A 103833-nucleotide genomic window follows, 5' to 3' on the forward strand; every position below is an offset into this window, starting at 1 on the left:
CTGGAGAAACGGGCTTCACACAAACAGCGATAACTTTTGCAATTATTAATTAACATAATGTTTTTATGCTATGTTTTTATTTTTGTTAAATAAATTAATTAAGTAGCAAAAAAAAAATCGTGAAAATCATCATTTTTTCGGGCCTCTGACTACCCCTAACCTCTTAATATTTACGGAAACAGTTTTTCGTCTCTACTGGAAATGTTCAGATTTTGAGTTGTTACGCTTTAACGTAACAAGTGCGATATGTTTGGTATGTCGGAGTCGATTCTGGTTAGATTCAAAAATTAAATCTGAACATTTTTATCGAAGAATTGTGTTTAGTAATGAAGCTCATTTTGAGTTAAATGACTACATTCTTCTTCTTAATTGGCGCAGAACCGCTTACGCGATTTTGACCGAGTTTAATAAAGCGCGCCAATTATTTCTTTCTCGTGCTAACCGGCGCCAATTGGACACACCAAGTGAAGCCAAGTCCTTCTCCACCTGATCTTTCCAACGCAGAGGAGGCCTTCCTCTTCCTCTGCTACCAGCAGCTGGTACCGCATCGAATACTTTCAAAGCCGGAGCGTTTGTATCCATTCGGACGACATGACCGAGCCAACATAGCCGCTGGATATTTATTCGCTGCGCTATGTCTATGCCGTCGTAAAGCTCATACAGCTCATCGTTGGCTATGGCAATGGCTACATTAAAAAGCAAAATTACATTAATAAGCACATGGGCGAAGACAGTCCTTAAGCTGGCAATGAGTACCCATTACATTAATTGAAATTGACTGTTTTCATCGTTTCTTATAATACGTTCACATACACGTATAAGTAGATGATCTACTTTTTCGTGCCTAAATCCCAATCCGTAATTAAAACGCGAGATTTCCCATTACAAAATGTCTCTCTCAAATTCTGAGATTATAAAATAATCCTAGATAATAACCAAAATTTTGACATGCAATCCTGTGTTTTCTGTGTAATAGATCATTATTTTTACGAGTGTGAAGAGAAACGTCAAAGTAACAACTAAATAAAATGGATGCCGGCAAAGAAAACAGGTTTATAGACATAATTCTAATAAAATGTTTCTGAGGTATTATTAACTATGTATTCATATAACAGAAAAAAGCGTGTGTCCATAAACGTGTGCCCTCTTATTACTTATTATAAAATGTAATATCGAATTTCGAATGCGTATTGCTGCCATATTTTTTTGAAACCCAGTAGACGACGTTTTCAGACTTCCTCCAACATCCTTTATTATTAAAAGCCAATTGTACAATAAATTAGCTGTTCCTTCTCTTTGTCTTTTTTCATATCGTTAATAACAAACCTTTCACAACAGTACCGACAGCTGATTGTCAATTTTGCAGGTAATCTGCTATATGTAAACGGGTAGATTAATTTTGTGGATTTATTGGTAATTAATGCTTATGTGAACGTAATTTTAGTCAATAAATTTAAATTAAATGTAAATTAATTTGTGTGCAAGTAAATTACAAGTGATATTTTCATATTTGAGCCGTAAGCCCTGGCAGCTAGTGCTCCTTTTTTTTATTGTAAAATAATAATTTATTGTTATTTTCCATATATTAAATTAAATTAATTAAATAAATAGATAAACGAATGTACGACTGAAAAAAGAGGTTGTCTGTAAAGTCGGTTTACTGACGATAGTTTAACGTGATAACGTCATAAGAAAATACTAATTGAATGGTTGCATATTTCAAAAGAAAATTTTAATTTTATTTGTTTGACAGATATTTTTTATGGATATAGAGAATGAGTTAACATTAACATAACATAATATACTTTAACATAACATAACATAACATAACATAACATAACATAACATAACATAACATAACATAACATAACATAACATAACATAACATAACATAACATAACATAACATAACATAACATAACATAACATAACATAACATAACATAACTTAACATAACATAACATAACATAACATAACATAACATAACATAACATAACATAACATAACATAACATAACATAACATAACATAACATAACATAACATAACATAACATAACATAACATAACATAACATAACATAACATAACATAACATAACATAACATAACATAACATAACATAACATAACATAACCTAACATAACATAACATAACATAACATAACATAACATAACATAACATAACATAACATAACATAACATAACATAACATAACATAACATAACATAACATAACATGCTGTTCAAGCAAGGTAACAACGCATGAGCAAGATAACGATGCATTTTTTGGTGCGTGCAGCTGGCTACATAGAATTATAAGACGTTATCACGTCAAAAAATAATAATAACATTAAAACAACAGGTATTATTAACAAACTTGGTTTTATTTTAAATTCTTCAAGTAAATCAAATTAATAATAATCAATAAGAAGGCATATGCAAATACAAATAAGTGAATTTATATATGTACATATGCGCATAAACATACACATATACGCTCACTTAAGTAGGAGAGAGCAAGATGTCGAACGTTGCCGTTCGTTTGCTTTGTTTGCTTTGTCGTTCGTTCCGCGCTTTCGCTTGCAGTTCATTCAAGGTAACGGCAATGAGCAAGATAACACTAATGAGCAAGGTAACGACACATTTTTTCGTGCGTGCAGCCTGTTAAATCGAATTATAAGACGTTATCACGTCAAAAATTAGTTCGATAAGGAAAGGCATTCGCAACTTACTATCGATAGTTGAAATCACTCGATAAGCCCCAGCAATACACCAATGTTTTGTTTGGCTGGAAGTGCTTCCAATTCACGTGAAAGCAGTGTTGTTACGACGATGTTAAACTAAACATAACACTGCGCTTACACTTTGGTTTTGGTTTAGAGCCAAGAACTATCGTATTGAATAATCAGGGCAAATTACCCAAGACACATCTACCAGCTAACAAGAAAATTCCCTTCTTGTTACCCTTTGCAATTGCATTAACTATCAGATATCAGAAACAAGGGAACGATGTTTAAGCAGTTAATGAAATCGTTAGATATTTTATAATTTCAGGAGCAAATGAAAGAGATATCTCAAACTTGTTCTAAAGAATATTTTTTAAAGAAAATTGTGTGTGTCTTTACTATAATTTTTACTTTTCACTTCCTTTCCATTAAATTATATGGGTATTCGCGGTCGAGTGCAATTGAAATAGGACCATTGTATTCAAATTAATGTGCGATATTATTTACAATGCACGAGCAAAATAGACAGATTTGTGTATATTAGCGCTTAACATATGAAAATGCTAAATTGCATTGCATTAGCATTAAAAAAGTAAGAGAAGTCAAAACAAATTGTGTGTTAAATAGTGCCTTGGTTGAAAAAGAGAATCCTTGAAGGGTTACACACTTGGAAAATGTTGTACCTTTTTCATGATATAGTGCCTTTCATTCAATACCGGCAAGAGTATGCGAGCAATACAACTCTGCGTTTAGTTGATTTATCGGTCACTGATTGACCCCGCTGATTGCAAATTTCTTGGATTTCTTGCTTCCATTTTGTTTCATTGTGATGTTAATGAAAAGTTAGTTGAGCAATCGTTTTTAATTATTTGTAATAAAAACTTTAAATAAAACAGACGGATTTGTGGAGTTTTTTTTTGTTTATACAACCATATATTGAAGTGTTCGGATTACAAGTGGCAGCCAACGGGTGGGACTGCTACCTACCACAACCTTTGTTTACCAAATCTACGCTGCAAGAAGTCGTATAACGTCTGATCGGAATCCATCGCAATGGATCCTAATTACGCTACATCTTAGCAAATTCTCTGCTTGGTGGAGATATCGCACAATTCCACAGAGCGCTTCATAACATCTCCAGCTACTCTACTTCGTGCGCCTTAACTCCAGCATAGAGCAAAGATTTCAACTAACTTCTCCCCTACGTTTCCTAATTCACGCTTTCTCTTTTTTATTTAAACTCAATTGAAATAACTGGACAACCATGTGTCCTACTGACAACCAAAGTTATTGTATAAAAACGTCCTACCTCGGCTAAACGGTTCTAACGGAGTGCTGTAATTTCAACCTACACTAGAAATATCTATTAACTCGTACTCCACATTCTGTAAGTCTTTTACACCATTGTCATCATTTGGAAATACGCTATATATTATAAAGCTGAGAAGTGTTATTGCTTGCGGCGATAAAATTCAACATAACAACAACATAACAGGAGTTTGAAACAATTCGTTTAAATTACAACGTTTATTATATTTTCCTAGCCAGGTGAGTGAAGACCAGTGGGATATTTATTGTTGCTGTATTGGGTGCAGTAAGGAGTGACAGTTGGTACTGTGGTGCAATATTAATAGATTGTAACAAAAGAAAAAAAATATAATAAAACAACAATGACCTTGGTTGATTGCTTTGCTGATGCGTGAAAATAAAACGTGTTTCGCAACAGCTGATTGCAAAAAACAAAAAAATTAACACTACGACCGTCTGGCATTCTGTTGATTTGTTTTATTTACATACACTCGTGTCAACAATAATGCAGCGCGGCATATTGCAAAGTTTTGACTATTTATTTTTTTGTAATTTAATTTAATTTTTTTTATAAAAATACTAGCGTACCCTCGCCCGCTTCGCTAGGCGATAAATTCAATGATTTGCTGAAAGAGAATAAAATTAATACGAAACAAAGCCAATTCTTTGATACAATTTCATGCGAACTTTATTTTGTAACACTTTTTGGTAGACAACGTTTTTGGTTTTTTCATCTTTCGCGTAAATGAATAATGACGATGGTTTGCCTACTCGTGAGCAAGTTACATACATACAATTGTCCATGAGAAAAAATTGGGTATTCTAAATTAGTACACACATTCTAGAGACTGTCCTTGCGCCTTATTAATTGTCATAGCGAAGGCAAGGCGAATAGGGAACTGCAAACGTTTGAAATCGAATGATAAATCCGTCGGAATCAGTGGAATTCTGGGTATCAAAACGTCTTCTCCTTTGTACTTCCCTTTCAAAATTGTTGCTTCGATAACGTTACCCATTAGCTTCTTCACAGCGAGTCTGGTACCGTTGCAAAGTCGGGGCACATTACTATTGCGCAGCATAATAATCGGTGCTCCAATCGAGTGAGTTTAAGAATTCAGTTGGATAATTTACGACATCATCTTGATCAGTAATAGTGTCCATTGACTTACTTATATGCAACTATGTTACCAGGTATTTGATCCAAAATAGCTGCATTTATATCATTGACGTCCTTATTTTTCCCAGCTAAAATTGCTCTTTCGCTGATCCAATCATGGTTTTTGTAATGTTGAACTATGTTTGGAAATACACTCTGTATCAATGCCTCTTTAGACTGTGCAAAAGTACAGAAATTGTTAGGCAATGTAATCATTCCTGTTGGATCGACAGACATTTGGCCATTTCCGATTTTCAGTAATTGGTGTGAAAATTCAGCTGCTGACGGATGGTTCTGTAGTTGAACACGTACGTTTGTAGCAAGTGTAAGCGTGTTTACATGTCTCCATAAATACGATGATTTTAAGCATGCATTGATTTCATCTGCAGCCGTAGATTTTGGGATTACAGGTAATGTTTGCCTGAAGTCTCCAGCCAATACAATCATGGCACCTCCAAAGACTGTTTGGCTTCCTCGTAGATCTTTCAAATTTCTATCAAGTGCTTCCAATGGTTTCTTGTGAGCCATAGTACACTCGTCCCATACGATGGGCTTACATACTTTAAGAACTTTTGCCATTCCAGATGTTTTCGAAATATTACACGTTGGTGTTTCATTTACCTGCATATTCAAAGGCAACTTTAATGCAGAATGTGCTGTGCGACCGCCTTCCAGTAAAGTAGCCGCAATTCCGGAAGAAGCGGGTGCCAATGCAATGTTATTATCTGATCGAATTGTTGCTAATATCAATGAAATCAAAAAGGTCTTTCCTGTTCCCTCAAGAGCATCCAAGAAAAACAATCCACCAGTTCCATGGCTAACATTATTCATGATTGTATCATAAACATGTTGCTGTTGGTCATTCAATTTCGTTAAATTTGATGCTACAAATGTGTTTAGTTCATTACAATCATATTGGTATTCACGCTCCAGTTCTCGATTGAGAACTTCGGATTGTGTTTTCGTTTCGTGATGAACAATTTCCGTCTTTGACTCGTTGTTCGTTGAATTTTCGTCTGAAACAACAATCACATTGTCCTCATCGATCTGAATTCCCATGTCTTCAAACACGCTCATATCGTTGGAGTTATCTGAATTTTGTGTATTCATGTGTTCATCCTCTTCGGTAAATAAATCCACAGCTTTATTTAAATCTGCCATTCCGAAAATGTAATGCTATTTTTTTTAATTCGTATCAATCCGGGAACAATGTATTCTATTGTAATCTTATCGATGTGAATACCCAAAGAAAACTGAAAAAACAAATTTTTTTGCCACATCACATGGGGAAAGGTATAAAGTGTGTGCTCTGGTGTGCGATATTCGTAAACAAACCGTTTGAACATTTCCTTTGTTCTTACAAAATGTATATCTCGTTTGAGGTATACCCAAGAACAACTTCTGTGAAATCTCTGAGAGGCGAATAACTGTTTTCTTGTCTGGCAAACTTTGGTAAATCTATTATCCTTGCCTCGTTTGACGTAAACCCAAAAACAACTTCTGTCAAATTCTCTGAGAGCAGAATAACTGTTTCTGGTCTGGCAAACCTTGGTAAATCTATTATCCTTGGTCAACACACTTGTTGCTCTCACAAATGAACTGCACACAAAACACAAATCAGTAGTTCGGCGTTCGTGTATGTGTACTGAAGCATTTCTCTTCATAAAGAGCGTACAAACCTCTGTGTTTATGTTTACTCTCCGTCGAAAAAAGTTTGCAACTTAGCAACGCAACACAAATCGTTTCACAATAACGAAAAATTCGTATATTTATTCAAAAAAAGTTGTACACAGAAAATGAATTTTCACTAATAACACAATTTGTACAATATTTTGATTTTTTCTTTTTTTTTATATGAAGAAAATATTAAAAAAAAAATTTTTTTGCTAAAAACCTTCCCCTAGTGGATCCCTATAATATGAAAAAAGAACGAATAAAATTGGCCTCGTATCGGCTCAAAAAAATGCGTACAAACGACCATCATTTCATTTTTATATATATAGATTGGCTGTGCTTTCCTTTTCTACCACGATATATTTGCTTATAATGTCTAAGTGCGTGGACTGAATTTAAAAATTATAACACGCAAATGTATTCACTATAACAGCCTTTTGATTTATATTACTTTTTATAAATTAAAATTAAGAATTAATAGCAATATTTAACGTTAAAAATGCATCTTTTTTGCATAAGCTTGAAAAAATGCCCTATTACTGACGCTTATTTCACTTAAATACAAACACAGAAAAGTAACAAAATCACTTATAAACATTCTTTATTACATTAAGATTCGATTTAAAGCTAAAGATTCGATTTAAAGTTACTAAATAATGGTCCAAATTCTATTAAAATTTTATTATTACAAATGTTCTTCTAACCGTTTGTAATACCGTGCAGAATAAATTTGAGGAGCGAACTGTCAAACGAACGATGAGAGAGAGAAGAACAAAGCGAAATAAGAAAAACCCAGTCAACCAAAAGGGAACAATTCTTTTTTTAATTTTTTTATTATTTATAGGGGCCCTTTTTTGATTATCAAATATATATATACAGCTGTCCACAAAAAAATAGGAGTGCCGATATGAAAAATATAAGTGAGTGCACAATTTTTTTTATCGCTAACGCAAGTGACGCCGATTCATAACGGTACACCTAACGGGTCACTAGTATTGAAATGTGAATCGAACTTTATTATTGCTTTCCCTATTTTAAAACTGCAATACATTTTGTTGTAGAAGGTTGTTATTGCGCTACACAAAATAATAGGAGTGCGAACTTTGTTTCTTAAAATATCGATAAACTAGCAAACATATTTACAAAAATCGAAAAGTAAGAGGGTTACTAGTAATTTCGAAGAATTATTCTTAATATTTGGGTTGATTTATTTTGTCTTAGTGGGTAGAGGAAAGCATTGTACGGAAGAGAAGCGAGCTTTAATCAAAAGTCTCAAGAACAGCGGAAAAACGTACAAGGAAATTCAAAATATACTTGGATGTTCTGCACAAATGTTAGCAAACGTCTTGTATTATAAAACAAAAGCTGAAAAACGCGGGCGAAAACAAAAACTTTCCTCTAAGGACGATCGCAACATCATACGCACCTGGAAAGGGAACCCATTTGTTTCCGCAAGGAAAGTACGCGGCGATCTTGATTTACCAGTTAGTGCTGAAACTGTACGCAGACATTTGGTCAATCATAATTTTTACGCAAGAAGTCCCCGGAAAGTGTCCCTTCTAAAAAAGAAGCATGTGCAAGCCCGTATAGAGTTTGCACAGGAGTATAAATCTTGGCCGGCTAGTAAATGGCGAAATATTTTGTGGTCCGATGAAAGTAAAATCGAGTTGTTTGGCAGTTCAGGCTCCAGAAAGTATGTTCGACGCCCACCCAATATGGAATATAATCCTCGATTCACAACAAAAACAGTGAAGCATGGTGGCGCTAAGGTCATGGTATGGGGTAGCTTTTCGTATGGTGCCGTAGGTCTAATACATTTAATCGAAGGCATTATGGATCAAAAGGTTTATGTGAGGATATTAGAAGAAGTTATGCTACCATATGCCGCATGGAATATGCCACTAAAATGGATATTTCAACAGGATAATGATCATAAGCACACGAGTTAGTCAGCGAAAGAATGGTTCAGAGTCAATGGGATTGAGCTTATGCGCTGGCCTGCTCAGTCTCCCGACCTCAACCCAATAGAAAATCTATGGACCGATATTAAAAAATGTGTTGATCAACAAAAACCCACCAATTCGAAAGATATATGGAAGGTGGTAAAAGAGGCATGGGAAGGAATCCCAATTAAGCGTTGGTAGGATCTCATCGACTCAATGCCATTTAGTGTTAAAAGTTTAGAGAAACTAAGTATTATACAAATCACTCCTATTTTTATGTGGAAGCAATTTTTTATATATCTTTACCTGAATTAAATTTTAAGTTTATGTATACATTTAATTGAAATATTTTAACTACGAATATATGTATATAGCTCATGTGATTAATGTTACGCTAAAAGTTTTGAAATAAAACCATTTTATTCTAAAAAAATGAACTTTGAACATTTTTCATGTCGGCACTCCTATTATTTTGTGGACAGCTGTATATTACAGAAACAAATATTTTTACAAATACTGCGGCGCTTTTTTGATTTCAAATATACATATATATTACAAAAACAAATATTTTTACAAATACTGAAAGTTTGGAATAAAAATCGCGCGATTTTTAGTCCAAATTTTCGCCCGCGGCGCTTTTTTGATTTTAAATATACATATATATTACAAAAACAAATATTTTTACAAAAAAAAAAAATTTTTATAATATAGATAGTGAAATAATGCAAAATCGGACAATTTTTGACCTAAATTTTCGTCATTGGCACTCATAACTCTTACGATAAAACAACGTTTCCATAAGTGCTATGAAATATAAAACCTAAGTTAAATGCTTGCTGGGTTGACGACTGCTGTATACTCTTCGCTTCAACTGTATTTCAGTACAAACTGCAAATGCGGTTGGAAAAAACCTAATTTTTAAACTTCTCCTGGGGACACTAGGAGGTTGGGACTTTCACAGTTATAATGGTGTGACCTTGCTCTTTCTAATGGGCGGGATGGGTGGTGCCAAGCCCCCTCCCTCTCCGCCCCCCATTCAAATAGATCGTGGTAGTAAAGGAAAGTTTTGCCAAAATATCTACTTTACAGCTCGAGAGCCAGAATTTGTCAAATTTATTATTCTATCTCAGCTAGTCGAAAATTTGAGTAATGTCGCGTTGCTATTATTAACAAACAAAGACAGTGTTCGCATACAATTTGTTCAACAAAGAGTTTTGTAATTGCCATGGTAGCGTCAGTACACGACCGATAAGCTTTCTAATGGGAGGACGTCCCGTTGCATTTTCGTCCGAATACGTCCACACAAAGGCGAATTGAGTAATGAAAGTGACGTCTTCCCAGAACAGTTATTTTATTTTTCGCATTTATGACAAGTCTGAGCTTGGGTCCCTTAAAAATGCAGAACAAACAAAAGGAGGGAAGTTACATGTTTGTGAAAATGCAGTTAAAGGCTTGGTAATATTGTGATTTGTGAGGTTTAAACTAAACAAACTAATGAAAACGAAGTGCAGCGTATTAAATTGTGAAAGCACAAATTAATATAATGCCTCCATATGCAGTTTTTATGCGGAAGACGCCGTGCTAAGAAACTATGTGTATGCGTATAATATCTTCAGTTTGATTGTTTCCATTGGTTTTGCCTACACTTCTGCTGCGATTAGTGGTGCCGTACCTTAGCCATAACCATAACCATTGTAATCAGCTGTGCAGATCAAACATATTAGGGCAAATACCGTTGTTATTGTTGCTGTTGTTGTTGTTGTAGGAGCATAAACACTCCCAATGCATATGCGGGGAATACTGCTGAAGTGACAGTCCTTGGCCGAATAAAAATCCGGGTCGTTCCGGTTACGCAAAACACACTGTCGTGCAATTGTCGTTTTTGTTTGTTTGTTAGGGGCCGTTCAAGTATTACGTAAGCACTATGCGGGGGTGGGGGGTCTTTGTTTTGCTTATTTTGGATGACATGGGGGGTTGGGGAGTCTAGATGATGATTACGTCATCGGTAGTTATTTACTTTTTTACACGAATGGCAACCCTCACATTGTCTATGCTTGAAAACGAAACGCATTTTCGGGGATTCCCGCAAATATACACGCATACGTTTAGGCACTCGCTTTAGGGTACGTTTATAGTGAGCCAGGTTGTCGACACTGCAGTATACTGCAGTACACGTACTGGTAGCCGTACATAATGAGCCAGGTGAATCTGGCTGTTGTGACAATTTTTTTTTTATTTAGACTTTTCGTTTTTTATAATCGGGTAATATAGCCAAAAATTTTGACTGGGTCCGATAATAATAGTGTCTCCGAAAAACCGGTAATACGTTAAATCGAGAAATCAAGCTGGCGACCGAGCGAGACTATCAAATCCGGAATTGCAGGCCCTAGGCGCGATGAAATGATTTCGTTATCCGGAACAGACAGACACCCTACACCAAACACAACAGGTCGGCCAAGGTAACCCGGTGCGCTATAAACGCGTACACTTTGTATTCTGCCAGAGATACTATGCCAAGCCGTTAATACCATCTGTTTATGCTGTTATCAAAATCACTTCCAGTATGCTAGGACAACCGGAAGGCGTTGGATATTCTGGACCAACATACATCGCTATTCGAAGTGAAAAGCATAGTTCATCTACTGCTAATACTCATGCACAGGATTTCGAGACGCTTCTCGAACTTGAAGAGTTTCGACCATTAGCTAAAACTGACCATGGCTGACTAGTAAAACCAGTGGTAATCATGACGGTTGATGGAGGGCCAGATGAAAATCGGCGTTATGAAAAAGTCATAGGGTTTGCTATACAACACTTTAAGCGATATGATCTCGATGCATTGTTTTTAGCTACCAATGCTCCTGGAAGAAGTGCGTTCAACAGAGTAGAGCGCAGAATGGCTTCTCTTAGTCGGGAACTGGCTGGTTTAATATTGACTTGGTTTTGGTTGAAGGAGGGCAATTTCTTGATCTTCCAGTCAATTTATCTCTACGCTTAAGTGCTTCACTCAAAGATTTCCTGCAAATGTCCTACGATTATTTTTGTCATGGTAAAATTGAGGCTATCAAGTCGAACATGCAAAATGTGTGGTCTTTATCTTGCTTCCATCAAGTCACTAAATCGTCACATCGAGAAGATCCATAAAAAAGTAAACACGCACACTGATAGGAAAGTTAGACCTGTAAGAGTCGCTGCTCGTCGTGCTAATGAACTGATGTGCATTATTAGAGCACCATAATGTTGAATGGCTCGATGAGAACGACGTAGACATTCCAAAATCGGATGAACGTGAGCAGACTCACAACACCGAGCAGCAATCGAAGCAATCCAATATCATCGAAAACTTAGAATCATGGATTCGGGTTTCATGGACTGAAGACTGTCAATTTGAATTTAATAAAGGGTGTTTTTTTTTTAGAGGTTAGGCTTTCAAGTTGGCACTACTTTTTTCGTAGATGGTCTTTTTGACAGCTGTCACTTGATTTGTGCTCAGTTTGGTTTGCCATTTCATAATGAATAGACTTACACCTGAACAACGTTTGCAAATCGTGCAAATTTATTACGAAAATAATGGTTCGGTTCGCGCGGTTCGAAAATAATGGTTTTTGTTCAGCGATGAAGCTCACTTTTGGTTGAACGGGTATGTCAATAAGCAAAATTGTCGCATTTGGAGTGAACATAATCCACAAGCCGTTGCTGAGACGCCGTTACATCCTCAAAAAGTCACTGTTTGGTGTGCTCTATGGGCAGATGGAATCATTGGTCCATATTTCTTTAAAAATGAAGCCGGCCATAATGTTACAGTTAATGGAGAGCGCTATAGAGCCATGATTAATGACTTTTTCGTGCCTGAATTGGACGATGTTGATGTGGACGACCTTTGGTTCCAACAAGACGGCGCTACATGCCATACAGCCAACGCAACAATCGATTTATTGAGGGAGACTTTTGCTGAGCGCATTATCTCGCGCCGTGGACCTGTGGCGTGGCCTCCAAGATCGTGCGATATAACACCGCTGGACTATTTCTTGTGGGGCTATGTGAAGTCGCTTGTCTACGCAGTTAAGCCCGAGACGATTGACGTCTTGGAAGAGAATATTCGGCGCGTTATTGCTGACATACGGCCCCAATTGCTGCAAAAAGTGGTCGAAAATTGGGCCTCTCGGCTGGAATTTATTCGAGCCAGCCGCGGCGACCACTTGCCCGAAATCATTTTTAAAACATAATGGCAAACCCTTATCTTTATAATAAAGCTAAATTCTTGGCCATAACATTAAATTATATACGTTTTATTTCATCTTGAAAACCTAACCTCTAAATAAATAAATAATTGTAATAAATCTGCTTACGTAACACTTGAACGGCCCCTTAACAGCAATTGTCGTCATTAATTCTACTTCAAATTCAGCTGTTTATGGTTTTGGCATGACTTAGGGGGCGTCCATAAATTACGTGAGATGTTTAAGGGGGGAGGGGGTCGAGTCAAATCTCATCTAATCTTACGTTGGAGAGAGGGGGGGGGGGGTCTCGGCAAATACCACGCAATTTTTTTTCTGATTGAAACAAAAAAAAAATAATTATACTATTTTGGTCCAAATTTTTATGCGTGCCTATTTTATTTTTTTTCTAGTTTTTTAACGAGCGCGAATGTCAACAAACTTTTATTAAGAGTTACAAAATGAAATTGTTTTTAATTTTTTTTTAGGTTGTGAAATGCGATGACCAGAAGTGCTGCAGCCCACGCCGGAGTGATCTGCATATGATTCTTCATGACCGTTTTCTGCCACCTCCATACCCTATCACTCAGGTTGATGGACGTTTGACAATTCCGGACTTTAAAGAACATGACGGAAAGTCATTTGCTCCATTTCTAATACGCCTACCGATTCAACCGCTGAATGCCTTTATCAGCACGCCTTATGATCTCTATTGCCCAAGTATACGTGATGATGTAGAGAAAAGATGCTGCAGTACATGCGGTATTTACTTCGCATCTATCACCAGAGCTGCAGAGCACAGGCGAGCAGCTCACATTGCACCAGCTAAGCAAGCGCGTATGTTCCGCAAAGTGCGACCCTCACGGATTGTCACAAGACGAGCTAATGAGTTACTGTGCGCAAGCGTCAACGGCTTAGAGTGGCTAGATCAGAACGAAGTTGAAGGAGCAGATGATTTTACTGAAACTCATACGGACATGTTGGTCCTAATAGTCTCTCTTGAAACAGCGCATGATTCTAGATGGACTGAATTAGAGTAGATATTCTTTTTTTAATCGCAGTAGTTACGATTTAAGTCTTCTATTGTTAACTTTTTATTACACTTATAACTGTCAGCAATATTGATTACCAGTCTTAACTAGTAAATAAAAGCACGAAGCAAATTTTTTTCTTTTTACAATAACAATCCAACGCGTTTACATAAGAAACCCACATTTTGAAAAATCTCACGTGAGATTGGGGGATGGGGGAGGGGGTTGAATAAAATCTCACGACATCTCACTAGGGGGGGAGGGGGGTACAGAAAATTAAAAAAAAAACCTCACGTAATTTATGGACGCCCCCTTATCGACAAATGCTGTAATGTTGCAGCTATGGCGTTTTGGCTACGGCACCACTAATCGCAGCTTAAACAAGTAATTCCCCTTCATTTTGTTCGTTTATTCATAGGCTTTGACGACACAGCTAATTCGGAAGATGCAACCTTGTATTCAAGCATCCTGGCATACATACATATGCGCGGTAAAGGGGGCTCACACTTTAAAAATTAGCGCTTCTTTGATAGGCCATCGAATTTTTTTTTATGTATATATTTTAAAGGACTCCATTTTAGAAAAGTTTGGTAAATGCACGCCCTTTTTTTGACGAAAATAAGAGTTGGGAAAACCCTACCCATTTCGCAAAGCGCCCACAATCAACGCGGTAAAATACTAAATATCCCCCTTTTTTTACTTTTTCTTTGACTCAGTATTCATGTTTTTAATTTTCTTTGTGTCACTTTACAGCTATTCTATTTTTGGCATAACTTATTTTTAATTTTCTGCGCGTATTTGTTGGAACTAAATTTCCAACTTGTTCGGAAGCATTTGCGGAAGCCGAAGTCTACAAAATGCAACGCTGGTTTTTCGCCGACGAGGCAGAGGATTGCAATGCCATGGCGGCGCCCTCCTCATCGACAACATCCACGGAAGTGTTTGCGCCTGCGACACCGATTCACGTCAACTGGAAATTTTATGTGATGATGAATCGTGACATGGGGCGCAACGAGCGTCTGGCAATTGTGGGCGACACTGATCAGCTGGGCAATTGGCAGTTTAGCGAGTGTAAAATCATGATGAAGGAAGATGGTGAGTGGGTAACGTACCCGCGCCGGTGGGCGGGACTTTAACCACGTTATTCTACATTTTTAGACACCAACGCTTGGTATATCTATGTGAGCATTCCACGCGACACACCCACTGAATATCGTTACTTAGTGGTGGCAGTCGATCCAACAGCAGAGAAAACGATTGTGCGTCATTGGGAGACACATCGGCAGCCACGCCATATCGTGCCTGGAGTGGGCCGCAAGACCAGGGAGTGTGATGAGGTCTATGGTTATGTGGACGGCGCTGAAAAAGTGGATCGGGGCTGGGTTACATCGGAGACAATTGTGCAGCTGAAATTTTTCAATGCCCCTTTCACTTGGAAGCAACGCATGAAGAGACGTTTAATATACGTCAAGGTGACGCCAATGAATTTAACAATGCCCAGTGGTAGTGGTGCACTTTCGCCGCTGGAAGATTCACTCTCAAATGACACGCACGATACGCACGACACGCGTGAGAATGGCGCTGACCTTAGCACTGCATTTGCTTTCAATGAAGTGGCCATATTGAATGCAGAAGAATCGCAAATCAAATTTCAACCGCAATTCGGTTCCGCCTGTGGGCCCGATGACGTGGTGATTTTTCACTTGACAATTGGTGACTTCGATAGCACTGCCTATCTGATCGATTTGTACTCGTACAGCTCGAAAGCAGCGTTGGATGAACCGCCATACCATTTGGGTTATCATTACGTTTTACCTAATTTGCTGAAGCGTTCGGATGGTAATCTGGAGATTCCCATCACTTGCGCTACACGCCATCGCCCCATGGGCATGATGCAGATTGGCTATTTGCTTATAAAGCCAAATAAATGCATCAAGCTGGATATGGCGGTTACGTATACGCGTTATTGGAACCCCAAATGGACTGGTTTGGATGTGGGCCATCGCGGTTCGGGCACAAGCTTCAAAACAAAAGATTCTGTGATACGTGAAAACACAATAACTTCGTTGAAGAATGCTGTGGACCATGGCGCAGATATGGTGGAGTTCGATGTACAGTTGAGCAAGGACCTGGTGCCGGTCGTGTACCATGACTTCATGATCTACGTGTCGCTTAAAGCCAAGGGTAGTTGCAAGCCAAATGATTTTCTGGAGTTGCCAATGCGCGAGCTAACTGTGGATCAGCTGAATAATTTGAAGGTAACTGAATTTGCATGAAATAGATTTTTAATAGAAAAATATGCTTATTCATTTGTTTTCAGGTTTATCATACCGCTGAGGGGCGTACGCGCGAGGAGCGTTGTTTTGATAACGATGACCTGTTGGAACACCAACCGTTTCCACGTCTAGCCGATGTTTTGGACGTCATCGATTCACATGTGGGCTTTAACATAGAAGTGAAGTGGTCTCAGCGTCTCAAAGATGGTTCGATGGAGGAGGAATTCGAACATACAATCGATCGTAATCTTTATGTGGATTGCATTTTGAATGTGGTATTCCGTAAGGCTGGTCAGCGACGTATTGTCTTCTCATGTTTTGATCCGGACATTTGCACAATGTTGCGTTTCAAGCAGAATCGATATCCGGTTATGTTCTTGACAATCGGCGAAAGCACCAAATACCAAAAATATTTCGATCCGCGCGGTAACACTATTGAAATGGCTGTTTACAATTCACTTTCCATGGAATTGTTGGGCATAGTGGCGCACACCGAGGACTTGCTGCGTGATCCTACCCAGGTAATGCAATTGGTGATAATTTTTTGTTGTAATAAATGCAAATAATATCATTCCCCTAACAGATTAATTTGGCTAAAAGTCACGGCTTAGTTGTATTTTGTTGGGGTGATGACAATAACTGTAAGGACACAATCAAGTTCCTTAAGGACTTGGGCTCGCATGCTATCATTTATGACAAAATGGATGTGCTGACTAGCAAGGAAGTCAAGGTAGATATTTCATATTTAAGCTACTCTTTTAACTATCTAAACGAAATATTTTTCAATTTCTACAGCAAAGCGTATTTTTACTGCAAGCCAGGGAGAGTCAAAATGAAATTCTCAAACTGCAAGCGCTGGAGCGGGGCAAATTCTGGCATGACAATATACCGGTGAAACAGTAAAAGCAGCATTCATTTAAGGACCATGCGACATTCGATATTGAAACTAAATTTAAGTTACGTCTGAATTGATTGCTAATCCATTTCATTCATAAACCGAAAAAAAATGCGACCACCACATATGACACCTCAGTTTCCTAACAAACTCTTTTTTTTCTATACAAATATTACCTAAGTAATGCGTAATTTTAATAGTCTTTTCCTGAAAACTATACTAGCGAATGTATGTTTAAATTAGTAAATATGTTTTAATGATTGATTAGAAAAAAATGGGATATTAAAAGACCAGTTACATACCACAAAATGCGTTAAAAGTGTGCTTTGTTGTCGATCTTTACCTTAATTTCGACCAGAAATTATTGATGTTTGACTGGCTGCACATTGCTTCAATGGCCGTTGCGAGCGTTATGTAAGCGTTATAGGCTGCGAATTGAGTGCGTATGCAAATAAAAGTATAATAATAAAGCCAATGTTTGAACTTCAAAAATAAGAAAAATTTATAAAAAAAATAAGAGAATCTATGAATACAAAAAACTGCACAAAACTTTATCGAGCGTAAGAGGACGCTTGTTTAGAAACTTCGACGAAAAGCATTAAAATATACATAAAAATAAAGCTAATGGATTATCAGGAAATACTCACCACTTTTGTCGTGACTATCATTCTTGATGGGAGGTTTGTAGTACATAAAAAATTCATAAAAGCCAGTAAAGGTGAGCCACAGCATTTTATGTTAAAAATAAAGAAATAAAAAAAAAAAATAAAAGAAAAAAAAAAAAATAAATACAAAAAAAAATAATAAAGAAAAAAAAGATATAAAAAAGAAAAAAAAAGATAAACACAAAAATAAAGAAATAAAAAAGAAAAACAAGAACAAAAAAAAAGAAGAAAAAGAAAAAAAAGAAAAAAAAGAAATAAAAAAGAAAAGAAAAAAGAAAACAAAAGAAATGAAAAAGAAAAAAATACCAGTCTAACGGTTAGACGCGATAAAAGTGAAACCTTCCGTAAAACAAACTGAGAGAGAATGAGACGAAAGCAGCATTAGGAGCGGGATAATTATAGGTTCATTATAATATTGCTATAAAGTTCATATATTATTTTCTTGCTATTATGAGCGTCGTAACGCGTATATTACACAGACGTACTAACATACACACACACATTCGTAGGACGCTTGGTCTAAGCAAGTATTAGGTAGTGTAGTATAGGTATACATAATGCCTTCCCGCTCACCGTGGCTCCGTACATACAAACATGCATACGTATGACGCTTGAACTAAACACCAAAGCAAGTAATAGGCAGTGTAGTATACATACTACAATACTCACTATACTAGCGTGGCTCAGCAGTACGCAGGCACACACATATATGTACGTATACCAACATATAACGGTTCGTAGCCAAGAGTGTCGCTTTTTCGTTTCATCGAATCTCAAATCACTCCCAACGATTCTAAAGAAGTTTTCACTTCGAAAAGAAAACAAAATAAATGAAAAAGAAAAAAAATAAATTAAATGTTTGGCCGAGCTCCTCCTCCTATTTGTGGCGTGCGTCTTGAGGTTGTCCCACAAATAGAGTGACCTATAGTTTTAACCGACTCGGAACGGCAAATGGTTTTTATGAGGAGCTTTTTCATGGCAGAAATACCCTTGAAGGTTTGCCATTGCCTGCCGAGGGGTGACCGCTATTAGAAAAAACTGTTTCTATCATTTTGCTGTTTCATGCACGGAGGTTGATTACTAGTGCTTGACTAGTGGTTACCTCCTCTGTTGCGCCAGCTCATGTCTTTAATATTAAAAGCTTGAAAAGGCACACAAAGTTAAAATAGCTCTGCAACATGCGGGTGAAGCGCTAAGCTGTTTCTTAAGGACCTGCCCAGTGATCAAACATCTTGAAAACTGGCTCGGGAACGCACATCACAGCTCAACTGTATTGACAAGTATAGAAAACTTATTTTATTTTGGATGAACATTTGGTGAGGAAGAACTTCGCCCAGCGTTTTCTTAGCGCGCAAAGTATCCCTCCTTGCTTTAACTATCGAAGTCATCGTTAAAAAGTGGGCAAATATTTCACTAAAAATTACTGTAATTTTTTTTCGGCACAAACTAACACTCAAACATTAAGTCCTGGCATTACTGGCATTTACGTGGTCGTTGGTCGTGGTGCCCTCAGTCTCCGGTGATCTAGCCAGGTATATGCTTTCCCCGAGGAGAAAATACTACAGAGAACTTGCGAACTGAATGTCAACCGCATAACAGCGGCATTGGCGTCGATATCTTGAAAAGGATGATACGATGAAATACTCTGTACGTTTATCCTTCCTTCGCTTGGAAAATTTTCGCTGGTAGACGCAAAACTGAGCTCCTTCACTTCTAGCAATTTCTTCGTAGATTTTGAAAGGATTTAAAGAATACAAACTAGAAACCCAGTAGCTAAGATCCATATGGCCCACGACCAGTCGGTTCTTCGTAACCAGAACGAACGGGGATTTATATCCGCCCAGGGACTATCACTTTACCAGCATTCACCGTCTATGTATGGAAATATTTATGCCGCTACATTAAGGGGTTAGGTGGGTTTCAGAGGTTGAAAAAAGGAAGATTTTGACTATTTTTTTTTAGTATATTATATAAAATCATATATTTTATTTAAGCAATTCACTGTATCTAAGATACATATATAAACAGTATTTTGTGAAATTTTTATTTAAAAATTTCGAAAACTCAGCCGTTGGTACCTCATCTTCCTTGACGTCTCAAAAAAAAAAAATGCTCTTGCCGTGGACAGCATAGCTCATTATTGGTTCATCTAAAATCAGAAAGCCAAACGGATTTCGTTAGTACATGGATAAATCTCGTTGTTGTACGAAGGAAAAAAAAAATCAAAATTTGAATTTATGACAGGCTTTGAACCAAAAAACACATTTTTTAGTGAAATTTTCGACATCCATTGGCTAAAAAAAAATTGTTGTAATTAACAAAAAAAAAATCCTTCGTTCAATAACTAGATAATGTTATTTCAAAGATTTGTACAAAATTTGAACTAAATCGCTTCATAAATTTTCGAGATATCGTGTCCACCGACTATAAAAATGGAGTTTTGAGATAAACACGTATACGAGCGAAGCGCTCAACTGACGTGGCCTAATGGGCGGAACTTCTGAAGGGTCTATCTCTTAGAATTTTACTCGGATTGACTTAAAATTTTAGGAGAGTATTTTAAACATACTGTACTATTTAATGAGACAAAAAAACAAAATTCGATTTTTTGAAATTTTCAAACCCACCTAACCCCTTAAGAGAGGGTCAGCCTCTTGTTACAATTTTTTATACGCCAGTGGCTGAGGTTGGGCAGATCTAAACAAGTTTTATTTAAGTTCCCCCCGGGGAATTATTACACATTTTCATCTGCCGTCTAGAGTTGATTTTTATGCCTATAGCTACTGCAGAAATCATTGTAAGACATATCGCCTCCTTTGGATCAGTTAAACCAGCGACGACTTCAGCGGACGAAGCTCCAGACCTGCCAGAATACTGCCATTAGAACCGCGACAGGATGTCTCCTGATGTCCCCAATTCAACACTTGCTTGACGAGGCTCACATGCTCCCTGTTAAGGAGCACAACAAAATGCTCGGCAAGCAGTTTCTGCTAGGGTGTCACCGTAGGCCTCTCCCATGCAGACACCTGCTCGAGCCTGAGCCACCTCCCAGGCACATCAGGAGACACTTCCTCAACTACGTGGACGAGATCCAGGACAAAACAGACAGACCACTCCACGATCAAGCAGTGTACAGACAGGCCATTAATGACATTAATCAGGAGACCCTTACCACCTTCTTAAGCTCCCGACCCCCGAATGCCGTTATCGGAGTCCAACCACCACCTATTGCAGACGAAGAGCTCCAGCTTTCCCGAGAGTCCCGCGTAACCTTGGCACAATTACGTTCTGGATACTGTAGCAGGTTAAACTCCTACCTATCCAGAATCGACCCCGACATACCAAACATATGTCCAGCATGTGAAGGCACCCCGCACGACACTAACTACCTTTTCACATGCCCCATCAAACCCACTCATCTAACACGTCTCTCCCTCTGAACCCAACCCATCGAAACAGCCAGTTTCCTGGGCCTACCGTTAGATGAGCTAGACGAAGACGACCGGTAATTACACTACACTGACAGGGCGAAGATACTGCTACAACAACAACAACAACGACTTCAGCGAGGTCCACAAATCGCTATATAAAGATCGAACTGTGTTGGGGAATTCCCTGGTATTTTGTTACACCCTTAGGACTCGAAATTCGACCGACGATTGGCGACGACACAGATGGTTGATGGTCTATTGCTTAGTCTGGTGTGAAGGAACAATTTGAGGATATCTTCCGAGAGAACCACACGGTTGTTAGAGCCCAAATTTTCAATATTTACACCGCGACTAGAAGCTTTGGTTCTAAACCTTGCTTATCTATGCAAAGATGCTTATTTAAACTGAGGTTGAGTATCGTCTCTATGACTTTTTCTACTGGGTATACGTAGGAGATGGCTCTATAGGACTTTGCTTAATCCACCTTCTTCTCTGCTCGATTGCCGGTGGTTTCAGCTTTTTCGGCATATGCATTGAGATCCCACCTGAGCCTAACATACTGGATGATTCAGAGTTGTTGATAGCTGTCTGTATTTGTAAGCTGTTTATTGTTGTAGCACTTTACAAATCCTTACTCAGAGCGGTGAAACCGTTAGTCGTCGTCGTTACTCTCATCCAACGATAGACCCAGGAAGCTGTCTGTTTTGAGACCAAAGGGCGAGAAGTGTCAGGTGAGTTAGTTTAAGTGGGTATGTGAAGTAGAAGACACAGTGTGTCATCGCTTCTCCGGCATATGTTGGACAACTCTGGATATGTAGAATAATAAACTATAACTATAACTACTAGAGTTTCCAGAACGCAATTATGCCAAAGTAACGCGTGTCTCACAAGGCAGCGGAAGTTATCCGTCTGCTATGGGTGGTGGTTGAACTCCGATAACAACATTCAGGGGCGAGAGGTCGTGGAGGTGCTCATAGACTCTCTATGAATTTCTAGTCTGTCTGCACTCCGTCGGGTCCAGTGATTATTTAGAGCACATCTAGATATCGTCAATCATTTGGAGTGGATGGCTTCTTATGTCACTCAGTTTTCGATACAAGAAAATAGCCGAAACTGCTACTAGTCGCTGTGACTGGTGACCAAGTGGACGCTGCATAGTTCATAACCAGCCGGGAGGTCGGTTCTACGTTACCGTCCCCGTATATGTATGAGGAATGTTTGTGCTGCTGCAACAATCGGCCGGGCAATCACCTTGAGTGTCTCCAGCAACGTTTCTTTGTCTTTACTTCAAGTGCTACTAAGGAACGTTTTGCGCTTTAGAGGTGATCGCGTTTGTATATATTGTTGTTGTTGTTGTAGCAGCATAAACTTACTATACATACGGGGAATGCTGCTGAAGTGACAGTCCTTAGCCGGATATAAATCCGTCTCGTTTCGGTAACGTAGAGCCGACTGTCGTGGAAACGCGTTTGTATATATGGTGGTCGGTGTTACAACAGCATGAGCTTGCCTCATAATCTTGGGTCAAAAGACATATCCAAGATGCGTGATAAATTGCCAGCTTTGAAGAAGATTATTGCCGAAGACTTCGCCAGGTTATACTGTAGCTTTAAGTTTATTGGCCTCGCTGCGGAGACTACTAAGCGAGATTGCTCATTCCATTTGATCCATTTGTATGCCTACAGATGTCAAAATTCCCTTGTTGAGATCTCTCATGGTGAGAGTCTACAGGACAAGAGTGTCGAATTCGACTACGTATAGCTGCTGCATAAATTTAGCAGAAATTTTATAGATTTTGTGAGTTGGTATGAATAAAGAGCGGCTGCTGTGTTTCACGATTGTCAGCTTTACGAAACCAATGCGGTAATGCCTCCGATAAAGGAACAAGTCAGCTGCAACAAATCTGTCTTTATTTGCTCCTTGTTAAAACGCCGCCGTAGTCGAATGGGTTTGTGCATGACTACCCTTTGGAAGAGCGTAGGTTCGAGTCTCCGTGCATGAAACAGCAAAATACTATCATTTTTATAAAAAATAGCATTCGCCCGTCGGTAGACAATGGTACGAGGGGTGCCTTTTATATGTCGGGATTAGAGAACAGAAACAAATTTTAATCCTCGAAAATCACTTTATTGTTTTTCAAAATATTCTCCATGAAGATCTATACACTTTTGCATGCGTTTGAACCAATTGTCGAAGCACTTTTGCCACGCTGAATGAGATACCTCCAAAACATGCATTCTGAATGCGCGCAACCGCTTCTTCAGGTGTCGAAAAACGTTGACCTCTGAGTTTGTTTTTTACGTACGGGAATAAAAAGAAGTCATTCGGTGCCAAGTCAGGACTATACGGCGGATGACCCATTAATTCGATGTTTTGGGTGCTCAAAAATGCAGTTGTTTGAGCCGATGTGTGAGAGCTCGCATTGTCCTGGTGAAGAGTGATCCGTCTTTGGCGATTGGTTTTCCTAATTTCTTGGAAGACAACTGGCAAACAAATGGTTGTGTACCCTATCGTGGTTGGTCTCCTTGCCGCGGGGATGGGGCTTAAATGAAGGCTAAATTCCTTCTTAGGAATTTAACCTGTCATGAACTAAGAGGGAAGCTCTGTATGGGGATTGGTAGAACACCCTTACACGCTACGGCGTGTGGGATGCTCGTCCAATCATCTATACGGAGAGTACCGTACCAACACATTCCCAAGTCAAGGTGTGCTTGGAATCGTGCCGAGGACTGAATGGTGCAGGGAATTAAAACGTGTGCATCGCGAACGGAGTTTCCCTCTCGAATACCTGGCCGCCTTCGAGAGTAACTGTGGCCTTACCGCGGTAAGGGGCGCTGCCGCGGAGGACCCCATTACTTCCCCTAAATACTCGTTGGTTGTGGAGCTTGACGTAGTCACGCGAAGCAACCGTAAGAAATAGATGAAAATGAACACACAACAAAATGATAAAAACAAAAAATTTGTGCCGCGCTGCGACACAATACCATCCTCCGAGGAGGATACCCTGCTGGCCTCTAGCCAAGATACGGCTGAGTCAGCAAAGAGTAAGGGAAGTACCAGCCATAGCACACCCTTACCAATCAAGCAACAACAACAACAAACAGTTCTACCACAAGCATCGAAAAAGGCGGCAGACGGCACTCAGAGAGAGAGTCAGGTCGCTAAAAAGCACAAATCCGAGAGTGCTCTCATGAAATCTCGCTACACGAAGGCGAGGTTCATTCTAAGCAAGATTGCCAAAAATGAACTCGCTGGAGCGACTGACGAGCGCGACGCGGCTGACAAATTAAAGTACCAGCAGGTGGTTAAGGAGTACGAAGACTTCTTATCCAAAAAACCTAAAGAAGACGACAGGAAAAAAGGCGATGCGTTGAAGAGAAACAGGTCACAGGACGTGATCGATCAGGCACCGAAGAGACCTAAGGTGTCCAGCAGCATCGAAGAAACGAAACAACGACCGTTCAGTGAGGTGGTTAAGGATAACCTCCTCTATTAATCGATGAAACCACAAATAGTGGCAAAGTGGTCCTGCAGAAGTGGGGGCAAGTGGAGGCCAAACTGTCCAAGCTCGTGCTAGACAAGCATGTGGTTGGAGCACAGGGCGGAACTCTCCCTTCCTTCGATTCTGCAGGAGTACTTCGCGGCTGCAGGGTCATCAAGTGCGACGACGACTGGTCAAGGGTTGTCCTAGAAAGGTGTGTTGCTGAGATCAGCAGCACACTGGAAGGCTTAAAACTTAAGCTAATTCCGGCCAAAGACATCCCTTGCCCTCCTCGCGCTCGCATTTGGCTACCAGTGATGGACTTGAGCGGTGCAGAAGTGCTGAAATACCTCAAGTCACACAACCCTGCGGTGCCGATGGACGACTGGGCAATCGTGAAGGCAGAAAAACCGCAAAAGAGCAGCATGTCATTCGTTCTGCAGATCAACGATGAGTGCCTGCCAATACTAAAACAACAAGACAACAAAATGCGGTTTGGTCTAAGAAAGGCCAAACTGAAAATTTTCAAAGCAGACAGCAATGAAAATGAGGAAGACCCAGACGAGGTCGACAACAACATACAGCTGGAAAGGCTAGAAAAGCTGGACCTAGCTGAAGACGACAATAAATCCGATGCCTAGAGCCATACAGGTGAATCTGCAGCACTCGAAATGTGCTACAGAGAACTTGGATGTCTTCCTCAGGGAAGGGGACATCGACATCGGTTTCATACAAGAGCCCTGGGTCAGAGACAACGAGGTTAAGGGGTTCCAAAACAACAAGAGCATCAACATTTTCTACAACAAAGCAGACGGTAAGCCACGGTCATGCATAATCACCAAAAAACACCTAAAAGCTTTTCTGTGTTCTAATTTTAGTACTCCTGATTTTACGGTGGTGAAAGTGGAGCTGCAGAAATCGGCGATATACCTGGCATCGGTGTACATGCCACACGAGAAATCGGCGCCGCCAGACGAAGTGGCTCGTTTCCTGACAACACTAAGCAGCACAGACAAACTATTGATGGGCTGTGACGCAAACGCTAGAAATGAGCTCTGGGGCAGTTCAGAGACGAATGAAAGAGGTGAGTCACTTTTTGAATTCCTATTAAACACCAACCTAGACATATGTAATGTAGGGACCACCCCAACCTTCACTTTTCCGAGCTCGGCAAACTTTCCTGGCTGGGAAGAGGTCTTAGACGTTACCCTATGCACAAACAATAACTCCCAAATAGTCACAAATTGGAGGGTATCCGACAAGAGATCCTTCTCGGACCACAGCTGGATTCTCTTCGATATTAATCTCAAGCTTGAGAAACCTCTCCCATATAGAAATCCTAGAAGAACAAACTGGCACACATTCCGTAGAGTGGCCCAGTCTAAACTTCAACACCTAAACAGAACCATAACGTCAAGGGAAGACCTAGATGAGAAAGTAAGAGCTTTCGAAACTTCCTTGACGAAAGGACTTGAAGCCTCATGCCCTGCCACATATGGTAAAACAACTTATCCTACCTGGTGGAATGAAGATCTAAGTCAACTCAGGAAAATGACAAGAGAAATCTTCAACATCTGCTACAAACACAAATACTTCAAACCCTACAAAGACTGCCTTAGGGAATACAAGAAAGCAATCAAAGAGGCTCGGACAGAGGCTTGGAGAGATTTTTGTAGTTCCATAGAATCAACCAAAGATACGGCCAGACTAGGCAAGCTTTTATCCAAGGAACACTCCTGCCCTTCCTTCTTGAAGAAAGACACCGGAGAGTGGACAAAATCATCGGCCGACACACTAGAACATCTTATAAATACACACTTCCCAGGCAACACAGAATACATTGAGAACAATACTGACAGTGTTCAAACATCCAAAATACCACCCATTATAATCAACCACATTGTATCCCAAGATAGAATATTATGGGCGATAAAAAACTTTGAACCATATAAGGCAGCCGGTCCAGATGGGATATTCCCAGCCATGCTGTGGAACACTCGAGAAACGACGATTCCTTGGCTGGAGGTCTTTTTCAGGAAAAGCCTTACGCTGGGGCACATACCAAAAAGCTGGAGGAGGGTTAAGGTAATCTTTATCCCTAAAGCTGGTAGACGCGGTCATGATACAGCGAAAGATTTCAGATCCATCAGCTTATCCTCCTTCATCCTCAAAACTCTCGAGCGATTGTTGGATGTATATCTCAGGGAAAAGATTACAAACTCAACGATTTCACCATCTCAACATGCCTATCTCAAAGGAAAATCCACAGAGACAGCTCTTCATGAGGTTGTAAGTGAGATTGAGAAGAGCATAGAATACAAGCAATACTCACTAGTCGCTTTTCTCGACATAGAGGGGGCCTTCAACAATGTTACCACAAGATCTATAATTGAGGCTCTTAACATGTTAGGCATAGACATGGGTCTCAACGAATGGATAGAGAATATGCTCAAAACTAGAATAATCATCGGTGAGGTAGGCAGCAGCACGATAAAATGCTCTGTCAACAGGGGAACCCCTCAGGGAGGAGTATTATCCCCTCTGCTATGGTTACTAGTCGCCAACAACATCCTCACCAAATTTAACCAAAAAGGAATTAAAGTGGTGGCGTACGCGGACGACATAGTGCTTATGGTTTCAGGAATGTTTCCAACCACAATCAGTGAGATTATGGAAGGAGCTCTGGTATTACTCAGCAATTGGGCCACGGACTGTGGTTTAAGTGTAAACCCGAGTAAAACGGAACTGATGCTATTCACCAAGAAAACCAAGGTGCCAAACTTTAATCTCCCAAAACTAAACGGCGTCAGCCTCACGCTAACCAAACAGGCAAAATACCTAGGGGTTATCCTGGACCCCAAACTCAGCTGGAAGTCCAACGTAGAGTACAGGGTAAAGAAAGCGAACATAGCACTTTACACATGTAAGAGAATGTTGGGAAAAAAATGGGGTATCCAACCAAAATTATCCAACTGGTCCTACACAGCCATTGTAAGGCTAATACTAACATATGCGGCACTAGTTTGGTGGCCTGCAACTGAAAGGAAATACAACAAAACTAAGCTGAACAAGATACAAAGAACAGCGTGTATCTTGACTACAGGAGCGCTTAGCACCAGTCCTACTGAAGCGCTCAATGTACTAACACATCTATTGCCATTAGATTTACACATTAAAACAATAGCTACTTGCAGCGCGGTGAGACTCAGAGACATAGGAAGCTGGACAACAAGGCCGTACGGTCACAGCAAGATCCTCCTACAGGGACCCCCGCTGCTCAAAAACGGATCAGACTACACAGTCCCCGACCTAAACTTCAAGAAAGGCTTTACGGTACGTTTTCCACCCAGAGCCGAGTGGAGCAAAGGAGAGGTGATTGGAAGACACGACATCGAAATTTATACCGATGGTTCTAAGATGAACTGTGGTGTGGGAGCTGGCTTCCATTCGGAGCCACTCAACCTATCTCAATCAATTCGTCTTCCTGATTATGCCAGCGTGTTCCAGGCAGAACTTTTAGCGATCAGAGAAGCATGCAAATCCCTAGAACTCTACAAGGTAGTTGGTGCAAGAGTAGCTATCTTCTCAGACAGTCAAGCAGCTATTAAGGCCTTAGAATCCAACTACATTTCATCCAAACTGGTCCTACAGTGTAGAGAGAAGCTGAAACTGCTCAGCCATTGGCTTGAAATTACCCTGATATGGGTTCCCGGTCATAGGAACATACGAGGCAATGAGATAGCGGATGAGCTAGCAAGAAAAGGCTCAACACTAGACATAGCAGAGGCGGTGGCAGTTTCCACCCCACTGAACACACTAAAAGCATCTATTGCTTCACACTATCATGCTTTAGCCGAAAGAAGATGGAAGCAAATACCTACATGTATCACAACAAAAAACACATGGCCGTCATATAAAATCCAAAGGACGAATGACCTGTTAGGATGTTCTCGGCCAAACATTTCACGTATCACTGCAACCCTTACAGGACATTGGAAAGTAGGGGATCATGCAGCTAGACTCAACCTACCCTTCAATCCTATCTGTAGAAGCTGTCAAGCGGAAGGGGTGAAGGAAAGTCTGTTCCACTATTTATGTGAATGTCCGGGACTAGCCAGGGCACGACTCTGATCCTTCGGTAAGCCTTTCCTGCAGCAAATTAAGGAGATCTCCTATACTTGGACCTCACTAAATGGATCGGACTCGGAAACACCAAAACAAAAAAAAAAAAAAAAAACAAAAAAAAAAAAAAACAACTCATCATTTCACGAGATAGTGGTATTAAAACGGTGCTGGTCACTAATTAGGAGCGTTTTCAGCTAAGAAATGTTCAACCACCTCAACAACAACAACAACAACCACTCAGAATTTACTGTTCTGCGTTGTTCTAGTGGTACGGTTGCGACATGTACAGTTTTTCCGAAAAAACAGGCGACCATTTGCTTGGAAGTGCTTCGTGCGCGAACAACTTTTGTTGGATTTGGCTCATCTTGAAACACCCATACAGTCGACTGCTGTTTACTTTCGGACTCATACGCATAAATCCAAAATTCATCACCTGTCACGATGTCATAGACGTGTTTCGAAGCCACGCGATCGTATTTTTTGAGCATTTTCTTCGACCAATCGACACGAGCCTTTTTTTGAGCGATTGACAAATTGTGTGGGATCCAATACGAACACATTTTTTTGACAGTCCAATGTTTATGCAATATTGAATGTATGCTGGTCCCACTAATGCCTAAGATTGTCTCAATCTCACGATAGGTCACATGATGATCTTGCAATATCAGTTCCCACAGCATCAATGGTTTTCGGAACAACAACTGATGTTGGACAACCTTCACGAAATCCGTCTTGGAGTGAGCTACGACCACGATTGAATTCACCATACCATCGATAAACACTGGTCCTTGATGGAGCTTCATCGCCAAAAAATGAATTAAGTTCATCCATGCAATGTTGCTGAGTTGATCCACGTCGAAAGTTGTAAAAAATAATCACACGAAAATGTTCACGATTTAATTCCATTTTTGGACCGAGATGAATCTTTTAAGTTACTGTAAACAACACAAATAGCGCTGGTATTTCAAAACGTTCTGAGTACGTAAAAGCCAAAAAATGTCAAACTTTGCGATACAGCTGTCAGTTGCGAGATTGCAACACCAGGGTTGCCAAATCCCGAAATATAAAAGGCACCCCTCGTAAACGTCCGAGCCCATTTCTGTTATGAAAAAGATTCTCGTTAAAACCATCAGTCTTTCGGAGCCGGCGTAAAATTGTCTGCAGCCTCTCAATTTATGAAACAACTTCTAGGCGCACGCCACAAATAGGAGGAGAAACCTGGCCAGACACCTAACAGAAGCGCTGATTATTTATTAACTTTTTTCTATATTTTTTTAACCAGTACCCAAAAGTTGAAATTGTAGAATTTCTTTACTACGCCACTGTGCCCAAACTCCGCTGTGTCAAGCAAAAACTTCTTGCGACATCTGCAGTTGGAAAAACACAAACTCACGCGCACACACACAGAGGTCGCCAGCAACGTAATTGCGATGACGATGGCGTTAAAGTAAACATCGCGCCAGAACGTAATTGTTTATATCCGTCAACACGACAGCGATGGCTGCTGCGCTGGGCAAGTGGCAGAAAAAGAAGAAGAAGACGAACTGCCAGAAAGGTGTTGTTTTGGCAGAGAGTTTAACGGTTTCGTCAGTTAGCAAACGAATTTCGGACTGGTAAAACGTGTAAACGGAAAGCAATAACGGCAGCGAAAACGCTCAACAAAAATTAATAAAACCAAAAAAAAAGAAAAAAATTACAACAAAAAAAGAAATAATAAAACCGAAAGGAAAACGCATTGTGGCAGCAACTACTAATAACTAAATAGTGTGTCATGTAGCTGAATGAGTGTGTGTATGTGAGCAGCAGTGGGGCAGCAGCAAGGCAGTAAAGGAAAAGGTTGTGCAAGAAGAAGAAGAAGCAGCAACAGCGTTACAACGTACAAACAAGTGAAAAAAGTGAAAAAGCTGAGCGCCGGAGCACTAAAAAAGTAACGAAAATAATTTGTAGTGAGGTAAGAAAAACGTAGTGAAAAAAAGTGAAAAATATAGTAAAAGTGTGACAAAAATTGTGCAAAGTGCTTAATGCAAGCGGACGGAGTGCCGGCGAGGGAAATTGGGGCAGCAGCAGTAACAGCAGCAGCAACAACGGCAGAGCCAGCCAGGAATTCGAAACTTTAGGGGTGCCACATAGGTGAGGCAAAAATCGGAGACATTTGGTGTTGGTCAAAATTGGGAACGACTTCTGGTCACCGCATTTTGTTAGAGAGCAACTGTTGTACGTTTGGAGGAATACCTGTGTGCCAGCCATAGAGGAATAAGTAGCGTGTGTCTGTCTGCGTGTTGTTGTGCTGACATGTTGAAGTATCTGTAGGCGTGTATTTGTGTATCGAAACAGTCAATTTCTATTAATTGGAGGCAGCATAAAAAATATCGCAGCATTGGCAATGTATGTGTGTGTATTTATTTATTTTTTTTTTGACTTGCATAAGTGTATGTGCTTGTGTGTGTGTGTGTGTTTCAGGTTCATGCAAGCGACTGCAAGGATAGAAATGTTAAATGCCAAACGTAAAAGCGACAATTTCGGTGTGTATGCTGGCGTGCTTCACATACTTTTTGTTGTTGTTGTTGTTGGTTTTGCCTTAATTATTGTTGTTGCTGTTGTTGTGGCGCTTTTATTGGTTTCGCACTCGAAGTTGAGTGTATAATAAAAATTAAAGGGCAAAATGAAAAATAGAAACTGAAAATTGTGAATTGAAAACTGTAAACTGATATACGCTCCCACACACACGCACACAAACACAAATAAATATCTACATACATACACATAATATACAGGTATACTTGTGCGCTTGTGTGTGTGTCGCTATGTATGAATGTGTAACATAAAATGGGCCGTAGTGAAGGTAAAGTTTGACACAATTAAAAAGGCGTGCGACAGCCCCTGCTAGCAAAGGATACAAATAGCTATACCCACACACACATACACACACACACACACATGCTTATAGTATATGTTTGAGCGTGCATACCTGTATGCTGTCTGCTTCAATATTACATACATATGTGTATGTTTGTGTGTGTGCCCCCAAGTTGCCTAGTTGTTGAAAAACATCACATAAGCCGGAGTAATGGGCGTGCGGCATGTGGTGGCACATGCATCGCTCCCCACTCACGCCAACTCGGCAAGACGGGTTGACAGGTTGCTTACATGCGGCAGTTAGTCAGTAAGTGAGACAGTCGAACGGGTGGTCGGTTGGACGGTTTGCCGTTTAGTTGTCTCACAACTCCTCCATTGGCTGCTTGCCTGCGAGCCCAACACCCCAACAGCACAACAGGCAGTCTGCCTGTCTGACATGTGCCTTTGGCAGTACTTAAAATGTGTATGTATGTGTGTGTGTGTGCATACGAACATGTATGCTTTTAAGCGTTCCAGATATGTTGCTGGCAGAACTAATGATTGTTCGCTACTACTAAATGCATGCACACACACACACACACTTATTAACTATGCAGTGGTTTTTTGCTCCCTCGCTTGTTTATTCCCACATAATTGCGATGTAGAGTGAAGTTTTAAAAATACACGCCGCTTCGCCTTGAACAACCAAAATAAAAGAAAGGAAAGGAAAGGAAAAAAAAACAATAACAACAAGAGAAAGGCAAAAAAGAAAGGACCAATGGGCGAAAAATCGATGCAACTTGCCAACAGGCATGCGAAGTGACACCCCATTCGACAAACAGAGTAGTGAAGTTGTGCACAACAACAACTACAAGCGCGCATCAACATACATACTTACATGCGTACATTCACACATATGTACGTATGAATGTACATGCAAATTTACACGCTTGCGTTAGCATAAGAAAAAAAAAATAAAAATAAAAAACAACAACAGTAAAAAAATCCTTCAGTTTCTAAAGTACAAAAAAAAGGTGTGATTTTTTCGTACACGAAAATTCATTTAAAGCGAACAAAGTGCAAACAAGCAAAAAGCAGGTACAACATTTTCATTAAACAGCTTCGCAGAGCAGAAAAACAAAAACAATCGCAAAAAAAGTGAAGATGAAAAAAACTCACCTCATCAATTATAGAATAATGTTCGCACCATAAAATTGAAGTGTTAAAATTTGAGAGCAAAAATTCATACATACACACAAACGAATGCAGCAAATGGCAATGAAAATATTTGCCAATTAATGTTAATAATCAATTTAGTTTATTTATATTAGTACTGAGTAATACATATGTTTAAAAAATAAATGTTCCGATTATAATGAATGGCAAAATTGTGAAGTGAAATTTGCCAAATTGTTTTTTGGGTATTCCTTTGAAGCCGTAAGGTGTTTGATGTGTTGCGGCCCAGCACAACAATAAAAAATGGCATGAAAACGTGCATGTAGTCAATTGTATGTATGTGCATATGCATATAACGGGTGTTTTTTTTAGCTGCATGAGAACTATCCAAATCGATAACGCTGATTTGACAGCTAAGAGTGACAATTTTTGGTTAATTGGCCAAGCTCCTCTTCCTATTAGTGGCGTGTGTTCTGCTACAAATGGAGGGACGTGCTAAAGGGTTTTCCAATAAGAGGTGTTATTCCTGTAAAATGAAATGGTTTCGTTGCTTGTGCGGCACGTAGCGCCGTCATATTGAAATCAAACGTTGTCCAGATCAATACCATTCAATTCTGGCCATACGAAAACGTTAATCATCTCTCGATAGCGCAATCCATTCACCATAACTGTTGCTCCAGCTTCATTTTCGAAAAAGTAATGTCCAATGACTCCGACGGACCATAAACCGCACCAAACAGTCACACGTTAAGGATAGAGAGGCTTTTCAACGATAACTCTTGGATTTTCTGAGTCCCAGATCTGGCAATTTTGCTTGTTGATGAAGCCACCGAGGTGGAAATGGGCCTCATCACTCAAGATGATTTTTCGATGGAATTCCGCATCATTTTCATGCATTTCAACGACCCAATCAGCAAAGACACGACGTTGTTGATCATCGGCCGGCTTGAGTTCTTGTGTTAACTGGACTTTATAAGCCTTAAGACCCAGATTTTTATGCAAAATACGGTGTAATGACGTTTGTGGAATGCCTACTTCCAAAGAACGACGAGAAATCGACAAACCTGGGGTTTCTTCAACACTTTCGGCTACAACAGCAATATTTTCGGCGGTTCTTGAGCGACGTGCGCGGGTTTTATTCTTCACATCACTAACTTGTCCCTCGAACAGCTCGAATTTTTTCACCAATGCCTGTATTGCGGTCCAACAAGGTGCTTCACGATGACCCAAAAATGTTCGAGTTTTCGAGTTTAACGAACCGTCTCTGCCAAATTTTCACCATTTTTATCATTCCATTTTTATTAATGGCGTAAATTCTACTTGTCAAATATGAAAGAATGACAGCTTCAAAAGTGACATCTACCGAAAGAGCGAGCTATTCAAAATAACATCTGTTATTGGAAAACTCTTATGTGCATATGCATGTAACGGGTGTTTTTTGAGCTACTAGAGAACTATCGATATCGATAACTCTGGTTTGACACCTGAGAGTGACTCTTTTTGGGTGCTTGGCTAAACTTTTCTTCCTATTTATGGCGTGCGTCTTTATAGTTTACCACAAATGGAGGGACCAACAGTTTTAAGTTTACTCCGAATGGTAAATGCCTGTATTATGAGGAGCTTTTTCATGGCAGAAATACACTCGGAGGTTTATAAGTGCCTGTCAAGGGGCAACAGCTAATAGAAAAATCGTTTTCTTCATTTTAGTGTTTCACGGAGATTCAAACCTACGTCTTTCGAATGATAGTCATGCACCAAGCCATTCGGCTACGGCGGTCGCCCGAGGCAAGGTTGGGTTAGGCATATCTGGCTGATCTGAGTAGAGCTCAGCGACCCGACAAGGGTCCGTAGTGTCGCGTAGTGTTGTTGGAGTCGTGTTAAATATAGTTCGTGGTGCAAGTCTTGACGAATTTTAATAAACAGTTTAAACTTTCGTCAGCAGATCCTTGTCGCCTTCAGAGATGAAAAGTATACCGATCCCCAGCAGTTGTAACGAGGTCTGCTTAGTGGCAAAGGAGGTGTTCTAAAGTAACGTTTTCTTCTTCGCAAAAGTTACATACCGCGTTCTGGACTAATTCCATTTTAGCTGCGTGAGGTATGGATTGTGTGATAAGACTTGTAAAATCTCAGAGAACACGTCTTTAGAGTGCCCAAGGGGAGAACAACTCGAAAGGCAGTTGAGTAACGCCCCATTGGAGGCTGAAGAAGAGGACGCCCCAGAAAAAGATGGCTCGAAGGCGTGGAAGTTGGCCTTAAAAGCTAAACGTGCGGCGGTGGAAGGGGGTAGCCTTAGATAGAGACAGATGGCACAAGGTTGTGAATGAAGTAATGTTTCACCAAGGACTGTGATGCTAAAAAGAAGAAGAAGAAGAAAAAGAAAGAGCAAAGGAAGAGGAAGAAGAAAAAGGAAAGGAAGAAGAAGAAGAAAAGGAAAGGAAGAAGAAGAAGAAAAAGAAGAATAGGAGATATGGCGTGAGACAATGTTCCGTACTCTCAGTACTCCAATCAATATTTAAAATTCCTTCCTTGGAAGTGATAAAATAAAGTTGGTTGTTTTCGTGTTGCAAGTTCGTAGCCATATTTTGGCAATCCTTTGGAAGGTCGAGGCTTCCCATATAGACTGTGCTTCCAGAGTTAGTTCCTCGTCTAGTTCGGTTTTCAAAACTGAGAGTGAGCGATATATGTTCGACGTACTCATTCTAGGCAAACGGGTGCCTACCTTAGCAAGCTGGTCCGCTCTCGCATTTCCCTCTATTTATTTGTGCCCTGGTACCCAACCATATTTACCATTTTATTCCAACAATATTCTTGTTTTTTTATTCCCATTTTAAGTTCTCTAGCGCTTAAGAAACACCCGATATACAACTTCTATTGAAAAAGTACCCGTAATATCTCATTGAAATGATTGGGCAAAAAAAAAACGTATAGTCAGAATAATTATTTTTTCAGGTTGCTATTAGAGTTCTAAAATCTTCGAAAGTAAGCTTGGATATCTAGTGCAGTATAGCGAATTTTTGTTTGTTCATAAATCTATTCTTGTGCAGAAATTTCAGCATTTGCTTCGAATTCTCGCCTTTGTAGGAGGTGCTACTTCTCTTCTTCCAATCGAAGAAAACTACGGCTAAGGGTCACCAAGTGGTCTTAAGGGGGGACCCTCATTTATCGGGTCAAAAAAATCGATTTTTTGGAAATAATTTTAATCTATTCTACAACTATTTAAGAATATACTTTAAAAATTTCAAGTCGATATCTGTATTTTTGAAGGAGTGACAAAATTTTTAACAGGACGCGACGGGTGGCCTGATCGCCTGTATCCAAAACTTTAAACGCGTTTTTCTCGAAACATCATTTTTCGATTTTGTGTACACAATTGAGAACGCTGTATTGAACCAATCAGGCTTTACAATAGCTCATTTTAAAGATAATTAAATTGTTTTCAATGTGACATTAAGTGTTTTTAAAAAAAAAAAAGATTTTCATATTTTTTTGTAATTTTAAAGTCAATTTTTATGCATGAAAAATCACTTTTAACATAAAACTGGGTAAAAAATATCAATTTCGACATTTTTTTTTTAAATCAAAATGTCACATCGAAGGTATTATCCTAAAGTTTTAAAAAAAATTTGGTTTTTTTATTTCAGAAAAAAATTCAGAGCGCTAGAATGTACACAGATAGAATGAGGTGCCATGGACGAGGTGTATATTTCCATACTTAAAATGTTTTTTTTCTTCTCCGAAAATTTTTGTAGACAGTCAAGACATTTATTAAAGTACTTTATGAATTACAAAACGTTTGAAGTTATTTTACCTGAGAAAAAAATTCCCAAAAATGATGCATTTTTCGACCGTCTAAATGAGGGTCCCCCTTAAGTACTTATAGTGAGACTGTAATTAGTGAAGGCGCGTGTCACGAGTGAGATGAATGCTTCCATTGCAGCAAAAAAGAAAAGTCACGGCAGCAAGGTTAATTAAAACCAAGTGAAACCGTCAGAGTGGGCCGGTAACGAACGCAGCTAATACGTTTGAGCAGAGTACTAAAAAAAAATTAGAATATTTATCCTCCCCCATGACAGATCTTGGCCTTATGCTGCAAAAAGGTTGAATACATACTTTTTGTTTTTGGATTTTGATTTGAATGGCCAAATCGTAAAACTCAAAAAACGCTAGGTTGTTCCTCCAGTTTTGGTAGCGTATGTTTAATACGTCCGAGTACGTACCCATGCGGGGCTTTCATCTCTAGTTGTCTAGATATTTCCGTATCTTCTTCCTTTTTGGCTCCGCTTATTGGGTATAGAAATCTGGGTGAAAAGAAATTCATTAGGTGTGGCCAAGCTAACGACACCGGGGTCATGATAACGGTTTCTTTACGACAAAACTGAAATTTTTGGGTGAGCGAGATCGAACTTGAAATCCCAAGGCTTCTGGTATGAACGCTATTACTCTAGTATAAAACTGATTGATTGAGAGAGAATATACATTTTACCAGACCGAGAACGAATCGTGACTGGCGCTTTGGTGGGGAGTGGCTCTAATGTTTAATCTAAGCTCTGTTAGTAGTGTATCGTTTTCACTTCGAAAAATTTGAGTAAAAATAATAAGACTCTACCACACATGAAAGTAAAATAGCCTAATTAATGAGATAGCGGAAGCGTCTAAAGTCGGGATATGTTTCTGGCCACGGATAGCGCACCAAGGGAACTTTTAGGGCTAGCACAGCCACAGCTCTCGAATGCTGAGTATCCTTAGCGTAAGTAACCAAGCGTTCTGTGCCGATAGATAATTTTTTAAGGTCTTCCAAGCAGAGATATATGCCATTCGTCTATGTGAAGAGATAAACTTAGACAGAAATTTACGGAATGAACGCATTGCCATTCTGAGCATCAATCAGTCGGCACTCAAGGCTCTGTAATCCTGTGAGATCAAGTCCTCACTGGGTTTTGAGTGTTTTGAGAAACTGAATCTACTAGGAACGCCCAATCGCATCCGGCCAATTTGGGTCCTAAGACAACGCGATAGCGAACTAATTGGAAAAAGAGGCTGCGGCCTCGGCATTAATAGGACGCGAGCCCTTCCTTGCCATGGAACAACTTACCATTCAGGAAAAGCATATAAGTGCAGAGCTAAAGCTAAGGAAGGGTAGTCGAAACCAAATTATAGGGCTACCCCAGGCGAAATCTCTACTGAGAAGGTATAACCAAAAAAGGTTTAAAAAACTCATAATCCTCCCCATGGATAACTGAGAATGCTTAGGGGTATTGTCACAATTAACTGCAGACTCCGTAGTAATCTGCACATGATGAGAACATGGTCCGTTGATCTTGTCGTTTCTGCGACCAATCCCAGGAGACTCCATGTACCTTCTCCTGGAATGCAGCGCTATAGAGTAGAAAAGTTGAGATATCTCGGCCAACTGCAGCCAGAAGAAAGGCGCATACGCTCAATTCAACCCTATTCTATCTTAGGTTTAAAAAGGGGACTGGGTATGGATGAGGTACTGTGATGAGTACGAGACTCAAAAACCCATGAGGTCAAAGTGCAAACCTCAAAGTAATCTAATATAATCTTGTCTTTACTGGGCATTGTCCGTTAGTTACCCAGGCGGTGAATTGTGGGATTACTTCAAGTAATCCTTTCTGCAGAAGCTGTCTTTAGGATGAGGTGGAATCATCTTAGCACCTTCTCCTCAGTTGTGGATGAGATGCAAGCATCTCAGTAACTTCTCTTCAGCCGTCCTGCTCTCGTCGGGCTAAAATTCAGGCATCTGGGCTCTCATTTTTTTGCTGCACTTGCGGATATAGCAGAATTACACATCTGTTGAAATTTATCAATTGCTTGAAGAGGTTAAGGCAATTGTAATAGGCAACCACTTAGTCTACCTTGATCCACCTCTAAGCCAAAGCTTCCTCTTTATTTTTCAACCTATTTGGTTCTTCTCACTCTGTTTTCCTCTGTATGTCATCACAACAGACGAATTTGAATCTTTGTCCAAATGGGCTCTTACATGAGCAGTCATTTACCCTATTCAGATTTAGATTTGTTAGAGGTTTGCACTGTGACGTCATGGTTTTTTGAGCCCTCAGAAGCAATAGAGCACCCTAAGATAATTTTCTGCAATAGGGACCTTTTGGAAAATCACCTGACGAAGTGAATTTAGTCAGACCTGGAATTAATTGGAATATAATTTTCTTATAAGGCTTGAGACTTCGGAAACCCATTTAGCTTCATCTCTAAAACACATCTAATGCGAGCTTTGGTGAAATTATGTGCTTTCCTTCCCATTTAGAGGAGCACACTCAAGTAAAAAATACGCAGATAAAAGAGATATGACTGCCTGAATTGATTTACAAAAATTCGCAAGAAACTTCAAAGAAATCAATAAACAAAACTATAATTTAGCATACGAACTCGAATCATATTTTTCATCAGTCTGCATTAATATTTACACATAGATGCGAATGCTTTCATGTCAATACTTTTGTATACAAATACGCACAGCATTTTGCTGTCTGCCTGCTGCGTTCAACTATCGGCTTTAATTGACAACTCAATCGACAAGCGATTCTCGCATTTTACAAAATTCAAAACCCATCAGCAGCCAAATAAAGTAACATATTTTTATGAATATACAAACAAAAGTCATTTGCTAGCATGAATATAAGTGTCTATACCAACTGTGTGCGCCATTTAAATGCCATCAAATGTTGAGAATCTTTTCCATTTCAAATCGTTACGCCGTTGTTGTTATTTTGGAAATTTTCGGCAATGATGTGTGAAGTGTTTAATTATTAAATTGAAACAAAAACGAAAATCAATAGGAAAAATTGATGGCTGTGCGAATTTGCATGGCCAAACATGAATTCCACTTGCACGTACTGAACCCAAAATGCGCGCCTAGGCAGCACATAGAGCAAATTGACGGCCAGGCATGCCAGCGCTGGATGGAAAAGTGTGGAAGCGTGCGGCAAACGAAAGTTTTGCAATAATATGCGGGGAAAGGGGGTTGCCGAATGTTAAACTGCTTGTGGCGTTGATTATACTTGAAAAAAGGGGCACATTATACTTGAATTAGAGCTTTTAGCTTCAACAAGAGTAAGGCCATGCCGATGTTGCTCATACGCAGAGGCCACCCGCGGTTATACTTTTGGTGGGCATGCATACTTACCTACATACACATATAATTGTTATTTTTTTGGTACATAATAATTTTGTTTGTTTTCGTTATTTCATGTACGTTCTCGCCGAGTGAGCTTGCGTATGACTAGCAGTCCGCACTAGGTCTAGAGTTCGATCCAGACTCTGGGTAAGAAACACAAGAGAAGCAATTTTTTTTTCTAATAGCAGCCACTCTCTGGCAGGCAAAGACAGACCTATGAGTCAGTTTCTAACATGAAAAAGCTTCTCTCAAATACCAATGAGTAGTGCAACACCAGGAGCAACTCGGAGCAGGTGAAGCTCGGCTAAGCGCTTAACAAAGGCTGTTAATCATTTACGTGACAAAAATTGTTATTTTTGTTGATATTTGTTTTTTTGTATTTGCGTGCGTTGTAAGTAACAATTGGCGTGCATACATACGAATATCCACATTTATATGCCTGCATGGCTTTGTATAAATTACATTACAATTAAATTCTCTAATGGAATGCGATCTGTGCGATATGTGAAAAATATGCCAACATTTTTTTGTGAATAATTTTACAAGCATTTATAATGTAAGCTTTAACCTGCATATTTTAGTTTTAGAAGGCTGATTTTTATGGATTTTTTTGAGAAGCCTAGTGATTATTAATTTAGTTCAAGTTAATGTGGTTTTATATCATAACAGACTACGATTACAATTCAGAAGAATATAAAATTAAGAATATAAATAAGAAATTTCAAATTTCTTAAAGTAACTCGTTTGAGAAAATCTCTACGCAATAAAATATTCAAAAAATTATATTAGGTGCGCAACTAAGTCCCCGCTGTTTGCCAATAGATGTCGCTAGCAGTGTGTGCTAGTTGATTCTAACATAACCTAAACGTCAGAAACCAAGCTTGGACATATGGTAAACAAACTGCCTCGACACATTAGTGACTTTGTTTTGGTATCATATAATTTTGGTTTTGTAAAAATGTCTGATTTTGTGCCGCATAATCGGCATTTGCGAGAAGTGTTGATTTTCCTCTTTCATTCGAAAAAAAAACGGCGGCTCAGGCGCATCGAGAGCTACAAAGAGTTTATGGAGATGCTGCTTTAGTTGAAACAACGTGCCGAGATTGGTTCCGTCGCTTCAAAGACGGTGATTTTAATGTTGACGACCGTCCGCGTGAAGGAAGGCCAAAAACCTTTGAAGACGCTGGAGAAAGCTTGGAGGCATTGCTCAATGAGGATCCGTGTCAAACGCAAGAAGAGCTTGCTTCAGTATTAGGAGTTACCCGCCAATCCATTTCCAAGCGATTGCATGCTTAGGGAATGATTCAGAAACAGGGGACTTGGGTTCCTTCTGATGGGATGTTGAACGTCGTTCTTTCGCCTGTGAACAACTGTTCCTGCGGCAAAAATGGAAGGGTTTTCTTAATCGCATAATGACGAGTGCTGAAAAATGGATTCATTACAGCAAGCCAAAGAAAATAAAGTCATGGGTGCCGCCCGGTCATGCTTTTACGTCGTCGGTCGAATATTCACGCTGCGAAGGTTATGCTATGTATTTGGTGGGACCAAGTTGGTGTTATTTATAATGAAGGAGTAAAACTAAGCGAAACCATCACTGGGAATTGCTATCGACTTCAATTGATGCGTTTAAACCGAGCACTGCGCGAGAAGCGGCCGCAATACGCGGAGAGGCATGAAAAAGTGATTCTACAGCATGACAACGCTCCGCCTCACATTGCCAAACCCGTTAAAACCTACCTGGAAACACTGTAATGGGAAATCCTACCCCACCCGTCACAGTCTCCAGATATTGCGCCGTCCGATTATCACCGGTTCCGATCCATGGCACATGGTCTAGCTGACCAGCAGCTCCATTCATATGAAGACATCAAAAAATGGCTTGATCCGTAGATAGCCTCAAAAGATGAACAGTTTTACCGCGACGGTATGCGAGATCTACCAGAAAGATGGGAAAAAGTAGGGGCCAGCGATGGACAATACTTTCAATAATTATTCACTTGCAACCATTTTTTTCAGAATAAAGTTGTATTTTCATCAAAAAACAGCGAGAACTCAGTTGAGCACCTTATATTATAACTGCTTTTGATTGCTTTATCCTGTTTTCATATTTATGTGGTTATTTTGGTTTAGAAACAAAAATTAACGCGCGTGGAAAAACTTTGTCTGAATTTGAGGAGGGACATATTTTAGCATATGTAGAGGGAGAAAGACCTTAAAATGCGAGAGTTTTTTTCAAACTAAAAATAAGCAAAACTGGGACTTTACATTACTTCTAAGCCAAAGAGGCTACTGGAAAACCAAAACTTACCCCTAGAGATATTCGGGGAATCAAATAAAGCGTTTTTCAGTAAGAGCGCTTCAACTTTTTTTTTGAATAAAACACAAACGATTTGACTTTTTTAACTATTTTTTTTTATTATCGAGTTTGAACATATACATTTAAGTATGAAATTCGATTTCTTTTGCATGACCATCGCGTACACGTTTTACGAAGTCCAATCGTTGAACCCAACTTTCGACCACTCTTTTGCATAAATCGGCCGAAATTCCAGCAATTTTGCGTTCAATGTTGGCTCTGAGCTCACAAATCGTCGCCGGCTTGTTACTGTAGACCAATGACTTCACATAACCCCAAAGAAAATAGTCTAGAGGCGTCAAATCACACGAGCGCGGCGGCCATTCGACCGGTCCATTTCTGGAAATAATGCGCTCATCGAACTTACTCTTCAACAAATCAATTGTAGCGTGTGCTGTGTGGCTTGTGGCCCCGTCCTGTTGAAACCACATGTCGTCTAAGTCCATACCATTCAATTGCGGCCAAAAATAATCGTTTATCATGTCGCGGTATCGATTTCCATTCACAGTAACGTGGCGATCGTTCTCGTCAACGAAAAAATATGGGCCAATTACGCCGCCGGCATGTAAACCGCACCAAACAGTGATTTTTTCGGGATGCAACGGTGCCTCATGAATCACGTGTGGATTGCTTTCTGCCCAGTAACGCATATTTTGCTTGTTGACAAAGCCATTGAGCCAAAAGTGAGCTTCATCACTGAAGATGATTTTTTGGAAAAAATCTGGATTAAAGTAGCAGCAACAGAACGATTATTTTCATAAAAAATTTGCACGATTTGCAATCGTTGCTCAAGTGTGTAGCGTTCCATGATGAAATGTATACTAATGAAGTTTACAAATGACAAGCGAAAAATAAAAAATATTGCGTCGTTCGCCCTCCCTATCGGAAAAAAGTTGAAGCGCACCTATTGAAAAACGCTTTATTTAGCTAGAAATAAATCAAATAGCCCAGCTGAAACTAAAGCCATCCTTAATTTGGCAGTTACTACTTCGTGTGCAACAACTTTTGCAAGCAGATTCTTGTCTAAAATATGTAAAATTAGTACCTAAACCTAAGTTAATCACAGGACACAAACAGGTCAGATTGACGTTTGCAGAAAAACACCAAGTTTGTGAAGAGTAATTGTCTTGGTTGAAAAAAAAAAAAAAATCATTCTGAACAGACCAGATGATTTCCAAATGCATTGGCGTGATAATTGGAAGAAAAAGGAGCAGAGAATGGCTCGTAATTTCGGAGTGGGCTCTGTTTGGTATGGGCTTGGGCAGCCATTAGTGTCATGGGCAAAAAGGCATGAATAGTGCCAATAGTGTTGAATCATCCAACAAGCCACAGAAAATTAGATACAAAAACAACCAGCAAATAGAGTTTGTTCTTTTCTCATTGAGAAAAACTCCAGATGCTGGAATAATATTGTAAATACTGATTTTTCCGATTTTATGGAGCTCCAAAAGGATTTTGGATTATGCTTTATGTTGATCTCACATATAAATTTATTGACACAAGTAAATGCATTCATATGGAGTAAATATTTTTTGTATGCCTCGAGACTTTTAGTGGCAATATTTAAGTAAACTTTACACAACTTATTTCCACGGTAGTTTATAAACGGTTTTTGGGCGAGTTGGAATGTGTTCCATGAAGATTTTTGTTATATATGATTGGCGCCCACATCCTTTTTGGATGTTTGCCTCAGTCACAGGAAGATATTTGTGGCGTGCGTCTTGATGTTGTTCCACAAGTGCAGAATTTCGTTACATTACTTAAAAAGATACAACAACAACATCGACTTGTTATATATTATCGGACCATGGGATGCTGGTGCATGTTAGAATACTAATAAGATAATAATTGAATGGTACCAAAATCCATACTTCTCATACAGAAGAGCCCAAGTATGACGCCATGGCGTATACGTACTTTCACTCTCACACGTGCTCTCTTTGGCTCAAAACCATTGCAAGCCGCATTTTAAAGAACGCCATTAGCAAAAAATTATACGATACTTTGGAAAATATTGCGAAAATATGTTATTGCATTTGAAACTTATAAAAACAACAAAATGTGTGTACTCTGCATGAATTAGGCTGACCTACCAACGACATTTACACGCGACCCTATGTCTCACTATTGAAATGACTTTGCTGCAGTTGTGATTCCATTTTCGTCCACAAGCTTTTATTTATTTATTTCGAAAAGTCAAGAAAATATGATTTTAAATTGACTTTTAAAACTGAAGAATAGCGTAATTACATTACAAACTTACGTTGGAGTGAAGGGAAATGAAAGAGCGTATGAGTGTGCAAGGAAAAATTCTGAACTTGACTTTCAGCGAGTGGTAGAGGACATAAGCATTCCTCTAAATGAACTTCACACTGCGATTGAATTGAGCGTAATCGCAGAAACTAATAGAAGATGGTCTCCGACTACTAACTGCAGTGCTTCCAAAACACTCTGCGCGAAACTGAATCTTAAAAGGACAAAATGTCTGTTTGGATTCAACAGATTAACTACGAGCGTCTTCATAGGTGTTACAACGTCACTTATACACGGATCGTTGGTACCCTAGCCAGTAGAATTGGTGTACCTCACAATGACTTCTGCGAGAGTTGTGGAGCTGAAGAAGGAATTGAGTCGGTACAACACCTCCTGAATGTGAATGTTCTGCACTTCGAAGAAGCCGTGCCAAATGTCTCGGCGATTATTTTTTTTAAGACCTGGGAAATTTGCAAAATGTCTCACTGAAGGGGTTTAAAAAGAGCTAAGTGACTTAAGCAACTTTGTTAGGGGATGGAAATCAAATGCAGGTATCGCAATGGGCCTTAGCGCCACCGAGTGTTCTGAGTCTAATGTTTTCTATGGGGACAGAAATCGCAGAGAGTAAGAAAAAAAGCTGCATACAATTTTTAATCAGCTAACTCGTGTTAAGACTGAATGATTGCGAACTATAATGTGGAAGCGATGGAAGGACGCATAGTTGTCTTGATCCTCAAGTGAGAATTTGAGTCATTGAGAACCGTCCATCAGAACTTAACAGCACTTACTACACCATCTGCCAAGTACCGTAATTGCAAGAGTGATCCAGGCCATGCCGCTATCAAAATTTTTAACGCCACCTCAGAAATACTCGTCGTGCGTACGACGTTCCATTGAAACCAAAAATAATTGAGTTTTAACTCAGCTCAAAAAACAATTTTCTCTAATATAATTGATTCGTAGTCGTATTTCGGTATGAATTTTGTATCATATTTGATTTTATTTTGCTGATATGGACCTGCCCAGGTTTATTTATTTTGCCGCTTTCTTTGTCGAAACTGGCTTTTCGAAGAACAAGAACTTCTTTTACCAGCATTCTAAGACCATCGACGAACTGTTCTCTTGCCACCGTCTTATGCGACCGCTCTCGATACTTCCAGCATTTCCATGGCATCTACTCTTTTTTATTTTTTTTTATTTTGGAAGGAGGTTGAAATCAAAATGTCAGAAACATCTCAGTGGTGCCGTCACACCAATGCTATGTGGAGCAAGCTCCCATTAATACTATAACAATTCTCCACCTCGGCTAATCTACCCTGGGACCACAAAAGTATAACTTCTGAGTAGAGCCGCGTTTATGTCAGAAGACACAACAGGTACCTGCGTTCCGGTTCCTCTCCTGCAGGCATATGAAGACTATACACCGTAGTTAATGCCAATTATTCCCACTGTGTTTATAGGTGGTTCCAAAGTAAAGAAGACATTGGAAAAGTTGCAGTAGTGTTTTCTTAACTCACTACCGTCTTGTCTTCTGTACGATACTATATTGAGTGTTTCACTCAAACGTCTGTGCTTGTTGTCGTCGGTTCATCAGAAACTGTCTGCCTTCTCTGTTGTTGCAACTGTTGCTGAATCGCTTTGCGTTCCCAATCAATATGGCGAAGTCGCGTTATGATCTTACCTGCGAACATTTGCGCTGCCTCCCACTTAGTCCGGTTCATTGGATGACTTCCAAGCCCATCCGATAAGTTAGGTTTGTTGAAAGAAATTCGGACTTAAGATGTTGACTGAATCTGAGCTTCTTACTAACAGGGCATGGGCTACTGAACACATTATTGTATGAGAGGCATCTTTCGAGTACTCGTGGCGCAAAGTGGGAAGATTGAGCAAGTAAGTTGCTTGAATTTATTATGATTATTATTAGAAGGCCATTCACAAAGAAAAATCTCATTCCTCAATCCCAAAAGCTTACCTTTTCCATCATCACTCCTGCACAATACTCAGTGCATTATTTGCATTATGGCTGCTAAAACAAGAAAAACTAAGAAAAACACACAGTTACACATTGCATCAGTGGCGCCAGCAAGAGGAAGCGGCCAGCCGCGGTAATACGAGTAGCAGAGACACACCAAATTTAGCGAAGTCCTAAACCATCTGTGCGATCCTTTTGCCAGAAAAATGTGAAACACAATTGGCGCTCTAAGCAGTAAGAAGGCGTTGTTCCTAAACAACGACAGGTGGACATTTCCACTATTTAGGACTGGTAGATTAAGGGAACCAACGCAAGACTGAGTCTTGGCGAGGGCCTATGCTCCCAAGAGGAGTGAACAAGGGGGAAAAACTCACTGCGACCAGAGTTGATCTATTGTGCTAGACCTATTTTTGTAACCCTAGAGTTTTAGGCTTTTTAAAAGATTTAGCACAATTTTGGGTTTGTTGAGCCAAAGATTTCATGGAGATACTACGGTACAACCAAGGTGATGAAGTCTTTGTCTGCCTAATGCAGGATATTCACAAAGCACATGCTCTGAACTTCATATGTCCATTTCGCAAAAGCGGCAAACTTTGGTCTCAGATAGACCAATATTATTTAAATGATATCTCAATATTATCTATACTAATATTATAAAGAGGAAAACTTTGTTTGTTTGTTTGTTTGGTTGTAATGAATAGGCTCAAAAACTACTGGACCGATTTTAAAAATTTTTTCACCATTCGAAAGCTACATCATCCACGAGTAACATGGATTATATTTTATTTTGGAAATAGGGCTCGAGATATATGTCAAAACGTGGACCCGGGTAACCTTCGGATGTGTATGTACAATATAGGTATCAAATGGAAGCTGTTGGTGAATGCTTTAGTCCAGAGTATTTTTCATGCCGCTCCGTGACTAGGGTCTCGAGGTAGAGACCAAAACGTGGACCATAGAATGTGTTTGTACAATATGGATATCAAATTGAAGCTGTTGGTGAATGCTTTAGTACAGAGTATTTTTCATGCCGCACCGTGACTGGGGTCAAAACGTGGACACGAGTAACCTTTGGTTGTGTATGTACAATATGGGTATCAAATGAAAGCTGTTGATAAGTGCTTTAATACGGGGTAATTTTCATACCTATTGATGACTAGGACCACGTGGACCCGCCGTGTCTTTGCACCGAATTAAACCAGACTTACGCACATTGTTAAGTAAGTATTGAAAATGGGTTTCGTAAAGTTTGGTTGTAATTCGGAGCACTGGCAACGGGAACAGCGTTCTTTTGAAGCAGCCATAATGTCGCTTACTTTTTTAACGCTTGGGGCGGAACTGAACTGTCACATTGACAGTGTGAGTTACAATGTGTCAATATTTCTTTCTGATTTGGATGCCATAAGGAAAAAACGTAAGTGCAACATGTAAAAATTGTTTGTGAATTTTTTTGGAGTGGATTTTGGAACAGTGAATAATTTCTTACGAAATTTGAGAATTTAATGTGAAATCCGAATGAAATTATGTGTTCGTGGAAAAAACAATTTTTTTCGTTTTGTTTTTTTTGAAAAATATAAATGGATAATGGTTAAAAAAGCTCCAATGCTTAATAAAACATATAAATTGAAACGAAAAGTTCATGGATGATCAGGAAAAAAGACGATTGTTTATTCATATGCGTTGATTTGAAATTTAAAAACAATCTTCTTTTTTCCTGATTTTCAATTTATATTTTATATTTACTCAAAAACAAATAGAAAAACAAAAAATATTGTTTATGCCAAAGCGCTTGAATAAAGAATAAAGAAATAAATAATATGAAAATCATATATTTTCTGTTCTAAACCATATCTATTCTATTTTAGTGTGCCCAGCGAAGGGGGCCGGGTTTGCTAGTTTAAATATATGCTTACTGCAGCACTTGTAAGGTATCCGGTTAAAAAACGCAGATTTACTCTGCTTAGTGAGAGGAGCTTGCCAGATATTCCTTTGCTGGGACTTAGCAATTGTTTGGCTTGACGCTGACCAGCACAGTTTAGCCAGTGTGCAGCAAACTTCCTTTCCTCTAATTTCCTAAGAAATTCATTAATGTTGCTTTTTGTGAGTCCACAGAAAGTCTCAGGACCAGCAAGTTGCATATTTGCTCCTCGTTTTGCGAGGTTATCATTCATTTCATTTCCCTCATGTCCTCCATGTGTCCCGGAATCTAGCCTAGAATTACTATGTTGAGATTCCTTAATGTGTTGAAAAGGTTTAGGCAATCATTTGCCAATTTAGTGGTGATAGTTGTTGATAGAAGGGCTTTTAGAGCCGCTTGGCTATCTCAAAGTATGTAGATGTGAGTAAATCTCATTTTCTTGCGAAGACATTCTCTCACACATATTTCAATGGCATGTATTTCTGCGTGGCATATTGTTGGGTAGAGTTCCATCGGAATCGATTTTTTCAATTTAGGTCCATTGATACCTGCCACTGCTCTGCCATTTTCCAATTTGGACCCATCAGTGAACCATAAATGAGATCCACGTTCGAAAATGTTGTTTGAATATTCAGTGCATTAAAGTATTACAAAACTTTGTGGTGTGGCGATTAGTTGCATTGTTGGACGGTTAATTTTTAGTGACGTTCTCCACAAAAGTTCGGATGCTTAAATTTTCAAAGGGATTGCTTGAGAGAAATCTTTAGGCCACGAAGATATTCTAAAAATCTAATAAAAGCTGGGTGGCGGCCACCAGTCCGACGGGGTATAGTAGCGCTATTAGTAGTAGATTAGATTACCTCCTCAGAGGCGTCCCTAAAAGGCGTCCTCAGAGTTCACTTCAAGCTCTTCTAGGAAAATGTTTTGTTGGGGAGTTTGATTATAGTTGGTGTACCAAAACTTGCTATGAAGTTGCATGAAATACTTGAATTCTGCGACATGCCGCTGGTTGTAGCAAAGTTATTAATTGTTAGAAGTTTTAGGCAGGCATGGAAGCTTTTTTTTTTTGTCGGGACAAACTAGCAAGCACAGCACTTAGCAAACATTAAGTCAATTGTACTGCATTCGGGTTCCCTTTTTAATATTTTCTTTGAATCTACCCGACCTCCGAAAAAAACTGAGTAGATTTTGTGGTACCAAGAAACCATTGATGTGTTCACTTCTTAACACAACAGTGCCAAAGACCTAAAGCCTGATTCGAGCGAAGACCGGGAAAATGCACAGAAAGTGGTCCGCCGTCTCATCCTCCTCTCCGCATGCTGGGCAGAGTGCACTGTCTGAGTTGCCTACCCTTTCCCATGTGTTTCGATCATAGAAAGTGGGCCGTCATCAGTCCAACCAGCTGCCTACAGTCTCGTCTGCTTAATGACGGGAGGATCTGCAACAGTCGGTCGAACATGACAGTAGAGAGCTGGAAGCTTACTAAGATCCTTAATTGCCAAATGTCGGTTGATACCGAAAGTGCGTACACTTTAAGCACCACGGGCACTACCTCCTTCTTACGTGGGATGCTGTGTGTCCGCAACTGTACAATTATATTGCATATATGTACACTCACACACTTGCAGGAGTATATTTATATAGAAGTAAATCAGCGAAAATTATGGTTGCACAAGAAAACCACGTCCACACACGATTGACTAAGTGAATTACGCGAAATTGTATTTTGGGAAACACTTTAAACCCGACCAGGAAAATTATTACATAGAAATTGAATGCACAAAACACGTAATAGAAAATCCAAACAAAACGGTCGGAATAACAAATAAACAAAAAATCTGAAAAGTAAAACAAACTAAATACACTGGACGGGATTAATGGGAAATGATGATGGGCCACATAAAAACGTGGAAGAGAAGAGAAGGGGAGGGAGGGGAATGGGAAGGGATGAAAAAACTAAAATAAAAATTCAACGCTTTATTTAGAAGGTGAACACAAGCGGTCACACACACACGCGCGCATGTATATTGAGTGTACATTCGTGTATGTCCGCATGTAGAAGTTTATACTTGTGCACGCCGCTGGGTGCATCACTCGCATTTTGTTTACCTAAACAGTCAGAAAACGAAAATTCCAATTTATAAACAAAATAAACAAACTGTGTGTTGACCACAATAATGCTGCTGGGAGGCACATACGAGCACATGCTCGCCCACAGTTCCATGTGAGTACATATCCTGAAAGGAAATCTGCAAAGAGGGGGCAGAATTCTGCTTCCTCACCAAGCACAGCAGAAATTTTATCATCAAAATATTTTGTTTAGTTGGTTATTAGTCCGCGACTATGGACGTCTGAATCTAATGAAATATAGGGTTTTCCAATAACAGGTGTTACAGGTGAATGGATTGCGCTATCGAGAGATGGTTAACGATTTTTTATGGCCAGAACTGGATGGTATTGATCTGGACAACGTTTATTTTCAACCAGACGGCGCTACGTGTCACACAAGCAAAGAAACCATTGATCTTTCACGGGAAAAGTTTCCGGACCGTGTCATCTCTCGAAGAGGTGATCACAATTAGCCACCAAGGTCTTGTGATTTAACATCTTGTGACTTTTTTCTTTGGAGCCACGTGAAAGAGAAGGTCTACGCCAACAGCTCAGGGTCGATTCAAGACCTCAAAAATGGAAATTGTTAGGCTATCGAGGGCAGCCACTTTGCAATTCGATTAAGGAAAATTTCCTGAAAAGGATATTGTCCTGTAAGCGTGGTCGTGGTGGTCATATGCCTGATGTTATTATCCTCTTTATAATGAAATAAACATCCGCTCATTTATATTAAAAAATAGCATTTTTCTTTGAATATCAAAATAACACCTCTTATTGGAAAGCCCTTTATGTTCTTGCATAATTCTGGGCCGCAAATTATATATTTACTTGTTTGCCCAGCCCAATCCCGTGTCTTGGTTCCAATGACATTCGCTTCGCACTCTCTCTTCTTTTTGAGGCTTTTACTCTAATTAATTTTTAATATTCTAATTACGCTGCTAATTTACCTTAACTATTATTTATGACCGCTTTTTGTGTTCAATTATTCGGAACTGTGTGTATAAATTTCTATGCCCGCAGTCCCGTGCGCAGCTCTTTTAGAAATCGCGACATCTCTGCAAAGCGTCTAGCAGCCGCTATATATGAAAAATTAGACTTCGGTATGTAGGTGTAATTTTTATACTCCGAAATTGCTATATTCGTGCGCTCTACTTCGAAATATGCCGCGTTCATTTGGAGGGCATGTCACAAATTTTTAAATGACAGTGTTGAATGTGCGCAAAAGGAGTCTCTGAAATTTATGCTAAGATCATTAAAGTTTTCTGATCCTATCCCATCTTACACAGCCCGTTTGTTGTTGAAATCTTTAGACTTCAATTGGGCTGCCAGTTGCGGCCTCAGAGTCAACTCTGACAAAACGGAACCCCACACTTTAGACTTCCCAAATTAAGCAACACTTTCATCAGAAGTTAGGTATTTCAAAGAGCAATCAGGGTAAGGGAGGTTGGCCTCTGGAAACAATCTTTCAAGGGGCCAACGTAGCCGCTGGATCTTAATTCGCTGCACTATGTCTATGTCGTCTTAAAGCTCATCAGCTCATCGTTCCATCGTCTGCGATACTCGCCTTAACTCTTTCTCTCAAACACTCCAAAAAAAATTAGGACTAGAATTATCTGTCCGACTTCTGGACAACTGTAACGTCTACCAAGCAGAAGTCTTAGCCATAAAAGAGGTAACTGTGTACCTTAACGCACACGCTATTAAAAAACTACGATAAATATCTTCTCGCATAGCCACGCTGTCATCGAATCAGTGGATCCAGTTACACTAAGATCAAAGATTGCTCATGACTGCGTGCCAGCTATAAATTATATTATATTAGCATCGTCTTCAACTTCGTCTTGAGCCAATCTCTCAAGGGGCATGGTAGCATTTTTGAGCAGTCTACACGCCATTTTTCTGAACTTCGAACAGATCTCTCTATCCACAAACTGGAGTTTGAGGTTCGTGTGCCAGGGCAATCTTTCAAAGTAGGCGGGATTGGAACGAGAGAAAATCTGCACCGAAGCTGGTTTCTCTGTCTTCACTGAAGGTTCCAAGATGGAATCGGGAGTCCGAGCAGTGGTTTTCTTTAAACTATTTCCTTAAAATTGCCGAATACTGCGAGTGTTTTTGTGGGCAGAAGACTTTCCGATCCTGCAAGCATGCAAAATGCTTAAGGAATTTGGGAGTGAAAGAGATATTAACATTTTTCCGATAGTCAAGCCGCGATCAAGGCTCTGACGACGCCATGACTACGTGCAGATCTAAGTTAGTCACCCCTCGTAAAGGGGAGATCAAATCTCCTGGCTGTGTAGGAAACTTTTTTCTGATCTGGGTTCCAGGACACAGGAACTTAGAGGGAAATGAAATTGCTGGTAAGTCTGATCGGAAGGGGTCGACTCAAGTGGTCTCAGAGACCTCCTACCCGGCCATCGGCATCACTCTGACTGTTGTTAAAGGGTAATTGCACAACTTATTTGTCAGGAAAGCGCAGAAGAGATGGAGCTTCATTTCTTCGTGTACTTTTTCTACCCAGGTGTAGGACTTAGAAAGTGCTGGGGAGTCCATGCCACTAAATTTCCAAACTCGTAGCTGTGTCAACCTGTCATTGGACAATCGGTACACATGCAGAAAAGCTAGATGATGAACTTGCCAGAAAGGGGATCGAGTTGGTCTCAGGGACCTCCTACTCGGTCATTGGTTTCCTCGCACAACTTATTTCGGAGAAGTGATGAATCTCCTTTTCTGCTTCAAAGTATTAATTTTCTCACACCTCTTAGAATTCTTCGCAGGTGTGATCTTTAGATGTGATCTCCAAATCTGACTTGCTAGATTTCTCAGCTTCAAAGAAAGAATTTTCTGTACTATGGAACTCTATCTTTTCGTTTAGTTAGACGTAGTTAGGTTAGGTAAGTTAGGTTGCTTGTCTAAGACAAGACACTCGGCGGCCCTAAGGTCCATTGAGATACCTGCATTTTATTTCCATCCCCTAACTAAGTTGCTTAAACGACATAGACCTTTTTAGGAAGGTAGCTAGTCCCTTTAGTGAGACATTTTGCAATTTTCCAAGTCTTCAAAGAAATAGATATTTGGCACGGCTTCTTGGAAGGGGCACATCCACAGAGGAGGACATTCAATTTCTTCTTCATCTTCACAACTCCTGCATACGTCATTCTGAGGTGCATCTACTATACTGGCTAGCGTGCCAATAGCGCAGTGACGCGTTGTTTTTGAATAACTTTTTTACTAAATTAAAATTAAAACAAAAATTAAAAAAAAAATAATTAAAAAAATAATTAAAAAAAAATTGAAAAAAATTAAAAAAAATTAAAATAAAAAAATTTAAAAAAAGTATAATTTTAGGGGGTGGAAGTCTTTGTTTTGATCTTTAGAGACTGAATACCTTTTGTATCCTGCAGCAGCCTCATTCACAAGTGTCAAATATGTGCTAATTGACATTTGCAAAAATTGTAAATCTTCCGATTGGGTGTTTAATTTTGCGCCAACTTCTAAATATTCTGCATTACTTTATATTCTAAAGTTCAGCTTGCCCACTACTGGATACATTCAGGCTCATGGCACATTCCGAAAACGCAAAATATACATAACTAGCAAACTTTTATCACCAACCAAAAAACTGAGAATATTTATATCGAGTCATCTTTTTTAATCAAATATTTCACTTAAATTAAATATTAACTTAGAAAACATTAGCATGAAAAAAGTAATAATGCAGTGAAAATTGTATTTTGTTTTGGGTGCGCATATTTCTATATCCGCAACTGTATATACAAAAAATAATTACAGAACAATTTAAAATTAAAATCAAGTTATTATGTAGAAAATTCGGGGAAATTTCAGTTACCAAAAAAAAAAACAAAAACCAATCCAATCAAAATAAAGAAATCTGAAAAAATCTGAAATGAAAAATCAAATACTAAAATTCACAAATTTATGGCTCATAATGAAACAATAAATAGATTTTCAGTAGGGTAGGAGGGTAAGAGGGTAGGAGGGTAAGGAGTTGAAATTATTTTCACAATGCTCTGAGTATTATTTTCATGTTTGTTTGCAGTTGTTATTGGAAATAAGGGCAAAGTGTGTCTGTAGGTGCCGCCGCATATTGACGTTTTGACTGGCGGCGTGGGTGTTTAATGAATTAATTATGGTTGTGAGTTGTTATTAAGCTGTGTTTATTCACATATGCAGTAAATGATTTGCTAAATATTTGGACAAGAGATTCGATTTCAGCGAATAAAGTGATTAGTGATTTTCAAATCGAGTGGCTCATGAGTATGCGAGTGAGTCAGCACAGCGAAGTGCGTCGATTTTATGGCTGTGGCTCTATGAAATGAGGAGACTCTGACAATTAGAGCGCAATTAGATGTTGAAATGTAGGTTTAAAGCTTCCAGAGCTATGTTAATGAGCATAGAAACCTGCTTAGAATAAATAATGTAACTCTGCCTCTGTCAGTATGAGGGTGACCTTTTCTACTTTGCGTCCAATAGTGAAAACACAGTAAAATAATAATTAAAATGGTTTCATTGTTTTTCAAAATATTCTCCTTAGACGACAATACACTTCGGCATTCGCTTGAATCTATTTTCAAAGCACTTTTGCCAATCAGAAGTGGCTAGCTCCAAAGCAAGCTGTTTAAAGGCTTCACCAGCCTCTTCAGGCGGTGAAAAAACGTCGAGTTTGCACTTTATTTTTGATACAAAAATAAATCACTAGGTGCAAAATAGGGGTTGTCAGGCGGATGACCCATTAATTCGATCTTGTGAGTGCACAAAAACTCTCTTGTAGGAGCCAATGCGGGAAAGCTCGCATGGTCTCGGTGAAAGATAATTTTTCTTCAATTGTGTATCATCCAGAATTGACTGTTTTAAGTTTCTCTAGTGGCACATTTTTAAGTTTAAGTTTCTCTAGTCGGGTCATGATTTTCCGAAAAAAACTCGCAAACATTTGCTTTGAGATGCTTCTTGCACGAACAACTCTTGTTTGATGAAGCTCCTCTTAGCGCGCATCAATTGAAGATGTGTTAAGGAATGCAGGAGGTCACTCTCGTTTATCCAAGAACACAACACTACACTTTGTTGCGCTCTCGACCACTCTGGAGCAGAGGGAAATGAAAGAGCGGATGAGTGTGCAAGGAAAGGCTCTGACTGGATCTTCAACGAGTGGTAAAGGACATTAACATTCAGGAATAATCACGGAAACCAATAGAACTACTAATGCAGGGTCTCTAAAGCGCTTTGGCCAAAACTGAATCTTAAAAGGACAAAATGTCTGCTTCAACTCAAAAGACCAACTACTATCGTTGTCATAGGTGTTATAATGTCACTTATACACGGATCATTGGTACCCTAGCTAGTAGAATGGGTATAAATAGATTTTAGATTCGTTACCTTTTATGATGTCATAGACGTACTTTGAGTGACGATGGTTCCATGTGCAGAAGTCCATGAGGGAAGTCACTGATCACCATTCACTTCGGAGAAGAATCCTTCTGCATATGATACAAGTAGCGCACAACTTCTAGGCTTCGTCCAAGTATCCTCTAAGGAGCTTCCAAATATCAGTTGTGCGCTGGGTTTGCGACCGGCTACGTAAAAATCTTCCACCAATAAAAATTAAAACAAAGCCTCGGAACTGCCTACTCCGATGACGATCGCTGCGAACGAATTAAGGGTTATGATTTGAGGGCATGCACCTAGAATGTCTGGTTCCTTAATGCGGGAAAGTGCCGTCTCGTTGATGTCCTTATGATAGCAAAGGCTGACTGTCATTTCACTACCATTCAAGAGATGCGATAGACGGGGCAAGGCAAGAAGAAGATTGGGCCTTGCGACATCCACTACAGCTGGTGTTCGATTTATAGGGGGAGCGATGTCCCCAAGTACTTTCGTTCACTCCGGTGGACGAACGTCTCGCAATAATCCGCACCAACGCGAGATTTTTCAACATCTCACTTATTTGCGCCCATGCCCCGACGGAAGAGAAGGACGATGCGACCAAAGATTACTTCTATGAGCGCCTGGAACATTCCTATGAGCGCTGCCCACGTCACGATATAAAAATCTTGCTTGGCGACTTCAGTGCCAGGGTGGGCAAGATCCGGTAACGGACAGAGGCTAATCGACTGTGGCCCAAAATTAACCACGGAAGATTTATAATTTTTGCAAGTGGCGTCATACGTCAATCATATTTAACACTTGTGAACTAGACAGCTGAGGTATACAAAGGGTCTGCAACCTATAAAGGTCAAGGCAAATATTTCCATCGATTAAATTTATATTTGTTGCAGTAGACAAGTTATTTAAAACAAAAATGGATGATTTAATTCTGCCCCACCTTGTGTATTAAGCCAGGATGACGGAAACACCTGAGTGAGTATATTGGGAGGGAGCCCTTGCGAGGGGCACACTTGGACAAGTATTAAGAATTCGTTCGTTGCAATACTTTACAGGGCAGAAAGAGAAGGAAAGAAACCAGTTAGGTGGGAAAGAGGAAGAAGGGGTTTTGGAACCAGAGGTTAACGACCAACAGTGGCTACTTACGTTCGTATTAGCCGCCTGATGAATTTCACCAAGTGTGTGATATTCAAACCCGCAATGTCTGCAGGTGTAACAAAAAATGAGACTTCAGATGTCTAAATCTTTACTCGACGAGAGCAAGGCAGCAGGGTGCTGAGATGATTCCACCTCGTCCTCCAGGCAGCTTCTGCAGAATGGACTTGAAACAATCCCAAGTCTCACCGCATGGACACCTAACAGCCAATGTCATGTAAGGATACCTAACAAATTCGGGGGCGGCGGCTTCGTTAGCATTAGAAGCTCCGTCGATCTACCCGCGGCCCGAAGGATCTCGTGACTTTACACGTTTGCGCACTAGCCCAGCGCTCGCTCAGTTGACGCGAGGCCCGACTTTCCAGTAGCACACCACAGGTTCTCAAAAGAATCCCAATCCTCTCATTTTGCAATGAAGCCATCTCCAGGATCCCATGTCTAGCCAGCTTATCAGCACAGCGATTTCCCTATATGCCGCTGTGACCGAGAACCCAAATGAGCCTATTATCGAATTATTCGGATGGAATTGAGAGAGAAGTCAGGCATCCTCCGACTAATTTCGAATGCAGAAACAACGAGACCAAGGCCCTAATTACCGCTTGGCTATCGGAGTACATTTTTACGTTATTTGCAGTAATGACAGAAGTAAGCAACTAATCCACTGCTTCCTAATTCCCGGAAGCCCAAATTTGTGCTTGATGGGGAGCTCCTCGCAGAATACTCCCCCATCAACTCTTCCGTCCAACTTCGAGCCATCCGTAAACATTTTTGCCTATGTGCCTGTCTCCAAATGTGATATTCCAAATGAGACCTAACGAAGCCGATCAATAATTTTTTATGTGCATTTACGTGGATTTTAAGAAATTCCAGTTTCTCTCCTAATTCTGTAACACATTTTAAAATTTATCAAAACAAAATTAAATATAAAAAATTCATAAGAGTATTTACAGTGTTAACTCCTTTAACAAAAACCTCTAATAGACGGACACTTTCCTACGGCAGACATTTTTTTTCTCTAGCAAGCCTGTAGTGTCGGAACAAATTACCCCCTGAGCGGACACCTCTTTTGGACGCACAAAAGTTGACTGAGGCTGACTGTTCACCCAAGGGAGGTTTTACTGTATATGCATAATCATAGCCATACGGAGAAATTTTCCTATATTTATCTAAGTAATTATTATTATTTGTTTTTCAATTCTCAACACTTTTCTTTCTTTTTCACAGATGATATGTTAAACGCTAGTGGCAACATTCAATGGCGATGCCAACAAGCTGAACTGATTCCGGTATCCTACAAATGCATCAGACATATTTTGTTATCACACGCAGATGGCACATTGAAACTGCATAACGCGACGGGAGAGCACAACAATAACCATTGAAAGGTTTGCAAGAACCAACAAAATTGCTTTCAAATTGAAACATCCGCAATCCTCACCTACCCACCTACATACTCGTACATTACCCAACACACACACAAATAGTACACTGAAAGACATATCAACAACGACTACATACATAATCACATACAAGCAAGCAAGCACGCACATTAGGTACCTGTTGTTGTCACCGACATACTCACTCTCTCTCATTCTACCTACAAAAACACATAGAAAATATTTGGTTTTTATGAGGCACCATCAGACACGCACCTATCAAAGCTCCCAAATGAAATTCATACCTAAAAATATGCACTACTCGCATGCAGCTATGAATCTGATAAATATGGATTCGGAAAATCGGGTCGTGCTGAATGTGGGTGGCATTCGGCACGAAACGTATAAGGCTACATTGAAGAAAATACCCGCCACAAGATTATCACGCCTCACCGAGGCGCTAGCCAACTATGACCCCATATTGAATGAGTATTTCTTCGATCGACATCCGGGGGTCTTTGCTCAAGTACTAAACTATTATAGGTGAGTAGTAGTGTGAAGTGGGTAGATTGAACAAAAAAAAAATGGATTAACTGAGTTGCTTTTAATTTTTGCAGAACCGGCAAGCTGCACTATCCAACAGACGTTTGTGGGCCATTGTTCGAGGAGGAGCTCGAGTTCTGGGGCTTGGATTCAAATCAAGTAGAGCCGTGTTGTTGGATGACATACACACAGGTGGGTAGCGGGTGAATTAAACCGTGGGGCAAAAATTAACTTTTTTTTGTTATTTAGGAAGAATTTCATATGCACTTGGAACTATAGATTTTATATGCATATTCAGTTTTTCGCTTTCTCATGAATTTAATTTGTTTTAAAGGAGTTCATCTATCGAAGGTAATCGAATTAGTCATGCTTAGGCAGTAAGAACTCCCTTTCACACAAACGGCAATCTGGGTTTCTAAAAGGACATAATTGTATAGTTGTATAATTGCTCTTATTGCCGTTATCGAAGATATTCGTGAGACCATTGACGAGGAAAAGTCACTTTCTTCACTCCAGTTGACCACTCAAAGGCATGCGATCGAGTTAACCATGGTAATATATCTCAGTGGCAAAACTCGACAAATCTTTTGGACTTTCTCCCATTTCTATACAGTTGATTTTCTCCTTTTTAAAAAATAGGTCACAAGTTGTCTCCAATGGACCACTGACATCGTCTGTTTTAGAATTACAGAGAGAAGTTCCGCAAGGATCTATTCTTCGTTTTCTTCTGTTTAATAATATTACTCGTTATCTGTTTGGGATCAAGACAAGATACCATGCGTGTCATCTTGCTGACACAATCTACTCCATGCCCCTTGATAAGCTTCTTCAGATCAGATCCCTCTTACTTAAAGTATACTACTCGAAAGTACCTGGGTGTTTCGCCTTACTCTAAACTTCTCGCTGCTAGATACAAAACACTGACGTCAAAAAGACAGTTCTTGGTGAATGTAGCTCGACTTTGTAATTCTCTTCTTCAAAATTTAGTATCTATAAATAGATGATGGTAACCTATCATCCTTGCGATTTGTTAACCTTCGAGCTACAGGACAATGTGGGCGGAGGTCTCTATGACTATGATGCGGGAGATGATATGTATGTACATTTTCACTGATACCCAGGTGGCGATAAAATCCTTCACAAAACCGTCGACAACCTCCAAGGTAGCTATGAAATACCGCACATCTTTTAAGAAGATGATTGAGTCATTTCACCCAAAATATAACATGGGTTTGCGACATTGAGGGGCAATTGCGATATTCAGGGTAACTATAGAGGAGATGAACTAGCGAGATTTGGCGCCAAGTTGACTGATGAATACACAGGCAATGACAAGGCATACCTTTACAGACTTGTAAGCTGCTTAATTTTGTGAAAATTGTAAGAGCAGCGAATGAAAGAAGGCGTAGTGAAACCAACTGCAGAATTGCCTGAGAAACGCACAGAATCTCTGCTAAGCCAAAATGAGCGCAGTCTTAGCACACTGATTTCAGTTACCTATCTGGTAGGTAGACACGCCCAGAGGATGGGTGTGCAAACACATGACTGCTGTAGATGAAGAGGAGAAAGATACGATCTCGCACCTCCTGTGCCATTTTCTTGCTCTATCCAGAAGTAGATTTACTTTTTAGGTAGAAAATTTTGTAATGAATTGGAAGATCTCAGTTCTGCGGAACTTAGGGATCTTCTAAAATATTTGAAAAGTTCGCACTGGTTTTAGGAGAGATAAGGACAAGTTTCCCTGCGGCATCACGGGAGGCTATGAGCCTGCGTATGTCCCACAGTGCGCAACCGCTTTCACTGAACCTTCTTCTTTTTCTTCTTGATTATCGCGATAATCGCTTATGCGATTTTGACCGAGTTCAACAAAGTGCGCCAGTGATTTCTTTCTCGAGCTAACCGGCGCCAGTTTGGAACACTAAGTGAAGGCAAGTCCTTCTCCGCATGACCTCTTCCATCCAGAGGAGGTCTTCCTCTTCCTCTGCTGTCACCAGTTGGTACCGCATCGCGTACTTTCAGAGTCGAATCGTTTGTCTCTATTCGGACGATATATTCGCTGCGCTATTTCTATGTCGTCGTAAAGCTCATAAAGCTTATTGTTCCACTGCCTGCGTTACGCGCCGTCACCAACGCGCAAAGGTCCAAAAATTTCCGCACAATCTTTCGCTCAAACGCTCCAAGGGATGCCTCATCGGATATTGTCTTCGTCCACGCTTCTGCGCCATACGTTAGGACGGGCATGATGAGCGCCTTATTATTATTTTTGTTCGTCGCGAGAGAACTTTACTACTCAATTGCCTACTTAGTCCAAAGTAGCAAGAGAGAGTTGTTGTTGTTGTTGTTGTTGAGGTGGTTGAACATTTCTGAGCTGAAATGCTCCTAATTAGTGACCAGCACCGTTTTACTACCACTATCTCGTGTGATGATTACGTTTTTTTTTTTTCAAGTCCAAGTCAGATCCATTTAGTGAGGTCCAAGTATAGCAGCAATTCCTTTATCTCGATGTCTGAGATCTCCTTAATTTGCTGTAGGAAAGGCTTACCGAAGGATCGGAGTAGAGCCCTGGCTAGTCCCGGACATTCACATAAATAGTGGAACAGACTTTCTTTCGCCCCTTCCGCTTGACAGCTTCTACAGATAGGGTTGAAGGGTAGATTGAGTCTAGCTGCATGATCCCCTACTTTCCAATGTTCTGTAAGGGTTGCAGTGATACGTGAAATGTTTGGCCGAGAACATCCTACCAGGTCATTCGTCCTTTGGATTTTGTATGACGGCCATGTGTTTTTTGTTGTAATACATGTAGGTGTTTGCTTCCATCTTCTTTCGGCTAAAGCATGATAGTGTGAAGCAATGGATGCTTTTAGTGTGTTCAGTGGGGTGGAGACTGTCACCGCCTCTGCTATGTCTAGTGTTCCTATGACCGGGAACCCATATCAGGGTAATTTCAAGCCAATGGCTGAGCAGTTTCAGGTCCTCTCTACACTGTAGGACCAGTTTGGATGAAATGTAGTTGGAGTCTAAGGCTTTAATAGCTGCTTGACTGTCTGAGAAGATAGCTACTCTTGCACAACTACCTTGTAGAGTTCTAGGGATTTTCATGCTTCTCTGATCGCTAAGAGTTCTGCCTGGAACACGGTGGCATAATCAGGAAGACGAATTGATTGAGATAGGTTGAGTGGCTCCGAATGGAAGCCAGCTCCCACACCACAGTTCATCTTAGAACCATCGGTATAAATTTCGATATCGAGCAAGAGAGAGTAGTTGGCAAGAGAGATTCTATGTTGTATTTCCAGGCTGACACTGGTATGGGTGTGTTAATGCTGGTTCCTAAACAAACGTCATAACTGTCAACAGTGAAGTGGATGCCGATATGCGAGTGCGTCCACTGCTTGTTTGATGATAGCAGGTACTTCGTTTTGTCCACGTTCACCACACGAACCATTCGCTTTGGAAAAGGCAGAACAACTCAACCTAACCTAACCTACATAGCATATATTGATATATTCGATGTTCATATAGGCGAAGCTTTTTTATCAGGCCTTGAGCACAAATGAGCAAGATGTTGATTCGCTTTAATTCGAATTGCGGCGATTCGGTTCGTTCGGTGGTTTGGCTGCTACTCAGTGGATATTTAACCGAAGTTGGTTTTTGTAAATGCGCAGGTGGGAGTGGCAGTGAACAGCTTTCTCCACTTGCGCGGGCTACTGCAGATGGAACCATCTACCTGAATATGTCGCAGCGCTCTTACTCGATTTCGCCTTCTCACTGTAGCTCGCTGCCAAGTGCGAGTTTTCTTTCCACTTAGTGGATGAATGATCTAATCGTCAACTTCATTATATATATATAATTGGAGCGTACACCGTTTTTGGGTGTTTGGCCGAGCTCTTTCTCCTATTTGTGGTGTGCGTCTTGATGTTGTTCCACAAATGGAGGGACCTACAGTTTTAAGCCGACTCCGAATGGCAGATATTTTTATGAGGAGCTTTTTCATGGCAGAAATAAACTCGGAGGTTTGCCATTGCCTGCCAAGGAGCGACCACTATTAGAAAAATCTTTTTCTTAATTTTGGTGTTTCACCGAGATTCGAACCAACGTTCTCTCTGTGAATTCCGAATGATAGTCACGCACCAACCCACGCTACGACGCCAACTTCATTACTTTTAACTACTTTATTTCTATGTGCGAGCAAACAAAAAAAAAAAAAAAAACAGCAAAACACAACTAATGCTTTATCTCTTTTAAATTGCAGCACAGAGACACACAAGAGACATTGGCGGTATTAGATCGTCTGGACTTAGATACAGAAAAACCGTCCGAAGAGGAATTAGCGCGCAAATTCGGCTTCGAGGAGGACTACTACAAGGGCACATTGTCGTGGTGGCAGGAAATGAAACCGCGCATCTGGTCGCTTTTCGATGAGCCATACAGTTCGAATGCGGCCAAGGCAAGACCATTATTGACTCTTGAAAACTAAGCTAAATCTTCCAATGTAAAATATATTAATTTTCTCTTTTCTCTTTTTCGATTTTACAGACGATCGGCGTCGTTTCGGTGTTCTTCATTTGTGTGTCCATATTATCATTCTGCCTAAAAACACATCCCGACATGCGTGTGCCATACCTCGTTAATACATCCGTGAATACCGCCAACGGTAATATGGCCTGGTACATCGATAAGCCCCAAACGAATGCGCATATAGCTTTCTTTTATATCGAATGTGTTTGCAATGCCTGGTTCACGTTCGAAATACTGGTGAGTTCAAGGAGAGCGTAATGGATACAGTTTGTATGTATGTAATTTATGAAGCTATACATATTGATGTTAGAGAAATTTAGGTATAAGCAGCTATAGGTGTAGGTAGTAAATTTAGGTACACGAACCGTACGAACACCTACTTCTATTTATCGCTGAAATAACCTCAGTTTAGTAGCTGTACTCACTGTAAAACACACATACACTTTTATATATAAAATCTACATAAATCTATGTATGTATGTATGTATGTAAGAATGAACCGGAAGGGTATTGATTTGAAGTAGAAATCGGTTACACTTCTTCAAATATGTACTTTGTGAACTATTAGGTAGGAGTTAAGGTAACACTAAAGTTAACCAAATATACCTAAAATTATTGCGCTAGTAATAATATTAATACGAGGGGTGCCTTTTATATTTCGGGATTAGAGAACAAAAACAAATTTTAATCATCGAAAATCACTTTATTGTTTTTCAAAATATTCTCCATAAAGATCTATACACTTTTGCATGCGTTTGAACCAATTGTCGAAGCACTTTTGCCACTCTGAATGACGTACCTCCAAAACATGCATTCTGAATGCCGCAACCGCTTCTTCAGGTGTCGAAAAACGTTGACCTCTCAGTTTGTTTTTTACGTACGAGAATAAAAAGAAGTCATTCGGTGCCGAGTCAGGACTATACGGCGGATGACCCATTAATTCGATGTTTTGGGTGCTCAAAAATGCAGTTGTTTGAGCCGATGTGTGAGAGCTCGCATTGTCCTGGTGAAGAGTGATCTGTCTTTGGCGATTGATTTTCCTAATTTCTTGGAAGACAACTGGCAAACAAATGGTTGTGTACCACTCAGAATTCACTGTTCTGCGTTGTTCTAGTGGTACGATTGCGACATGTCCAGTTTTTCCGAAAAAACAGGCGACCATTTGCTTGGAAGTGCTTCGTGAGCGAACAACTTTTGTTGGATTTGGCTCATTTTGAAACACCCATACAGTCGACTGCTGTTTACATTCGGGCTCATACGTGTAAATCCATGATTCATCACCTTCACCTGTCACGATGTCATAGACGTGGTTCGAAGCCCCGCGATCGTATTTTTTGAGCATTTCCTTCGACCAATCGGCACGAGCTTTTTTTTGAGCGATTGACAAATTGTGTGGGATCCAACGCGAACAAATTTGTTTGACAGTCAAATTTGTATGCAATATTGAATGTATGCTGGTCCCACCAACGCCTAAGATTGTCTCAATCTCACGATAGGTCACATGACGATCTTGCAATATCAGTTCGCGCACAGCATCAATGGTTTTCGGAACAACAACTGATTTTGGACGACCTTCACGAAATTCGTCTTGGAGTGAACTACGACCACGATTGAATTCACCATACCATCGATAAACACTGGTCATTGATGGAGCTTCATCGCCAAAAAATGAATTAAGTTCATCCATGCAATGTTGCTGAGTTAATCCATGTCGAAAGTTGTAAAAAATAATCGCACGAAAATGTTCACGATTTAATTCTATTTTTGGACCGAGATGAATCTTTTAAGTTACTGTAAACAACACAAATAGCGCTGGTATTTCAAAACGTTCTGAGTACGTAAAAGCCAAAAAATGTCAAACTTTGCGATACAGCAGTCAGTTGCCAGATTGCAACACCAGGGTTGCCAAATCCCGACATATAAAAGGCACCCCTCGTAGTCTACGCGAACTCCAGTGGGATATGGAGTATGCACTTGCAGAGCAGCACTTAATAGTTGGCGAATGTGTGAAAGGGAGCATAAACAATCATAAGCAATCCCTAAGGAGAGCACAAAAACCACAAACAATTGTTTTTGCGAAAATAGAATGTAAACACTTTCTTAACCTGTGTAACCTCTGTAACCTTGTAACCTTATCCAGTTTCTTATATCTACCTTACTAACCTATTTCTAGTTCCTAACCATATCCTAGTTCTTTCAATAAAACTATGATATGTAGTACTGGCCTGGGCTGAGCGTATATGATTCTCCTCTGGCCGTTCCACATCGAGATACCCACTTCTTCTCGATATGACATTTAATTCGAGAGGTAAATGGCTGATTACTCGAAAGGCTGGTGATTCTGGGCGTAGGCCACAAAGTCTCATTCGCGATAAGACTCATTACATATATCATATCCCGAGTCTGTACCGATGACACCTCAGTCTCTAATAAACAGTCAGAATGCCTATGAGCATGTGATTGCACTCTGCCAGTAAGAACTTTGCTTGGCGTAGCCTTTCAGTGTGAGGACAGTAGTACATTTATATACAAAAATGGCGCTTAAAATAGGTACCCCCCACGTTCATACGGAAAATGCAAGTTTTTTAAATTAATAATAAAAGATATTCAATTGTATGTGGTTGTAGGGATTTTAATAAAAATATTGTTTAAATTATCAAAGTTTAATCAATAACCACTGTGCGCACCCACCATGACTGTCAATGACTTTTTGCATTCCATTCGGCATAGAATTGATAATTGCCAGGTTTCTGTGCGAGTGAAATACCATAGTTCTCCGATTTTATGCTATAAGTTCCTCTTATTTTTGAATCTTTCCTTTCCGACTCGCTCCATTAAATCTCCCCAAAAGTTTTCAGCGGGGCTTATGTCGAGTGACTGGTTTGGCTGTGAATAGCGATTTGTAGGTTGCAATAATTTGCTTTCTTTGTTTTTTTTCTTTCTTGTAATTACTTAATTAAAATTTATAAATTTTTTCTTGTGGGTTTTTTAATACCCTTTAGTTTTCTTTATACATTTTTTGGATATTTTTTTTTGAATTTGCGTGAGCGAACCAAAAATGCTTCGCGCCGCTCTAAGCGGACACAAATCACCGAAAACGCCCAGAATATGCCGATCGGCGTCACAAAGTAATTTTTCTTGATGACAATGCACCGCCACATCGAACAAGAGCGACCCGGGAATTGGTGGAGACGTACGATTGGTGCATGCGGCTTACTCACCAGACTTGGTGCCTTGCCGATTATCATTTGTTTGCATCGATGGGCCACGCACTTTCCGAGCAGCGCTTCAACTCTCACGAAGAAGCCAAAAAATTGCTCGATTATTGGTTTGCGCCCAAAGACGGCCAATTTTTTTGGCGCGGCATCCACAAATTGTCTGACACATGGGAAAAATGTGTCGCTAGCGATGGCTATTATTTTGAAGATTAAATTAGTAACCATTTTTTTGTTAATAACCGTTTGAAATTGAAAAAAAGTCTCATTTCATAGGAAGAAGCGAATCGAGAACGTACAATTCTCTTCGATTTCTGATTGCGTTGCTGATTTCAGCTGCAATGGCCTTTGATGACGTAAAGGGATACTTCTTGGCAAGAGTCAAAATTAAATTATCAGTAGTGCAAGTCGTTTTTTTCTTGTCAACACGTCGTGGATTTTTGGGCTTGAGGGCATTTACAACAAAATTTTCGGGCCAAGTTATTCAGTAATAAATATTGACGATTTTTTTTCAAAGATTTACAACAAGCCTCCGCTCCTCAACTGTACAATATCTACTGCGCATGACCCAGCTTTGAAAGAAATTCATATTTATTATTAAATTACTTTTCTAATTTGCTACTCACTTTACATTCAATATGTTTCACTTAATTAGTTAAAAAGCAAGAGTTATCAGCAAAGTGCCTATTTTTATGGCCACACAAAATTACACTTTATGAAAATAACCGAATCCGTCCAACCAATAACGCAACTTAATATAATGGGTCCTTTACCCTAAATTCACAACTAATTCAACGCCATTTGTAATTTCCTAACGTCAGCGAAATTTCAATAATAGCTTGAAATTTTTCCGAGCGGCACAAAGAAATCGATATAGCATACCTATTTTAATAACCATATGTGTATATATAATTTTTTTCTTTTTTTTAATATTTGCGATTTTTTCTTTTTTGTCTTTTTTTGTTTCTTGTTTTCATTTCGTCAACAGTTACAATAATCTTGCGCTGATATTTTCAAAATTTTTTTAATTTTTTTTCAAAAAGTTTTCCAAGTTTTTTTTAATGGGCTGCAACTTCATATTTGATCTAAAAAAATTTTCCAACATTTTTTAATTTTTTCAAATATTTCTTTTAATGAGCTACAACTTCATATAATATTTGATCTATACAAAATTTCCACATTTTTAAAAAAACTTTTCAAAAAATTTGGAAAACTTTTTAATTTTTTTCAACTTATTTTTTATTGAGCTACAACTTGATATTTGACCTAAAAAACAATTTCCAATTTTTTTTAACTTTATCAATTTTTTTCCATTTGTTTTTAAATGAGCTACTACTTACTTCATATTTGATCTAAAAAAAATTTCCAAATTTTCAAAAAAACTTTTCAAAAAATTATCAAAACTTTTTAATTTTTCTTTCAAAACCTTTTTTTTGAATGAGCTACAACTTGATATTTGTTCTAAAAAAAATTTTCCAAAATTTTCAAAAACAATTTTTCAAAAAAAAAGTTTTTTTATGAGCTACAACCTGCACGCTCGACCATCAAAAATCATGTGTTGGTACCCTCCACTACAAAAAGTGCTGATTAGCAGCAAATTACGGGAAGAGTTGCTTGGAGCTATAATTCCTTTCTAAGCCTAATATAAAAAGAAATAATGTATAAAATTTCCTCAGACCAACGTTTCTCAGGTCAATGAACCAGTGGAGAAATAAAAAGAGTTTTGGTGCAATATTACGCAATAAATAACAATGTGCTCCTTTAATTTGCACACAAATAAAACATAATTTTTTATTATCTCAGTGTAACTGAAATCGAAAATTCTAATTGCTCCCCTACATATAAAACTTCCGATACCTTTTGCAGATTAAAGCAGCATACGAGTATAAAACGTACATACATACATACATACATACATGCATATATAAATATTTGTATAATTCAAAATCTATCTATGTATGTGTTTTTCTACTCCACTCTACATATTTATTTATGTATGTATTTACCACTCCTCACCCAAACACTTCTTCCCATTATAGGTTAGATTCATATCCTCGCCAAATAAATGTGAATTCATAAAGTCATCTGTTAACATCATAGATTATATAGCAACGCTTAGTTTTTATATCGATCTTGTGCTTCAACGGTTCGCCTCTCATCTAGAGAACGCCGATATTTTAGAATTCTTTTCAATAATACGTATTATGCGTCTATTTAAATTGACGCGTCATTCGTCCGGCCTTAAAATTCTAATACAAACGTTTCGTGCATCGGCAAAAGAGCTCACGCTGCTGGTGTTTTTCCTCGTATTGGGCATTGTGATTTTCGCAAGCCTAGTTTACTATGCGGAACGCATACAACCGAATCCGCATAATGATTTTAATAGTATCCCGTTGGGTCTGTGGTGGGCACTGGTCACTATGACCACCGTCGGTTATGGTGATATGGTGCCGAAGACCTATATTGGCATGTTTGTGGGCGCATTGTGTGCGCTCGCCGGTGTGCTAACGATCGCACTGCCCGTACCCGTCATTGTGAGCAACTTTGCCATGTACTACTCGCATACGCAAGCACGAGCCAAACTGCCGAAGAAACGGAGAAGAGTGCTTCCTGTTGAACAGCCCCGTCCACCAAGGCTGCCAGGTAAATTGAAATTTGAATTTAAATTATTTCATTTCATTACAAAAAAAAAAAAAAATAAGAATTCGTTTTACTTTATTTTATTTCGTTTTATTTAATCTAATTTAATTTAATTTCATCTTAATAATTAATTTATTTTTAATTTTAATAATTTAATTATTCAGACTTATTTTATTACTTATATTTTTAATTTTAATGATTTAATTTACTTAAATTTATTTATATATATATATATTTTTTTTATTCTATTTAATTAAATTCAATTTTATTTTGTTTCACTTTATTTATTTTTTTATTTGTTTCAAGCTAATGTAACTATATTATTTATGTTTATTTGAAAATTTATTAATTGTTTAATTTTATTTCTTTTATTTGATTTAATTTTATATATTTCTTTTCATACAATTTTTGTTTTTAAATGTTTTTTTTTTTAATTTTTTTTTGTTACATAATATTTGGTTTGTTTGCAATTTTTTTTAATTAAATTTACGTAACTTCATTAATTTAATATAATTTGATTTTATTTCACTATTTTTTTCATTTTATCACTTTTTTTATTAATTATTAAACCTTTTTAAGTTTAACTTGACTAAATTTAATTTTATTTCAATTAAATTAATTTTTCCTTTTTTTAATTTTTTTAATTTAATTTATTTATTTTTTGTTTATTTTAAGCTAATGATAAAAATATAATTTATTTTATCGGAAATATTTATTTTATTTATATTTTTTTGCGCTTTCCTGTTGGGCACCCGAGATCGGCCAGACTGACTTTTTCGACTTTGGACGTGAATTTAACATATTTCTATTAAGGTTTCTACGATTTGAGCTTCCAGGCAGCTTTCTACAATTTTATTTTCCATCGATTTGTGGATATAAGCTTTTAAAAAGGACGAAGAAAAGGCCAGACCCGAGTGCACAACCGAAGGTCTTAAAAAAGGTGTCCAACGGAGAGTTAATTTTATATAATTTCTTTCCATATACGTTTTTTACTCATTATTTTTAAAATTGTTTTTTAAATTAATTTGATTTATAAAGTTAAATTTTTACTCATTTTTTTTTTTAATTGTTTTTTAAATTAATTTGATTTATAAAGTGAGTTTAATTTAATTTTACTTTATTTCGTTTCATATGATTTTTCCATATTTATTTTATTTTATGTAATTTCCTTTATTTTATTCAATTTGACTTAACTTTATTGACACTTCATTCCATTTTATTTTGCTCTTTTTATTTAATTTTATTAATGTTTAATTTTCATGTATTTTATTTTAATTTTTTTATTATTTCAGTACATTTTATTTTATTTTTATTTATTTAATTTAATTAAATTTTTTTGAAACTGAATTAATTTTTTTGTACTTAGTTTTTTACATTCAATTTGAATGTAATTAAATTTTATTTAATTTAATGCTATTTTATTTTATAATATTGTTTTTATTTTCATTATATTTCTCATTAAATGTTTCATTAATTTAATTTCATGTTTTGCTTTATACTTAATTTTTAAAATTAATTTTTTAATTTAATTTAATTTTCATTTATTTAGTTATATTTTTGGTGTGCTGTTTTATTATCTCATTTCATTTTATTTTACATTCTTATTTTTCTGCTTATTTGATTTAATTTAATTTCTTATTTTTGTTCTTAATTTTAATTAATTTAGTTTTACCTAATTTCACTTACTTTTTCTATTTAATTTCTATTTTTTTTTCTGTTTCACTTAAGTTTTTTTGCCAATTGCATTGATGAGAATTTGTGTATTTAAGCTTTCAAATTTGCAGGTCAACCGGGCGGCGTCAGCGGTTGCGGTACACCCGGCTCTGGTCCGCATTCCGGGCCCATGGGATCTGGCGGCACCGGTCCGCGGCGTATGAACAATAAAACAAAGGATTTGGTCAGTCCGAAATCAGGTCAGTTAACGTTGTTTGCACGCTTGAAAGTCGGCAGAGTTTGTGCATTCCTTATTTCTTTGCGCTATGTATTTATTAAAAAAAATCTGCAGTTAAGCAATTTTATGCGCAGCGCTTTCTTAACAATATTAAAAAAACTTAAATTTACATGCAAATATAACCTATAATTAAGAAACAAAAACAAATAACACCTAGTACGTATATTTAAGAAAATTCAAGTAGGCGTAGACTGGCTTCAAACAGCACCACAGCAGCGAAGTTTCTAAACAGTTTGCCAGTCACCAACAGCGAATTAATTTATTTACCTTTAAAGATAAAAGTAAAAGTGCTCGTAGTCTCCTACATTAACATTAAATATAAATAGTTAATGGTAAGCTATAGGCATCACAGTAGGCGCTATACCACCACCCACTTTCCATTCACCCAACCGCAGCTTATACTCCGAAAAAATTAAAATCAAAAATTTATACCGCAACTCTAAAGTACTTATTAAGTCGTTCCTCACGTATTCCCGCCATACGCACTGCTATCAACACTATCTCCCTAACCTGGTTATTCATGCAAGCGCCTTGAAGCAGGCAACGATCATCATCTTGAACTTATTGTACTCAACTCACAAGCAACCCTCTCCCAAATGCCATATTACCTGCTGCACGCGTGTGCATAACTATAGAAAATACTCTCACATACTGCTGCAAAAACATTTATGTACATTCATGCATACTAATATAATATTATCCATACATGCTCTTGTGCGCTTCCCTGCGCATACTCTCGAGTTACCCCAGGGCAAGTCGAGTCGACTTTTAATAATAAAATCTGCAGTGTAGATAAATTTAAATAATCGTAGGCGCCCACCATTGTTGTATTAAAATATTAACTAAAATTGTTCTATGTGCTACATACATACATATAAGTGTGTGTGAGTATAGATGTTGTGTTAAAGGTGTACCTGCTACTCATGAGTGTAACAACACGTGAAATGTGGTTTATTGAATGTTGTCGCTTTAATGTCGTACTTTAATGTACTCGTGTTTACAATTTAAGCAGCATTGAAAATTAACAAATTTATAAGAGAATACATATATAGGAACATATCTCGGTATGTGTGTAAGCGAGTTAGGCTAAGAAATGTTTATGTTGTAGTAGGTGAGTTCATTGGGAGGGTAAAAGGAAATATGTTGAAAAAGCAGGTGATGAATTTTTGAATTTTTTAAATATTTTTTTTTGTCATTGTTTAAGCATAAGTGGTTGGTAATATATTCACGCGTCAGAGGGATTCTAAAATTAGCTTGTGAAAATTTTATAAATACCACATCTGTTGAAAGTTTTTATGTTTACAGAATTTGTTGATTTTCTGTTGTGCCTCCGAAATGGTATTCTCTTGAAAAATTAAATATGTAACTCATCACAGGATTTTGAAACCCGCTTCCCATAGTTATTAGTACTCAATGACTAGTAAGGGAAGTGTAATTGTTGCCTATTTGCCGTGGCCAGTACTACAGTTAATTTATGCCGAATTTTCAACCTCGATGGTGAAATTGCGAATGTTTTTACTCTGCCAAAATTTTAAAGGACATGCGCGTCAAACAACATCTAATACCTAAAAAAAATGTCAAATAAAAAAAGGCGGAGTTTTTTGCCCCAATTTCGAAAAATGGGAATTTTTGAAAATTGGTATGGCAACGTCTACTTTTTATCAAAGTTTGCCAGATTTGGCCAACAAACCACATACTAGTGAATGAACTGTGAATTTTAATTTACTCAGAATAAATTTAAAATAAAATTTCATTAAGCGTGATATGATTTCTCCATGAACTTTCGGCCTGCATTTATAAGTTTGACAATTCCCAAAATTTTATTTTCTCTGGCTGCAAGATTTCGTGCACTTTTTTTCATTTTATAGTCATAGTAATCGTACGCGCTATTCCAAAATGAAGGTGCTAATACCGTTTCTGTCAATGGAGAGCGGCATGGACACAATTTTGTATGGCTGAAATTGAGAGAAATTGAACTTATTTATTTTTGTATAAGAAATGATGTCATAGAAAGAAGTAGGACTACAACAAAATTCTCAGAAACGAGCGGGGCATTACTCACTTTAAAGCAGTGCTGACCAGAACTTACACTCACATATTTAAATTTTGCTAAATGTTGAGAGCAACAAGAGAATAACTCGCTCACGCGTCTAATGCAAACAGTGTTGTTCACGGATTTGAGTAGGAAGCAGAGATTTTATTTTATGTAAATAATGTAAAAGGTAGATATTATAAATATTGAAGAATTCACTTTTTATTGCGTAGTAGCGGATATTGAATCCCGACACTTGTGCAGCGGTCAATTACAGTTGAATGAAAAAAACAAACTTTTTTGCATCATTTTTTGTTATTATTTGCGTCTGCGATTGATTGGTAGAAAAACGTGGGAAAATGCTGAACCATAAAAAAAGCTTAAATATTAATATTATGACACGACAACCAGTCCCTTTTGGAATTTAGTGCTAAAGCCAGATTTAATAAGGTTATGATTTTTCCGCGGCCAAAATTGCGTAAGCGCCTATCGCGCCAATCAAGAAGAGGAAGAATTTTTCTTAAGCTAATTTGGACTTAAAATGGAATATTACTTTAAAAATAATGCAGTTGAAGGCTATTCAACTTCAAAAATTCGTTTTCTACATATATTACAATTTTATATTAATACAGCTAAAACATACAGCTATGGGCAGAGAAATACCGCACCTCTCCACAATAACAACTTCGGTTATTTCTGTGATTTTATTGAGATTTTCGGGGACGGGCCTTCCTCTGCGATGTGCATCTTTAACATCAAAAATGCCTAAACGGAATCGACGAAACCAAAATTGCATTTAATTGGCTGTTACAGTATCGGCAGCATAAACCCCACTATTTCAGCGGCCTGGCTTGCATTTCCGCCTTTATCAAGGAAAAACTGTAAATATACCGAATTTTCTCTTTTTTGACTTCCATTGTTAGCACCCTGTAATTCACAACTGAATGGAAGAAACAAAAAACGGCAAACGAATGTATTTAGTGTGAAATGCCACCTTGGCAACGAGCGCAAAGCTTAAATTGTTTGATCGATACTTAACGAAATATCGATCATTACAGCCATTTACCAAGAAAATATTGGATTTCCTTTCCACAAAGTGATGTAAATATGCTTATTTTTACTGGATGACTTAGTAAAACATTCAGATTTGCAGAAATATATTCTTTTATTTCAGTTTTAGCAAAATCAAAAAAAAAAAAATTTTTTTTAATAAAAATTAAATATGTATATAGAAACAATTGCAAAAAAGTAGTTAAAAATTTTTTATTTTGCAAAAAACAAAAAGTGCGCAACAGGTTTTTTACTCAAAAATTCATTATTCAAAAACAACTCATTTTAGTTACTGGGCTCAATTTAAGTTTGAGTGTCCTCTTGATTTGAAAAAAGTTAAAAAAAAATTAAAAATACACTTTTTGAAATATTGAATTTCGAAAAAATGCGAATTTTTTGTTTTTTGCAAAATAAAAAATTTTCAACTACTTTTTTGCAATTGTTTCTACATGAAGTCGCTCGTGCAAGTAATAGCGATCATTTTGAACTCCGAATCATTAAAATCGGTTCATTTTTGACTAAGTTATGACCATTTTAAAAAAAAATTTCTTATAATAAAAAAAAAATCGATTTTGAGCCGAAAAACAAAATTGCCGATAAATCTTGAAAAAAAAAATTTTTCGGGCGAACAAAAAAATACGTGTCTCATTATTTTGACCAGAGAGCAACATATTTGAGTTACATCGAAATCGAAGAACATGACCCGAATAGCCCGGTTGAATTGAAATGGTAAGCATCTGCTAGCTTTTTCTGCTGATACGTCGATATAATTTATTTTCATTAAGATGTCTTCGCATAAGTCTGCTTGATATATTCAGGCTATATTCCGCATTTATTTCCAGCGTTATCGCTCGAGGAGACTTAAGAGGGTCACGCTTACTTTTACGATGGCCTTGCCACTACTCTCTAATGATCACAGCATAATTTGTGATTCACACAATAATACGTACGAATATCAGTTAATCTTTTAAGAAATAACAATTCATATAGAGGACATTAGAAGCTCGCTATTTCTCTGGTCATAGCTGTTTGTTTATACAGGTACCTATATCCATTTTCAAAATTAATTTCGTCGAATTTGATATTTTTTTGGATTTTGAATTTAGTGGATTTTGTGGAGTATCCGCTACTTTAGTTAAATTTACTGCGCTGTGCGCTACTTTAGTTAAATTTACTGTTATTTCTTGTTTATTGTTTGTATATTTTTTGTTAACATTATTATTATAATCAAATCAAAAAGTCAGATTGTAATGTATTATTCTTTTGAATTAAAAGAAAATTGACTTTTAAGTTTGTGAATATAAGTAAAAGCTCGGAATTACAGTTACCAGTATGTATTAAAAAATTCAATTTTAAGATAATGAAATTCTTATTCTTTATTAAAGCACGTACATATATAAATTTTCTAATTATTAATTAATCCTCCAATATTTAGTTCATGTTCATATTTACAAGGTGGCGCAAAATTAATCATCTGATTTTTTGTTTGTTTTTATAACTTTTTTACTAAAAAAAATTATTTTTTGTTTTCGCCTATACGCGTTCCATTGCTTCTCTGTTTGTATACTGCAGCTGTCAACTTCAGAAGTGTCAATTTCTATTGACTTCCGACGCCATTTGCAAGAATTATAAATTCTCCGTTGAGATGATTAATTTTGCACCACCTTGTTCTAATTCTTCAAAGATTTTGTTTGTGTCCGTCCGTCAGATTTTTGACGCGAGTTGATTGCCTGAAAGTGGCTTATCGATTGAGAGAAGATCACAAGCCAATAAGCGTCGGCATCATTGTTTCATAGAGTACGGTAATATACGAGTATGTGAGAATGGAGCGCAGTTTTTGTTGTGCACGTGTGAATGGGAAAGAGAAAACCTTAGCATGAGATCCTATGAAATGGTCAGCTCTACTTTAATGTAAATAAATAAAGTACTCGTACTACGGTTTATAGGTCTCATCGAGCGTTCATGATATTAGGATTGATGAGCAAATATTTTTTTTTTTTAATTGATAATACTTTGTTAGTCCACATAAAATATAAAAATATTTAATTTACTGTTACATCCCTAATAACTATTCCTCATACTTTATCTAGTATTATCATATCTGAAATTTTTTGTAAATATAGATGATTACGCCACAATGATTGGAAAGCCAAAGGATGGGAAAATGGGTAGACTGCTTTGAAATAAATAGCGGCGTTGCTCTCTCAGCGCAGCTGCTCCACCAAAAGCAATAAAGACTACCGTCATGCCGTCTAACAATAAAAATACAGTTGCCTACATCGTTGAGAAAATAGAGAATAAAGAATGTATGAAGAGTACGCCCACTACGGTGCACGCGACGAGAACAACAAGAAAAATGACGGAAATGCTTGAAGCAAGGCTTTGAATTGAGCAATCCAGTAATCTCGAGCCCTAGAGACAACAATACAACTATTCAAGCAATTCTTCCAAAACATTTCACTTACTCATCTCACTGTAAATAAAGACATCAAACTCATCGAACCCCGCTTAGCACAAAATTTTTACATACAAACTTAATTTTTTATTTGTCAAGTGATTACTTTGCTTCACAAATGCTTTCATCAATGCGCCACCGGTACAAACAAAGAGCAAAGAAAAACAAAAAAAAGCAAAACACCAAAGCACACCAAATTACTGGGGAAATCAAAATATGTATATAATTTACATCCGTCATTAGACTTGGACTCGACTGGAAGAGCAACGTATTTGTACTAACCAATAAAATCAATGAGCGAACTCTCATCAGGCAACAACAACAATAACGTTAATAGTAAAATGATCCATCCAAACTTGCCACAAAAAAAAAATATGGATACTAATGGAAAGTTCGCAAAACTAATTCATGGCTGAAGCGTATCGCCGTGTTTGGGGTGTGAAGCCTTGTATATTTGTAGGCAGGCTTATCATCGTCACTTTGTGAATTTGATGTGTAAGTTGCGTTGTCTAGTATGGAACTTGAGATTCGCTTTGACGAGCGTATCTTGAGAAACAGCGCTACTTAGTTTTATGTCGTCGTTTGTCTTTTTCTTGTAATGTATTTTTGTCATAATTTGTCTTTTGCTAAAAAAAACTGGCGTCTAGCTGTGTGTCTATATTTTTCTTCTCCTACATTAAGTTGAATGGAAGCCTTGCATTTACATAAATGTCTATCTACATACATACATATATTGTATAATATCTGCAGACAGTTCAACGAGGTCTCCTTGACTCGTAAGCCAGGCAAGAGGTAGGCATTTGTTAGTTATGAAGAGAGGAAAGAGAGAGTTTTATATTAGTCATAGCAGAAAGAATGCGCACTTCGTGCGGAGTGCCAAGGCGGTTTCGCCTGGAATAGAATTTGAAAAAGAGAGTAATAAAGAGAGTATTGCCTTTTTTTATAATTTGTAAGCCGCTCCCAGTTATGCTAATACAGTTACCGTTGCCCAACTATACATATAAGCTCACATCATTCCTCATACAAATGTGGTCCAAATACAAGTTTCTAAGAGAAACGTAAAATAAAATTAACGCAAATTAGCATTTTGGTAAATTTTGGCCTCGGCAAGCATTTTCGATTTTTGATGCCATCTATAACTACCATTAAGTCGGTGTTGCTGGCTCAGTTGAGAAATTCTGAATAGTTGGTTGTCCGATGTTCTGGCTCTGAACTCTTTTGCCCAGGAAGTGTACAGTTAACCGTCATGAGGACACTTAGGGAAACTGCACTTTCATATGAGGTTAGTGGCCTGAAGTCGGCACTCTAAAGGACTGAAAACGAATAACCAAACCAAAAACAAACAACCGAGGAAAAGGTGAATCCATACAATGTAGTGGCACTACAATGATGATAAATTACCAGGTATGGCATTTAGCTATGGTGTAAATCGCAATTGAGCGATTAACTTCGGCTGCCACGTCACTGGGGAATCCGTAGCAGAACTCTGTCCGCTCATTTCACTCGTGTGGTAGAGCATATGAGCGATGCCTATGTTGAGTTTTTGAAGTGAAAACTTCTTTAGAATCGTTGGGAGTGATTTGAGGAAAAGTGAAACGAAAAAAGCGACCAACTTGGCTACGAAGCGTTATATTATATGTTGATATAAAAGTAGCGACGAACTAAATAAAAATAACTTTTATTTTTTCTTGTGATTCGAACCAAGGATTTTGGATCGGAAGCTCACATTGCTAGTCGCTCGGCTACCGCGCCATGCTGTCGTCGCTGGCATAAAAGTTATTTAGTTACGAAGCGTTATATTATATGTTGATATCAATAATTTTTGTGAGCGTGTAATTCTCAAAAGTTTTATTAGGTTTATTATTTAAAATGTATTGACTAGGTAGTGTGGTTATCAGCTTAACATCTGATAGATCCTCCATCGGAGGCCAACAAATGTTAAACTGATTTTTGGAAATGGGCGTTTGAGTGTTTTAGGGGCTTGCTCCTTCTCTGCCACGGGTTGACCCGGTATTGCAGTACCGCCGGGATTTCAGCTTTGAATAAATACAAGAAAAAATATACTAATACATTTAGCTTTGGTGGGAAGAGACATAAATTTTTATATGAATACATGTAGACGAAAATGGAATTTTTGTTTTTTGAAATTTGCATTGTAGGACATTTCTGATTATTTATTGAAAACAGTTTTTTGGTTTAGATACTGAAAGTCAGTTTAAGTGAATCGGTATAAATATTTCGTACATTAATTTTTGAAGTGAAAACTTCTTTAGAATCGTTGAGAGTGATTTGGGAAAAAGTGAAACGAATTACAACATATAAACGTAGCGACGAATTAAATAACTTTTAGGCCAGCACCGACAGTATGGCGCGATAGCCGAGCGGCTAGCAATGTGAGCTCCCGATCCAGAATTCTTGGTTCGAATCACAAGAAATAAATTTTTTTTTTTTTTGAAATTTGCATTGTACGACATTTCTGATTATTTATTGAAAACAGTTTTTTGGCTTTTCTATTTTTGGTTTAGATACTGAAAGTCAGTTTAAGTGAATCGGTATAAATATTTCGTACATTAATTTTTTTTTTGTGAGGGTGTAATTCTCAAAAGGTTTATTAGGTTTATTATTTAAAATGTATTGACTAGGTAGCGCGGTTATCAGTTTAACATCTGATAGATCCTCCATCGGAGGACAACAAATGTTAAACTAATTTTTGGAAATGGGCGGAGTGTTTTAGGGGCTTGCTCTCCACCTCTGCCACGGGTTGGCCCGGTATTGCAGTACCGCCGGGATTTCAGCCTTGAATAAATACAAGACAAAATATACTAATACATTTAGCTTTGGTGGGAAGAGACATAAATTTTTATATGAATACAAGTAGACGAAAATGGAAGAAATTTGTAAGTCTGTTTCTTCGGTCCGTTTGGGTATTTTTTTTGACAACATCGAAACCAAAGCATTTGTATCATATTTTATCTATCATAAGCCACTCGTATCATTTGTTGAAATTGAAAACATTGAGGATGAATAATAATAAAATGAAGAAAATAAAATATGAACTTTATAGCAATATTATAATGAACCTATAATTATCCCGCTCCTAATGCTGCTTTCGTCTTATTCTCTCTCAGTTTGTTTTACGGAAGGTTTCACTTCTATCAAGTCTAACCGTTAGACTGGTATTTTTTATTTCGTATATAACTAATACAATCTGAGTTTCTTCGTAAACAAACCGCTGCCACGGCCCCGGTTACGTCAGCCTATCAGCTGATTCTTTCAAATTCGCTGAGAACCGTTTGACGGTCTGCTATTAGCCACACCGTTTGAATTTGTTTACCATGGCGGCACTTTTTTTTTTTTGGGTAGGAGGTTAAAATCAAAATGTCAGAAACATCATCAAAGGCGCCGTCGCACCAGTGGTATGTGGGGCATGCTCCCACTAATACTATAACATTCCTCCACCTCGGCTGATTTCCACCCTGGGTCCGCTGTAAACATTTCATCAAGGTGGAGCCGCGTTTATGTCTATTGACACAACCAGGTACCTGCGTCCAGGTCCTTCTCTTGTGGACGTATGGAGATCTTACGTCAGCGATGGTATCCACTCCCCCCACTGTTTTCATACGTGGTTCTGGAGGAAATGGAACATCGGAAAATTTGCGATAGCGCAGTTTTTACGAACTATCGTCTTGTCTTCTGTCTGATATTATTGTGAGTGATTCACTCAAGTGTCTGTGTTTGTCGTCATTCTGTCCGGAAACAGTTCATCTCCATTTCGTATTTGCAACTGTAGTTGCTGTTGCTGGGTCTTGCGCTCCCATTCGATGAATTGGAGTCGTAGCATAATTTTTCCAGCAAACGCTCGAACCGCCAGCCATTTAGCACTGGATGAGCACATGTCCTGTACGATGTCATTAGGACTAGCTGAGTGTCCCAAATCCCTTTCAAGTATTGCACGTTCTCGTGCGAAGCGATCACAATGAAAAGCCACGTGTTCCGCGCATTCGATTGCATTAGGACAGCTTGGGCAGAGTGGGTTTTCTGCCAGCTGAAAGCGGTGGAGATATTCCATAAAGCAGCCATGACCGGTGAGTATCTTTTTACCCACTGCTCGAGATGTGGTATTAACTTGGCGGCACTACCATTAGCAAAACAGCAGATAGATAGACCGAAGTACCAATCTGGCACTCCCTAAGTAGCACTAAAGCGCCGTTTGGGAGAAGATTGATGGAATTTAGGTTGACGCACTACCCCAGGCTGTCGAAGAAAGTAGCACGCAGTGTCCTTAATCGTCTAGCTGCAGCATCCTGACATTTACAGAGAAAGTGCTAAACAGTCTCCTTCTCTGAAAGATCCCCACAGCTTCTGGGGTAGAGATTAAATGGTAAACCTAGCTTTTCCGCTTGTGTGCCGATCGTCTACTGACCAGTAAACACAGCTACGAGTTTGGAAAATGAATAGCGTGGAGTTCCCAGTACTTTCTAAGTCCTCTGTATATTGTACTGGGGCCAAAGGGTTTTCGAAATAACACATGAATAAATGGAGCTATGTGCTTTCCTGAGAAATAAGTTGTGCAATTCCCCTTTAACAACAGTCAGGGGGATGTCGATGATCGAGTTGGGGGTCTCTGATCAAAATATCAAATCGCAAGGCAAAAAACCAATAAAAAACCAACCAGCTGCTCTAGCGATATCTACTTGTATAGATTTGTCTTGGTCTAGTTTTAGAGGTCGATATTGAGTCACTATCCCTGGATTGAGCAGCCTACTTTTTGTCATAGCAGCCGTATCCTCGTCGGTTCGGGAGTGTTTTCCTCCAGTAAGTCGGTCACGAAATATTTGCACAAATTCGCCTATGCAAGAGTTGGTGGAGGAGTAATCTGCGAGGAGTCCCCTATCAAGCTCAAGTTTGACTTCCGGACCACTTTAGTGTTTTCTAAGCGGGAGTAGCCGCAGCTAAAGAAGCATTGGATTGGTTGCTTGCTTTTGTAATTACTGCAAAGGATGTAAATATCTACTCCGATAGCTAAGCGGCAATTAGGGCCTGGGGTTCGTTGTTTGCGCGTTTGAAATTAGTCGGTGAATGCCTGACTTCTCTCTGGATTGCATCCCCGAATACTGCGACATTAGGCTCATTTGGGTTCCCGGTCACAGCGGCATAGAGGGAAACTGCCAGGCTGATGAGCTGGCTAGGGAGGGCACACTGCAGACGGTTTCAACGCAAAATGAGAGGATTGAAAGGGGTTTCCTTGAGAGCTTGTGGTGTGCTACTAGAAAGATGGGTCTCGCGCCAACTTAGAGAGCATTGGGCTTGTGCGCAAACGTGCAATGTCGTGAGATCCTTCTGGCCACGGGTAGATTGGAGGTGTTCGAGACAACTTCTAAGGCTAACAAAACCGCAGCTCTCGAATTTGTTGGGTATCCTTACAGGACATTACCCGTTAGGTGTGAGACTTGCGATTGCTTCAAGTACTTTCCGCAGAGGCTGTCTGGAGGATAAGGTGGCATCATCTCAGCAGCTTCTTCTCAACTGCTATGCTCTCGTCGGGGAAAGATTTAGACATCTGAGCTCTTACTTTTTTGCAGTACCTGCGGGTATTGCGGGTTTAAATAGCACACATCTAGTGAAATTCATCAGTAGCTTGAAGCGGTAAAACGAACGTATTTAACTACTGTTGCTCGTCATCCTCTGATTCCAAAGCCCCCTGTTCCCTTTCTTCCACCTGTTTGGTTCTTTTCCTTCTGTTTCTCCTCCTCCTTATTAACCTCTAGTCCAAAGCTCCTTCTTCCTTTTTCCACCTGTTCGGTTCTTTTCCTTCTGTTTCTCTACTGTTGGTTGTCAACCTCTAATCCGAAACCCCTTCTTCCTTTTCTTCCACCTATCTGGCTCTGTCTCTTCTCCTTCCTTTCTCCCCTTCCCATCCCCTGCCTCTTTATGGTGTCACAACGCACAAATTTTGCATTTTTTTCTAAGGGCAGCCACTAAATCTACCAACCTACCTGTGCAGAGCAGGCGCGGTGTGTGTTTGATTTCGGCCAAATCTTCTTTTCAGTAATGGACTTTTTGGGTCTCACACCTCTAACTTTGTACTATTTCTCAGTGTTCTTCTCTTGTAAAATAATTAATTTTTTTTCAGTTAAAAAAAAAAAAAAGATATTTATTAAAAAACCACTTGTATTTGGACCACACTGTACAAATGTAACCCTAAAAATTCTGTATTTCTATGAAGCCCTAAGTTGTCCATTAAATTATAAATAAATTCATAATAGAGCAATAACAAAAAACAAAAAAAACCTACTACTTTTTATACTTTTCCAATTTATCTTATGTCTTTCAGATATGGCCTTCAGTTTCGACTAACTATTTGTACATGTTGTTGTAATACCCGATAACGTAACCTCAATTCTCAAATACAAATCAAACAAACAAACAGAAAGCAAAAAAGCAATGCACTACAAAACACTACCATGATTTTAATTTAAACCGTTATATTGTAAATGTACCAACTGAGAAACAAACACCAAAATATGCGCAAAAATATGAAAAATCCAAAAATCCAAAAAACTACATAGAAATCTCGAAAAAGTAGCAAAAAATGTATACCTGCGGATTATGGGCGGGTGTGTTCACTTTGCTTAATATTCTTTTCAATTATTTTTGTGTACAAAATTATACTTTTCCTCAATAACATTTTAACAAAAACTTTACGAAATACTTAGTGCAAATATTCGTATATGTAAATATACACCAGTATTTACCAGACATTCTTAGCTGCCCCCAACTAGCACTGCCCCTTAGAAATACCTAGAAATGTGTTAGTATAGGTGTGCCAACTTAATGATTTTAGTTATTCCACTTGAACCTGCCTTTTATCAATAAATACTTACACTTTGTATGATTCCTTTTTAGTAAATAAAATGTAAATATTATTGCCTCTAATGAATCAGAAACAGAAATTCCTGTATGGTTACTTTTGTGTATCTGCATATTCTCATTGAGAGCCATAAATTCGCTTTGAAATGCTTTTGATTTATTTTTTCTACTTAATAATATTGAAATGTCTATTTTGCATGTTTTATATGTACGAGTAGTTGGTGCCATCTATAAGTTTATGTATGTGTTTTATGTGTATAATTTTTAAGGGGGGGGGGTGGGGGGGTAAGGGATAAACACTAAAAAAAACACTTTTTTCATGAATTTATTGTAGCGAAACGGTTCAAGTCAGTTTATTAAAAGTTGTTGTATATTATAAAGTAACATTTCAAGAATATTTGATAAAATTTTCATGTAAAAATATTGCAAAATGAGCGAATGAGAGCACATTTACGTAGACGTCTTTTCAAAAATACATTTTGCAGTAGTCAGCATATCTCAGCGTAGAATCATCTGAAATCAAAAAAATCCAATAATTTAGTTAAAGTATGAGTTAAACTTCCCCCCAACGTTTATTTTGACGATTTATTTTCATTTTCAGCCATTTGGTAGTCGTTTGAAGTAAAAAGTGATTTTTGACGAAAAAATGCCGCCATTTTGTAGGTGTAAAACCACCTTAAGGGGTTAGGGGTAGTCAGAATTTTCAAAAAATCGATATTTTTTTTTTGCATTTTCTTAAAGTATAATGTTTTAAAAATATTGTGTAAAAGTTTGAAGTGAATCCGACAAATACTTTTCAAGTTATTCAATAATTAACAAAGGGCGCTCGGCCGCTCCGGAGCCGATAGCAAAACTTTAAATGCGTTTTTCTCAAAACTATGTTTTTCAAACTGGTGAACACTGTAACTTAAAAACCGCTACGTAGATTTCAATAAAATTTATACAGCTTTTGAAAAACATAAAAAACTTGTTCCTGATCGAAGGATTTTTTTTTTTCAAAAATTTCGATTTTTTTTTAACAATTAACTGTTGGTTTTTTTTTCTAAAATCTGGAAAAAATTTTCTGAGGCCGCCATTTTGTTCATTTTGAAACAAAAAAAAAAGCTTCGATCAGGCACAAGATTATCTATTAATAAAACTAATTTTTCTTGTCCGATTGGTTTTAGATGAATCTGCAAGGACTTGTGATGTTCACCGCAAGGGACTTCTGGAGAAACGGGCTTCACACAAACCGCGATAACTTTTGCAATTATTAATTTTTTTTTTTGAAATTTTGCTTCGATCAGGCACAAGATTATCTATTAATAAAACTAATTTTTCTTGTCCGATTGGTTTTAGATGAATCTGCAAGGACTTGTGATGTTCACCGCAAGGGACTTCTGGAGAAACGGGCTTCACACAAACCGCGATAACTTTTGCAATTATTAATTTTTTTTTTTGAAATTTTGGTGAAGTCAAATTAAAACATGATGTTTTTATGCTATGTTTTTATTTTTGTTAAATAAATTAATTAAGTAGCAAAAAAAAATTCGTTAAAATCATCATTTTTTCGGGCCTCTGACTACCCCTAACCCCTTAATATAAAAAAAAATGGCGAAAAAAAACGTTGAGGGGAGGTTTTTTATATGTAAAATATGTGTGCAAAATTTCAAAAGGATCGGTTCAGTAGTTTTCAAATGCCAATGACTACGCACTTAAAAAAAAAAGGTTCGAGAAAACCGCGTTTAATTGATTTGGAAAAGTGTTTGAAGTAAAATATGGAATTTCAGGATATATCGGTGCGCAACTAAGTTCTTGTTGTTTTTTTTGATGCAAATGCAATTTTATTCTGAAAAAATGGCCACAAGTGAATCACTGAAAGTATTGCTCATCGCTGAGTACTACTTCTTCCCATCTTTGTGGTAGATATCGTATACTGTGGCGGTAAAACTGTTCATCTTTTGAGGCTATCCACGGATCAAGCCATTTTTTGATGTCTTCATATGAATGGAACTGCTGGTCAGCTAAACCAAGTGCCATCGATCGGAATAGGTGATAATCGGACGGCGCAATATCTGGAAAATATGGCGGGTGGGGTAAGATTTCCCATTTTAGTGTTTCCAGGTAGGTTTTAACGGGCTTGGGAATGTGAGGGAATGCGTTGTCATGCTGTAGAATCACTTTTTCATGCTTCTCCGGTTCTTTCAGTGCTCAGCTCAATCGCTTCAATTGAAGTCGATACCGATCCCCAGTAATGGTTTCGCTTGGTTTTAACAGTTCATAATAAATAACTCCAACTTGGTCCCACCAAATATATAGAATAATCTTCGCAGCGTGAATATTCGGCCGAGGCGACGACGCAGAAGCATGACCGGGCAGTCCCCATGACTTTCTTTTTCTTTGGATTGCTCTAATGAATTCATTTTTCATCACCCGTCACGATGCGATGAAGGAAACCCTTTCTTTTTTGCCGCTGGAGCAGTTGTTCATAGGCGAAAGAACGACGTTCAACATCCATTCGTTTTAACTCATAAGGAACCCAAATCGCCAAAGCATGCAATCGCATAAAAATGGATTGGCGGGTAACTCCTAATACTGAAGCAAGCTCTTCTTGCGTTTGACACGGATCCTCATTGAGCAATGCCTCCAAGCGTCTCCGGCGTCTGCGAAGGTTTTTGGCCTTTCTTCACGCGGACGGTCGTCAACATTAAAATCACCTTCTTTGAAGCGACGGAATCAATCTCGGCACGTTGTTTCACTTAAAGCAGCATCTCCATAAATCTTTTGTAGCTCTCGAGGCACCCGAGCCGCCGTTTTTTTTTCGAATAAAAGAGGAAAATCAACACTTACCGCTAATGATGATTATTCGGCACAAAATCAGACATGATACCAAAACAAAATCACTAATGTGTCGAAGCAGTTTACTTACCATATATCTAAGCTTGCTTCGATGTTTGAATCGACTAACACACACTGCTGGTGGCATCTATTGACAAACAGCGGGAACTTAATTGCGCACCAAACAAAAATAAAGTCATGAAAAAGTGCCCTCAATATATTGAGAAAATTTAAAATAAAAGTTTATTCGTCAAAAGTGATGTTGTTGCTGGAACGCACTTATGCCAGCATTTGATCCAGCTCTCGGAACAGTTCTGGAACTCTATTTTTGGTAAACCCATCAGAGCCGTCGGCCATCTTCGATTACTTTCGTTTGGCCGTTAAAACGCGTTCCCCATCGCAGTTTTTTGACTCGATGAAATGGAAATCGCAATCGTTTAGTTCTTAGTGAAAAATTCAAACAGAAAAAATTGCAGGGAGCCATACACATAAGCTGAATCAGCCATCTAACCTGGCTGTTGGATGGCATACCCTTCATGTGCTTGGTCAAAAATTCAAGGCTAATGATTACACTGTGGGACGGTGATTTTTCATGTTGCAAAATCAATGAGCTGTTTTCCCACAAATCCTTGTTTTTTTAGCGAGTTGCTTTATGGAAACTTCTCATTAGTCTTTATTAATGCTCTGATGGCAACGTATACGAATGGGTTGGTGCATGACTACCATTCCTGAGTGCATGAAACACCAAAGTGATAGAAGTTTCTCTAATAGTGGTCGCCCTTCGGCAGGCAATGGTAAACCTCTGAGTGTATCTGTCATGAAAAAGCTCCTCATAAAAAATATCCGCCATTCGGATAGGCCCATCCATTTGAGGAATAACATCAAGACGCACACCACAAATAGGAGGAGCAGCTGGGCCAAGCAACTGACTGAATTTATTATTTTTTATTTTTTTAACTGTCTAACCTTCTGGAAAAAATTCGTGGTGTACAATACCGTTGTAATCCATTAAAACCGGGGGTATCGCCTTCTTTTCTGATTCAAAACGACGCCATTTTTTTGGTCTTGCTTCATTTAGAGCTCTCCACTCACTCACCTGATGCCTGGATTGCGTGTCATACTCATAAACTCACGTCTCGCCGTTAGTAATGATCGGTTTGTTGAATGTTGGGTCGAATTAAGTCTTGGAAATCATGTCGTTGGCGATACCAGCTCGGTCCCCTTTTCGCTTCAAATTCAGATTCTTTTGGACAAACTTTGCATCAACCCGGCGCAAACGCAAATCTCAAATCAGTAACTACAATTCCCTGAACGGATCCGCCAGCAATATTCAAGTTCTCTGTGAGCCCTCTGATGGTTAATTTGCGGCTATTGATCAACTTCTCTTCCAATTTATTGATGCTCTCATCAGCTTTCGATGTCGTTGGCCTGCCACTACGGTCAGCATCCGCGATTGACCCTCGATCCCTTCTGAAGATATCTACGTAGAGTACCTTCTTAAGTTACAATCCGAAGTAAATCTGGTGAGCTCCACGGGTAAGATGACCAGATACTTAATAGCGTGAGGCCGCTTCTAACCTGCGAAATAGACGCTTTTCGCACCCGCTCACTCCGAGTCCGAAGCTGCGAAGTTCGGAAGGCCTTTAAATTGTATATGTCAAAATAACCCCCCAAATTAACAAACACATCGTGAACACGCTTAGGAACTAAGGACATGAGATTTATAAATAAGCAACGAGAGCGATAGGACGGAATGGGATCAAGAAATTTTATTGAGCGCAAAGCGAACCACAGGAAAGCTCCCCGAACACTCTCTAATCTATTTTATAGTAATATAGACTGCATGAAATAGTACCCAAACGAATACCTTGTATTTTAACCTGAAACGGTGCAAGGTGGAACCCAACCCAACGTTGCAACAGGCAGGACGTTCAGTTGGAAGACCGCGGACAACATAGCGAAGATCAACCGTATGCGATATGGCAGCTCTTGGCTTATCACGGAGTAAACTGAGGGTTGTAGCGTAAGACCGTTCTCGCTGGCGATCTGGGACTGTTGACGCCCTGTGATGCACAAGCAGTTAAGAGATCACATATATATGTACATAACCTGAACCGATATAAGGACGAGTACAACAGTTTGAGAGTATAGAGTTCAGAAAACGAAGAGCAATTCCTACCAATAAAGACCAACATTGCGAACGACTTAGCACGAATAGGTCTCTTCTATTCGCCATTTCCCCGCTCGCTATCTCTCTACTCGATTAACTTGACGAAAAATTTGCATGCGAAAGCAACAACAAAGTTATCGAGTAAGAATCTTCGCTAGCGAGTATGGCTATAGCTCATTGGGACGCACTGCCTTACCAGCACATGTAACTTACGCTAGCTCTCTTCCCGCGTTGCTGACATACATACTACGAGGGGTGCCTTTTATATGTCGGGATTAGAGAACAAAAACAAATTTTAATCATCGAAAATCACTTTATTGTTTTTCAAAATATTCTCCATGAAGATCTATACACTTTTGCATGCGTTTGAACCAATTGTCGAGCACTTTTGCCCCTCTGAATGAGGTACCTCCAAAACATGCATTCTGAATGCCGCAACCGCTTCTTCAGGTGTCGAAAAACGTTGACCTCTCAGTTTGTTTTTTACGTACGGGAATAAAAAGAAGTCATTCGGTGCCAAGTCAGGACTATACGGCGGATGACCCATTAATTCGATGTTTTGGGTGCTCAAAAATAAAGTTGTTTGAGCCGATGTGTGAGAGCTCGCATTGTCCTGGTGAAGACTGATCCGTCTTTGGCGATTGGTTTTCCTAATTTCTTGGAAGACAACTGGCAAACAAATGGTTGTGTACCACTCAGAATTCACTGTTCTGCGTTGTTCTAGTGGTACGGTTGCGACATGTCCATTTTTTTCGAAAAAAACAGGCGACCATTTGCTTGGAAGTGCTTCGTGCGCGAACAACTTTTGTTGGATTTGGCTCATCTTGAAACACCTATGCAGTCGACTGCTGTTTACTTTCGGGCTCATACGCGTAAGTCCATGATTCATCACCTGTCACGATGTCATAGACGTGTTTCGAAGCCCCGCGATTGTATTTTTTGAGCATTTCCTTCGACCAATCGACACGAGCCTTTTTTTGAGCGATTGACAAATTGTGTGGGATCCAACGCGAACAAATTTTTTTGACAGTCAAATGTTTATGCAATATTGAATGTATGCTGGTCACACTAATGCCTAAGATTGTCTCAATCCCACGATAGGTCACATGACGATCTTGCAATATCAGTTCGCGCACAGCATCAATGGTTTTCGGAATAACAACTGATTTTGGACGACCTTCACGAAATTCGTCTTGGAGTGAACTACGACCACGATTGAATTCACCATACCATCGATAAACACTAGTCCTTGATGGAGCTTCATAGCCAAAAAATGAATTAAGTTCATCCATGCAATGTTTCTGAGTTAATCCACGTCGAAAGTTGTAAAAAATAATCGCACGAAAATGTTCACGATTTAATTCCATTTTTGGACCGAGATGATACTGTAAACAACACAAATAGCGCTGGTATTTCAAAACGTTCTGAGTACGTAAAAGCCAAAAAATGTCAAACTTTGCGATACAGCTGTCAGTTGCCAGATTTCAACACCAGGGTTGCCAAATCCCGACATATAAAAGGCACCCCTCGTATATGTTCATTTCTACCAGTTGCTTCATCTATTCGCCGCTTGCTAAGTCTTGGCGAGGCCCAATATAATTTAAGTTAGTGCTGCAGTTAAGCTTGGAGTCGATAGTGTGACGACGCTATTAAATTTATTAGCATTCACAAACTTTTAAGAACACGTAAAATAGCACACACTCACCCCCAGGCGGTGTGCAATCGAAAAGAAGCAAGAAACCAAACGCTAACACTAACGTCAAATGACAGCAGCTTTTCTAGCAACCAGCAGCCAAAGTGCAATTGAGGGGAAAACGCGGTTTCATTTCTTATTGTTTTGTGTGTTTTTGTTGTTGTCAAATGACAGCAGCTTTTCTAGCAACCAACAGCTAAAATACAATTCAGGGGAATACGCCCCTTCGTTTCTTATTGTTTTGTGTATTTTTGTTGTTATTTTTTTAGCTGACGTTACTTTTAAAACTGAATGCACTCTTTAGAGGTTATCGATTGTTCTCTATCGAGAGTAGAAATTTCAGTCTTCTCTATACTCGTACTGAGGTCCTCACTATAACGGATGCTCACAGACACAACTGTATATATAAATATTAATGCATGCTTTATTCACATATTTTATGCTTGCTTTTTAATTACTAAGTTTGATCGTAAATATATCCATGTAAATATGTAAATATGTACATATATAAAAAATAGACTGCCTGCTTTTGCACTCAATACGCGTAGTCACTTAGCAATTTTCTTACATACACCTAGTAAAGTAGCAGAAGAATAATTGGGCATAGCGTAGTGTGTGAACTTTATTTGTATTAGAATTAGTGAAACTTTCTACTGGCACCGCTTTGCCTCTGCAAATTTGCAGCCGCCTAGTTACAGTTTTCTTGCATCGACTGCACCGGTTTCGTTTATTTAATTAAAATATGAATTTGCTTAGAAAAAACCAAAAATGTTTAAAAATATTTATTTTAACTAAAATTTGCTGTCTCTTTATATTTCTCTCACTTTTTCGCTCTCTATCTCTCTCTGTTTCTCCATTTATCTATCTATCTGTCGTTCTCTCCCTCTCTCTGTGTTTCCACTACTTACTACTACTTTTAGGTCCTATTGGCGCCAGCATTGTGGCGATGAGTCCGCGCACTATGTTAGACTTGAATCCAGCATTGGCGATGAGCAAACCGACTTTTGAATCAAAAGGTCCACCTATAACCAGCAAAGATACCAAGGATACAACAAACATACGCAATCCACTGGATGCTGGTGGCATGAAGAACTTTTTATAGATGTAGTATTTGTATAAATAGAAAAATAAAGATATTAAAAAAAAAAAAAAAAAAACAGAAGAAAAAATAAAATAAAAGAAAAGGCATGTAAGCAGATGTAATGCACTAAAAGGAATTTGTCGAAAGCGAATGAAGTGGAAGGCAAGTGAAGATCCAAAAATAAGAAATAGTTTATAGCAAATAAAATATGCAATAAGAATGGCATGCAAAGCAGAGAGGAAAGAAAATATGAATTGAAAACCAAATTGCATTTTAACTAATTGACTAACTAATTTAATTACTATTATAGCTAAAAAGAGAAATAAAACGCAAAATAGGCGGCAAGAGATGAGAGAGAAAATGTTAGCCCTATTGCGAGCGGCCTACTCGTTATTTGTAATATACCTATGCATACATACAAACATACATAAATAGCAAATCTAATAGCCTAATTCTAACCAACTATTTACTTACAACTACCAACATACTCACTTACATGCATACTTAATACCAACAAAAACAAAAAAAAAAAACTAAAAATATGCCTGCATATGACCCAAAAAATCAAAAGGACGCTTCTAATCAATGTGAATATCATAAAAATCGTGCAATATTAGTTACTTAAAGGAAATTTAAAAAATAAATACTCAACGTTTCAAGCTCAACTCAATGCTTTACCGGCGAACATGTCTCACAAATGGTTTTGAAAACTTAATCGGTGCAACGCAAAATTGAAGACAAACCAGCATAAATATTCAACGAATCAAAAAACAAAAAACAAAAAAAAAACAAAAAACTAAATAAAAAATACCAAAATTATTGCATAAAAATTTATGCAGCGTGATGATTTTGCATACAGTAAAAAAACAATACTTCAATTCCTTTTCCATTCTTTGTTTCTAAGAACCAGACATGCATACATACGTACGTACCAGTCCACCAGGCATCTCACAACAATTAAGTATTTGAAAAACCAACTTCAATTTCCTGCAAACTCAAACGTAAAAAACAAAAAAAAACAAATTAATTTTCTAAATGACGTAACCGACAGACATATCAACCAATTGTTGAATATTTAGTACCTAAAATCTATGTTTGGGGGGGCACCCATTTGTTTTTAGTTGCTACTCTAAGACACATCCCTAAATAGTACTTTGCCAATTCGCGCTCTATTGTAAAAATTTAGCAAATTTATTGCTCTATTAGAAAAGTTTAGATTTTTTAAATTTTAGTCAAAGTTCTTTGTCGGCGTTCTAAAGTAGCAAGTCTACGTACTACCACTACGGTACATATCCAAGCCTCCTGAACCAGTTTGGCTCCAGTTGAAAATATATCAAATAGGAACGAATCGAATTGTAAACACTATTTCTTGTAGCTATGTATTAGTGAAGCGACTTATAGAAATAAAAAAAAAATATAAAAATTAAAAAAATAAAAATTAAACACGCAAAGAAAAGAAAAAGGTTTTTAGTTTCTTTTTTATGCAAATTAAAAAAATAATAATAATAAGTAACATAAAAAATTAATTGATATTGAAATATTCTAAAATGTTGAACATCTATAAAATTTTCTATGCATACTTTGTGGCAGTTAAATGATTGCAAAAAGCAAAAAAAAAAATGTATTAAATATTAATTTTATTGAATAAATAAATTCATAATTAATTAATGAAAAAATTAGTTAAAAAATTTATTTATTTAATAAAATAAATTATTAATTAATTAATAATAAAAATGATTAATTATTAGAAAATTAATTAAAAATTTATTGTATTAAATAAATTAATTGATAAAATAAATTATTAATTATATTTTCGTATTTTTTATTATTATTTATTATCAGCATATATAATTAGTATTAATAAATTTAATTCAAATTAATTTTTTTTTGACTAATTTAAATATGTAAATACTAAGCAATTGATATTAAATTTTTAATCAATATAATTTTATTTGATTTTTTTATATATATATATATTTATAGATTTTTTTAGTCATTTTTATTTATATTTTTCATTACAGTTTGTTTATTAATTTTCTTCATATATATATATTTTTAATTTGTATTTATAGGTTTTATTTAATGCTTCTTTTAAATAATTTTTATTTGTAAATATTTTTATTTTAATTTTAATTCTCATTTTTTTAGTAATTTTTATATAGATATTCTTTAAAACGAATGTTTATAAATTTTTTATTTTGATTTATATTTTTTTTAATTTATCTTTATTCATATTTTTTGTTTATTTTGTATACAAATTTAATTTTATTTATATTTTTTATTTACAGTTTGTTTATTCATTTTCTTCATATATTTTTTTATTTTTATTTATAGTTTTTAAATAATTTATATTTGTAAATATATGTTTTTTTTTTAAGTTTAATTGTGATTTTTGTAGTAATTTTTAAATATATATTTTTTAAAACGAATTTTTATTAATGTTTTTTATTTATATATTTTGATTTATATTTTTTTAAATTAATCTTCATTCATATTTTTATTTTACTTTTTATAGTAATTTAATTTTGGTTGGTTGGTTGGTTTAAGGATGACCCCGCATCGGAGTGCCACATAGACCGCAAGTTGGGTCCGTTATGTTGCCCTAGAACTCATTATGTTATATGATTTCCCCACCTAACCGAGATTTTTATTGTAGATTTTGGTCAAAGATATTAATTCGTTTCGAGAATTTGATGAGAGATTCGATTTTCAGGTCCGAGAGTACTGAAAGATTGTCAATTGTTGGAGAGCCTAAAAGAGCGAGTCGACTTCTGGCTAGACCGGGACAACTGCATAGCAAATGTCTGCTCGATACTTCCTCATCTTCGTCCTCGCAGTATCTGCACAGGTCGTTTTGAGGAACCCCGAGCCGACGTGCGTGAGTGCTCAAAAGGCAGTGGCCGGTGATAAGAGATATTATATGCCTTAGTTCGTGTTTCGAAAGACTTATAAGGGTGTTTGTCTGTTTCAGATTGTAGGATGGCCAGATTTGTCTGGTCGTAACGCATGTAGTTTCCACTCACCACCTCCGATCAGCAATGCTGTGAAATTCTCGATCGATGCGCATTTTATATGTTGAGAGCGGAATGTGGATTGTGCGTAAGTTACTAACATTTGATTGCGCAGCTCCAGCTCTTGCGAGCTCATCAGCTTTGCAGTTACCTTCGAATCCACTGTGACCCGGTATCCAGATAACTTGGACGGAATTCTGAACACTTATCTCGTTAAGAGATAAGAGACAGGATCGAACCACATCTGAGTGGGTGTAAGAGTAGCTGGGTGCTTGAACGGCCGTTTGACTGTCGGTGAAAAAGCGGATATCCTCTAGTGATATTCTATTTTCTAAGAGAGTTTTCGCAGCATACCAGATAGCGCATACTTCCGCTTGGAATACACTACAGTAGTCGGGTAATCTAAATGATAGATTGATGTGAGGGGAATTGGAAAAGATTCCAAATCCCACTTTGCCGTCTTGTGTTGAACTATCTGTATACATAATCAGAGGGCCATCGATTTCGGTAAGATTTGTCTTCCATTCTTCCCTAGTTGGGAGTGAACAGGAGAATAGCAAGGGTGGTGATGGAAGACTTACATGATAATCTATGTCGGAAGAGATAACAGTGTTCCTGTTCAGTATGGCCGAATGGCCAAGATACTTATTCCATTCTTTCAAAATAGTTTTTATTTATAAATATTTTTTTTTATTTTAATTTTTTTGGTAGTTTTTATACATATATTTTTAAAACGAATTTTTATTAAATTTTTTTATTTTGATTTATATTTTTTTAAATTAATCTTTATTCATATTTTTTGTTTATTTTTTATAATAATATAGTTTTTATTTATATTTTTTATTTACAGTTTTTTTATTAGTTTTTTTATATATATATTAAAAAAAAAATGTGTAGTTTTCTTTTAATTTGTATTTTATGCTTCTTTTAAATATATTTTATTTATAATTTTTTTTTTAAATTTTTGTTTATATTTTTCTTAGTAATTTTTATATAGATATGTTTTTAAATTAATTTTTATAAAATTGTTTTTTATTTATATTTTTTATTTTATAAATTTTTATTTATAATTTTTTTTAATTTTTATGTAATGTTTTTGTAAGTAATTTCGATTTATATATATTTTTTTAAATTTAAATTTTTATTTTTTTGGTAGTTTTTATTTTTAAAATTAATTTTTATTAAATTTTTTATTTTGATATATATTTTTTTAAATTAATGGTTATTTCTGTTTGATATTTTTAAGTTTCGTTTTATTAATTTTTATTTATAGTTTTTAATTTTTATTTTTGTTATTAATTTTTATTTATAATTTTTAATTTTTATTTTTGTTATTAATTTTTATTTATATATATTTTTTAATCTTAATTAATATTTGTTTAGCAGTTTTTATATAGATATTTTTTTAATTAACTTCTATTAAATTTTTTTATTTTGATTTATATTTTTTTTGAATTAATCTTTATGTATTTTTTTTTAAATTTTTTGTAATAATGCAATTTTGATTAATAGTTTCTTTATTAAGTTTTGTTCATAATTTTTTTTTAATTTTTATGTGATGTTTTTTTTAAGTAATTTCGATTTATATATATTTTTTTTAATTTTAATTTTTATGTTTTTGGTAGTTTTTATATAGATATTTTTTTAATAAATTTTTATTAAAGTTTTTATTTTGATACATATTTTTTAAAGTTAATCTTTATTTATAATATTTTTTTATTAATTTTTATTTACAAGTATTTTTAAATTTTTATTTTTGGTCAACCGCTCCAAACGAGAGGGAATTTTTTTAGTCCCCGGACATACCACTGGTGCGACGGCAGCTTTGATGATACATTAAGCATTTTAAGCCCCCTCATCCGCAAAAAAATAGTAATAATAATTTTTATTAAAATCTTTGTCTTTAATTTTACTTTTATTTTTTTAATTAACTTTTTTTGTAGTTTTTTTTATTATATAAATTTTTATGTCTTTTTAATAATTATAATAATAACAAATTTTATTTATATTTTTTTAATTTTTACTTGTTCTTTTTGTTTAATTAATTTTTTTTACTTTTATATTTTCAAATTAACTTTTATTTTTGTTATAGTATTTTAATTATAAATTTGCTTTATTTTACATAAATTCAAAATTGTGAATACAGAAATGTTTATGATTTTCAAATAGAAAACTTCACGATGGCGCAAAATTAATCACTTTTTTGTTTATTTATATTTTTTTATATTAATATTATATTTATTTTTATTTTTATTTGATATTTATATAAAAAATATAATATTTTTATTTTATATTAAAAAAAAATTTTTTTAATGTGTTTTAAATAATTTGTATCTGTATTTTTTCATAATTTTTATTTATAGCTTTTTATTTATTATTTTTTATTTATATATTTTTGACGTGATAACGTCTTATAATTCGATTCAGCCGGCTGCACGCACGAAAAAATGTGTCGTTACCTTGCTCATTTGCCGTTACCTTGCTCATTTATCGTTACCTTGCTCATTTGTCGTTACCTTGCTCATTTGCCGTTACCTTGCACATTTGTCGTTACCTTGCTCATTGCCGTTACCTTGAACTGAATATTAATGCCGCTGAATATTGATTCGTTGTAGAGCTCATACAGCTCGTGGCTCATTCGGCGGTAGTAGTTATCGTCAACATGAAGAGGACCAAAGAGTTTTCGAAGCATCTTTCTCTCGTATACCTCAAGAGCGGCTGCATCAGTCTGCTACACAACACAGGCTTCAGCGCCATAGAGTACCACGGGTAAGATGAGCGTCTTGTAGAGTGTTAGTTTTGCCACATTTTATTGACACTATTTTATCGCGTCTTTTAATTTTCCTTCACCAGAGACACCCCATGCTTTAATAAAAAAAAAAATATTTAAATAATTTTTGTAGGGCTGCTGAAAATTTCCCAAAATTTCAAAATTACAAACCAAAAGTATAATTAGTTTTTTTTTAAATAAACCATAATGAGCCCTATGCTTTATTAAATTTTTTTTATATAATTTATGCAAGGTGGCGCAAAATTACTCATACAACTGTGTTTGTGAATACATTTTTTTTTGAAATAAAGAAAAAAAAATGATTTTGAGCAATGGAGATCTTTATTTTAATCTTCGCGCGATCCATTGCTTATCTGTTTGTATGTATACTGCAGTTTTTTAGTTCAGAGGAGTCAAATTATTAATTTACCTATAGGGTGATTAATTTTGTGCCACCTCGTATTTCAACTATTTTTTATGCAAAGCGTTGGAAACGTGTTGGCGATTGAAGGGCAAATATTTATTTATTTTTTAATATTTTCTTAAATATTTTTTAGTTTTATTTTTTTTATATATTTTTTTATTTTTTTACATGTAAAGTCTATGTACAAAAAATCCTTACAGATTAATAACTCAAATTAACTAAGATTATTTACAGGTTTTCAGAAGGTTAATGAGAACCTTTTTATACAAAGAAAAACAAACTCGATAAGAAATGAGAGAGAGATGGGGCTGAACTCATTGAGAGCGCAAGCAATCCGCTCATTTCGGGCATAATTTGTTTTTTTTCCATAAAAAGGGGTAGGAATTTCGAAGTTCTCATCTTGGAATATTAAAATTTATTTTTCCGGAAGGGCAGCACAGTCAAAATCTCCCTTTATAATCACATATGCAAAAGTTAGCGAAAGAACTGAGAGATATTCAAAAAAATTAAAGGTTGGTGTCTCATTTTTTGCTCATTTAACAAATTTAGGAGAAGCATAAAACAAAGGTTTTTTTTCGGGCCATACTAATGTAAATACCGGCAAAAGCGGTTGTAAAAATAAAAGAAAAATTTATTTCGATTTAAAAAAATTAGTTTTTCGTTGCCTTATTTTTCATTATTATTAAATTATTTTAAGTTAACTTTTATTTATTTTAACTGTTAAAATTTTAATGCTCGTTGTAGTTCGTTGTTTTATATTTTTTCATTTTTCGAATTGGAGGAAAGCTGTAATTTTTGATAGCTTTTTTATTTTAAAATGCTAACTGAATTTTCGAAATTGACGATGTTAAATTAATGAAATTGTCTTACTTTAACTGAATTTTTGAAACTTTAATTTGTTTCTTTTTGATTTAATTTTGCGTATTTAAATTTCGTAATTTAATATTTTAATTACACTTTTTTATATTTGATGGAATTTTCAAATTTTAATAAATTTTTCTTAAGTAATTTCTATTTTTTTTTTATTATAATTTTCGCAATTAAGAATTTTTCGCAGTTTAATATGACTTTGTGTTTTAATTAAACTTCATTAATCATTTTTTTTTTATTTTTATTAAATTTATTTTTTATCAACTAATTTATAAAATATATTTTGGCGGCTCGGTTACTGGACAATGAAGCCGCGCAATCTTAAATCTTTTTATATTTGATTGAATTTTTGATATTGAATTTAATTTTTTTTTCAAGTAATTTGAATATTATATATACAAATTTTCGTATTTTAGCATAATTTAAGGGGGTATTCTGATCTAGACGCCTTAATTTTAGGTATTTTTAAAACTTAGATAAAAAAAAATGAAAAACATTTTTACTATCCATTTTTTTATAGTTTTCATTAATATTGGAAAAGTATAAAAAAAAAATTATAAAAATAAAACAATCGTGGAATTGCAGGCCGGCGGAGTGGGGGCTACATAAAAAACTATGCTCCATGGTTGACTTGATTCCAACCCTTGTAGTGATCTAAAACCAACAAATTAAAAAGTTTCGCTATCGGATTACGCCAAATAAAAAAAATTCACAAAATGGCGTCAACTTGAAAAAAAAAATTTTTTTTACACTCTTTTTTTACTTTTTCAAATTTTTGAAAAATACTTTAAACTTAAATTTTTTAAAATCCGCGCAAGTTTGAAGTTTGAGCAACAATTCCAATAGAATAACTTGGATCATAATATTTACTACTCACTATGGATTAATCGGCGTTATATTTCCAGGTACATACATATATATTATAAATAGAAGTATAAAGTATATATATGTATATGTATAGAAAAAATAAAGGTTGTATGGGATACAAAAGCTTTTCTGGAAAGAACGAGTCCTCAAGTAACATCCGGCGATTCGCTCCACTCGGCCGGCTTAGACGCCACGTAAAATCCGCTGTATCTCCGAAAATAATTCGAATTTTGAAAAATCCGGTGAAGGACATATTTTCGAAGGTCTAAACTTTGAAATATGCAAAAAACAAAATCGATTTTTTCAAATTTCTAGACCAGAATAACCCCCTTAATATATTAGTGAATCGTTTTTATGTTTGACTGAATTTTTAAATTTTATTTTAATTTTAGTTTTTTTTAGTAATTATAATTTCGTATTGTAGCATAATTTACTGTTTTATTAAACCTTTTTGTAAATATATAATAAATAAATTTAAAAATTTTAATTAAATTTGTTTTTTAAGTAATTTTAATATAATTATTATTAATATTTTTGTATTTTAGCATAATTTAAGTTTTAATTAAATCCTTTTATATTTAAATAAGTTTAAAAATTTTAATTTTAGTACTTTTCAGTAATTTTAATTCAAATTTTTCATATTTTAGTTATGTTCTAATAATTTTTTTTATTTAGTTTAATTTTTAAATATTAGATATATACTTTTTTTTATTATATTTTAATATAAATTTAATACATCTCCATGCAACATAATTCACAAATTTTGGAATTCATTTTTTTCATGCCACTTCATCTCATTTATTCCCTTTACTGCTTTGATTTTAGTAAAATTTTTCTTCAACTATTTTTCAACATTTTAACACCAACAACCAATTTGAATTGTAAATAGTTCAAAAGGAGTTTCTAACTGCATAGGTAAGAAAAAAGATTAAATTTTAATAACAAAAAAAAAAATAAAAACGTTTCAATAATAAATTAGCAAATTGATCTACCAAAAAGTTGAAATCGGCGCTTAGAAAATAGAAAAGGTAAATAATGTAAAAAATTAACAAAAAAAGAAAAAATATCTAAATTATTGTAATTTAAATGCTGAAAAAATAATTAAAAATACAAAACATGCGTAAAAATAATTTAAGCTTTACGAGGGCGTCTGCGTCTTGCAATGAATTTGTTAAGTTTTTTCTAACAATTTTCTGAAATTGTAAGTTATCTATACATGCAAACAGATGTATACCGAACACTAAACTTAGATATAAATATTTATATGTTTTAATTGTTGTTCACTTGTTGTTAAGTTTTTCTCTAAAACTTCGTATTATTTTCATTCGAAGCAACTACGTCTGGTAAGAAAGCAAATATCGAAATTATTTAATACTTGCGAATAGTCATAGCATTAACCTAAATTGTATACTATTGAAAAATGATATTATTCCTTTAATGAAAATTGAAAAGCAAAAAATATAAACAAAAAAATATTTCTCATACACAAAAAAGTTGTTTGATTTTACAAAGGATAATAACAGGAACTCGAAGTAGCCAGTGGATTTCTCTTCCTCTGTTATCACCAGCTGTTACCGCATCAAATACTCTCAGAGTCGGAGCGTTCGTATCTATTCGGACGACATAACCCAACCAACGAAGCCGCTGGAAATTTATACGCTGTGCTATGCCTATGTCTCTGTAAGGCTCATACAGCTCATCGTTCCATCGCCTGCATTACTCACCGTCGCTAACGTGCAAAGGTACAAAAATCTCTCTCTCATCATTCTCTTAAACACTCCAAGGCATGCCTCATCGGGTATTGTCATCGTCCAAGCTTCCGCGCTATACGTTAGGACGCGCATGATGGGAGCCTTATAAAGTTTTAATTTTGTTCGTCGAGAGAAGACTTTACTACTCAATGGCCTACTAAGTCCAAAGTAGCACTTGTTGGCAAGAGGGACTAGGCCCTTTACTATTTCAAAATTTTCACTGTCAATAGTGACGTGCATGCCGAGCCGCGAGCAGACTGATCAAACAAGATCGCCGAACATATTTTGTCTTAGACTCGTTCATCGCAAGCTAAGGAAAGGCAGAAGTGACGGAACAGTTGTCGAGGCCCGTGGTATTAAAATCGTATAATAGGCATAGGCAGGGAAATATGTAGTCACTTTTTTAACTCTTCATCAATTGATTGAAGTGAGCTCAATTACGATGTTGCTTTTCTCATCATATCTGACCAAAGATAGGTCACCTTGATCTAATGCGAATCCATCTCGTTCAGCTTGAAAGGTCTTAAAGTGCTTTAGCTTTGAAAGGTTTCAAAGAGTTTTGTACAGCAGATGGATCAAAAAGTAAAGAAGTTCTTCGCCCTGAATGTCGTTTTACACTTATTTCCCATCGCGGCTCAAAGTGCAATCAAGTTAATCGAGATTGGTCTCTGGGTGCAATCTCTCAAGGGGCAATTAACACTGCATTTCTCTGAACTTCGAACAGATCTCTCTATCCGCAAACTGGAGTTTCAGGTACGTGTCGTGGCAATCTTTCCAAGTAGACAGGATTGAAACGAGAGGAAAATTTGTACCGAAGCTGGCACCTCCGTCTTCACTCATGGCTGTTAGATGAAATCGGGAGTCGGATTAGGGGTTTTCTCTAAACCGGGCAATTTATCTAGTTCTGCCGAATACTGCTAGTGTCTATCAGACAGAACTCTTTGCGATCAAGCAGGCATGCAAAATGCTTAGGGAACGTGGGAGCCAGGGAGGTATGAATATTTTCCCCGATAGCTAAGCTGCGATCAAGGCTGTAACGACGCCACGATGCAGATCCAAATTAGTAAACTCCTGTAAGGGAGGAAATGAAATTGCTGGTAAGTTTGATCAGAAGGAGTCGACTCAAGTGGTCTCAGAGACCTCCTACCCGGCCATCGGCATCACTTTGACTGTTGTTAAAGGAGAATTGCATAACTTATATCTCAGGAAAGCTCAGAAGAGATCGAGCTCCATTTCTTCGTGTACTCTTTCGACCCAGGTGTAGGACTTAGAAAGTGCTGGGGACTACATGCCACTAAATTTCCAAACTCGTAGCTGTGTCAACCGGTCTTTGGACGATCGGCTCACACGCAGAAAAGCTGGTTTTACCATTTAGCCCCATTCCAGAAGCTGTGGGCCCCTTTCAGAGAAGGAGACTGTTGAGCACTTTTCCCGCAAATGTCCGAGGCTGGCAGCTAGACGATTAAGATCATTGTGTGCTCTTTTTCTCAACAGCCTGGGAGAGTGCGTCAACCAAAATCCTATCAATCTTATCCATTACATCAACAGCTCTGGTTAGCTGCAGATATCTGCCTCTTGGAGGTATCAGAATGGTATCAAAACGGCGCTTTAGTGCTACTTGGGGAGTGTCAGGGTGTTAGTTAAGCCATTTCACCTACCTAGGAGCTGTGGTCCACTGTACAGAAAAATCATCAATTTCTAGAGCCCTAACGAATTTCTTCCGTCCGGGCACGTTTTACGCCAATCCCTTAACTTCATTGCAGCTAAAGCGCATGGCACGGGTTTCTGACTACAGCAGTCGTCTCCAGGAGTTTGCTGGTCTTCCTCGCCTGCTGCTTTCTTCGGTGTTCCAATCGGTCGCCTCCTTCTCTCCGCAGTACATGGCCGATCCAGCCGAATTTTTTCTTTCCGACTTCTAGTTACCCTAGCTTCTGGTTTTCTGGCCCTTAATGACCCCAATGGGGATGCTATTTGGCGAGAATGATGAATTTAAGAATTTTTCGTAGGCATCTCTTTACAAAGACTTGTAGTAAACTTGTGTCGGCTATAGTTGCATTTCCCCTTTCGCACCAGTAAAGTGAAGACGACTTTACATTAGAATTAAATATTCCAAGTTTTGTGCGCCGTGATCCGAATACCGCCGTTGACAGATATTTTTTTATGAGGAACTTTTTCATCGTAGAAACACCATAGTATGCTGAGGGGCGACCGCTATTACAACAACACTTTTCTATCATTTGGTGTTTCATGATCGGAAATTCGAACCTACGCACTTCTGAATGGTAGTCACACACGACGACCGCCTTTACCTTCCATTTAACTTGCCAGTATATAACTTCTGCTCAAATATGAACGAGACTTTATCAATAAAACGGTCCGCGGATGACATATGGCAAAAATAAATTTTTTGTTGGATCGTAGGACTGTTATAAGCTTACATGGCGAATTTCAGCGTGATATGTCACATAGTTTTTTTTCTGTGCTA

At 37.6% G+C, this 103833-nt stretch overlaps 2 protein-coding genes and 2 pseudogenes across 3 annotated transcripts; all 4 read left to right on the forward strand.

Moving 5' to 3' along the window:
* Positions 1 to 3494: 3494 nt before the first annotated feature.
* LOC129247251 (glycerophosphocholine phosphodiesterase GPCPD1) lies at positions 3495 to 17870 on the forward strand. Its single transcript, XM_054886303.1, has 6 exons — positions 3495 to 4269; positions 14804 to 15145; positions 15209 to 16308; positions 16371 to 16847; positions 16910 to 17056; positions 17122 to 17870. The coding sequence occupies exons 2-6, from the start codon at positions 14908 to 14910 to the stop codon at positions 17227 to 17229; spliced, it is 2070 nt and encodes a 689-aa protein (XP_054742278.1). The 5' UTR covers positions 3495 to 4269; positions 14804 to 14907; the 3' UTR covers positions 17230 to 17870.
* Positions 17871 to 30616: 12746 nt separating this feature from the next.
* Positions 30617 to 91735, forward strand: LOC129249142 (potassium voltage-gated channel protein Shaw). 2 transcript variants are annotated; one of them, XM_054888795.1, is made up of 9 exons: positions 30617 to 31053; positions 58472 to 58632; positions 58956 to 59166; positions 59241 to 59358; positions 63416 to 63610; positions 63700 to 63918; positions 68936 to 69539; positions 71321 to 71449; positions 91495 to 91735. In XM_054888795.1, the coding sequence occupies exons 3-9, from the start codon at positions 58958 to 58960 to the stop codon at positions 91674 to 91676; spliced, it is 1656 nt and encodes a 551-aa protein (XP_054744770.1). In that variant the 5' UTR covers positions 30617 to 31053; positions 58472 to 58632; positions 58956 to 58957; the 3' UTR covers positions 91677 to 91735. The 2 variants fall into 2 exon arrangements, with proteins under 2 accessions (XP_054744770.1, XP_054744769.1); XM_054888794.1 differs by lacking the exons at positions 30617 to 31053; positions 58472 to 58632 and having other exon boundaries at positions 58743 to 59166.
* Positions 78884 to 79070, forward strand: LOC129249598 (U2 spliceosomal RNA; annotated as a pseudogene).
* Positions 79644 to 79829, forward strand: LOC129249554 (U2 spliceosomal RNA; annotated as a pseudogene).
* Positions 91736 to 103833: the final 12098 nt, after the last annotated feature.

Source organism: Anastrepha obliqua, chromosome 5 (assembly GCF_027943255.1).
Source record: "Anastrepha obliqua isolate idAnaObli1 chromosome 5, idAnaObli1_1.0, whole genome shotgun sequence".
Taxonomy (NCBI): Eukaryota; Metazoa; Arthropoda; class Insecta; order Diptera; family Tephritidae; genus Anastrepha; species Anastrepha obliqua.

Bases quoted from the DNA above. Each gene is read 5' to 3' on its own strand.
- LOC129247251 (XM_054886303.1), top strand. From the start codon at position 14,908: ATGCAACGCTGGTTTTTCGCCGACGAGGCAGAGGATTGCAATGCCATG. The intron at 15,146-15,208 runs GTGAGTGGGTAA...CTACATTTTTAG, and splicing joins AATCATGATGAAGGAAGATG to ACACCAACGCTTGGTATATC. The intron at 17,057-17,121 runs GTAGATATTTCA...CAATTTCTACAG, and splicing joins TGACTAGCAAGGAAGTCAAG to CAAAGCGTATTTTTACTGCA.
- LOC129249142 (XM_054888794.1), top strand. From the start codon at position 58,877: ATGAGGCACCATCAGACACGCACCTATCAAAGCTCCCAAATGAAATTC. The intron at 69,540-71,320 runs GTAAATTGAAAT...TCAAATTTGCAG, and splicing joins CCGTCCACCAAGGCTGCCAG to GTCAACCGGGCGGCGTCAGC. The intron at 71,450-91,494 runs GTCAGTTAACGT...TACTACTTTTAG, and splicing joins TTTGGTCAGTCCGAAATCAG to GTCCTATTGGCGCCAGCATT.